General features: G+C 37.0%; 10 protein-coding genes, 3 long non-coding RNA genes and 2 pseudogenes across 16 annotated transcripts; 8 read left to right on the top strand and 7 right to left on the bottom strand.

Annotated features, from left to right (window-relative positions):
- Positions 1-12,054: 12,054 nt before the first annotated feature.
- Positions 12,055-15,691, bottom strand: LOC106427251 (probable zinc transporter 12). The gene is made up of 3 exons (XM_013867980.2): positions 12,850-15,691; positions 12,597-12,746; positions 12,055-12,511 (listed from the first exon to the last, which is right to left on the bottom strand). Exons 1-3 carry the CDS (start codon positions 13,447-13,449, stop codon positions 12,206-12,208), a joined length of 1,056 nt encoding a protein of 351 aa, XP_013723434.1. The 5' UTR covers positions 13,450-15,691; the 3' UTR covers positions 12,055-12,205.
- A 10,729-nt stretch (positions 15,692-26,420) lies between these two features.
- LOC111211204 lies at positions 26,421-29,593 on the top strand. 2 transcript variants are annotated; one of them, XR_002662337.2, is made up of 4 exons: positions 26,434-27,654; positions 27,751-28,499; positions 28,775-29,178; positions 29,280-29,593. It is a non-coding gene; the product is annotated as an uncharacterized LOC111211204 (long non-coding RNA). The 2 variants fall into 2 exon arrangements; XR_007340124.1 differs by having other exon boundaries at positions 26,421-27,654; positions 27,751-29,178.
- A 14,363-nt stretch (positions 29,594-43,956) lies between these two features.
- Positions 43,957-46,719, top strand: LOC106427269 (post-GPI attachment to proteins factor 3). The gene is made up of 4 exons (XM_048781876.1): positions 43,957-44,435; positions 45,256-45,714; positions 45,804-45,991; positions 46,081-46,719. Exons 1-4 carry the CDS (start codon positions 44,332-44,334, stop codon positions 46,365-46,367), a joined length of 1,038 nt encoding a protein of 345 aa, XP_048637833.1. The 5' UTR covers positions 43,957-44,331; the 3' UTR covers positions 46,368-46,719.
- A 3,446-nt stretch (positions 46,720-50,165) lies between these two features.
- LOC125610114 lies at positions 50,166-51,181 on the top strand. Its single transcript, XR_007340123.1, has 2 exons — positions 50,166-50,323; positions 50,715-51,181. It is a non-coding gene; the product is annotated as an uncharacterized LOC125610114 (long non-coding RNA).
- A 31-nt stretch (positions 51,182-51,212) lies between these two features.
- LOC106427231 lies at positions 51,213-53,021 on the bottom strand (annotated as a pseudogene).
- A 6,307-nt stretch (positions 53,022-59,328) lies between these two features.
- On the top strand, positions 59,329-61,021 carry LOC111211205. The gene is made up of 2 exons (XR_002662338.2): positions 59,329-60,389; positions 60,677-61,021. It is a non-coding gene; the product is annotated as an uncharacterized LOC111211205 (long non-coding RNA).
- Positions 61,022-74,048: 13,027 nt separating this feature from the next.
- On the bottom strand, positions 74,049-75,985 carry LOC106427205 (kinesin-like protein KIN-14D). The gene is made up of 3 exons (XM_048781875.1): positions 75,805-75,985; positions 75,589-75,727; positions 74,049-75,505 (listed from the first exon to the last, which is right to left on the bottom strand). Exons 1-3 carry the CDS (start codon positions 75,964-75,966, stop codon positions 75,501-75,503), a joined length of 306 nt encoding a protein of 101 aa, XP_048637832.1. The 5' UTR covers positions 75,967-75,985; the 3' UTR covers positions 74,049-75,500.
- Positions 75,986-76,655: 670 nt separating this feature from the next.
- LOC125610113 lies at positions 76,656-77,398 on the bottom strand (annotated as a pseudogene).
- Positions 77,399-88,607: 11,209 nt separating this feature from the next.
- LOC106427256 (uncharacterized protein At2g29880-like) lies at positions 88,608-95,566 on the top strand. The gene is made up of 3 exons (XM_013867983.3): positions 88,608-89,598; positions 89,688-91,826; positions 91,905-95,566. The coding sequence occupies exons 1-2, from the start codon at positions 89,257-89,259 to the stop codon at positions 90,261-90,263; spliced, it is 918 nt and encodes a 305-aa protein (XP_013723437.1). The 5' UTR covers positions 88,608-89,256; the 3' UTR covers positions 90,264-91,826; positions 91,905-95,566.
- A 10,845-nt stretch (positions 95,567-106,411) lies between these two features.
- LOC106427234 lies at positions 106,412-111,674 on the top strand. Its single transcript, XM_022712156.2, has one exon. The coding sequence runs from the start codon at positions 106,709-106,711 to the stop codon at positions 110,321-110,323; it is 3,615 nt and encodes a 1,204-aa protein (XP_022567877.1). The 5' UTR covers positions 106,412-106,708; the 3' UTR covers positions 110,324-111,674.
- Positions 111,675-127,124: 15,450 nt separating this feature from the next.
- Positions 127,125-129,676, bottom strand: LOC125609969 (meiosis-specific protein ASY2-like). The gene is made up of 4 exons (XM_048781603.1): positions 128,701-129,676; positions 128,501-128,635; positions 127,564-128,420; positions 127,125-127,493 (listed from the first exon to the last, which is right to left on the bottom strand). The coding sequence occupies exons 1-4, from the start codon at positions 129,674-129,676 to the stop codon at positions 127,125-127,127; spliced, it is 2,337 nt and encodes a 778-aa protein (XP_048637560.1).
- A 2,505-nt stretch (positions 129,677-132,181) lies between these two features.
- Positions 132,182-135,698, top strand: LOC106427265 (protein IQ-DOMAIN 23). Its single transcript, XM_013867996.3, has 2 exons — positions 132,182-132,867; positions 134,735-135,698. Exons 1-2 carry the CDS (start codon positions 132,508-132,510, stop codon positions 135,557-135,559), a joined length of 1,185 nt encoding a protein of 394 aa, XP_013723450.1. The 5' UTR covers positions 132,182-132,507; the 3' UTR covers positions 135,560-135,698.
- Positions 135,530-136,313, bottom strand: LOC106427236 (putative non-specific lipid-transfer protein 14). Its single transcript, XM_013867967.3, has 2 exons — positions 135,901-136,313; positions 135,530-135,828 (listed from the first exon to the last, which is right to left on the bottom strand). Exons 1-2 carry the CDS (start codon positions 136,248-136,250, stop codon positions 135,819-135,821), a joined length of 360 nt encoding a protein of 119 aa, XP_013723421.2. The 5' UTR covers positions 136,251-136,313; the 3' UTR covers positions 135,530-135,818.
- Positions 136,314-136,786: 473 nt separating this feature from the next.
- LOC106427270 (mitochondrial inner membrane protein OXA1-like) lies at positions 136,787-140,201 on the top strand. 3 transcript variants are annotated; one of them, XM_013868002.3, is made up of 10 exons: positions 136,787-136,991; positions 137,328-137,805; positions 137,897-137,987; positions 138,633-138,680; positions 138,825-138,883; positions 138,999-139,074; positions 139,163-139,294; positions 139,386-139,493; positions 139,578-139,632; positions 139,725-140,201. In XM_013868002.3, the coding sequence occupies exons 1-10, from the start codon at positions 136,802-136,804 to the stop codon at positions 139,982-139,984; spliced, it is 1,497 nt and encodes a 498-aa protein (XP_013723456.2). In that variant the 5' UTR covers positions 136,787-136,801; the 3' UTR covers positions 139,985-140,201. The 3 variants fall into 3 exon arrangements, with proteins under 3 accessions (XP_013723456.2, XP_013723458.1, XP_013723457.1); XM_013868004.3 differs by having other exon boundaries at positions 136,918-137,055; XM_013868003.3 differs by having other exon boundaries at positions 136,956-136,991; positions 137,312-137,805.
- On the bottom strand, positions 140,178-141,786 carry LOC106427271 (protein BROTHER of FT and TFL 1). The gene is made up of 4 exons (XM_013868005.3): positions 140,970-141,786; positions 140,808-140,869; positions 140,658-140,698; positions 140,178-140,555 (listed from the first exon to the last, which is right to left on the bottom strand). Exons 1-4 carry the CDS (start codon positions 141,261-141,263, stop codon positions 140,326-140,328), a joined length of 627 nt encoding a protein of 208 aa, XP_013723459.2. The 5' UTR covers positions 141,264-141,786; the 3' UTR covers positions 140,178-140,325.
- Between the last annotated feature and the right edge of the window lie 2,393 nt (positions 141,787-144,179).

The following is a 144,179-nucleotide window of genomic DNA, read 5'->3' as shown; positions in this document are numbered from 1 at the left end:
CAACAAAAATAATTAACAACACGAAACCAACAATTTATCTCCAAAACTCACCTTTAGCACTACGCTCGGAATCCAAAACTACAAAAAAAAAAATCAAAGAACAACATCACCTCCACATATGTATATAAAGCAACGATCACGTCTCCGGAATTAACAAGTCTCTTAGAAAATCGTGGCTTTGCTCCTATTCACATATTACAATTTTCTTCTTCATGTTTGGAACGTCTCAACAACGGCGACTATGGCAACGACAACCAACTATAATGAAAAAGAGACAATAAAGAAGATTCAGACAGAAAGATAGGGGCGATGTCTCTAGAATGTATAATAGAGGTGGTGAAAATACGACATTATAGAAGAAAACCAAAGAAAAAATTGTCAATTCGAGTACAGAAAAGATGAGTAAAGACAGAAAATTGATGGCGGTAAGTTGATTTCAGCCTTATATATTTTTGTATTTTGTATGTACATGTATTGTATTTCATGTCGGAAACGATCTGTCTTGAACCTTTGACGATCATACTTTTGGGAGTTATGTTTGGGCAGACCAGTCTATTCCACTCGTCTTTTTTGATAGTATAACAAGTGCCTAAATGAAATTGATGCAGAAATGGTATTGCCTTTCTATTTTATTTTTATTTCCAGAAAAGATGATAAATGGAATAGATGATACAAATGGTAGCAGACTGATATTTTTTTCTATTTTTGTGGTATTGATGATACTATGGTATTAGAATAATATACCATATTGCCAAAATAGAATAGTAACGCCAGTTAATCCCATTTCATGCGTCTGCGACTTCCATGTTTATTGCAGAACTGTCAATGAGATCTCTGATACGGTACATGCATGTCATTCATCTTTTGAGTTGTCACCATCAGCTGAATCACCTACATTCTTGGTAGCATCGATTCTAAACCTATTTTTCAAATATTTAATTTTCTATATTATTTGTCTATCAATAAGTTATAATTTCAATACTATTTTTTATATGAAATTTAATTTTATTAATTTTATTATGTAAATGGAATAGACCCTATATTTGTACTATTTGCAGAGGGTCTATATACTGTCTTATACATGAAAAATACTATTATCGGTGGTGCCTTCATCGTTATTACTCTGCCTTTGGAAACTTCTGCACAAATTAATTTTATCATTTTGTTAATTAAGCCACACAAGTGTAGACATTACTCAAATTTCTCTTAATCTATAAATAATGATTGTATTTTATATTTAAAAATAGATAAATCATGAAAATAGTAAATAATGATATTTTCTTTACTCGAAATTTGGTTATTTGACAAATTCATTTTTAACACTTTTAAATTCTCAAATCTATTACACTAGTAGAAAATGTATTATTTATAGATGTTATATACTATTATTTTGTCTTGCGGTGATAACAAGATCAGAGAAGGTGATTGTATTTTACATTATAAGTAGATTATTACAAATAATGAAAATAGTACATCATGATATTTTCTTTATTAGAAATTTGAGAATTTGTCAAAAATACCACTTTTCTTGTACCACATTTCAATTATACATTAACTAACTTTACCATTAAAATTTTAATATGCGAAGTACCATTGTGCCTCTAACTAATCAAACATACCTAATGTCTTTCTCCCATGATTTCTTCAATATCTGATCCACTAATAACAATCTATCAAATTCTCTTCGGTGATCAAATCCGGCGAGATTCGACGATTTTGACGAGTTCTCTGGTGAGATTCGACAATGCCGACGAGTTCTCCGGCAAGATTTGAAGACGCTGACATCCAGTGAGATTTGACGAAGACTTCAACCTCAAACGAACATAACAAGACAATCTCTTACAACTAACGCGTAACAAAGGTGAGAGGATAATATATGGTGATTTTCGTCACTTTCTGTAATTTTAGCTTGATTTCTCATAATCGATCAGTTTCTGGAAAAGAAGACGAAGCTTTTCTCATGAGGTATTAAAAATCTCAAATTTATAAAACCTTATAAATATTTATCGATGAGGAACATAGTGTTATATATTATCATTTTTTGATATATCTTGTTGATCCTTCAAGCTTTAAGTATTTTTGTGTTGAATATATTTTTATTCCTACAAACTTATATTTCTTTCTTCTTGAAATCTTTGTCCCAAGATCAAATTGGGAGTTGCTCCAAACGAAATCACCGGTGAACTTTGCGATCTCTGGCGAACTTGGCGAGATGTAGCGCGATCCGGCGGACAGAGGAAGAAGATTGTCGAAGGTGTCAAGATAATTTGAGAAGGAAGCATCAAAGAAGGTGATTTTTATCTTCTACTTTTTTTTCTGAAAATGATTTGTTTAACTAATTTCATGTTGAAAATTTTCAAACATGATCTGTTTATGTGATGTTGACGAAGGTTGTCCATATTGAAATTGAAATTATACTCTGTGATATTTATAAGCCCTTATAAATTTTATATTATAGAAAAGACATACTATTTCTATAAGTTTTGATGTTTGAATATATATTGGGATATAATTCATTGGAATTTCACTGTTGATAAAGAAAGAGGAGGTTCAATTACTGTTATTCCTAAGGATATATCCTACTAAGACTTGATTAGGGTAGTTCTAGAAGATTTTACAATAGATGATAGTATAAAGCTTAGCTACGTTTCACCATCAAAGTCTATCTTTGGTACTGAAGATGCTCTTCCAGTTTTTATTAGGAATGATTTCCAAGTGGTATCTTTTATGAGCAAACATAAATATAATGGAAGACTTCTTCAACTTTGACTAACAATTTATGAGGTAAACTCTTTGGTTATGTTTTATTTATAAACTTTTATTATTTACTTTGCGATAGTTATTAGTTTCATGTTTTTATGTTGCAAAAATATATGACACATTCCCTTTCATTGTGACAAACAAGGATGTCTTTAATAATGCCCTTGAGGTATTTTAAACGAATTATTGGATTCATGTGTTTTATGTTGTAGATGGAAATACATGGATTACCATTAATTGTGTCAGATATGATACATACACGAGATGAAGTTTCTAGTACTCTTCCTCATTGCTGGAAATAGTGAAATCTTTGAGGTATTTATTACAATTTTAGATTTTAAGGACTTATAAAATAATGAGAAAAATTATTCAATTCATGTCCTTGAGGTTTTATTACATTGTTTACATTTATAATGACTTATAAAATAATCGTACAAGCTTATTAGCTCAATGATTTTATGTTGCAGATAGAAACACAAAGATCACCACTGATTGTGTCAAGTGTGATAAAACCCCAAGATGAAGTTTCTAGTACACAAGACTTGCTTATTCCTCGAAATAGTAATATTCTTGAAGTATATATTATAACTTTTATATTTATAAGGACTTATAAAATAATGTTATAACACTTATTCACTTCATATTTTGTGTTTCAGGGAATAACTTTTACATTTACATTTATGTTTCAGCTGAATTCACACTCAAAGATGACTATGAATGATGTGGAGAATATGTGTGGTGATATGCATATCAAGTACCTCACTTTCTTGAAGTAATGCAAAGCTACTAGTTGTAGTTTAACTAACAAGGTTTAGTGGTTTAGTATGTGTAATATATGAGGTGGAAGATTATTATTTTGGTAGTGTAACATTCTGTTTTGCTACATTATGAGATTCATGTCTTTTATGTCCTATTTTGTGTATAATATCTGAAGAAGCAGTGGAGATGGAGCATGGATTTGTTGAGCTACGGAAGCATATTTCTTCTTGTCTTACACATGTTCGTCACTGGCTTTTAATGTTAAATGTGTTATAAGAGTTTTCTTTTGCTCTGCTTCAAAACCATCTCACTGAACTCTTCAGGCAAGGATTCTAGCAACTGTGAACATCTCATGTATTTGAAGAAGACCAAGAAATCAATGGGCCAAAGATAATTGTTTTATAAATCATTATAAATGTTAACTATTTTGCTAAATAATTTATAAACCGTTATAAATAAATTTATAAATCTTATCTATTTTGTAAATTCTTGTAAGCCTTGTAAAATGATTTATGAACTGTTTATAAACTAATTTTAGTTTTATAAGTGTTATAAACTGATTTATAAACCCTTCAAAAACTTTTTATAATCCCTTTATAAATTCTTCAAAACTCTTTATAAACCCTTAAAATCCATTACATGCCCTTATAATTTAGACGAATGTTTTTTTACAAATCCTTATATGAACAAACTAAACCATTAATGTATTAAAATGAACTCTCAGACAAGCAAAGACAAACTAAACACATATAGATGAATATGAAGTGTATTAGGTTGGCATTGAATGTTGTCAGATTTTGTGCAATCACCCATATGACCAAAAGGACTACATGAAGGGGAGCAAAAAATAATGTCGATGTAGATTTTCATCTCTAACTGGTTCCTTTATATATGAATTGTTTTTATAAATGTTTTATAAACTCTTACAAATTATTTACATACATTTATAAACCCTTAAAAATTATTGTATTAACTCTTATAGATTGTTTAATAAGCTGTTCTAAATGGTTATAGACTCTTATAATTGATTTAAAGACCTCCAATTGATTTTTAGACATGTATATACCTATATAAACCTTGAAAATTATTTACATACCTTTATAAACCTTTAAAATTATTTTATTAACTCTTATAGATTGTTTAATAAGCATTTCTAAATAGTTATAGACTCTTATAATTTATTTAAAGACTTCCAATTGATTTCTAAACATGTATATACATATATAAACCTTATAAATTATATACATATCCCTTATAAACTATTTATAAACATTTATAATTTTTGTAATAAACATTTCTAAATAGTTTATATACTTTATAAATGTTTTATAAGCCTTTCTAAATGATTATAGACTCTTATAATTGATTTAAAGACATCCACTTGATTTCTAAACATGTATATACCTATATAAACCTTATAAATTATATACATTCCCCTTATAAATTACTAATAAACTTTTAGAATTTTTGTAATAAACTTTTATAAATTGTTTATATACTTTATAAATTGTTTTATCAGCCATTATAAAAGGTTTTTAAAATTCATAATTTTATTAATAAAATTTTATAAATGATTTATAAACTCTTATTAATTATTTATATATCCTCATAAACCCTTATAAATTATTTTACAAGCTCTAATAAATTGTTTTTATAAGTCTTTATAAATTATTATAGACTATTATAAATGATTTAAGAGACTTTCTAATCGATTCCTAAACCTATAAACCATATAAATTGTATACATACCCCTTATAAATTGTTTATAAAATTTCATAACGTTTTTATAAATAGTTATAAATGGTTTATAGACTTTATTAATTGTTTTATAAACCCTTATAAATGGTTTAGAGACTCTTACAAATAATTTATAAACCTTTATAAATAGCTTATAAACTTTACAAGTTGTTTTATAAACTTTTATAAAAGATTTATAAACTCTTATTTGCTTTTCAGCTTTCTTTTTTCTTCATTTTTATCTTTTTTTCATTTGTTATTGCCCTATATCATATGTTGCAAAAAGTAAATCCACAAATCTTTGTCCCCATTAGATTTTCATCATTTTATATCTTGTTGAACTAATTGTACAACACTGTCAAAATCCATGTCATCAAGATCAGGATGTGTTGGAGTCACCAAATGTTTGTATTCATCAGGAAATCCAAATATTGTATTAACCACAAGATGTAACAAAGAATAAGTCTCTACAAATCTCTAATTTATAAATTTATAAAATCTTATAAAACTACATTTATAATCTTTTTAAAAATGCTTTACATTATTGACCAAGACACCGATTGGATAATCACTTTTGGATTGTCTAGTAGTTCTGCTCCAGCTTCATAAATCCTCGGACGCAATCTCAAAGATGTGCAAAATTTATTGCTATCTACCTGCAAGACGAAATAAAAAAATGATGTTAACTTTTAATCACAGAGAGAGATGGTGGATCCGACGGAGAGAGACTCTGGATCTGAGAGAGAGAGACGATAGATTCGACAGAGAGAGAGACTATAGATCTGGACAGAGAGAGAAGAAGGATCACGACGGTAGAGAAGAAGGAAATGATAGATTGAAGATAAGGTTAGGTTAGTTTAGTCTTTTACACATTAATGAATGTGATATTTATGAAAATGTCCTTTGAGTGGTGGTATAATTGAATAGTGGTATCAAGAAAAGTGTATAACTAAAATTTGGTTATGTAAATTTCATTCTTAACTCTTATAGATTGTTTAATTATACCACTACTCAAAGGATATTTTCATATAAATTGTTAAATAAACCTTTAAAAATTATTTTATTAACTCTTATAGATTGTTTAATAAGCATTTCTAAATAGTTATAGACTCTTATAATTTATTTAAAGACTTCCAATTGATTTCTAAACATGTATATACATATATAAACCTTATAAATTATATATATACCCCTTATAAACTATTTATAAACATTTATAATTTTTGTAATAAACATTTATAAATAGTATATATACTTTATAAATGTTTTATAAGCCTTTCTAAATGATTATAGACTCTTATAATTGATTTAAAGACATCCACTTGATTTCTAAACATGTATATACCTATATAAACCTTATAAATTATATACATTCCCCTTCTAAATTACTAATAAACTTTTAGAATTTTTGTAATAAACTTTTATAAATTGTTTATATACTTTATAAATTGTTTTATCAGCCATTATAAAAGGTTTTTAAAATTCATAATTTTTTTAATAAAATTTTATAAATGATTTATAAACTCTTATTAATTATTTATATATCCTTATAAACCCTTATAAATTATTTTACAAGCTCTTATAAATTGTTTTTATAAGTCTTTAAAAGTTATTATAGACTATTATAAATGATTTAAGAGACTTTATAATTGATTCCTAAACCTATAAACCATATAAATTGTATACATACCCCTTATAAATTGTTTATAAATTTTCATAACGTTTTTATAAATAGTTATAAATGGTTTATAGACTTTATTAATTGTTTTATACCCTTATAAATGGTTTAGAGACTCTTACAAATAATTTATAAACCTTTATAAATAGCTTATAAACTTTACAAGTTGTTTTATAAACTTTTATAAAAGATTTATAAACTCTTATTTGCTTTTCAGCTTTCTTTTTTCTTCATTTTTATCTTCTTTCATTTGTTATTGCCCTATATCATATGTTGCAAAAAGTAAATCCACAAATCTTTGTCCCCATTAGATTTTCATCATTTTATATCTTGTTGAACTAATTGTACAACACTTTCAAAATCCATGTCATCAAGATCAGGATGTGTTGGAGTCACCAAATGTTTGTATTCATTAGGAAATCCAAATATTATACTAACCACAAGATGTAACAAAGAATAAGTCTCTACAAATCTCTAATTTATAAATTTATAAACTCTTATAAAACTACATTTATAATCTTTTATAAAATGCTTTACATTATTGACCAAGACACCGATTGGATAATCACTTTTGGATTGTCTAGTAGTTCTGTTCCAGCTTCATAAATCCTCGGACGCAATCTCAAAGATGTGAAAAATTTATTGCTATCTACCTGCAAGACGAAATAAAAAGATGATGTTAACTTTTAATCACAGAGAGAGACGGTGGATCCGACGGAGAGAGACGGTGGATCCGACAGAGAGAGACTCTGGATCTCAGAGAGAGAGACAATAGATTCGACAGAGAGAGAGACTATAGATCTGGACGGAGAGAGAAGAAGGATCACGACGATAGAGAAGAAGGAAATGATAGATTGAAGATAAGGTAAGGTTAGTTTAGTCTTTTACCCATTAATGAATGTGATATTTATGAAAATGTCCTTTGAGTGGTGGTATAATTGAATAGTGGTATCAAGAAAAGTGTATAACTAAAATTTGGTTATGTAAATTTCATTCTTAACTCAATACAAGTCTATTCTACTTTTTATTTATATATAATATATTTAAATTGTACAAAATATAATATACTATTTTTAGATTTTAATTTTATTATAAATATATATTACTCCATCCGTTTAATTTTAAGTGTCACTTTAGCATTTTTTCTTGTTACATAAAAAGTGTCATTCTACAATTCCAATGCAATTTGAACTTGCTTTTAGCTCAATATTAATTGTAAAATGCATTGATATTATAAATAAATATATTTATCTAAAATGCTTTGGTTAAATAGATGACATTAATAAAAACATAAATCATTTCAGTCGGTTTCTTAATATGTGTGAAAAATATCTAAGTGACACTCTTTGTGAAACGAAAGGAGTATTATATTTTAGTTTGGGTTTAGTGGTTAGAATCTAGGGTTTAATATTTAGGGATTCAGGTAGGATTTAGTATTTAAAGGTTCTCTATAGGATTAAAGTTTTAATCTACCTTGACGCTATAGAACACACTTCAAATTTTTTATTTTATCCATTCATTTTATTGTATATAGTGAATATGTATGAAGTAAATATGTGGATATTTTTAAGTAATGTGATTGTAAATAATTGTGATTCACTCATGTCTATTACTCCAAACGAAGATGTCTCCACTCTTTCCTTCTTTCAACTTTTCGTTTCACCATCTGTCATCTCCATCCAGATGATCCATTTGTATGATCTATCCAGATGATTCATTCAGATCTTTCGGACTGTTTGTTTGTCCATCCAGATGGTTCATCTAAGATGAATCATTTAAATGAATTTTATGTTTGTTTCTTTATTTTCATTTTCATCCAAATGAGTTTAGTAAACAAATTACCAAAATACCCTTGTCTTGATTTAATCATATGCTAAAATTTACTACAATAATAACTTCTAATAAACAAAAAAAAATTGATAAACATGTATTCAAACTAAAAGAGTATTAATAATAAACCGACTGTAACTTCGGTTTTGGTGGAAAACGAAATTTTTCGGTGATGACGGAAAATGAGGTTTTTCGATTTTGACGGGAAAACAAGATTTTTCGATTTTGACGGGAAAATACAATTTTTGGTTTTGGCGAGAAAATACATTTTTGCGGTTTTGGCGGGAAAATGAGGTTTTTTCGGTTTTGGCGGGAAAACGCATTTTTCAGTTCTGGCGGGAAAATGAGTTTTTTTTTTTTATTTTGGTGGGAAAATACAATTTTCGGTTTAGGCGAGAAAACACGTTTTGTGGTTTTGGTGGAAAATGCACTTTTGCGGTTTTGGCGGGAAAACGAGCTTTTCGGTTTTGGCGGGAAAACACGTTTTTTGGTCTTGGCGGAAAAACAAGATTTTTCGGTTTTGGCAGGAAAACAACACTTTTCGGTTTTGACAAGAAAATATGTTTTACGATTTTGGCGAGAAAACGCGTTTTGCGTTTTTGTAGTTTTGGCATGAAGACACGTTTTTTCGACATTCGCGGAAAATGCGTTTTGGCGGAAAATTGTGTTTTGTTGTTTTCGGGGGAAAATGTGTTTTTTGGCGGGATAACGCGTTTTTGCGGTTTTCAAGGAAAATGTGTTTTGGCCGGAAAACACGTTTTGCATTTTTCACGAGAATACACGTTTTTCAGGTTTGGCGGGAAAACACGTTATGGCGGAAAAACACGTTTTGTGGTTTTGGCGGAAAAACATGTTTTTGTGTGATGGCGGAAAAATGCGTTTTGGATTTTTGGCGGGAAAACGCATTTTTGTGATTTTGGCATGAAAACACGTTTTTGCAGGAAAACACGTTTTTTTGTAATTTTGGCGGGAAAACACGTTTTTGCAATTTTGTGCGGTGATGCATTTTTAGGGTTTTGGCGTGAAAAATTCGATTTTAGGTGTTCGCGGGAAAATGCATTTTTTGTGGTTTTGTGAGTTGTGTGACAAAATATATTATGTTTATATTTGTAATTTGTGAATTACATTAGGGGCATAATAGACACTATACCATATTGAATGAACCATCTCCATCCAAATGGTCCAAATTGGATCAGCTGAATGGACTTTAAAATTAAGCTTAAATTTCCGAAAGTCATCCGGATGATCCATCCAGATGAGTTGCACTTTTAGTGCATAAACGAACAAAACTCTCATCTCCATCCAGATGGCTCATCCGGATGAAGAAACGAACATGTCCGAATACTTGTTAATGAGTAAGGTATTACCGGATAAAATGTGAGGTAAATGTTAACTACTTAATAACATCAAAATCAACACTACTTTTTTAATTTCTAGTCATAATTTGGTTAGTGGTTTCTTGTGTATCGAAGACTTACCATAAAAAAAATTATTTACATTTTATTTTATTTTAGAAATAAGTTTCGATTAGTTGCGCTTGAAAATAACTATTCTTGAGTTAAAATTTAATAAGTAAAAAATTGAAAAGCACAATAGTTTGGATGATACAGGTTACTCACATTTATTATTGAATTATACTTCCTCCGTTTTTAATATAAGTCGTTTTAGAATTATGCACGTAGATTAAAAAATTATTAATTTTTTATATCTTTTAAACAAAAACATCATTAATTATTTACCTAACCACAAATCAACCAATAATAAAATAGAAGGTATATTATCATTGGTCATATAACATTAACAATTAATAAATTTTACATAAAAAACCGAAAACGTCATATAATTTGGAACATAAAAATTTCTGTAAAACGACGTATATAAAAAAACGGAGGGAGTATTAAATGGTCATCGACATCATCGTACAGTGTAAGTGCTTTTGTCACGTGTCTTCCACTTAGTTGGTCTCACTTGTTCGATTACTGTTCCTGAATTAAGATACTGCTTAATCCGTTCATTATATTTTTGAGTCTTATTCTGTAGTCTCTTAAAACGTTTTGGGCGATTGTAACCCATAATTAGTTTTCTAGAATCAATAAAGCCCAAAAGCCCATTTAGACGTTAGTATCTGATAATAGTTTAAACCATCGAAGAATGGAAAAGATTATCGCGGGCAAGGCTTTATATTGCTGAACTAAAATTGCAAAAGTCACAATTTTATCGCGGGGAAGGCTTTATATTCATCATAAGTTTTGTTTGTCTCCCAGGTGAGAGCAAAGAAGAAGAATGATTAAAAAGTGAAAACTTACACGTGACATGTATCAATCACAGTTCTTGGACATGTCGCGGAAAGGAAGATTAGAACAAGTTTGCAGAGCTTGTGTAATTTAAGCGGAAGCAGTGACAGGGCAACTCTCCTTTGGCAAGTGCAGAGCCAACCACACAAAAAAGAGAGCAAGTGGCACAGTCGCGTGCCAACAGAAAGATGCCCTATTACTACTCTTCTTATTGTTAATTTCTCCTCCTCGCTTGTGTTTTCTATTTTTTGCTATGAGAGAAGGTTTGGTTAATTACTCATGGACTCATGGGCTTAGTATATATATAAGTTCATAAAATTAAAAAAATGGTGACATTTTGACATTCGAGTGACTGAGAGAAAAGAAGAGATGCTTTGATGGGTTATTCCATGGATATCCATCACCATTTTTCTTTTTTGAAGTGTTTGCCTTCTGATGATGCTCTGCTGCTTCTCATGTCTCTCTTAATTTTGTTTCATACTGATACCATTCGAGGGTGGTTTTCTAAACCCACTCAGGTTCGATTGTATGTTTTGCAAGATTAGTATCTGATAACTAGTATGATTTTTCCCTTGAAAAATAAAAGAATCTGGCTTTTTATTAGACTGAAGAATCTGTCTAGTAATGATGATTGTTAGAGTGCAAGAATTTGGTATACAAGATAACGATGCCATATCCTTTTAAGGGGTTATTCCATGGATATCCACAAAATGAAAACGGATCGTTTCGGTTTCGACAAAAATGCAATCTCTTGAACTTTTTCTTTTCTTGAAGAGCCAAAGTTGTAAGAGTTATTTGACTCGTTACAAAGTCATTCTTACTTCTTTGTTTTGCACGTTGTGGAGCGATTTGCTGTTTCTCCCATTTAGTTGCTGCTCATATGTTCCTTGTATACTGCGTCACGAGATGTTGTAGGCTTAGGTTTTGGATTTTACATTTTATTTTTCATATAACCTTTTTCAAGAAATTGCCATGAAGAGCTGATAACATGTTGAACCAAATTGACAGATATATCATTGTATTTGTATCCAAATCTAAATCAAAATAAAATTGTTTTTTTTTCTAAAAGGTCTCAAGTAACTGAAACATATATAAAGCCCAAACAACTAAAACACAAAACCTCAAGAAGCAAAGAAACAAAACTTCTTCAAGCCCAAACAGCTAAAAGGGACATCAAACCAGCACCAAGAACAAGAGCAAAACTACAAGCCAATTGTATTTTCATACTACTTTGAGCTTTGTGGTTCATGAATAGTGGAGCTACCAAATCAACAAGTGCCATATAAATTAAGATTCCAGCGGCTGCAGCGTTAAGAAAACCAGACACTTTTAGTGCCATTGGGCTATTCTCATTGTAAATCTCAGCAACTCCAATACCAATTCCAATCCCTGCCGGTGCCGTGAGTGCGAAGAATAATACCATAATCCAAATTTTCTTAACTCCAAACTTTGCCTGCACAAAAACACAATGTTAATGCTTATCAGCCAGTCATAAAAACATAAATATGAGAGAAAGAAAAAAGAGAATTTAAAATAACCTCAGAGATGCAACCACCAAGACCAAAACCTTCAAAGAGCTGATGGAAAGTGATTGCTGCCAAGAGAGGCTTTATTGTGCTTACACTCGGAGATACTCCCAGAGATATCCCTATTATCACTGAGTGAACCACAATCCCCAGCTCTAATATCTAATAACACCATAAAGAAAAACAAAACAACACGTGATTAGTACTACTTAATTGCTTTAGCAAGTGTGTTTGTCTAGAACTCGATTTTAATAATTTTATTTACCTGTGTTACGATTCTTTTCCTCAGATCATCTTGAGGAACAAGAAAAGAGCCATGAGAATGTCCTTGTGAGGCATGAGTATGAGCAGAGCCAATATGAGAATGCTCCTCCTTATCTCCACCAGTACTCACCGGCAAAGTCTTCTTCTCCAACCGAGACCTGTTCAAACACCCTGAAGCAAAAGACTCAATCAACATGGTCAAGATCGCTCCAGCCATAGCGACTAGTCCCGTCATAGGAAAATCTCCCCACGGTGGCTCTTCTCCAAGGCACGGACTCGTGAGACTCTCGGTGGCATCTGGAAGGATGTGGACGAAACCAGTGGATAAGATTACTCCTGCGGCGAATGCCTTCACAAACATGAAGAAGTTGCTCTCTGACTTGAGACCGAAGATAGGTAAACATACTCCGAATACCCCGGCGACTAAGATGGAGAAGAAGGCTCCGATCTTGTACTTCAGAACCGTTGCCTTCTCCGCAGCGGAGGCTCTTCCATTGGAGCCACCACATTCGTTTTCTACCTCCGTCGCTGAGGCAAGAAGAGGTAGAGTAACCAACAAGAAAACGAAAGCTAAAATTAGGGTTTTTGAGAAGCAACCCATCTTTGGCACTTGATGTACACGTTAGGGTTTTGACTTTTTTTCTCTTCCTTTGTGGGTTTGTAACAGTGAACAAACTCACGCTGCTTATTTTAAATAAGTTATTTATAAAAGATTTTTGTTTACAGAGGTTTATCTGAGGTATAGAATTTGTTTGATAGGTTAGAGATATTAACAATGTTGAAGAGACAATGTCGACATGAACAATTAACAATGTTGTTTTCAAATTTTATTTGGAAAGTTTTCTGTTTGAGACTAGAAGCTATTATTCGGAGATGACGACATATTTAGTTTATAAATGTCGTTATTACTTATTAGTTCCTGGTCAAAAAAATGGAAAATGTCGTTATTACTTATTACTAGCTCTTTTAACCGCGCTACGCGCGGTTTACATACCCTTAATTTATATGTTTTACACATGTTAAAAATATTTTATTTTGATAATAAACGTATAACTCTTCCAGTTTCCAATAATTATTTTAATAAAAATATTCAAAATTTGGAATGTATACTATTAAAAACTGAAATACAAATAGAACTATTTTTCTTTTCAACAAACTATTACATTAATTATCTTTCTATTTTTACTCAGTTTAATGATTTTATTAATTATAGGAGAATTTTCATGTTTATCACTTTTTTGGTATCATTATTCATGTTACCACCACTAAATAGATATTTTCAAAAATATATTCTTCATTAAGTGGCAAAAGAATTTTATACATTTGTTATATATATATATATATATATATATATAATAAATAATTCTTTAAATAAATAATAAAAAAAATTCAATTTGGAATTTTGTATAAAAATTGATATTTTTTTCAAATTTCTTTTTGAAAATCGAAAAAATATTTTTGAAACTATTTTGTAATTTTTTTTATATTTTGAAGTATTTATTTATATATTTATTAGAATTTTAAATTTCACATTCCAAAAACATACTCCACTCTTCAACTTTAAAACCTAAGTGTAGATTAATTAACCTTACGGTTATAATCTTTTTATTAGTTTACATAAGTCAAACACATGTTTATGTGAATAAAATAATAACTTAAATAAAAATAATAAAAATGTAATACATTTATTGTCACTTAATTTTTTACTCCAATTAACTATTTTACTAAATAAAAAATTATTTCTATTTTACTTAATTTAGTCAAACATATAAAAAAATCTTTTTATTAGTTTATAAATCAGTAAGGCATGAACATTGGGTACCCATTCAGATACGGGTTGTTCCTTCTCAGTTGGTTTTGTAATTTAGAATCAGGCCCCACTTGGATATTTTAAATTTATGTGTGGTTTCGAGTTGGGTACTTCCAGGGCTAGATGAGTTCGGTTCTAATGTATAGAAGATACCTAAAAATATTTAAATAACCAATATATCTAAAACGGGTTTAGATATTTGTACCAAAAATAACCATATTACTTGATTTAATTCTGATCTTTTGAATATAATTAGTTATATGCGATAAATATCTTTAAGCTTCTGATTATAGGACGTGTGGCCAGCAAGTGTAGAAGAGTAATGGAAGAGGTGGAAGTGGAAAGGTAAGAGAAGAGCAAATTAAGGTTACGATAGTTTTGTGGACGAAAAAAAAGAGTTACGACAGTTATTGCAGTGGTGATGATATGGGCTAAACATATTTTTATAAGCCCACTAAATATATCCAATTGTATGTTTCAAATCTAGTCTCTGATACGTACCAAATAGTCAAAACCGATGGTGATGTGGAGAGATAAAGCTTTACCATTGGCTGGAATTAATAATCCTAGGTGGACACCTTAGATTTTGAGCTTATTGTGCTTTTAGTATTGTAAGATTAGTTACTGGTAAAAAAAATGGAAAAGAACTGGCAGAACTTAGGCAGTTCGTATTTAATACAAAATATATTTTGATTATTTAATAGCCTAAGAGCAAACACGAGTGGTGAAGTTCTCAACAGGAATTAATATCTAAGCCCACAAATAATAATAATGTAATATTATAAAACACCTATGACAATTAGGGATGGTACCTATATCCGAGATCCGTTATCCGATCTGGGATTTACTCCGACCCGATCCGAAAAACGGATATCGGGGGGGGGGGGGTGTTCGGATCCGGATCTTGATTTTACGGATTCGGTAGATCCGGATACGGATCCGGATAATGAAATTTTAGGTCTGGATATCCGGATCCGGATTCGAACTTACTATTTATTTAAAATATTTAAAATTTAATTATATTTATACTATATATAATTTTTATATAAAATAATGATTTTTTAAATTTTATTCAATTTCAATAATTTTTCATTTAAAAAAATTAATAAGCTAAATAAATTAAATAAATCATTTTAGTTAGCTAGTTTTTAATTTAATTTAATTTTTTTTTAAAAGGATCTGGATCCGGATATTCGGATTTTAGTCCGGATATCCTAACTCCGGATATCCGGAGAACCCAAATCCGGATCCGGATATCAATTTTACGGATCCGGCGAATCCGGATATCTCAAAATACATTAGATATCTGATCCGTCCTAGGGCTATAACAATAAAGTTGGTTTTTTTCTTTCACTGGGAAAAAAATGCCATGTGACATCTTATATTTCTAACAAGACTGTTAGAACAGGATGGGCCCACGGGTCGAGAGAGCGGGGATGGGTGGGCTGCGGTCGGGGCGTTACGTACATAATCATTGTATCATAATGAGCTTTGTTGTCAACTCTGAATACTTCAATATTATATAAACTATCCGGAGGGTCCTTGTTCCTCGTTTCATATGATATATGAAGGAAGGCAACTTTAGTTACTTATGATCATCCGTATGATGATGTTGAACTCAATATTTTGAAAGATGAACATGGACACATATGGACACGTGAACGCTATGTTCTTCATTTACCATATGAGAGCATACGGAGGGACTTGATACATTTCGTGGGTACTACAGATGCTGGTGAGTTTGTTTTTGCTCCGTATGTTCTTTATGAAGCCTTTTATATTATACGTTGAGCCCGTTGCGTTGCAACGAGTTTTGTTTAATGTTTTAATTTAATAGAAACTATAAAATAATAAATTATTTTATTATAGTATTATGATTGTTTTTTGCATATGTTGTTTGAGATTTATTTTATAATTAAAACTCGTTTTCACACATAAGTTCAAGTTAATATTTGTATTTTATAATCATGATGCATTAAGATGAGTTGTTATAAGCTTTACACTAAAAATTAGAGAAAATACAATACATAAATATTTAAATTGAACACAATCCAAAATAAAAAATGAAAAGTAAAAAGAAAAAAGAAATGAAAGTTAAATACACCAATCGAATCAATGACAATATTATACATGTTCTTATGTACTAATTTAATGTTTTATTAAATAAGTCTTTAAAATTTTATTTTGCTAGGATTTTTTTAAAAAGAAAAATATTCTATTTTATAAATACTCTTTTACAAATTTGTTTAAGATTTTAAAAAAGGTAAATTACTGTCATATAACCTATTACAATTATTTTCTCTTTAGAATTTCAAAAAAAATAAATATTGCTATAAAATAATTATTTTTAGTTATAAATAAATATTTTTAAAATTGCTATTTTTACAATTTGTATCATTACTAATTTTACACTTCTTTTGTTGACTAAATAATTTTTAGTATCATGTTCATCATCAAACACTCCCTTAAAAATATTATCAAATAAAGTTTTACAATTCTCTTTTGGTTAGGAATTAAAAATATTATACAAATTTATTTTGTTTAGGATTTCTTTTTTATAAAACAGAAAAACAACTATCAAATATTTTTTTACAGTTTAGTAGGATTTTAGAAATGGAAATTAATATTACATAATTTTTTACAATTATATTTTGTCTAGGATTTAAAAAAAAAAACATTCCTATCAAATTACTATTTCCAGTTAATATTAACAATTTTTAAAAGTTGCTATTTTCAAAATTCGTTTTTTTCAATGATAAAATTGTAAACTTCAAGAAAATTAATTGGTTTTATTGAATTACTATTAGTTAAAAGATATTGAAAATTGAAATTTGCAGACAACGATACATTTATTATAGTGATTTAATGTGTTTTCCTAATATGTGTGAAAACGTTAGAAAGTCTATTTTTTTGAAATGGAGGGAGTAAAGTTAGTTAATTAATTATAAGAAAAATAAGATTACGTTTACGTTTTTTTATTTTATTTAGACTTTTAAAAAGTAAATTAATTATTTTATTTCTTTACGATTTTTATACAACTATCTTATTTTTAATAGAAAAATTCTATTTAATTATGTATATATATATTCTTATACATACAAACACATATTTATCATATTTACACATACTCATGTACGACAATAACTTCAAAATTAAAAGTTGCTAGCATCATAAGATGTAATAAGGATAATAAAAAATTGAGTTGTATCAAGAAATTAAAAACAAATACTCAGATAATACTTTTCATGTAAATACTATTGTGTTTTGTAAAAATAATATATGTAAGCTTAAACCTAAATATAGATGTGAAATATTTGTAGCTATGTTTCTCATAACTTTTTAACATACAATTATCTATTAAAAAAGAAAGTTATTTACTTATAGTAAAATAATAAGAGTACTTTTCCAATTCTCTTTTGATTAGGACTTAAGAAATTAGGATACAAATATCTTTTGTTTAGGATTTTTGTTTTTTAAGGAAAAGAATTATCAAATATATTTTAAAAGTTTCTATGGTGTTACAAAAGAAAATTAAAATTAAATAACATTTTATAATTATTTTTTTCTAGGATTTAGAAAAGAAAATTACTATCAAATAATTATTTCCAGCAAATATTAACTATTTTTTAAAAGATGCTATTTTCAAAAAATAATTTCTCAATATCACTAATATTTTAAATTAAATATTTTTAATATCATGTTTATCATTAAATTTTAAAAATAAAAATTACTTTTACAATTCTCTTTGGTCAGGATTTAAAAGGAAAAAAAAAATCTTATTTGGTTAAGATTAAAAAAGGAAAAATTTTCTTTTATTTATAGCATCTCCAAAATAAACTCTATAACTTCAAATATAGAGTTTTTTGCTCTCCAAAAAGAAACTTCAAAACTTCAAATTTGAAGTTTTGAAGAGTGAAACTTCAAATATAGAGTTTTACTTTTCAAAACTTCAAATTTGAAGTTTCATCTTTTTATTTGCATTTTGGTCCTTACAATTATAGATCATATTTATAATTCTTAAATATTTTTTTGTTTATTGTTTTAATCCGTAAAACTTTTATATCTCATAAATATTTTAAATTTGTTTTGTAAATTCAAGTTTTACACATGAAATTAAATAAAAATTTTAAAACAAGATTTATAATATTTTAAAACTAGAATTAAACCGCAAGAATATTACAAAAAACCATAATAAAAACTTATTAAAAAGACACATGAAGACATAATTTTTACTCAAATTTAAATATTATAACAACACTAATAGTCTGGTAAATTTGCTCCAAAACCTCTCAAATCTCCAAAATATTGTCCAAACAAATTTTGTGTAACCGAAGATGATTGTTGTTGTTGCTCTTGACGCCTTTTTTCGTACGATTCTTTCTTGTTCAGATCGAATGTATTCACGAATATTAACATCATCGATAGAAGCTAAGTTTTTTAAAAATATTTTATTTTCCTCTTTTACTTCTTTAAAAGCTAATTTTTTTGCTTCATTTTGCAGTCGTAATTCAATCATCTCATGACATTTTTTCCTGCTTGTTGTACTTTCGTTTAAAAGATCAAGGATTTTTTCATTTGATGATATCAAACTATCAGCGGGTATAAGAAATGCACTAGTTGATCATATATAGGAGCATTACGAAAATAATTTTATGGAATAATATAGTATTTGCTTGCAGTTTAATATTTAATTATGTACTTTTATTTATAATTTTATATTTTAGTGTAAGATTTTTTTAATTAATATTTCTGTAATATTTATATATAAGTACTAGTTATTTATAGAAGTTTTATGAATTTACATCAATTATGACAAATATAAGGACTATAATGTAAAATATAAATAATTTTGAAGTTAGGTTTGAAGTTTTACTTTTGGAGAAAAATACATTGAAACTTCAAATATAGAGTTTTGGAAACTTCAAAATAAAGTTCCTTTTTGGAGATGCTCTTAGGATTTTAGGAAAAAAAATTATTTTCACATAATGATAGATTTTTATTAATACATACACAATTTAATTTTTTTACAAATGTCCCAATCATATCAAGTGAAATATTATAAGTTATTTTTGGTTTATAGTTTTTTTAACACAAAATTATCTATTAAAAAGTTAGTTATTTATAAGAAATAAGATTAATTTTAATTTTTTAAGAAAGGAAAATTGCAACAAATATATTTTCAACTACTAATTTACACCATTTGTTTAACTCCGCACATTAAAAATATTTTTATTAACCAACCTGCTTACGTGGCTTCCTCCTATTCTTTAATATGGAATAACTGTAACCTATTGTTGGACATTTATTCCATTAAAAACGTCACTGCCTTTCCCCAACCACACACGTCAGCGTCTATGTACGTGATTATATTGTTAAATTACATACCGGATTTCTATTCTATATTGTTCATGTCAAATGGAAAGTACACTCATATAAATTGGACGGTTTGTATCATTATGTTCCATTCAAAGTGTTTTGGTTGCCCCGGCCCAAGCCTCACGTCCACGTTGTTATATTACACGTACCCAAACCTATTTTACCCTACTCCTCATGTGTTGGCATCTATTTCATAGAACACACTGCTACAAATGAGTACAGTTTTGGACATGTTTTGCCTCCATAATGATAGTTCGTACCTCCTACAATAATTTACGTTTTACGAGTCCAGTTCGGTGTTGTGCACATTACATAACTTGTTGTTCTTATTCTCCGCTTCTATTTCATGTTCTCTAACCCAACCCCCAGTACCGTTCTTTTTGACTCTCACACAACTCTAGCTATGATATGGCTGTATAAGCATATGGAATAGTTTGACTGTAAGTAAAATAGTCTCCTTCGATTTTTCTTATTAGGAGTTGTTCAATGGAAATTAAACTTCTTTGCAGTCCTCGTAAACATAAGCCGGTATACTATCATCTTCTTTAGCTTATGAACTCATGATTGTATATACGGTTTCTATTTCCAAGTAGGGTTTAGTGATTAAGTTCATAAGTTTATTTCTGCAATATTTGGCTTCCATTTGGATAAAGTATTACGTACTTTCCTTGCATTATGCACATTTCAACTGTCGCAAAATTATGTGGATACCCTTTTAGTTGGAACTACATTTATAGTGATACTATTCTACGTATAATACGTAGTATGTAACTCATGCAATCAGTATAGAATATACATTTCATTATCTTCAATTCGCCATTTGTTTAACATTGTTTCTCGTACACTTACGATTGTTATCTACTCCTTCTCTGCATACCCTTCCATCATATGTGTTGAATACAGCTCCGCCACGCGCTCCGTAAGTTATGTGATAGTTACTATGCGACACAAAACCACCACGTCGTTTACTTTATAATATGGAACCGGTAACATGTTATTTGAAGGGGCATAACCGGATGGAAGGAAGCACAAAAGTCTTACAATGAATTATGTCAAAATCATCGCTACTTCCTTAATTTATCACCAAAATATGGCCATTTGGCCAATAAGCCCTTATGATAATTTGAAATAAATAAAATTTTATCAAAAAAAAAGAATACAATTTGAAGAAAGATCGATGTATTTCCATATATGCAAATTATTGAATTTCCATATACTGATCAATGCGTAGCAAGGTCTCCTATTGCTAATCTTGATTCTTTTAGCAATAACGTAAGAACTAGGATAAGACATGCGCTTTGCGCATGGTGAGTTTATTTGTATATATATTATCGACAATTGTTTTACATATTTGATCATTTTATTTATACATATACAATGTTTTTTTGTTGTTATTATATAATTTCTTTCTGATGGAGAGGGTCAATTTTTATTAAAGATTGTGGAACTAAACTATTATTAATATATCATGGGTTGATCGGATTGGACATTAAACAAATTATAAAACAAAAATCTTATTTTTTTTCACCGAACACATTTTTGAAATAAAATGAACAGTACTGTTTCCACACTTATATTATTTTGACATTTATCTTCCATATGGTTTTGAAAGGTTTCAAATCAACCATTGAATTGATACATGTCATTTTAACGATTTAAGTCATATGCTTAAGGAAAACTTACATTTTTTATAATGTAATGTCATTTAAAAAAAAATTCAAAATATAACATATAAGAAAAATATAACATATAAGAAAAATATAACATATACGGTTTTCTCATTTTTGTAATTTAAATTCGTTTTAAAATTTTTAAATATAAAATATAAGGTTTCCTCATTTTAGTAATTTAAAGTCATTTTAAAAAAATTCAAAATATAAAATATAAGAAAAAATCTTATTTTTTTAATTATATGGTTAATGTGATTGTTTAATTTTTTTAATAATATAAAATTAAACAAAAATGAAAAAGGATGCAAAAATTGTTATCAAATTTTTATTATTCATAGTCATTAATTGTCATATATATGTTAATCATATTAGGTAATTCCGTAGCGAATATTTGAGGAAATAATATATGCTTTTTATATTTTGGGGTAATATAATGTTTCCTAGTAATTGGATTTGAACCAATATTTTTTTTAATTAATTCTTAAACTGCCACATAAGTTAAATTGTCATCCTAATTAATTGATACATAAGCATAGTCTCTTTTTAATTAGAACAAACTTAAGTTTGTAATTTTTAAATGATCTTCAATTAATATATAGGGGATAGGTTGTAAGAACCTTACAAAACAAAAATCTTACAAAACAAAACAAACACAAGTTCAAAACATAAATGAACAAAGAAACATCTAGCCAAATATGTACATAACAGATGGTGGGTCTGTTCATCTAACCGAGCACATGTATTTTAATCAAAAAGATAACGAACCATTTATGAATGGTAGTGGTACAAACTACTAAATGTGATAATTGACACCCCCAAAATGCGATAAGGAAAATAGAATTTTCTTGAGTTTCGCATTAAAAAGCCTCTTGTTAAGGAGGCGTAAAACGGTGAAAGAAAATCATCGAATTAATATTAATTTGTTTAATGCTTTTCCTTTTAGTTAGATAATAGAGTGCTATGTGGACTCGACGGTTCGACGCCTTAAGGAGATATGTCGCAAGTATCTCCCGGACATACTGTGTCTAGCGGAAACAAAGCAACAGGACGATTATGTGCGTGATGTAGGAGCACAATTAGGATTTCCCAATTCTGTTATCGTACCACCAGTAGGAGTAGGAGGTGGTCTTGTTATTTTCTTTCAGCAATCTATTCAGTTAAATGTACTTAGTCAGTCTGCTCATCTCATAGATTGTAATGTTGGCATCAATGGAATGAGTTTCTTTTACTCTTTTGTGTATGGACATCCAACTCCGGCACTAAGACATCACACTTGGGAAAAACTGAGTAGATTGAGCATAACCAGAAGACAGCAGCCTTGGTTCCTCTTAGGAGACTTTAATGAGATATTGGGTAATCATGAGAAAGATGGCGGAAGGCTGAGACCTGAGATTTCTTTTTCTGAGTTCAGACAAATGATGAGAACGTGTGGGCTTACGGATCTTCACTCTGTTGGAAACAGACTATCATGGGTTGGGCAACGTGGAACACATTTGGTTAAATGCTGTCTGGATCGTACCATGGCAAATGCAAGATGGTTTGAACTTTTCCCTGCGTCTCAGACTGAATTCCTGGAGATTGGTGAGTCCGACCACAGACCGCTGGTAACTTTCATAAGTGCTGAAAGAGTGGACCCTCCAAGAATTTTCAGATTTGATAGTAGGATGATCACAAAAGAAGGCTTCACAGATAGTGTTAAAAGGGGTTGGAGAGGAATAGGACAGACTCAACTCATTCAGATGCCACTTGTGCAGAGATTGAGCAATTGTAGATACCAAATATCATGCTGGAAAAGACAAAATCGCAACAATGCTGAGGAAAAGATTGGAGCGCTATGGGCAAGCTTAGATAAAGCAGTAAACTCAGCAGTGGTAACTCAACAAAGAAGAACAGAAATCAGAGAAGAGCTAAACCAAGCCTACCTCGAGGAGGAAGAATATTGGAAGCAAAAAAGTAGAATCAACTGGTTACGCTCAGGTGACCGAAATACGAGATACTTTCATGCCGTTACGAAAGGGAGAAGTAAACCAGAAGGTTTCATAACGCCAGGGCGTGGTCTCAGACAGGGGGACCCGCTGTCTCCTTGTCTTTTCATTATGTGCGCAGAGGTGTTATCACACTTGATGACAAGAGCAATGGAGGAACGTTCTCTACTCGGTGTCAAAATTTCCATGAATGCCCCAGCTGTTAATCATCTCCTTTTCGCAGATGATTCTCTATTCTTCTCCCTGGCTAATGATCGAGCTGCTAAAAAGCTTAAAAGCATCTTTGGATTGTACGAGGCAGTTTCTGGTCAAGCTATCAATTTAAGCAAATTATCTATCACCTTTGGGGCTAAAGTTAATGCGACTGTCAAGACAAGGATGAGAGTGCTGCTAGGAATACATAATGATGGAGGAATTGGAAAGTATCTGGGATTGCCAGAACAAGTGGGAAGTAAAAAGAGCGAGATGTTTTGCTTACATCCTGGATAAAGTGAAAACAGTTACTCAAAGCTGGAAACAGAAACACCTCTCTCACAGTGGGAAAGAGGTTCTGCTCAAAGCCATTGCTGTAGCAATGCCTATTTTCTCTATGAACATCTTTCGGTTGCCAAAAGAGATATGTTCAGAGATTAATGCTATATTAGCAAAGTTCTGGTGGGGCTCTGGTGATAAAAAAGGTCTTCATTGGTATTCTTGGAATAGAATTAGTGTACCAAAGAGAGAAGGAGGACTTGGCTTCAAGGACTTGGAAATATTTAACCAAGCACTCCTCAGTAAACAAGTGTGGAGGATCATGCAAAATCCAAATTGCCTTATGGCTCGTATACTAAAGGCAAGATACTTCTCAGACGGAGACATTCTGAAAGCAAAGCTAAAAAAGAAAGCGTCATATGCTTGGAAATCAATCTTACATGGACGGGATCTAATTACAAAAGGGATGAGGTACATTATAGGTGATGGTGAACTGATCAACATGTGGACTGATCCATGGATCCCAGATCATCCACCAAGGCCACCACATGCTAGAGGGGATTTTACTGAAGGAGAGAAAGTAAAAGAATATTTTGATGCTAATCGTTTACAATGGAATGAAGGAAAACTACGAGAAGTGGTTATTGATGAAGATGTGGAGCGCATCCTAGCACTTCGAATCAGTCCAACGGCAAAACAAGACTTAATGGGATGGCATTATAATGAAGATGGCTTATACACTGTGAAGTCAGGATATTGGTTGGGTACTCATTTACCAACTAATACACTACTTTTACCAACTCATGGATCAGCAGACTTAAAGAAAAAGATTTGGAAAACTAAAGTTCCTGCAAAGTTACAACATTTCCTGTGGAGACTATCATCTCGATGCTTGGCAACTGGCAGCAATCTGAGAAGAAGACACATCACTCGTAATGGACAATGTAAGAGATGTTGTATGGCAGAAGAAACAGAAGAACATCTTTTCTTTGAATGTCCGTATGCAATGGGAATATGGAGAGCTTCTGGAGTTTCAAATTTAACAATCAATAGTCCAACTACATCTCTAGAAGAGAAGATAGATGCGTGTCTCCAATACTCCCTCTCTACACGGCTAACTCATTTCCAAGACTTACCTATTTGGATTTTATGGAGGATTTGGAAGGGTAGAAACGTTTTGGTTTTCCAACAAAGAGAGACGCCATGGAGATCAATTATACGGTACGCAAAAGAAGATGCAAAGGAATGGAAACAGAATGACGTTGCGGCTACAACTAGTTACAGAGAGCGAAGAAGATGTATATATAACTCTTCTAATGTGAAATGGACAAGACCACCACAAGGATGGAAGAAATGTAACATTGATGGATCTTATCATCAATCAAGGGCTACAGGGACTGCTGGATGGATTATCAGGGATGAGAATGGGGTCTATAAAGGTTCTGCTCATGCGAGAGGAAGAAGAGTTCAGGATGCTTTGGAATGTGAACTCCAGGCTATTTTAATGGCCTTGCAACATTGCTGGAGTTTGGGACACAGGAAAGTGATCATGGAAACTGATTGTCAAAAGGCAGTGGAGATTATCAATAATAAGAAGCTACACTTTGCTTATTACAATTGGACAAGAGATATCAGATGGTGGGCAGCGAAGTATCAGAGTATTAGTTTCTAATGGATTAACAGGGATGCAAATAAAGTAGCTGATTGTCTTGCGAAGCGGGTTGAGAATGAAACCGATTTCAAATTTTATTATTATGTACCTCAATACTTACATTCTCTGTTACATGCTGATCACATTTCCTCAAGTTAAGTAATAATATTCGATGTTAAAAAAAAAATAGAGTGCTATGTGTCGTGTTGATGTACAATTAAACTAGGAATGGGTGTTTATATATATATATATATATATATATTAGAGATGGGCCCGGGCTACGTCCGGGATTTTATATTTAAATTTTAATTATAATTATATATTTTGTATGTTTATTTTAATTTATTGATAATATAATTTATTATAAAATTATAAGTATATATATAATATTTAATGTTCTAGTTATTTTAATTGTTTTAATTATTCATTTTTTTTGTCTTCGAATTTCAGTATCCAAATTTTTATATTTTTGTTATTAGAAAATATATAAAAAATGATGAGCAAAATGAACAAAATTTAATTACATTTTAGTTACGGTGTTTTATTGACTACTGGACTATCAAAATGTTTCATCTCACTTACAACTTTTTATAATTTTGTTTTAATTAGTTTCTAAATAATATAATAGATCCTCATCCTTTAAATCTACAACCTTACTTAATGTTTTCTTTTCTAAAAAACAACGGTTTAAATGATATAATATTTTCTACTTAAAAAAACTTACAATTAAATCACTAAAAATTACAGACTAAATAAACTTTTATCTCACTCATATAAATTTTTCGTTTAAATATTATTAAATGGACAACCAATTAAAATTTTATTTTAGTTTTAGAACTAATTTATAACTTTCATGGGTGTTTGAAAATTTATCTTTTCAACCAAACTTTTTGTTCCACTTCGTCTTACATCTATTTTGATGTAATTCGGTAATTGCACCATCTATATATATACAAAAGTGCATATACATATATATATATAATCAATTTTGAACAATGACCATAATCGTATTATCTATCTATATATATATATATATATATAATTTTTGGTACCTCTCGTGTGTGTTCACGTAGAGACTACTTCTGTACAGAGACAACACGTGTCTTGCGTTTCATTTAATCCAGTTCGAGATGGACTTTGATCGTGGACTTTAAACAATTGGGCTTCTAATATCATTATCAAAGTCTCCAACTATTAGCTTCATCTTCAATATTGGGCTTAAAGACTTTTGTCGTTATTAGACACCGATGGACAGCTCCAGTTTAGCCAACCGTCTATGAAGATCCTATTGTGTTCCGAACACCGATTTTTTTCCGATCAATATCTGTTGGGAGCCGACGTCTCTGTCTAATCGCTTCAATTTCTTCTGACTGAGTATCGAAATCCAACACTGTTACAGATCTCAGACTGCATTCAATCATCGTCATTAACGCCATTCCTCACACGATTTCACATAAAATACTTCTATGAATCTACAACTAAAAATATGAGGGTTTTTATGTGAAATCATCAATTCTATCCTCTCAATCATTCCCAAACTTTCAGAGATTAGAATGGCAAACTCTCTGTATTATGTGTTTTTGTATTTTCCACCGTCTCTCACCTGCCATCATTTCGTGAAGACGGAGTTGTTGCCGTGACGTTCGATATTCACTCCACCACCTCTGGTCAATCAAGGCGTAATGGTTTAGGGTGTTACCTTCTGTTCCTTACATCCGTAGCAACGTAAACAGTTTTCTCCACTTCCGTCTACAAACGGTTTCTCAGTGCTCCTGATCCAATCAAGCTTACCTTCACTTCAGCCTACAAAAGGTTTCTCATCTCTCCTGATTTAGATGGATAGGTAAGAACATCAAACATACAATGTTTTTGCTGATAAATATTTTTCATTCTGTTTATTGTAAAGAAGGAGACTTTATGAAACGATTTTTATCTGCAGGAGATGGTAGAGACACAAAAGGAAACAAATGGATCAAGCAGAGGAGCAAAGGCACACGTAGTAGAAGGAATCGTTTTGTCTGAGTTTCTTGATCTGGAAGTACAATGGTCTGCAAGAGAAGAAACACTGATGGACTATCAGTACATAATAAAACACTATGAATCTAGGAGGAATCAGTGTTGATGATTATTTTGTTGAAAGAAGAGGAGATTTTTCCAAAGTGGATCTATTGGGGAGTAAACCCGAGGACTACATTGTTAAATCATTGGTTTGGTTAAGGGAAAAGATGTGAAGAAAAATGCTTTGTCCGGATGACATGAGATTCTTAGTTTAAAGCTTCATTCTTGGATGAGTTTAACTCTGAATGTTCTAAAAGATTTGAATAGTTTTCATGTTTGAAATATTTGGTAAAGATCACTTTGTAACTTTAACATGTGTGGATTCACTCTAAGAACTGAGAGTGTGTGGTCTTCAGAAACAAACCAGAGATGCTAAAGAACCAGGTCCTAAATTTATGTTTTTGTGTTTTGAATAGTGACAAGCTCAAGGTATCTTTGGCAATGGTTAATAGGAGGATGAGAAGCTTATGGCGTAAGGCAAGACAGCTGAAGGATTTCGAAAGTGGCTAGAGTCGAAGTATGAAAGCAGGAGTAGTTTGTGCTCTCTGAGTCAAGAGAGTGACTACATATTATATTTACCTAAGTGACGTCGGATTACTTTCTTGAGGCGTTGTCGTTTTATCTTTGATGGTATCAAACATTCTATAATCAAAACATATATCTTCTCTCTTTCCTCTCTTCTTCCTATCTTCTTTTCTATTCTCTTCTTTCTCTATTTTCTGGTTACAGGTTACAGAGTTGATAAGTTGAAACTTATCAAGTAGATTATAAAGTTTCTATATGTTTGTCTAAATCTTATATCTCCAATCCCGTGAACCATATTAATTTAGGGTGAATTTGATTTGTCTGTCTTCTTTTGACTAATTAATTAACTTTGTGTATATATTTTTCATTTGTTTGAATAGGTCATGAACTCAAAAGTTGAGACATGAGAGTAAGAAGTTCTCAGATGATTGGAAGATGTGGGCTAGCTGTGACAGTTAAGACAAAGCAGTAGAATAACTGAAACCATTAGCGGTGGAAATCTCTCATCTGAGTTCTTGCGACGGAGAATGCAAAACTTTACTCCGAGAAAATCAAGGAAAAAGGTTCTGCATGTATTCTTTAAAGAGTGTTTTACTCATTATCATACGGCAACTACAGGTCTCTGCAAAGGGCATTGTGGGGGCATATTAGTCCACACCTTTATCGAATAACCAAATGTAGAAACGTTGCTCTAAATAGTTGCATGTGGTTAGAGAAGTAATGAGGTGTTAAAGACAGTTCAGAGGGAAAATAGTTCATGATTCTTCTGCAACGATTGATCTATGTAAGAATTTATCTTAACGAAAATAATATCTCTCAATTGTCCATTACATATTTCCAGTTGCTCTTAGGCCATGTACTTAATCCAGTCTTTTTCTTTGGCAGTGATCTACAATTTATAGCATTTCCATAGCTCTGTAGTGCACATAGTAACTTTTATTAGATGAGCTAGGTCTGAACGATGCTCAAGTATCTGAGGACAATTTCAGAAGCTTCTCTGCACCTAGACATCAGGAATCACCAGTCTTCCGGTTAAAGAACTCTTAACTAAGTGGTAAACCATAACACCAGCTATGCCATGGAAAGAGACTGGTGATAACAGAAAATAATATAAGTTTTCGCCTTCTAGAGTCATTTGTTCATGTTTCCAATATATGATAGTGGAGGAAGAAGCTACATGAAATATAAATTTTCCTTAACAATGGAAACTACAAGACAAAGACAGAAAATATACAAAGCCTTATAAATAAATAAAAAATATAAAAGATTTTTTTATCAGGAAAAAGAATATATATATATATAAGGAGAAATATGATCATTTGTCATTTTAATATCAAATAAAATTTTTCCCAACATAATTTATAACTCCCAAACAGTGTAAGGAGCCTCCTTGGACTCTTACGACCTGAAATAATAGAATATTACACTAAAATATTGTAGTATTTAATACTTTAAGATAAATTTTTTATTTCTTACAAATATATAAATATTGTAGTATTTAATCATCATCATCTATATGTATGTCGAATAATTTTAATATTATTTTTAACAATTAGTTATATAAAATAAATTAAATAAACTTTTTTAACAAAATTAAATAATGTAAGTGTATATGAAGCTAATTTACAAGAATATGAAAGATCATATGTCATTTAATAAAATTTTAAATATAATAAAATTTAATTATTCTATCGCATACTTTTTAAGTAGTAGTAACTAATATATTTTTTCATTATGTTACCCAACTATAAAATAATTTTCTATTACAATGATTTAATATTCACCTTTTTATTATTTAAAGTAATTTTAAAAATAGTACAATTGATGATAATAAAAATATCAAGGAATTCAAACAATAGTTTGCGTGCTAAGACTTCACAGAGCAATAAGGGATACAAAATTATTTTTGTTATAGCAATACTGGCGAAGGTTTACAATATCTACATACAGATAAATAATATCCCGCCCGCAGGGCGGACGGACTCTAGTTATTCATAAAGAAAAGATTTAGTGTATCTGTGCTGAGATGGTAGATATCAAGAAGTCTCGCAAGTTGTTTTATTTGTTGTAGTGCAGACGTTTAGAAACTGTTGGGAATAATTTGTTAAGGTAATGTAACGTACTGTGCTAAGTTGTGGCTGGTTTTTTCTTTAACTGCTGCTCAGGGAATCAGGGATAATAAACCCAAGAATTAAATGTTACTGCTTGGACGTAGCCTGAACAAAACTTTATAGCCGATAATAATGTTAGTTTCCTTTTTTTGTCAACCAGTCGATAATGTTAGCTTAATGTAGGAAAACTCGGTTAGGCAAAAAAAAATACTATGTACGTAGCCGGCCAGACACTTTAAAGGAGAGACCACAATAATTCAAACTTTCAAGCTAGTCAATACTTTGACAGAACATAACCGGAGAGGCAACTCGGCAATTCAGTCGAGGGGAGAGGAAATGGTAAGCAACTGACCCTGACATTTTTTACCAAAAACAAAAACTGATCATGACATTCCGGTGATCAGTTGAGTTGATCAGACATAGTGTTTTTTGTGGAGCCCGTTAAGTAGTTACAAATTTAATTATCATTGAAAGTACACTTTTTCACTGAAGGTACTAAGCTCCTTAGGTATTGAGATTGGCTAAACTTCCGTAGATACGGAGTCATGTTAAGCTCCTTTTGTTTTTGAAAAAGTCTCGAATTAACTTGGAAACCCCGTAAGAAAAGTCAAGAGGTGTTATTTATTAAAAAATGTGAAGATAAAAGACCAACAATGACATGATTCAAGAACAAAACGTAATCCTAGTCAATTTATTTGAGCGTAAGAGTAGATAAAATCCTAAGAATGAGCAATTGTCAGCTTTGGTCTTGCCCATTCCTAAGCTTGGAAGCTAAGCATTGCGTGGCTTTTTGATAATGCACCATACACAAATTCAACATGGATGACATTGTCAGAGGCTGTTGATCCTTCTGTATCTCAAGAAGAAGCCATCCAGAGGAGGTAGCTGAGACTATTTTGGACAAATTTTTCAAAGGTTTTAATGAAACAGGCCCAGCTCCAGGTATATCATATTCATGATTGTTATCACCCCCTGCACATGAACCATATAATAGTGTGATCAACATAAACGCTCCAGGTATATCATATCCGGGGTTGTTATCACCTTGGAAGCTGCACCTTAAGCTCTTACCAAACACTCTGCCTCTATATCATATTTTAAAACATGATAACATTTATGCCGCTCTTCGAGAAAGAGCGCGTCTGTTCTATCCCAAGCAGAGCAATACCAGGCTGCATCAGAGAAAATATGATAAATCAAGAGATGATGAGATAAATGCATATCTATATGGAATGATTTAGTTTACCAAGAGGACTTGTATCGTCTTTGAAGTTTGAGTTTCAAAATCTTGAAAATGTGTCTTCTCTGAGAGTAATTTAAAAGCTCTTCTATGAACGTAGGATCACCTTCCCTTAACATTCTGTGAATGACTATGATCAACATCTTCATTTCTACTTGTACGTACATGTGTTTCTCAAACTGAAAATACATTTATAGGATCTTCTTGTTCAGAGGGAAACTTACAGAGAAGCAAAGAAGCTTATAACCAAGTGCGAGTTTTGGATAATCTCTTTGACAATGCATGGATGTTGTAAACACCATCTGCTTGTGGTTGTAGTAGAGATGTCCCCGAGAATATATTTGCAGAAAGACAACTGCATCGTAGTTATTAGTAGTTCTTGAATTAAATCCTAGTTTTGAAATTGCAGAGGACTGCAAACATGACGTTCTTTGGGAGGAGATTAAATATACTTTGATGCCTTGCCGATCACAATATATAAATCCTAATGTATAAAGATCATGAATCAATAACACGCATATATCATAATATTCAAAATAATATGAAGTTTCTCAAGATGAGGAGAATATATAAGACCTTGAATTCACTGTTGGCCTTAGCAAGACCAACCAGACCAACGGCGGTGGAATCCTTGAGCGCTCCATAGGCTTTTTGTAAACTCGTAATATGGAGTTTCTCAACTGAGAGTTTCATCATGCTTTCATACACTATCTAGATGAAAGTTTAAGCGGCAACAGATGGACCTCGGCGGTGTTAGAGCATCGGCCGGCTCTCAAATTGGCAAGGAAAGTGTATGAATTTGCCATCGGAATCGTTTGATTGGAAACTGTTTGCGTTTGGATTTTGTGTGAATTGGACTTTGCATGCTAGTAAGGTCCGCTATTTATAGGATAGATGCAGATTCAGGGGGTTACAGTTGAAACGAAGAGGTGGATTGAAATCTTAAAGTGGGAGTAAATAAATGACGGATTGAAGGTTTCTCGAGCCGTTACGGTTAGCAAACAGCCATCGTCTTTACTTTGTGTGTCGGCAAGCTTCGCATGCAAGAAGAAGGAGGAGGCAGATCAACCATAATAGATGTGGGCTGAGTGGATTAAATATTCTTTAAGGAAGCTGAAATAAATTATGCACACAAAAGCCAATGGCCAAATCGAACTGGAAAATTAAAAAAAAAATACAAATGCACTGAATAGAATGTCGACAGGTGTCACAAAAAGTCCCATTCAAGATGATGAGGTGGAGGACTGTGCGCAGAGCACAAGCCTACTTTTTATATATAAGATATATATATATATATAAGTTTATCGGCTGATCCGGTCGACTCCAAGAAAAACACATTTAGTGATACAAAGTGGATTAGCCTAAAAACGTACTACACTGTCTGACCCGGGTTTGGAATACCTTCCGACTAAGGCCAGAAGTATTTTTCTTCTTCTTCTTTTTTCACTGGAAATATGGTGTTATGGAAGGCTGAGATTAGGAAAGCATTGGCGATGATAAATAATGGGAATCTTTGTTGTTAAAGGAGTGCGGAAAATAAGTAATCGATAGGATGGACTATGGTCTATGGAGGACCAATGGTTAAGATGAAATTTGACAGTCAAATCGGTCCATATTCTACAAAAGCACACTCCCAATTTTATAGACTTATAGTTTCCACAATGGCTGAAAGTCTTTAATTTTCTATATATATAAGCATATTAAGTGTTTCATACGCACATATTCGCTCACGAAACGTTCTAAACGTATTAATAACTTAAAAATGAGTGGCTCTTTTTAAGAGTTTTAGGAAATTTTATAATTCCAACAACCCATTAGTTTGGCTTGCATTTTATACAATTTGGACGGTTGTAATGTTTTTAGATTTGGTCGATTATCTAAGATTAGCTTTTAAATATTATAGTATGATTGGATAGATTTATCACATGTTTTTGTATGTATCCTTATCATTATGTTATCTTTTAGCTTTTGTAATATATAAAACACAATTGTAGGTTTGAGTTATGAGTGGATGCGGAATGGTGGAGAGAGGCTCACTTGAAAACATGTTTTGCATGACCAAATAGAAATGGTTTCTGGCCAAGTGTTCCTTTTGTGTTGTCAAGGTGCTTGTTGCGTAACGCAATATTTATAATAATAGTAAGAGATAAAAATTTAAATTAATTTAAAATTACATGTACTTGATTTTCTAAATTATCTTTAGTAGTTGTAAGTCTTTTAGTTCCAACGTACAAGTTACAGCTCGACCATTTTCCCATTTGCTTTGACTAAACCAACTTCGGCCTCACTCATTTGGTAAAAAGAAAACGATTTACAGCGTGCATTATGTACAAGACCAACATGAACCAAATGTCTCAAACCAGAAATAAAACTTCCGGTTTCTTACACTTCGTAGATAGATTGAGCCCAAAACTGAATGAGAGTAAGCTAGCCGCCCACTGTTTTTTTGGGCCCATGTATATCATTTTTCTTTCAGCCCATTATTCGTAAAACTATAATTATGCGAGCTGAAGGATGGAACATGAGAACCAGACATATTTTCAAAATGTTACTACACGATAAGACCTATGCTTTCTTCAATTTGTGTTTCCTTAATCAAATAGTAATGTTGGATCAACTAAAAGCCCAATGGCATTTAGTAAATTATGAACAAAAATGACATGGGTCACAGCCCAAATAAAATGTCAAAGAAATGAAGAAATGATGTTTCTCCCACATCGGACAACATCAACAAGTTGGAGTAATATATATATGCTCTTGTATTATCATCACTCAAACGACTTGGAGAGAAAGGAAGGCACTCCACGCGCGCGCCGCCGCCGCCCGGCTCGGCTTGGACTTGGGTGTCGGGCAAAGGCCCGATAAAAAATATTCTTTTTGGACCAAGTTAAGCTCAACGTTTTGCCATTTATTTCGGGAAAAAACAGCATACAATTTTATTTAAAACGACAAGTATTTTGTCTTGAAAATAAAAAAACGTCATGCATTTTATCCTCACGAAAGTTCAAAACGAGATAAGAGAGAGTCTTGAGGAAGAAGTTCCGGAACTCAACTTCCCTCGATCTCCGCGAGATTCTCGCCCACGTGCAGCAGCTGTTGCGGAAAGTGGGTCGTCTCCGGCTCTTTAAATATCGTCTCTCCTCTTCCTTCATTTCTCAACTTTTTCCGTATCAAAATCCAACAGCAAAAATCCCTCTGCGTAAGTCTATTTTTGCGAGAGTGTTTCGTAGAGTTTATAGTTCGATAGGGCGATCACGAGTGAGGCGTGATTCGTCTGCCATGGTTTTATCCTGGGACTCTATATTCGTACAGTTCCGTCTCACTAACGGAGCGAATATTTTGAGTTAAGGAAAGAGATCATATCTCGACTCCATGTCTCTTTGCGAATACGATTTCTTATCGTTCTTGTATTCGTCTTTACATTCGTATATTTCCTTAACATCGTTTCTTATTTTATCGTTTATGTCAGTCCGGTTTTCCGGCTTCTACAATCTTAACTCAAAATCGCTTTATTCCTAAAGCTCGAATCGGGTTGAAGAACGATTTATAAAAACGGGTTTTGGAACCGTGTTTGCGATTTGCTTTCTAGCACTTCCGCGAAACGTTTTATTCTTATCTGATAACGATGTTTGCGATTTGCTATACGCTTATCCGCGAAACGTTTCTGTGTTATTCTGAAAACGTGTTTGCGATTTGCTTTATAGCACTTCCGCGAAACGTTTCTGTTTTATTTCATTACGATTTGCGGATTGCTTTCTAGCATTTTTGCAAAACGTTTTTGATACATCTTCAAAACGTTCTATAAAATAAATCGTTTCAAGACCGCTTTCTTAAGCGAGTTTGTGAAACATTCTAAGTCTATAAAAATGGTTTCTGCGAACGCTTTTAAGCGAGTTTGCAAAACGTTTTCTCAAGACTATATCGATATGATTTGGTTCAAACACCAAAAATGAACATCGATTTTAGACTATTATTTTCTTTAAAATAATATGTTATTTGTTGAATGGAGTACTAATCCGTTTTTTCATGTTTTCTCTACAGAAAAATGACAAACGATAACAACAACCCCATTGGCACCTCGGATGTCATTCAGACTCCACTCAACGCTGCAGCAACTGATGTAACTGGCGTGACAACCGCTGGAAACATCACGGCGTCAACCACTGCAGCAACAACAAGCACTATCCTCCCTGCAGGAAATGCTGCTGATGAAACCACTCGCCGTAGTCTATTCGGTGCTGGTCTTTATCAGACGGGTTCAATTTCAGGAACCGCAAGTGGTCCGGTGGCAGTTCAAACTCCTCCGGCTGTCCCTAGTGTGTTCACTCAAGGACTGATGCCAAACCAGTTTGATGGCAAAGGTTTCAAGACGTGGCAGAAGAAGATGTTGTTCTTCCTGACAACGATGAAGCTAGACAAGTTCATCCAGGAGGATAAGCCCATTATGCCTTACGGGATTGATGATGTTAACAGTCTCGCAACTGTAGACATATGGGTGCATTCGGACTTCATCTGCAAAGGCTACATTTTGGGTCGCCTCATTGACCCATTGTACCGTATCTACTGTGAGTTCCCCACGGCGAAAGAGCTATGGAGATCACTAGACAAGAAGTACAGAGGTGAGGACGCTGGCTGCCAGAAGTATGTGGTTTCAAAATTCCACGACTTCAAAATGGTGGATTCAAAACCCATCATGGATCAGGTGGAAGCGCTTCAGCTCATTTGCCATGAAATCGCTGCTGAAGGAATGTCTATCTGCGAGACATTCACAACTCTCAGCTTCATTGAAAAGCTTCCTCCAAGCTATGCGGATTTCAAGAACTACTTGAAGCACAAGAAGAAGAAGATGGGGCTCGAGGAGCTCATCATCAGGCTTCAGATGGAATCCAGAAACCGAATTGCTGACAAGGTCACTGCTAAGGAGCACAGTGTCAACATGGCTGAGCACAAAGGCAAAGGAAAGGCACACGCCCATTCTCCTGCCAAGCCTTCCAAAATGCTGCAGCCCTGAAGGCTTCGGGAAAAAACTTCAAGAACAAAGGCATCGAGATCAATGCGAATGCGAATGTGGAGAAGTTCAGGGGAAAATGTCACTACTGCCACAAAGTGGGGCACAAGACAGTTGAGTGTCGCAAAAAGATCAAGGATGAGAAGGCTCAGGCAAATCTCACTGAGGAGGATCTCGTTGCTGTGGTGACTGAAGCCAACATGGTTGAAAGCAACAACCCCAAGGAATGGTGGTATGACACTGGTGCAACCACCCACATTTGCACCGATAGGGCGATGTTCAGCACCTATCAGAAAAGCAAGACTGAGGAGAAGCTCAAGATGGGAAACACTGCAGTCTCCAAGATTGAAGGACGCGGCAATGTGATTTTGAAGATGACATCTGGACATGAGGTCACTCTGACGAATGTGAAGCATGTGCCTGACATGAGGAAGAACCTGGTCTCGGGAACCTTGCTCAGCAAGAATGGATTCGCCACAAGTTTTGAGGCGGATAAGCTCGTGATTAGGAAGAATGGGATGTATTTGGGTAGGGGTTATGTTAAGGGTGGACTTGTCAAGTTGAATGTAATGACAGTCACTCCAAAAGTTGTAGCTCCAAAAGTTTCAATGAATAAGAAAGAGCCAGTTGCTTATTTGGTTGAGTCTTTTAATATATGGCATGAAAGATTAGGCCATGTAAACTACAAGTCTATACAAAGATTAATGAATTTAAATCTAATTCCTAAATGCAAAACAAGTAAACAAAAATGTGAAGTATGCGTACAGGCTAAGCTCACAAAAACGCCATCACCTCGTGTTGAAAGAACTAATAAACCTCTAGATTTAATTCACATTGATTTATGTGATTTAAAATACTTACAAACTAGAGGTGGTAAAAAGTACTTTGTGACCTTCATAGATGACTGCACAAAATATTGTTATGTTTATTTATTACATAGCAAAGATGAAACCTTAGAAAAATTTAAAGAATTTAAACTCGAGGTCGAAAATCAGCTTAAAACAACTATTAAAGTAGTTAGAAGCGACAGAGGAGGCGAGTATGATGGTCCGTTCAATGAATTCTGTAAAGAACATGGAATAATCCATCAAACTACAGCTCCTTACTCACCAGAGTCTAATGGAGTTGCTGAACGAAAAATCGAACTCTAAAAGAGATGATGAATGCTATGTTGCAGGAATCTGGGTTACCCCAGAACATGTTGGGGGAAGCGTTGCTTACCACTAATTATATCCTCAACAAAATTCTACACAAAATAACTGGCAAAACTCCATATGAATTATGGAAAGGTAATTTACCTTCGTATAAATACCTCAAAGTGTGGGGGTGCCTGGCAAAAGTTGCGGTACCGCCACCAAAGAAGGTCACTATTAGACCTAAAACAGTGGATTGCATCTTCATCGGATATGCACATAACAGTAATGTTTATCGATTTCTGGTACATAAATCTGAAATATCAGATATTCATGAAAATACAGTCATGGAATCAAGAAATGCATCTTTCTTCGAAAATATTTTTCCATATAGAGAAAAACAAGGTTCAAAACGAACTCGAGAAGAAAGAGACAATGACAAGAACTCAGAAACTGAGACAAACGTCGAGATTTCTATAAATGATATTTCAGAAAATGAAGAAAAAGATGAACCTCGAAGAAGCAAAAGAGCTTGAAAGGAAAAATCTTTTGGAGAAGATTTCCTAATGGCATTTTTAGTAGAAGATGCTCCAAAAATTTTTGGCAGAAGCCATGGCTTCACCAGAAGCTCCATTTTGGAACGAAGCTGTCAGGAGTGAATTAGATTCGATTATGCAAAATTATACGTATTACATAACGGATTTACCACCTGGCTGCAAAGCATTAGGGAATAAATGGATAATGACACGGAAACCTGGTGGAAAATACAAGTCTAGGCTTGTAGTTCAAGGATTCCGACAAAAAGAAGGCCTTGACTATTTTGATACATATTCTCCAGTGACGAGAATAACATCAATAAGACTGATGATAGCAATCGCAGCCTTAAGAGACCTAGAAATCCATCAAATGGATGTAAAAACTGCTTTTCTAAATGGTGATTTAGAAGAGGAAATTTACATGAAACTACCTGAAGGTTTTGTCATTCCCGGACAAGAAGACAAAGTATGTCGACTTGTAAAGTCACTTTATGGGCTTAAACAAGCTCCTAAACAATGGCACGAAAAATTTGACAATACAATGATGTCAAATGGTTTCAAAATAAATGAATGTGACAAATGCATATACTACAAAACTACCAAAAATGCGTATGTTTTGCTATGTCTATATGTAGATGATATGCTCATTATTGGAAGCAATAAAGACATTATCAATCAAACAAAGAACATGCTCAAAGGGACATTTGAGATGAAAGACTTGGGATTAGTAGATGTAATTCTCGGGGTTAAAGTCACAAGAAATTCAAACGGAATTATCTTAACCCAATCTCATTATGCTCAAACAATATTAGAGAGATTTAAAAATTACTCTAATAGTACGGCAAAAACTCCGTTAGATCCCCAAATGCACTTGACAAAGAATTCAGGTGAAGCGGTTTCACAAAACGAGTATGCACGTGTGATCGGAAGTCTCATGTACTTGACAAATTGTACTAGACCAGATCTAGCGCATGCAGTAAACGTACTTAGTCGATATACTAGTAATCCAGGTCATACACACTGGAAAGCTATAACGAGGGTACTCAATTACTTGCGCTACACCAAAGATTTTGGGCTTCACTATGGTAAAGAACCAGCAGTTTTAGAAGGATACAGTGATGCTAACTGGATATCAGATTCTAAAAACTCAAAATCCACGAGTGGATATGTCTTTACACTAGGTGGAGCAGCAATATCATGGAAATCTACCAAACAAACAGTGTTAGCCAGATCAACCATGGAATCTGAGTTCATAGCCTTAGACAAAGCAGCAGAAGAAGCTGAATGGCTTAGAAATTTTTTGGAAGATATTCCTATGTGGGAGAAACCTGTGCCAGCTATACGCATACATTGTGATAGTCAATCAGCTATAGCTCGGGCTGAGAATAATCTCTACAATGGTAAATCTCGTCACATCAGAAGACGACATAAAACCATTAGACAACTTATCTCAACTGGTGTAATTACAATAGACTACATCAAATCGGCTGACAACCTAGCGGATCCATTTACTAAAGGTTTGTCACGAGATGTTGTTGCTAAATCATCAAAAGGAATGGGTTTAAAGCCTATAACGAATGAGGATGCTTGATTGCAACCCTACCTATCATGACTGGAGATCCCAAGACGTAGGTTCAAAGGGAAAACAAAATCAAACAGAATCTAACCAAAGCACTTGAGACAAGTAGTCTCTTCCCAGCTCCTAAGATGATAAAAGTGCTAACAAATGTGAGAAGGATAAGCATAAGCTTTTAATGATTCCATAGCTTCTTAAGCAGAGTATTACTCAATACTTTTCATGGTCAATCACCTAATGAGTGTGAAATGGGGCCGTTTCTAGGAGAATGAATGCAAGGCTATATTCTCTAAGTTCACTCATGAAAACCAGGAATAGTTCAGGGCCACAATGAACACAATAGAGAACTAAGTTCTACGAGAAAATGAAGCTGCGTTATGCATGTTGTCTCGGTCTACATAAAACACCGGTTGGTTCAATACATCATGTTCACCTTCTGGTAAAGTAAACCCGACAGATATTAACTATGAGTGGTTCAAGGCTTAAAAATGCCACCAACTCAAACACAGTGAATTTTTCGCAAACACTCTCGATAAGTCTGTCTAGTCTAGTCAGGATTAGAATAAGTATAATTTTTAGAGTCTATCGAGTCTGCATTTAGTATGCATATGTTTAGAGTCATTTCTATTCATGTGGGGGATTGTTGGATCAACTAAAAGCCCAATGGCATTTAGTAAATTATGAACAAAAATGACATGGGTCACAGCCCAAATAAAATGTCAAAGAAATGAGGAAATGATGTTTCTCCCACATCGGACAACATCAACAAGTTGGAGTAATATATATATGCTCTTGTATTATCATCACTCAAATGACTTGGAGAGAAAGGAAGGCACTCCACGCGCGCGCCGCCGCCGCCGCCGCCGTCCGGCCGGCTCGGCTCGGCTCGGCGTGGGCGTGGGCGTGGGCTTGGGCTTGGGCTTGGGCTTGGGCTTGGTTGGAGGGCCTTTGGCTCGATAAGAAGTATTCTTTTTGGACCAAGTTAAGCTCAACGTTTTGCCATTTATTTCGGGAAAAAACAGCATACAATTTTATTTAAAACGACAAGTATTTTGTCTTGAAAATAAAAAAACGTCATGCATTTTATCCTCACGAAAGTTCAAAACGAGATAAGAGAGAGTCTTGAGGAAGAAGTTCTGGAACTCAACTTCCCTCGATCTCCGCGAGATTCTCGCCCACGTGCAGCAGCTGTTGCGGAAAGTGGGTCGTCTCCGGCTCTTTAAATATCGTCTCTCCTCTTCCTTCATTTCTCAACTTTTTCCGTATCAAAATCCAACAGCAAAAATCCCTCTGCGTAAGTCTATTTTTGCGAGAGTGTTTCGTAGAGTTTATAGTTCGATAGGGCGATCACGAGTGAGGCGTGATTCGTCTGCCATGGTTTTATCCTGGGACTCTATATTCGTACAGTTCCGTCTCACTAACGGAGCGAATATTTTGAGTTAAGGAAAGAGATCATATCTCGACTCCATGTCTCTTTGCGAATACGATTTCTTATCGTTCTTGTATTCGTCTTTACATTCGTATATTTCCTTAACATCGTTTCTTATTTTATCGTTTATGTCAGTCCGGTTTTCCGGCTTCTACAAGTAATAGACTGTTAAGTACAGTGAGAGACAATGGCTTCAACAAAGATAAACACATTAACAACAATGTGCAAATCCCCAGAAAGATACATTTAAACCACCAAACCCCAAACCAAATCAAACTAGTTTCAAGTTCCCTAAGCCTAGAGCCGGACCTGAAACTTTTGGACCCTATACAAAATTAAATTAAAACTTTGACTTTAACTTCATAATAAAAAAAACTGCTTCTCTGATTTTTCTTTAAACAAAACAGTTGTTCTTACGAATATTAAACTGAGTCATGTATTAAAGTTCTCGTGAATTGAGATATGAAATCTTTTACTAATTATAATATTTATTATTATATGGGCTCATCTAGTATTTTACTTTTTAGTTTTTTACGTAGAAAATGTTTTTTGGTCCAATTTTTTACAATTAACATTTCACATATAAAATATACATATGAAAAAAAAATTGAAGTGGGAGCCGCTTAAAGTCGAGGCTCCATTCAAATGTTTCGAAAGACTATGTCTAAGCCTGGTTCTGCCTAAGCCCTAAACCCAACACTACACAGTTTTCCAGTAATCTCTACAATGCTAGTTTCAAGACAACTGGAACAGGTAAGCTTGCATCTCAAGATATCCCGACTTCGAATATTCTCTTAAAAGAGACTCCGGCGTCGGAACCGTCCGAAGATCCTGTCGACGAAGACAAAAACAGAGCATCAAGTTCCGAGCCGTCTGTTACTTTCGACGTGGGTATTATTTATATCGTTGGAATGTCTCACCGATCTACATGCTGTAATATCAGTCAATATTGATTCTTGATGATAGGCATGCATACTAGTTAAATATTTTGGGATTGCTGTGGAAGAAATGAATACTGTATTTGATAGGCTGGCCTTAAAAGGAGGGGAGATTATATGGTTGTGACTTATGAATATATAAAAACAAATCGCAGCTTGCAGAAGTAAATGTCAATTGTACACATAGCTCAAATTTGTTTGTTTGTGAAATGTGATAGACCATATACTATATATATTATAATGATTATTCGACCGACCTTGTTGTTGATGACATTGTTAGTGGAAATTGATTGAAACTGCAGATGAATTGACGAAAGAAATGTGGATACTTTATAGTTTGCACCGTTTATATCAAGAGAGAAAAGCTTGAGTAAGTTCTCTTTTTTGGTAAAAAAAGCTGGAGTAAGTTTTGGCCTTTCCATAGGTCCGGGATACCCCTAAGTTAAAAAAAAAAAAAAGTTTAAGACTTTTTAAATAAACAAGATGGAAATTTAAACCTTTTAAGAAAACTAAGAGCATTTCCAATGTATAACTCCATTTTTCTCTCCAAAATGAAGTAAAATTGAAAATGAAATAAAATTGCTCCAATCCCACTCCATAATAGAGTGATAAACAAACAAAAAATAAATTACTCCATTTATGGAGTAAATTTCATTATAGAGTGAGATATGGAGTTGGGTTGAAGCATTCTTTACTCCATATTCACGTTTACTCTATTTTAGAGAAAAAATGGAGTAAGGATAGAGATGCCCTAAGTTCATGTTTCATGACATAACATTAAAATTAAATATTACTGTACTTCACTCCAAGTTCTAAGGTTCCAATTACTAGGGGGACCTTTGGAGTAAATTGGCATTTACGAAGAGTTAAAAGGAAATTCGTATTAACTCGTTGAGAAAAGATACGAGTTTAGGAAAGTGGAATCAAATCTTCCTCGTACTAGTGAATAATTAATTACCAAGTGTAAGATAACATATCATGTTTGATCTTCTTTTACTACGTTTCAGAAAATGATTTAGTTTCTTCTATCACTACAATGATCTTGTGCGTCTGTCGTATCACCTGATGCTTAAGATATTTAATTAATCACAACTTAAAATCTAAAAAAACCCTGATTTGTCTGACTTTATATTTCATTAATTTTATGCTAATTAACGAAAACAACGAAATGAAATAGTAGGAGTATTTTTTCCTCCAAAAATTTCGGGGACCGAATCTCTCATTCACACGCGCACCACTTGAACGTGAGGGCTATGAAACATCGTGCTGTCATGTATTCGCCCAACGCCACCTACTTATTTGATTTCGATTTTTTTTTTGGTTGGTAGTTATTATTATTTTATAAATGGTGATGGGGAATAATGAATAAGTCATACCACTGATTTATTACTAGGCATACAAAACTCAAAAAATCATCTTACAGTATCATATTTTATAAAAGAAATGTATAAAACATTACAAGCTTTTATGCAAACATAACTATTATTAACGCGTTAATGTAAAAATGTTTTAGTATGAGGAATAATAAAAGAAAAGGAAAATAATATTTTGTTTATAATGAAAAGACAAAAAGTGAGGGGGAAGAAGAGAAGTGGAGGTGTATCGATCGACGTCTGTGATATAAATCTTTTTATTACAGAGTTCCACGCGTCTTACTCTGTTTCGCCAAAGCTCTTCTCCTCCATCCTCCTTCACGCTCACGGGGGATATCTTCTCTCTCTCTCTCGCAGCGAGATCTTATTTCTTCTTTCTCTCTCGATGCACCCACCTGTCTCCGCTATTTGATGGACAAGAAGAAGAAGAAGCTGCCACACCGAAGAAACCTATTCTCAATTTCTCCGATCATCCCCACCGACTTATATATATATAACTCATTCCTCTAGCAAATATCTCCAAGGAGAACCTCTCTTCCTTCTCTCTCTTCTTCACTCTACTCTCTCTTTCTCTCTAACCGTTTGATAAACAGATGGCGCGAAATCTGAGAAGGGTTCTGCTTATTGTAGCGGTGGTGTCGTGGTGTCTTGTTTCAACACTGGAAGCGAGCGAAGGAGATGCTGATCCTCTTTACAAGTAAAGAACCTTTTCTTTAAGTTATATTCTTATGAATGTTGTCTGTTTTTCATATCTGAGTTCGTTTGACTTCCCTTCCTTAGAGTTTACAAGTATCGAAAGGCAGAGCTAGTTTCTTTTTTTGGATTACTACTGGTAGAGTCGACCGTTAAAGATTCAGTGATTGCTGGACTGACTTGTTACTGCTTTTGACTATTACGTGTTTGTAATCAATACTAACTATCTCTGTTTTGTGAAAATTTGATCTCTTTTAAGGAAAAAATAAAGGGTCCAGATTTTTAGTTTTGTTAGGTATGGATGATTTTTCAAATGGCTTAGTGGTGGGGGGGATTAGAGCCACACGAGAGGAGTGGTGTTGGGAAAGGGATTAGAACACTATGTGGTTTGACTTTTCCCAGATAATTTTCCAACTCTTGTGGTTAGAGTTGAAACACGTTTGAGGATGGAAAGCTTTGTTACTGTAGGGTCATTGTTTTTGTTGGTAAAGATTTTTTTCTTTAAAAAGACTGCAAGTGGTGGTTTGATAGAGTTCGGTCTTTCCTTTTTTCTTGTTTAGTGGAAAGCTTCTCTCTCTCCTTCTCTATGTTGTTCTTTGTTTTGTCGGCCATGTAACCGCTTAATCTTGTCTTGAGCTTAGTAGTGGGAAGAGGGTGGGATATGACAAAAAGGACTAGAACTTGTTACAGAGGTCTTATGGTTTTGTCTAAGTAGCTTTTATGACTATGGAATACTTAGACTGTCTGCTTTTAAAGTTTTTGGGCTTTTGCTTCAGTATAAAGAACAAAAAAAGAAGTGTTAATATGCTCTGATTGGTTCCCAGGTCATGTGTGGATCAATGTCAGAAAACTGGATGCGTGGGGGACAATTGCTTCCAGCACTGTAAATTTTCAGCTGACGGAAAAGCCATAGACGGTCCATGGTACATGCAAGAGCCACTTTACCTGCGTTGGAAACAATGGGACTGCCAAAGTGATTGCCAGTACGAATGCATGATGACAAGAGAAGAAGAGAGGAAAAGAAACGGAGAGAAACCCACCAAGTACTTCGGTAAATGGCCACTCAAACATGTCTATGGGATTCAGGAACCTCTCTCCGTTGCTTTCTCTGCTCTTGACCTAGCGATACAGTTCCATGGATGGGTCTCCTACTTCATCCTCGTTTACTATAACTTGCCTCTCCAGCCAAACCGGAAAACTTACTACGAGTACAACGGATTGTTGCATATCTATGCCATCATTGTAATGAACTCACTCTTCTGGAGTGGTGTTTGTCACAGCAGGTAACATATTCATCCATCTCCATTTTTACAGTTTCTAACTAAAATTCTCACTAATTGTTTTTTTTCTTTCTTTTTTATGGTATATATAGAGATGTTGCATTGACAGAGAGGCTAGATTACTCTTCAGCTACAGTGTTAGCCGGGTTTTCGCTTATTCTAGCTATAATCAGGTCTTTTAGCATACATGATAAATCTGCAAAAGTCATGGTTACTGTACCTATTCTTGCAGTTGTAGCAACTCATATTCTCTACCTCAACTTCTACAACCTCGATGAAGGTAAATGATCTTTCCTAAATGGGGGCTTTCTTCTTTTTTTTTTTGAAAAAAAATGCATATGACTTTCTATATATGTGTGACTTTTACAGGGCTTCACAGGAAAGTTATATTCGGAATAGGAGCAGTGGAGCTAGTGGTGTGGGGTGTATGGGCGGCTTTAACGTCACATCCATCAAAGTGGAAGCTAAGAGCTTTCTTTGTCTCGAGCATACTCACAATGTGTCTTAGAATGCTCGATTTCCCACCGTACAAAGGGTATGTTGATGCTCATGCTCTTTGGCGAGCTGCAGGGATCCCTCTCTCTTACCTTTGGTGGAGTTTTGCCTGCGACGACGCCGTTTTCAGGACCACTGTTCTCCTCAAGAAGTCAAAGTGATGGAAAGAAAAATGATTCAAGGCTCTCTTTTTTTTTAAATCTTTTTTTTTTTCCGGTGAGGTGTTCTCCGGTGTTCAGAAAGTTGTTTTTAGGTTGTGTTTTCGCAGAAGAAGCAAATGTTTTTGTGTTCTTCTGTGGTGAATCTTGGTAGTGTTTTTTTGGGGGTCATCTGCTCTGTTTTTCTTGTGTGTGTGTGTGTTTTTTGGGTCTTTTTCTTTTTTCTCTCCTGGCTTGTCGGCCGGAGAGTTTTACCGTCGGGGAGGAATTGACCTTTGATGATCACCACTTTGTTTGCTTTTTTTTTTTTCATTTTGTGATGATGACTCTTAAAAAACTTTTTCAGTTTTCTCAATGTAAAAGAAAAAGAACGTCATAAATTATAGAGAAATTGCATCCTACATTAATCAAACGAATTGTAATTTACCCACTACTTAAAAACTATGTCTTTTTGATATACACTGTACATATTATAGATTATTGCTATATTGGCCTTCTCAATCAATTGATGAAACATACTAACAAAAATAATTAAAAAATATAAAAAAAGTTTTTAGCCACGTTTTCTAATTCATCACCACCATCGTCACATTTCTACGCTATTATCTCTTTCCACTGTCTTTTTTTTCTTTTTCATATTATCAACAAAATCATACATTTTCTTATGTCACATAATTATTCTCTTTCAATACTTCATCAACTCCACCTCCTGTTACTCTTTCTCAATCACCTCCATCAGAACAAGCGGTATACACACTACCATTGATTTATTCTCCTTTACCACCATAACGACTCCCGTCTTCTCCTCATCTCCTCACGCGGTCTCTTATTCTATTTCTCCTACTGTACCAACAACAAAATTCCTTCATCTGCCACCACGGTATAAAACCTAATCACATAGCTTGTAGAACATGAGTGGTTTCTTCTCCATTATTGATCCACTATGTAACCATCAAGACTATTTTTGGAGTGGCTTTTCCTAGGAAATGCCCATCTGCAACGGCTCGCTTGTCTATTGACGGGAAGCTTCGCGCATCTGAAATCTATGGAGTCGCCGACAACGTAAACGACGCCGCCGCGAGTTTCGTCAACTCTTCCTTCAATCGCCTTAATCTCTTCAGTTTAAGGCAGTTACATGTACTATTTCCACGGATGTTGCCAGTTACACTTCTCTTTGTCGATGTGAATGACCTAGAATTGATCGGAGAAGAACAGTTTTTGTAACATTGTGTCCTATTCTATTATATGTGTATAGAGTAGAAATGTAAAACAATATGTATTATGAATGTTCTATTCATGTTATGTAATGCAAAATAGTTTGTTACTATACTTTTATCATGTATCGTTCCATTTGACGATTAATAAAGAATGTATTATTTTGTTCATCAATATGTACTATACTATGTATTTTGTTCCATTCTATTTGGAATTATAGTTTATACTTGGATTTAGGATTTAATAATTAAAATTTAAGGTTTAGTATACGGAAGGTGGGGGTTGAGGTTTGGGTTTAGTGACCCTATCATGTATCTTTCCATTTGACGATTAATAAATAGTGTTCTATTTTGTTCACCAATATGTACTATACTATGCATTTTGTTCCATTCTATTTAAGTTTAGGGTCTATATTTGGGTTTAAGATTTAGTGATTAGGATTTAGGGTTTAGTATTTGGAAGGTGGGGGTTGAGATTTGGGTTTAGTGATAGCAGTTTAGGGTTTAGTATTTAAAAGTTAGGTCTAAATTTAACATTTAAAAGTTGTGTGTTGGGTAAGAACCATATACTATTCAAAAGTTAGGTCTTAGTTTAGTTTAATATTACAAAATATTATATATTATTTTCAGATTTTGTTAATTGGGTTTAGTGTTTATATTTGAGTTTGATATTTAGTAATTAGGATTTAGTATTTAGTATTTAGTATTTAGATGGAAAGGTGAATTTTAAGTTTAGTATTTAGTATTTAGGCTTTGAAATAATATTTATTATTTAGAGGTTGAGAAGAGAACACTGTGCTATATTATTTTGGCGATATGGAATATAACCACTTTAGCAAACAGAATATACTTTTTATTTTTAAAAATTTTATGTTTCTATCCGCTCATTTTACTGCATATAGTAAGTAAATATGTTGTAAATAAATTTGTGACATTAGTTCTTTCACATGATGTGTTTGTAAATAATAGTGATTCATTACTCATCAGCAGTAAAAAAAATTTGGTGGATTAAATTGGTACGTGGATGCACATGTTTCTATCAAATAAAGTAGTCTTAATTTGATCTTCACCCTATATTATTTTGGCCAAGTCATATTTAACAACACAATATTACCGGATGATTACAGAAAGAAGGAGCAGAACCGGATAACAATTGACATAAGTGATAGCTATTACATCACATTAAAATTAATGCCAGTCACTTAATTTTGATGTCAAAGTAGGTTATTCAGCAAATTTACCCTAAATTATATTGCTTATGGAAAACCATAAGATAGTAAATGAAGGTATGAATTCACTTGATAAAAAAGTTATCTACACAACAAAATAACATAGTATGTGGTAAAATCACAGTCATATTGTGAAAACTGGTACAGTTGTACAAAGCTCTAAAATATCAATCGTGTCCACATAGCTCTCAAGCCCTCTTTGTCATTTACTTAATACTGTATTTTTCATTAACTAAGTTATAACAAACAAACGAAATATGTTAAATGAACCTTTAGTTTTTCTACATTGAAAACAATTAGACATAGCAAATAACTACCGTGACATTTATCACCTAATCCATATATTATTTAAAAAAAAAAACACAATTAGACATGGCAAGTTCTCGATCCCTGCAGACTCCCGGATCCACGCGGATTATCGGCAAGTTTTTTCTGTCCAGTTGATCACTAATTGAAAAAAAAAATAGTATCACAGATGCATGCGTTTTTTAGATCGGACATTCTGCCACCTAAAATAAACGAGATTCATGTCAGGCTAATCCCAAAAATTCTTAGTCCGCAAACAATTCCAGATTATTGTCTCATTTCTCTTTGCAATATACTAGGGGTTGGCCCGCCCTACGGGCGGGTGAGTTTACACTAAAACTATTTTTATATTAAAATATAATATTTTATAAATCATTTAAAATTTTACTTTATATTGAAAATAGTAAATATATTATTTTTTTATTATAATGATTTGTATTTTTCTATTTTATTTTTATTTCAATTTGATATAGTTGAAGAAAATCTAAAGTAAAAATAACTAATATTTTTTTTTATTTCTAAGAGTATCATATTTTAATATTATTACATTTACTAATTTTCTCACAGTAATAAATTAATACACCAACCTCCAAGATAAATCAATGTAGTCCAAACAGTGTATTTCAAGATAAATTAATACACCACTAATTTTAATATTTATAGTTGATCACAGTAATAAATTATTAGATTTAAATGTGAAGTGGTAGATTGCACTGTTTGATGCTTGCCTTCTATCCTTCTTGAAATATGTTTTGATAGCAAGATTGCCCTTCTCATTCCACGTGCATTTTTTTTGGACTACATTGATTCAAATTTATAATGTGTTTAAATAATCAGTAACTATTGAATATAGATTAAAAATGTTTATATTTGGAATTTATATACCGTGTAACACGCATATATCGCAGCCACCTACGAAGCGAACAATTGTTTTTAAAATCACAATTATTAAAATATATGTATAAACTTTACAATAAATAATACATATATGAATCGAAAGATAGTGGTGAAATATATTTTTCTTAATTTTTTTTTAAAATATAGATATATATATATATTAATATTTACTAATGAGTATATATTTATATTTATTTATATATAAGTTTTTAATTTTGTGAGAGATAGTTGGATAAGGACTCACAGTCATAGAATTTTGGTGCGAAATTTTGTTGCTCAAATCTCATGGATGGGCGAGCTGTCCGAGAAAAAGGTTAGTAGTTTAATTGAATGGTAATTATAGGACCAAGTAGTACGAAAACATCTTGTTATTATATTTCATTTTTAAGCACAAAATTATTGACAAATATGCCTTTTACAAAAAAAAAAAAATTATAGACAAATATGTGGTTAATAATTTAACATTGCTCGGCTCAGTCCATAAAAAAAGTAGGTGTATACCTTTAGTTTTATTCCGTATTCCTAAAGGCCGGCCACGCTTACGTGTCACCGTGTTGCCACTTGATGACTCTTATATTGGAAGACGAATATTTTGTTTTAGTTAAGCAGAATAATGATGCAAAAGCATGACATATATGATTTAATAATGGTAATGCAACTGTACAATTGATAAATCCATTTATGTGTATGTATAACGAATGCAGGAAGAAGATCGAGCAATTAACTTGCTGGCTTGAAAAAAATTTTTCTTATAAAAACATGCCGTCTCCTCGGGGAAATATTTAATTTAGCTTTGACCTACTGAGAGCTAAACTTCGGACATGTGCATCGGGAGCTTTTAGCAGTTTCTTAAGGGGAGGGGGGAAGACCACAAAAACATAAAAATCGGTAACCAAAAGCGCCAGTTAAGGATCAATGTTTGAGTGATCCTTGTTTCTTTTCTGTTAAAAAGTAATGACAGATCATGAAAGCTGGATCGTTGTTGTTTGCTTTTTCTCCTTTACGTGTTGTGTCTTTAAGGATGATCACTATCATCATGAGACCAATTATTTTATTGGAATAATTTTCGTTCATTCTTTAAAAAGAAAATGTGAGTTCACATTCTTTTTAAAGAAAATGTAATTTTCGTTCATTTGCGTTCATTCTTTAAAAAGAAAATGTTTGTACTTCATGTTGGGATCTTGTCTGAGAGAAGAAAAAGCTACAGAGAATGTAAGATCTGACATATGAACTGTTTCTACACAAGTTCTGCCTCAGTAACACAGAGATCAATCATTATACAATCTGATTATTCATGCATAAAAGAATCAAATTTATGGCCTTTCAGGATCCGAGAATGACTACTAAGTACTAACCTAGGAAGGTTTTAGTTTATTTGTTACCACTGGTTAGCCGATGTTTCCCGGTACTTCTCATCATCATTGCCCTGAGGCAACTGCTTCGGTTAGTAACTTTTGCCCGGTTACTTAACAGTCTCTCGGATATTCTATCTTTAGCGGTTGTTTTCTTACGCCGTGCCAAGGAAAAGGTTTGCTTCTTGTTTTTCCTTTCAGCAAAAACTCTATTGAACTCCTCGTCGATAAATTGAGGCTAAAGCAGCATCACGCAGAACTGAAAACTTATGTTCCTTAACCTTAGCATGCTTTGCTCGCTTTGCTATTTTCTTCAACTCTTCTCTGTCTTTCTCCCTGATATTCTTCAGAGCTTGTTTCGCTTTTTGCCTAGCTAACTGATTGGGATCAGAATCTGAAACTGTTCCATCCATAGGCGTGTCATCCTCCTGGCTGATCCTTGTAGTTGAGGAGGAGGTTTGGTTTTGACTCTCTTCTAACGAAGATTCCTTGATTATGGGGTTTTCTTCATCATCCCGAGGTACAATGGGTCCATGAAACGGGCAGGCTCGTAGGTCTCTTCTCTGGCAAAGACCACCTTTCTTCAGAGGAGCATGGCATGGAGGTATCTCTGTTCTCTCTTCTCTATAGACACTTGCCTGAAGATTCAGTGCTGCTATTTTATCTGCTGGAATTACAGCGTCTTGATCCACCCTGCCCCAGTGGCTCTCGACCTCTATGCCTCGGTGGTTAGCTCGAAGCCTCGAATTAACTTCCGTAGTTGAGTCCCAATTACTCAGCTGTGATCCCCAATTCATCACAGGCGCTTCAGAAATTAGCTTATCCCTAAGAGGGTCACCACTTCTTCTAACCTGGACGCCTTGTTGGAGAGATTCTAGTGTAGACCTATTTGCTTCACTTGATGAACCCTCACCGTTTTGAACTCTCGGCAAAGGAGCCACCTTTTTTACTGGATCAGATCCAACCTTACCATCATCTTCCTCCCAGATATCTTCTTCATCTTCTTCTTTCTCCCAAAGTCAATCATTCTCGAGATTGTAAAACCAGCTTGCTCACATTTCTTCTCAGTTGCTAATATGCTATTCCTAATATCAATCAACTCTTTCAACATGGAATCTCTGGTGTTATCACTTACATCAACCCTGATGAGAAGTGAGATCCCATCTTGAACCGAGACCAAATGCTTTTTCATCAGAAGCTTGCCCTGTTCCCTCAACACATCATTAAGTAATATTCTATCGTTTCACCGGCGATCCGGAACGGCGGAGAAGGTAAGTGTTTAGTTGTCGAAGAGAAGAAAAACAAAACGACGTTCCCAGTGTTTGGAGATACGATTTTGTACATTTATTGGGCCAATCAATGGGCTTTATACAAAGCTCGAAAAACTCAACTCTTTTTGTCGCCAATTTTGAGTAGTACGTAGAATTCAAGCTGACATGACAAAATGATTGGCCAAGAATATTTCATCTGACGTGGCACCTCTTAGAAGCTCCAAAAATAGCTTCTTTTATATAGTAGGATATGCCACAAGATCATCTTTAAAATATTGACTCAGCGCTTACAATTTATTCTTTCGTTGATTATCTCGAAAAACCAATATGCTTTGTACCGTGAAGGGCGATGTCAGATAATGTCTTCACCACCCATGAAGTACTCCATTTTCCCAAAATTGCTAAATCGGAGCACCGATACTCAATGGTCATTAAGACGGATATGAACAAAGATTATGATAGATTAGAATGAGATTTCACTCGGCTCGTTATGCAACGCCTAGAGTTCCATCCCAAATGGACAGCTTGGATCATGCAATGTGTCTTTACTGCCACTTGCTCCTTCCTTATCAGTGGAGAGCCCTTTTCACCATACATAGTCATCTTGTGTATAGTAAGGTACTCTCAGACCTGTGTAGAATAACACAGTATGATGGTTTGTTGTTGGGAATCAGAATTGCTAGGGGAGTCCTCGAGTAAATCACTTACTCTTTGCCGATGACACGATGTTATTTATGTGAGCGAGTAAAATTGATGTACTCTGATGATGATCATTTAGAAGTATGAAGAACGTCGGGCCAACTGATAAACCACAATAAATACTCGGTCACCTTTTCGAGGAAAACTACACCAAACCTAAAGATTCTAGTGAAAAGTGAACTGATAATTGATAGAAAAGGAGGAGTTGAAAACCCGGAGTATTTTGGAAGGAAGAGGCGAGATCTCTTCACCTCTATTATTGACAGAATCAAATAAAAGGCGAATGAGTGGTCAACTAAATTCCTATAGACAGACATAAAGTTAGACATGCTGAGAAGTTTCCTCTCTCCTATCCCGTCTTACGCAATGATCTGTTTTAAATTGCCACTCTCACTGTGTAAGAGAATCCAATCGGCTTTAACTCGATTTTGGTGGGATGATCGGAATGGAAATAAGAAGATGACATGGATTTTGTGTTCCAACATCTTGCTACCAAAATCACATGGAGAACTCTGTTTTAGAGACCACCAAAGCTTTAACAACATCTTTCTCGCAAAACTCAGCTGGCGTATAATGCACAACCAGAATGTTTGCTCGGATGGATTTTAATTGGGAAATATTGCAAATATGAGGACTTTCTTACCTGCTCAGGTTGGAGCTTTATCTCTCACGTATGGCGAGAAATTTTAATCAGACGAGACCTCCTGGCTCAGAACACCGAACGAGCAGTGGGTAATGGTTCCTCGATTAAGATATGGTAACATACCTAGCTCAACCTCTGTTGTGAGCACAAAAACAGTACTTAAACCGGAGCTCAACCAGAGAACCCGCAACTACCACAACATAACTATCGCGACCAATGTTCACTCAAATGAGAATAGCTTACAAGCCACAAAGATTTTTTACATGAAATCAATTCTTAAGGACATACAACTCATCCTTACACCATCTGGAATTAAAATCACCAGAAAACTTCGTGGACCACAAAGATATGGATTTTAAAAGTCAGACAATCTTCTCAGCATCCAATGGCCAAATCAGCCATATTTTGGTCCATACAAATCCAATCATGAATGGGCCTCGACTAAAGCTACATGGCAAGGAGAAACTTTTAGAAGACCAGAGAAAGAAGAACCAAGCCTGAAAACCAATCCAACCAGAAGATTCACTTGGTTTACTAAGATTGACCAAACCGATACTATCTAAGGAAGGTCTTCTATTCCTTTAATTTGGTTCAGACCAAACATATCTACGGAAACAAGGAGATCATCTGAACCAAATAGAAGATATCCAAGAATATCTTAGCTGCACCAGCACCCAGAGGACTAGGCGGATCCTCATGCACATCAACTTTCCATATCCAGCCGCATTCACATTACAAGCCTTACAAAAGTTTCTTCAGATTCTTCCACAAGACCAAAGGCCATATTCTCTTTTATTGCGACAAAGGATTATTTCTGGAAGATTTACAGACCATGTGCATATCCAGAAGCTGTCTAGATACAAGGCTCAACCAAGTTTTCTTTTCGAGAGGCTCAAATAAAGCCTAACGGCTATATATCTTTAAGGAGCCAATCTTTTGATTCTTTTGTTTAATTTTTGTGTATTTTGTTTCCCTTGAGTCTTTAGACTGTTTTATTAGTCACATGGTCAAGAATATATAATCTCATGTTATTGTTCATTGTAAAGGACCCTTTGTAAAGGACTCTTGATCATTTTGAAAGCAATAGAAATCAATTTTCTTTTTAAACAAAGTTATGAATTCTTTGTTATTAGTTCTCTAGTTCTTTGTGTGCGATTCACTAAGTCCTAAAGAAGCCATGTCTATAGAGACATGTGTGTAGAGATGTTAAGATGGGAAAACCCAACCTATTTAAACCCACCCCATTTAAGACCCACCCCATTTAGAACCCATAACCATTTAGACCCATTCAAAAATAGGTTTATTAGGCGTATCCATTTAGAATCCGTGAAATTTACATGTACCCATTTAAATTCATTTAGACCCATTTAAACTATTGTTGATTTAATTAGAATTTTTTTTATCTTTATGCTCTCTTAGCAGAAATTATATGAAACAAATGAAAAAATTAACTAATTTTTGTTATATAAACGTAAATCAAATTATCCTGGTAAAATCAACTTTTCTTGCCAACCATAAAACCGAGTTTTCCCTCCAAAACTGTAAAATCAAAGTTATCCGCAAAACCGAAAATCAAGTTTTCCACCAAAAACTCAAAACCGAGTTTTTCCGCCAAAAACGCAAAATCGAGTTTTCCCGTCAAAATCGAAAATCGATTTTTTCCGCTAAAAACGTAAAATCGAGTTTTCTCGCCAAAATCACAAAATCAAGTTTTTCCGTCAAAACTAAAAATCAAGTATCCCGCCAAAATCGTAAAACCGAGTCTTGCCGCCAAAATCACAAAATCGAGTTTTCCCGCCAAAATCGAAAATCGAGTTTTTCCGCCAAAACAGTAAAATCGAGTTTTCCCGCCAAAACCGAAAACCGAGTTTTCCCGCCAAAACCGTAAAATTGAGTTTTCCCGCCAAAATCGAAAATCGAGTTTTCCTGCCAAAACCGAAAATCGAGTTTTCCCACCAAAGCCGTAAAACCGAGTCTTTTTTGCCAAAATCACAAAATCGAGTTTTTCCACCAAAACCGTAAAATTGAGTTTTCTAGCCAAAACCGTAAAACCAAAATTTTCCGCCAAAAACATGTAAACGGGGTTTCCCGCCAAAACCATAAAATGAATTTTCCCGTCAAAACCGTAAAATGTGTGTTTCCGTATAAACCATAAAATCGAGTTTTTTTTTGTCAAAAACACACAATCACATTTTTTTACACAAAAATATTAATTAATTATATTAAGTTAAATGAGTTAAAAGGGTCTCCATTAATTTTAAGTAGAATACATTTAATAAGTGGGTGGGTTACTCATTTAAAACCCGAATAGCTAAATGGGTCTAAATGAGCATTTGTTTTTTTTCTCAAAACCCATTTAGGCATGTGGGTTTCAAACCCATTTTAACATCCCTACATGTGTGATTCGAGTCCCCTTGTTTGTCCATTGATTTAGCGATTCAATCCCTATCCATCATTCCATCCCATCCAACGGCCAAGCTTGAGATCACACAACCAGTAAGCTTAGCTCCATTACAACCACAAATCGGCCATCCTTCTTATTTTATCACCTTCATTATTTTCTGTTTATTATTATTTTCATTCATATGCATTCCTTTTTGCATTCGTTTCAGGTCCATCTTGCTCGGCCAGCCTTCAATCAGCCTTTATAGATCACCCGACAATTGAGTAACTCGACCATCTGGGTGATCTGTACTCCCGTGCCCATAACAACCTCCGATATCAAGATAGACCTGTGGGACCTGCTATAGAGGAAACTTCTGAATGGACTCTGGCTGACTTTTTTCTTCCTGGAACCGTTCAGTGGGAGAAAAAAAAATCCAACTCTTACTCCCTCATAAAGAAACTAAAGTTCTAAACATAAACCCTAGTTTATTGGCTTTGTTCGGACTCAGAAAAATATACAACAAAAATAGGATACCATGCAGCTATAAACAGAAGAAGGATTCTCTCTAAGGAGCTCCATATTGAATACTCTTTCGAATGGAATATGCAGATCTGGAACCTTGACACATCACCGAAGCTAAAGCTGTTTTATGGAAAAAATTTAAGGGAACTCTCACAGTAGGAACTAACTTAACAGCTCGAAGCATTGATGTTGACCCCAGATGCAAGCGATATGGGAAACCTGAATCTATCGATCTTCTCTTTCAATGCTCTTACATTATAAGAAACATTGACTCAAGTGGATCTCTAGATTTGAAGAAAGGCCATTGGAGTTTATTATTGCATATGAGAGATCCAAAGATAAGAAAAAGGCTACTGAAGTCTATTATTTCATTGATTTGTAAATGTGTAAACACATTGTTAGCACATGTATTACATCTTGGGAAACATTATTACTGATTTTACAAAAAAATCACAACTAAAAGCGTAGACATGCAATTCACAAAACAGACCACAAACAAAACTATTATAGATCATTCCTCTACAAAGACAAGCTTGGACTCCACTTGATATGGAAGAAGACTTTGTCAGAAGACTTCCAGGAAGTCCAGACGACTTCTAGGAAGTCCAGACGACTTCTGGGAAGTCCAGACAACTTTCAGGAAGTCCAGACGACTGAAATGGACGTAGTCTGGAAGACTTCCTGGAAGTCGTCTAGTGCATTATATTTTAGACGACTAACACGTAAGTCGTCCCAGAAGTCTTCCAGATCTGAAAAACTTGCATATCAAATCCAGATCTGAAAAACCTGCATATCCAAAAACATTCAAATGACTTAAAAACAGAAAAAAATGAGTGGAAGATTAGATTATTCTACCTTTATAGAACACACAAAAATACATATCTAAAATTAATAGATCTATCTTTAAATGAATGGAAGATGAGTACCATCTGATTAAAAACCTGCAAAAAAAATAGATTATTAAGAAAGACATGAGACAAAACTGAAAAATTCATATAAAATTCAAAGAGATTAGAGTGGGTTTGGAGAGTTTTAGTTTGGGAAAAAAGTAAGAAATTTATACAACAAGAAGTTACCAAATGAAAAAAAATCAGACATAAAAACTTATCAAAACACTCAGATCTATTATGAAAGGGAGACTTCGTCATAAGACTTCCATGAAGTCCAGATGACTTCCAAGAAGTCCAAACGACTTCCAGGAAGTCCAGACGACTTCCAGAGGACTTCCTGGAAGTCGTCTAGTGCATTATATTTTAGACGACTAACATGTAAGTCGTCCCAGAAGTCTTCCAGATCTGAAAAACCTGCATATCAAATCCAAATCTGAAAAACCTACATATCCAAAAACGTTCAAATGACTTAAAAACTGAGAAAATGCGTGGAAGATTAGATAAATCTACCTTTATAGAACACACAAAAATACATATCTAAAATTAATAGATCTACCTTTAAATTTTTGGAAGATGAGTACCATTTGATTAGTAAAAGAGATAGATTAGTAAGAAATACATGATACAAAACTGAAAAATTCATATAAAGTTTGGTGTTTTCAAGTCAAAGAGATTAGAGAGAGGTTGAAGAGTTTTAGAATGATGAACATTACATTTTTGTTGCAGCCATTAGAGAAGAGGAGAGAGAATGTGTAAATTTTTCTTTTATATAGGAAGACAAAAAATCCAATTAGGTTAAATATTTTTGATTCAGACGACTTAATAGACGACTTACTTGTAAGTCGTCCAGAAGAGTTTAATATTTTTAGCGGGAAATTAAAATATTTTTAGCGGGAAACTAAAATAGAAGACTTCCCAGACGACTTACAAATAAGTCGTCTGGTTTAAATTATTTAAGCGGAAAAATAATTTTTTAAAAAATTTTAGGCGGGAATATTTGGACGACTTATATGTAAGTCGTCTGTTTTAATTTCTTCACCAGATGACTGAAATGTAAGTCGTCTAGACCCTAAACATAACCTCTAAACTTAATTAACTAACTAAACACTTCATAAAATCAAATTAAACTTCAAAAGTGTTTGCTATATACAAAAATAAACACGTATAGGTAAAAAATTAATTTTGCAAAAAAACATTCAAGTTTTCCAAAATCTAACCCTAAGAATACATACAATACTATATCATATGTTCCCAAACCCTAGACCAAAAAATACCATGATTCACTACCTACACTCATCTATGTCGAAAACAATTCAATTTTGTTATATTTTAATTTATATCACTTAAAACTGTTTATAATTACATGATTTTAATTTTTCTCTTATCAAAATATTTTTGAAAAAATTTAAAATTATTTTTAAGATCAGCTACACCAGAAGACTTGCTTTGAAGTTGTCCAGACGACTTCCAACATCTCAGACGACTCAGACGACTTACTAGGGCTATATTCGTAAAAATAGCTTCTGTTTTTTTGTTTGGTCACAAGGGGCTGGACTGTAATTTCACAAGGCTTTTAGATTAGTTTTGCATTTGATTCAAGTTTGGGTATAGGTTTGAAGTTAAAATCAAGTTGTGAGTTAGTTTTGGCAAATTCCCCTATATTATATGGGTCAATAAGCTAAATATTGCAATATTTTCTGGTTTTTGTGCTTAAATATAAGTAAGAAATATTTCAACATAAAATTCATCAGGGTCAAGTGATCCACATCCCAAAGAGTTGGCTCCGCCACTGGTCAGGACTTGTCGTTACCTATCCAAGTCGAGAACAGGACTATACACAACAGTTTCCCAAGTCCCAACGATGAAATAGCAGACTGGGTTGTAGAAAAGAAATTCTACTGTCCAGAACATCCTTGTGTATGTATCCAAGAATATAAAGAGTATCCATGCACCGCCATTTTTAACAAAATGAACTTTATAATTAAACCGTCCGACCACTACCATTACTAGAGAGAGCGCAACCAGCCAGATGAACAGCCTGTTATTGTATTCTTTGATAATAATGACCGTGCCTTCCCCATCATCTTCACACAAGCTGTTCTTTCCAAATCTGATCTCGGTGTGTGTATATTATTACCTTGGTTAACCTTTGCTCATAGTTTTGTTTCGATGGACCGCCACATTGTTTTTCAGAAATTTGGTTGCAGTACATGAAACTTGCATTGAAGTTGGCCATGGAAGGGAGTTGGAGAGCTTGTAAGTGGTCCATGTCGTCTTTACACTTTGTATATTGCGCCTCACAGAGCTTTGACGATTGGTTGTTTTTATGTAAATATCGAGAAATATTTTTAATACATTAAAAATAACCGATTCAATTTTTTTATCTATAAAAAAATCTAAATTTTTGAAAAAAAATTTTGGTCAAATTAGATCCTTTTATATCGGAATCTTAGAAGATGCATAGCTTAAATTAGATATGTTTCAATTTTTTATTCATCTACAAATATACTTCTCTTTCTTTGTAATTTTAAAACACCTGTAGTTCATTATCTAAGATGAAAAATGCTTTTCAACCTTCGCTTATTGGTCTCTTTATGGTCACAGTTCTTCTGTTCGGTTAGTATTTATATTTTCAATTTTATTATTATATTCAATAATCATTTAAAATTAAAGTTATTATGATATCATATTATTTTATGTACTGATATAATTTTTATATCGAATTCTACAATTTTGGGTTTATAATTTTTTTCCAGAATAATCAATGATTAAGAAAGAAGATGTTCATACTTTAAGTTTTCTTCCCCTATAAATATGCAAAAAACTCTCTAAGCATATGTTTTACCAAAAACATTAATTTCTATTTAAATACGAAAACTAAGTTTTAACTATTATAATAACAGGAGTAATGACGATTGCTCAAAAAGGAATATCATCACGTTATTCTTGTGCACTCATGCACAAACCGAAAAATGGATGTAATAGGGACATTTGTCAAGCTGAATGTACCAAAGAAAGGAATGGGACTGCTGCATGCATATACCCGGAATGCGGATGCTTTTATCACAGAAATAAAAATAATAAGTGTTTACCTTGATTTTTTTTATCTACATCGGAACTCAAATAATATTTATAATAATACGCGCCTTTATCAGAGGAAAAATTATAATATTATTAATTGTTGTTTGTGTTTGTGGCATAATAAATTGTATTATCTTACCAAATATAAATATAAATAACAAATATTAATATGTCGTTCGTCTTTTAACTCTTTTTTTTCTTCGGTAGCGTGAATTAATAAATATTATATTATAATTAGTATTTATTTCATATAAGTTTGAAAGAAAAAATAATGATTTTTTTAATTTCACCGTGTAGGAATCTCACCGAAAAAATGATTTTATTATGTTTTTTTAATAAAAATATTTTATAGTTTAGTTAGTGAAGGTTTAAACTTAAAAGTACCGGTGAATACACCTCCTTTGTTGCAAAACCCGATCGCTTCTTACAGATTAGCATTTTCTCCTTTGTTGCACCAATTAAGAGTACACCTCCCAGGTCCTGGAAAGAACAGAATCTCGCAACATCTTTAAAGTCACACATACCTCCAACCAGGCCCGGTCTGGAATAATTGTGGACTGGAAGCCCAAAACAATTTAGAGCCTATTACATAATAAAAATTGATGAAAGTAGTTGGCTGACTTTGAACCAATAACCCCATACATACAAATTATAACTTTAAACCAACTGCTCTACCAAAGACTTTGAGAAATTGATGGCCGAATATTTACATATTCTGAATAGGGCCGGAAGCCAATGCTTCTTTGGCTTGTACCCAGGGCCGGTACTACCTCCAACAATAATCGGACTGTCATTATAGTTTCAATGTTTGAATGTTCTTTTTCTATTTAATACCATGTTAAAATCTCCACTGATCACCCATGGCTTATTGTGAAATAGGGGAAATTTTTTATTGGAGCGAATATCATCCCAGAGCGTTTCCTCTCTTCTATGGTACTGTTGAAAGTGTAAATAAAGCTGCCAAAGAACTCCTCCGTTTGATCACTAATATTATTGAGCATGTAATCATTCGATCACTTTCCCGCCAAAGAAAAAAAAATTAATATATTTTATAAAACACAGTTGACAACAAAAATTACATTGCATAAAACGAAAGAGAAAGCGAAAAGAAAAGATAGAGAAATAAGTGTTGGATAAGCTTGAAAGATACTTGAGATACAAGTTTCCTATTTCTAATGAGTTGTGTTTATCTAAAGAGAATAGGAAATATAATCCTAATGAGTTTAGGATAAATTAAGTGTTATATAAGGAGATGCAAGAGTGTTGCATAACTTGTGAGTTTATGAGTTTGTGATTGAGAGCTTAAGGTTTTGTGATAGTTTCCTTAAGAGATTAATAAGAGAGAATACTTATTAAAGAGTTTGTGTTCGTGTGTTCTTGAGACCTGATTTCAATATTTGGTATCAGAGCCATACAAAAACATGGGTGACATTGTTGCTGCGACAGGAGGTGATAAAGATGGTGGAGGACTTTCAAGGATCAAGTGTCCTATGCTCACCACAACAAATTATACAGTATGGTCTATGAGAATGAACATCACCCTGCGCATACATAAAGTTTGGGAAGTAATCGAAGCTGATTCGAAGAATGGTGAGAAGAATGACATGGCGCTAGGACTACTGTTTCAATCAATCCCCGAAAGCCTTATTTTACAAGTTGGAGAACTTGAGACAGCAAAGCAAGTATGGGAAGCAATCAAGACAAGACATGTAGGGGCTGAAAGGGTAAAAGAGGCTCGACTACAAACGCTTATGACCGAATTCGATCGGTTAAAGATGAAAGACTCCGAGAGTATCGATGATTATGGAGGCAAATTATCTGAACTAGCCTCAAAGTCAGCCGCATTGGGTTCAACAATCGAAGAAGCTAAATTGGTTAAAAAGTTTCTCATGAGTCTTCCAAGGAAGAAGTATATACATATTGTCGCTTCTCTCGAGCAAGTCCTTGACCTTAATGAAACTAGCTTTGAAGATATTCTAGGACGTTTAAAAGCATACGAGGAGCGCATAGCCGAGGATGAAGAGGTTAATGAGGATCAAAGCAAGTTGATGTATGTGGACGGACAAGCAAATCGACCTCAACAAAATCAATATCAGCAAGAGCAAACCAACCGTGATTACAATACTGATTACTACAGAGGTAGAGGAAGAGGAGGTCGTTTCAACAGAGGAAGGGGTCGCGGACGTTATAACGGAGGGAGAGGTGACTATAACTACAATGGAGGTAGAGGTGACTATAATGGAGGTAGAGGTGATGGAGGAAGAGACGCTTCCCGAATCACGTGCTTTCGTTGCGACAAAATAGGTCACTTCGCGTTGCATTGTCCGGACCGCTTGTTGAAACTACAAAGAAGCGCAAGAAACTGATAATACATCAACACAAGAAGCGGATGAGCTCATGATGCATGAAGTTGTATTTTTAAACGAGAAGAACATAATGCCAGAGAAGTATGAGACAAACACAGGTGAAGAAGACTTATGGTATCTCGATAATGGTGCTAGTAATCATATGACGGGAGATAAGAGGTATTTCTCGGAGTTAGATGATACAGTTACAGGAAAAGTTCGTTTTGGGGATGATTCAAGGATAGATATCAGAGGCAAAGGAACGATCTCATTCACAGATATGAATGGAGAATCAAGAGTGATGACAGATGTGTATTTCATCCCAGAACTAACAAGTAATATCATTAGCTTGGGGCAAGCTACAGAAGCCGGATGTGACATAAGGTTAAAAGGAGATTTGTTGACTATGCATGATCAGAACAAGAAGCTGCTTGTTACCGCTAAACGATCCAAGAACCGACTATACAAAGTTCGTATGGGAGTTAAAGCCACGACGTGCCTTCATCTTTCCACGGAGAAGAAGTCAAGCAGATGCATGCACGTCTAGGTCATGTAAATTTGGAGACCATACGCAACCTGGTAAAAAGAGAGCTGGTTCTAGGAATACCAAGTGTTAAACTCGAGAAAGAAGTGTGTGGTTCTTGCTTACTTGGGAAACAAGCAAGACAAACCTTTCCTAAAGCGACTTCCTACAGAGCTTCAAAGGTGCTGGAGCTTCTACATGGAGAACTTTGTGGTCCCATAACACCAGGAACACCCGCAGGAAAGAGATATATTTTCGTAGTTATCGACGATCATACGAGATACATGTGGTCTATGCTGTTAAAAGAGAAAAGCGAAGCTTTTGAGAGTTTCAAAAGGTTGAGAAGAGCAATTGAACAAGAAACAGGAAAGAAAATACAGGTCTTTCGGTCAGATAGGGGAGGAGAATTTGTGTCTCAAGAGTTCAATTCTTTTTGTGATGGCGCAGGCATACGACGTCACCTCACGGCACCGTACACGCCTCAACAAAACGGTGTTGTTGAGCGGAGAAACCGCACGATGATGGAGATGGCAAGGAGTATGTTGAAACACATGCATATGCCTAACTATCTTTGGGGGGAAGCTATACGTCATGCAACATATCTCCTTAATAGAGTTGCCACGAGGGCCTTAAAGGAGAAAACACCATATGAAGTGCTTCGCAAGAAAAGACCTAATGTTAGCCATCTTAGAGTATTTGGGTGCATTGGATATGCAAAGATTGATGGAGCAAAGTTGAAAAAGCTTGATGATAGGTCTCGTATGTTGGTACATCTAGGGACAGAGCCTGGATCAAAAGCTTATCGCTTATACGATCCAAAGTCCCGAAAGATTATTGTGAGCAGAGATGTCGTGTTTGACGAAGAAAAAGGTTGGAACTGGAGTAGAGAGAGCTCAGAAGCACAGAGCAATGAAAGCTTTGACGTGGTAACTGATAGTCTTGGAGAAAACGTAATCAAAAGCTTAGAAGATACAGTCAAACAAGAACCTATTGAAGAAGAAGAAACCGAGGCAGAAGCTAAAGAAGATGACGAAGAAGAACCACAACCCCTAAGGAGATCCGAGAGACAAACAACTCAACCAAAGTATCTCGATGATTACATATTAATGTGTGAAGAGCTAGGGGAAGAAATGCTAATGTATATGAATAACGAGCCAAGGAACTTTGGGGAAGCTAAAGGTTCGAAAGAATGGACTAGGGCGTGCGAAGAAGAGATTGAGTCAATCATTAAAAATAAAACATGGGTAATGGTCGATCTTCCTGTAGGAGCAAAAGCAATTGGACTAAAATGGGTTTTCAAAATCAAACGCAACTCCGATGGAAGCATCAACAAATACAAAGCTCGACTTGTCGCGAAGGGATACGTACAACAATATGGAGTAGACTTTGAGGAAGTCTTTGCACCTGTAGCACGAATTGAGACAATAAGATTGTTGATCAGTCTCGCGGCAACTAACAGATGGGAAGTGCACCATCTCGACGTAAAGACCGCCTTCTTGCACGGAGAACTCAAAGAGATTGTGTACGTGTCTCAACCGGAAGGATTTGAGAATAAGGGACAAGAGAACAAGGTTTACAGGCTCAATAAGGCCTTATACGGTATGAGACAAGCGCCAAGGGCCTGGAACCATTAGCTCAACTCAATTCTTATGGAGCTCGGATTCGGAAAGTGTTCAAAGGAGCCATCTGTATACAGAAAGATGGTGAAAGGAGAGCTCCTTGTAGTGGCAGTATATGTTGACGACTTGTTCGTAACAGGAACGTGCAAGGTACTTATAGATGAGTTTAAAGATGGGATGTCAAAGAAGTTCGACATGAGTGACTTAGGGAGATTAACATATTATCTCGGGATAGAGGTGTGTCAAAGCGATCGAGGGATCACTTTAAATCAAAGTCGTTATGCGTTGAGGATACTTGAGGAAGCCGGCATGACTAAGTGTAATCCGACACAATCACCTATGGAGGCCGGGCTTAACTTATCTAAAGCAGAGGAAGAAAAGGAGATTGATGCAACAAGGTTTCGAAAACAGATCGGGTGCTTTAGATACTTACTTCACACTAGGCCTGATCTATCATTTGTTGTGGGTGTTTTAAGCCGGTATATGCACAGCCATCGGGAGTCTCATGGTGTCGCGTTAAAGCAATGTTTGAGGTATCTACAAGGCAGCACTGGATATGGTTTACGGTTTGAGAGATCTTTGAACCGAGTGCCTCGATTGATCGGGTATAGTGATTCAAGCTACAACGTTGATCCTGACGACGGACGAAGCACAACGGGTCACATCTACTACTTCGGAAAGAGTCCAATCACATGGTGCTCGACCAAACAAGAAACTGTCGCATTGTCAAGCTGTAAGGCCGAGTTTATGGCAGGAACAGAGGCACCAAGACAAGCTATATGGCTTCGAGATTTACTAAGCGAAATCACCGGTCAAGTAGAACAGAGGGTTACAATTCGGATCGATAACCAGTCCGCAATTGCTTTAACCAAGAATCCAGTATTTCATGGGAGAAGCAAGCATATACTAACGAGATACCACTTTATCAGAGAGTGTGTAGAGAAATGGCAAGTTGAGGTAGAACATGTTCCGGGAAGTGAACAAAAGGTAGACATCTTGACAAAAGTTTTGGGAAGAGTCAAGTTTCAAGAAATGAGAGAGTTCATAGGAGTACAAGAGTTGGAGCATAAGAACTTCAAGCTTAAGAGGGAGATTGTTGGATAAGCTTGAAAGATACTTGAGATACAAGTTTCCTATTTCTAATGAGTTGTGTTTATCTAAAGAGAATAGGAAATATAATCCTAATGAGTTTAGGATAAATTAAGTGTTATATAAGGAGATGCAAGAGTGTTGCATAACTTGTGAGTTTATGAGTTTGTGATTGAGAGCTTAAGGTTTTGTGATAGTTTCCTTAAGAGATTAATAAGAGAGAATACTTATTAAAGAGTTTGTGTTCGTGTGTTCTTGAGACCTGATTTCAATAATAAGTGACATAGGTGTAATAATGGCAGGATGTTATAAACATGCCATTTCAAAGCTGGAAGGCAGATATGACCCCAGCGACATCCCCCGTCATACAAGCCCAGGCAACTCGAGCGCCTATATATATTACATCCCTTTTTCTTACTCTATCCGGATCGGGTTCTTCAGCCTCACCGGGTTCTTCAACCTCATCGGGTTCTTGAACCTCACCGGGCTCTTGAACCTCACAGGGCTCTTGAACCTCTCTGGGTTCTTGAACCTCACCGAGTTCTTGAAACTCACCGAGTTCTTGAAAATCACCGAGTTCTTGAACCTCACCTTGATAAACAACCCGTCGGTCGTTTCGTCGCAGATGTCGCACCCACGTCTGTCGTGGATTAACCGGAGCTCGTGCTGTGCATGATACATGCTGAGGAGGGTAGGGGGACACGTGGCACAGTACTCGTGAAGATCGTAGTTGCAAGAGGAGCAACGGTAAGTCCTCCCAAAGCCTTCGGTTTTACAGCCATCGCATATGTACCTTCCAACCCGTCAACTTTCGTTAACGGGTGGATATGTTGGACTACTTCTTCCGCTTTCGACGGAGACATATCTCAAAGTTTCTTGTTTTAGTTCTTTCGTTCTTCTTTCTCTCTCTCTTTTACTTCTTGAGAATGGTAGGACTAGAGAGGATAAACCTTGTTATATATATAATATACATATATACTAGTGGTTAGTCCGCCCTACGGGTGGAAATAAATACTAAAGATTATTATACATAAAAATATTTAAAAGTTTATGAAGCATTATAAAAACTATTCTAAATAAAAATCAATACTATAAACTAACAAACAGTAGTAAACAGAGTTCTAAGATCATATTGTTTTTTAAATAAACCTTTTTGGTTTGAATTAAAAATAACAGTAACATTTATTATTTTGTATACAAAATTAACAAAAGTGATTCGGAAAAATGTAATGGTATATATTTCTTTCTTTTTATTTTTAATTTGACATATATAATAAAAGAAAAACTGAAGTTTCAATTAATAAAATTTATTGTTTCAAGAATTTTCAAGTTCAAATATTTATACACAAATTAGGTTTTTTATATAATAAATTAATCCACCTCCAAACTAAATCAATAAAAATATAATAGAGTTTAATAAAATAATTAAACCTAATGTTAAAATACTATATAAATAGTTTCGGTAATATCAAAAATATTAATTAGTATTTTTTAATTTAACAGAAAATCATTTTTAGGATATATATTAGTGCATAATTAGATTTTGAATGAAATTTCAATTAACCTTAGTGTTTTACTGATGATGTTTTGTTAATTATTATAGCTATTGGTGAACTCTATAATATCAAAATTATTTGTTGAAATTTTTTCTCATGATATTTAAAATATATTTTTAAATTAGTATTTTATAAACTAATAAAAATGATACGTCGAAGTATGAGCCAAACTGTTAAATTATTTGAACTCTATTTAATAACACTTTTTTTTTTTACTTTAGTTACATACCACCTCGTATCAAATAATTTAATCAAAAATTTAATATGAGCCAAACTGTAACTAAACAGAAAAAAATTTCAATATAATGTAACCATTAATAATCTTGAAATCAAGAACCAAACCGCATATAAATGTTCACTGAAATTCGCTTTATTTTTATCAATATTGAATCAATTGTTTAACTTTTGTGTTGGTTGTATTGAATGAAAGCCTATAATTCATATCTCATCAAATATTCCCTTCTAAGTTTTTACATAGTTAAACATATATAAATTACTTGGGTGTTAAAAAAACATATATAAATTACATTATTAAATGGAATAAAATAATCAAAGGATATGTTAGGTTTATAAAAAAATAACAATTTCATGCAAATACAACATCATAAAACGCACTTGCACTAAAAATATATAACTGAAATGGATACTGAAAATAAAATAGTACAATATCATAAAATATAGTTGATAATAAATAAAAATCCAAACACGTAAGAATTATAAACAAATGTCAAATATAAACAAAAATATATATGATCTAATTAGAAAACAAATTATATTTATTATATTCAATTTAAAATAAAATTTCAAATGTTTATAAAATTAAAATATATTTTAATATAAAATTATTTTAATGCAAACTCACCTGCCCGTAGTGTTTTGATTTTAAATTTTGATTGGGTCGTGTTTGAAATTTTTTTATTGATGTTTTATTATTCTGCGTGGTTTTTGTTTCTAGATTGCCTTCTCCTTTGGTGTTTGTGTGATTGTTATACTTTTAGTAATACTGTGTGCTTCATATTTGATTTAACAGTCTTAAATATTGCCAGTTATAGTGATAGATTTACATATTATGGCAAGATTGATTAGTGGAATGAATATTTGTAAAAGAAGTAGAGTGAGCCACAAGGGATTTGGCTGAGGACTATTTTTAAACTCTCAATTAGGTATGGGGAAGAGTTTGAAGTAAAAAAAAAGAGTTCAGAGTGAGCCAAACACTTGCTATGATTTATTTGTAGTTATATTTATATTGTTAAGTAACCTCAGATGCCCACCACTTGATGTTTCACTTCTGTTAATTTGATTTAGTCTACTAAAAAGCAGACAGCCTTCTGATGGATATATAATATTTTAGTCACTTAAACATATAAGTGCTGATGGAGTGTGTTACTGAATCCATGGTTGGCTTAAAGGGTAAATACTTCGAAATATTCTTATATTAGTAGTGCTTGATCAAAAAAAAATCTTATATTAGTAGTGCAAAGAACTAAACCAATATTAGTAGTGCAGAGAACTAAACCAACATAAGCAATAGTTTGAAAATGGAAAAACGCAAAGCATTATTTGATTAAAAAAACGACAGCAACATGATAGAATAAAGCTTCCATATTCTTCTATTCCGTATGGACCTTCTTAGCAGCATGCTCAATTTGAGCTTTGGATTCTGGGATATGAAGCCATCCTGTGTTAACGAAGAGAAAGAAAACCCGATTGTCTATTGGGCCTAGATTGATAAGAGAATATGTACCAGCTTTGAAGAAAGTAAAAACAAAACCCTATGATATGTTTGACTTATTAAAATAAGAGAATTATGGCCCAATAAAATAATTCATCGTTCCATCATCGAAACAAAGAGAAAGAAATTAGGACAGGTGTCCTCATTTGCACCATGCTCTTTGATGATGTCGTTCTCTAAAGAGAGAGACAAGCCAACTTTATTATATAAAATATATATATCACAGGGTACGAAGTTTCTAGGAAATGTCTGAAATGGTAATCAGGTGATATAACTATTTTTTGTGATCAAGTGGTAACTCATTGCAATGAATACATAGAGAAAAAAAAATGAAAATGAGTGGAAATATTCTAAACCAGAGACGTACCCAAAACGTTTAACGAATAGTAAAGAGTTGATAATAAAAACTTGAAACAAAATGTCGAGGAAAGTAAGGAATTTTTTATTTACTTATGTGTTTTGGAGCCAGGTATTAAAAATGGATTACATCTTTCAGTAGACCTATCCAATAAACAGACCTCCACCCAAGTCGATTGGGGTTATGCCGATTTAAAGGTATAGTTAGAAGGCTGTCGAATATATAAGTAGAAGAATTGAATCAAGTAAGGACATTCGAAACACTTGGGAGACACGGCACAATAACTAGGGTTTACATAATTTTCATTGTTCTTGCTAATTTCTCTCTCTTTTTTTTTACACATCAAATTTATTCAAATATCTTTGTATTCACATCTGATCATTAATAAACACTTTTCAATCAAACCTACCTCGAATTTATGTATTGCTTCAAATTAATTCAGATTAAACAATTGACACCGTCTGAAGGAAGTTTTTGAAAATAACGCTGACAATCGATCACCATGGTTCCCACAAACACATGAGCAACCCAACTGAGAGCCGATATGGCTGTCATGATGTAGATGATGAACGATATGATGGAGCACTTCACGAAGCAGGATGAAGCCAACAAGGCAACTAGCGAACGCCTCAACGTGATATATGCCGCTCTCACACCTCATGCAGCTACTAATCTGCAGCTACCAATGGTGAATAAACGCCAAGGAGGATTCTTTGTCCTCCTATGGCACGAGAAGTTGGTCAAGAAACCAAGAGGCAAGTCGCCGACTTGTAGAGTGGGGTCCAAGCCATCAATTCCAAGATACATAACACAACGAGCTCGGACGCGTGCTAGCTGCCATGAAGACCCTTTGCAAAGGAAATTAATTATGTGAAGGTTCACCAAACTGATAAATTCCGGGTCCGACCCATCCTACTGAGAAGACTCCGATTCTAGCAATCATGTCACAGCCTTCAGCATCGCCATGAGACGAGCGCATTTTACCCACGAGGAGAAGGACGCTGAATATTGCCAGATATTTGTGGAAAGACTCAGCAGAGAACTTGGTTCTCATGACTCACCAAAGACTCATAGTTTTTGCGAGTTATCAACCCAATTTCTGAAGCAGTACACGATGTTTATCAGAAAATGGATTTCCGTTACGGACTTATGGAAGATGTCCCAAAGTCCAAAAGACAGAGAGTATAGAAAAATTCAAAGTTATAGTTTTCGAGGTACACGTTTCAAACGGTACTGCCGTTGAAGCAATTCGCAACGCACTCTAGGTTAATTGCATGTTTCGCGAGGAGCTCTACACAAAACCAACCATAAGTCTCCAGGATGCTCTTCATCACTCACACAGCTTCATTGCCTTGGATGAAGATACATGAGCTTTCCTGCTCAAACAAAACGCGATGAAGCAGGGGCCTAACAAGTCAGCTCCATCAAGAACCCAAACATCATTATGCTTATCCATGGTCAGACAAAAAGAATGGACAGGTCTCACTAGGGCTGAGCACGGATCGGATATCCGGGTTTACAGAGGCATTCATGATCCTTTCGTCCGAATAATTAATTATCCAACTCGATTTGTAGCCACCTGAATATTTGGTGTTCTAGATATTCAGATTTTTGTTGATTTTAACCGGATATCCGATTCGATTCGACAAATAAATAAATAAATATCCAAAACAATATAAAATACTATTTTTATTACCAAAAAAATATTTACTTTTAAAAAAATTCTAATAACTAATATAATAAATAAAAACTGTAAAACTTATACAAAATATAATATTTATATAAGTTACATATAATTCTTTAAATATATATGTATATATATGCATATATATGATTGGATCGGGTATCCGTTCCTAAAATATTAGTATTTGTGATTTGTTTCATTTTTTATGGATGTTGCATATTAGTATTTGTTTTGTAGGATTACGAATATCTGAAATTTTTAGTTCGAATAAAAACAAAACGAATTAAATCAAAATTTACGGATATTTTAGCGTCCTACTTTTTACCAATTGATTTTAGTAATAAAAGATATTAATCATAGACATCTTTACACTCGTAGAGAACATATATAATAAAAAAATATTAATCATAGACAACTTTACACTCGTAGAGAACATCTCCGAAAATGTTGAAAAGTAGATGAGTTGACTTATCATCTTTACAAGTCGTTGACTAATTAATTTAGACATGAATATTAACACTAACATTCGTATGGAAAGGTAGCTAGTGCACCTACGGATATTACAGGTTTAAAATAGTATTTTTTTTCGGTCATTGTCATTGTTAATTGATCACTAACCGAAGAGTAGATTTAAAAATTAACAAATGGCTTTCTCAAAAAAAAAAATTAACAAATGGATTTTTAAAATAATCAAAGGAACACTTCTTAGACCAATTCAAACACTGTAATAGAGCTTTCGTTTAGTCGTGTTATATACGAAAAAAAAATGTGTCCACTATTTTTTTTAAAGCTATGTATAATAACTCGTAATATGTGGTAGAGTTGAGGAGTTCGCTAAATATCTGACAATTCGTTGTCTAATTATTTTTTAAAATAAAAAATCATATACAAATTGTTTAATACATCGAAAGTGATTGTTTAAAAGCCTGAAACAAACTTAGATGAATAAATATTTGTAGCCAGCGGAAGTTGACGTTAAGAAAACATAATAAAATCATTTTAAGGTTTAGGGTTTACCGGTACTTTTAAGTTTAAATCTTCACTAACTAAACTATAAAATATTTAAAGTTTGGGTTTAAGATTTAAGTTTAGGATATATGATTTGGATTTAGGATTTATGATTTGGGTTTAAGATATATAATTTAGGTTTAAGATCTAGGATTTGGGTTTAAAATATACAGTTTGGGTTTAGCTAGTTTGGGTTTAGGGTCTAGAATTTAGATCCGGGGATATGTTAACAAACATTAAAGTCTCTTAGTCACCTCCTAAACATGGCTGTCACACACAAAGAAAAAAAAACGATTCTCCTTTGTTAGAATGATCCAGATAGACCCACTATGTGCAGAATGATTCAAGAGTCACTAACCTGTAGCAGATATGTCAACTTCTAGTTTCTGAAAGGAACATAATCCTCTTTCTTTGCCAATGCAAATATAACATCACTCAAAGCTTTTGTTTATTGCCTGGTGGTAAAAGAAAGAACACAAATGAACTTAAAATAAGAAAGGATTTTTAACATAAAAGCCCCCCAATTAAGTTTATTCTGGGTATAAACCCCTGAACTAAAAATTCAATGAAAAAACCTCCAACCTAAGTAATTGTAATGAATTGGCCCCTCCGTTACTCGTCACGTTAAAACCAAACGCCGCTATTTGGAAATGTCTTAAAACAATATGATTTGTCAATAAAACAGTACGATGTTTAAACAAAATGTCATGTTGTTTATCATTTAATTTTACATTCTTAAGTGTCTTAAAAATTCCACGAGAGAATAGGATGATAAACCCTAATTTTTTAAAGAGAAGAGTTTTGAGTTTCATTTGGTGATTGTGAGAGTTTGAGAGACTCTAAGTTCGGGAGAGGGTGACTTATAGTCTGGTGACAGAGTTGAAGTTATGTATATATATGGTTCAAAACTTCAAATGAACTTAATCCTAGTTACACTTTTGATCGCCACTGAACTCACATCACCTTAAGCACACTTGAAGTTGGCTCATCTAAGAACTTGCTGTTTTTCTGTTTTTAATTTTGGAACTCAGCTTTAGAATCTATGTTTTGGTGTTTCAGATTAACTACGATTAAGCTCATCTGTACCATGTTTTACCATGTTTTGGTGTTTTGTTATAGCTCAGGTTATGGTCGTTAGAACCATTAAAATAAAGTGAACTATGTTTGCTTGTTGCTATGTGTCTTGAAGGGTCATTTTATTTGTTTCTTCCAACGACAAGTGCAAGACATATTTTCTTACAGGGTCATGTTGTTAATCAACTCGTCAAACACAGCAACAGTAGAAAAACAAGTTAAAAACAAAACTTGAAACACTATCAAATGTCATAACTACCAGTTAAAAACGTCACTTAAACCACAATGATGATAGTCCTAGAACAAGCTACTGTTGAACTTTTTCTCTTGGCTTGACCTCTCACACTGCACAATTCTCACGGCCAGCCTCTCTTTCTTCTCTTGTTCATACTTGGTGAGCTTCTCTCACCCTCACTCTGTTTTACACCACTCACACTCTGTTTTTGTTTACTTGTGTTTCATCTTAACACAAGCTTGCTCTTTCTCTTTACTCTTTCACGTTTCTTTTGTGTTTATGTAGAGAGAGAAGAGAGTTTAGTTGGCTTTTGCCTCTTCTTCTTTCCTTGGGTGGTAAGCAATCTCTTGCTTCCACTTCTTTATTCTTTTTCGACGGGACTCCTTGGTCAATTCTTCTTCTTGTTCATTTTCTTGTGTGGCAAGCTTCCTTGCTTCCACTTCTTCTCTTGAAGGATTTAATCAAAGTTCAATCTCGAGAGCTACGACCACAATGACAGTCCTTGAACCACAATGATGTTAAAAGATGCAAGCTACAACACACAGCATCACTTTTAGACTTGGTTCTAAAACTCTCAAGCAACATAAACTTTTCGAGAACAAAATCAGTTGAAACCAACACCGTACGTTTAATTACGAAAACTAAAACCTAACTGGGGAAGATGAAAACAAAAGCTTTAACTTGAGGAACAGATATAAACTCAAAATTTTGAAGAACCCTAATTTATATTTGGAAATTTTCGAGTCTCAGATATGAAGAAGAGGAAAGACGGGTCGTTTTTCTTTTGACACTAAACGATGTGTTTCAACTAACGGAGGTTTTCAAAATTTTAACGTGGCTAAGTAACAGAGGGGCCAATTCGTTACCATTTCTTAGGTTGAGGGTTTTTCCGTTGAATCTTTAATTTAGGGGTTTATACCCGAAATAAACTTAATTGAGGGGGTTTTATGTTAAAAATCCAATAAGAAACAGCGCTAGCAATCAAAGCATTAAACAAATGTTTCACCATTCTGGGAAAAATAGATACACGCCTCTTGTATTTCCAGCCTTGTGCACTAAGAGACTGGCTCGTTTTGAACATTTGTTCAAGCGAACGAGGGATCAGTCCCTTCTGCTCTGGCGTTTCAGGCCTGCCCATCATGGTATAGGTTTTGCCAGAACCTATTTGGCCGTATGCAAAAATACAAACTTATGTCCACAAAGATTTAAGGCAGGCAAATGACAAAAGAAAGATCAGTCAAAGTGTTGTCAGATACAAATGACAAAAGAAAGATCATTTACCAAAGGATCTACAAGATAGTCAGAATAAGAAGATAACAAACCTTGTAGCCATCCAATGCGCTTTGAACAAGTTGCGATAAAGAATACTTCCTCCTGAGAAGCTCCATGGTCGAAAACCTTGTCAAGTGTGAAAGGATGCTTGTTACCCTGAGAACCCAAATAGAGCACAAGGCATGAAAAACGAAATATCCTACTTGAGCAAAGTAAATTAGGTGAGTCACTGAATTTACCACTTTGGACCACATCAATGCCTCTCCCAAGAGATTCAGATGATCTAGGGTAAGCAATGACGCTGGCCTCTTGGTGTCCTCCATCATCCGGTAGCAAGGGGCGCAGTCGGCAGAACACACGTATGTTTCCTTTCAGTTCCTGAAATAAAAGCTTTGTTTAGCGCACATAGAGAAAGCTGCTGGAACTTAACATGTAGCTAAATTATATATACTTAGAAGAATGGTGTTGTGAAGCTTCTTCCTCAACACCTCTCCTTCGAAAAGTTGACGCTCCGTGTCTGCAAGGCGGTCTTGCAGCTCATGCATATGTTTTTTTTTATCCTCAAACTCCGTCATAGTAAGAGACATAGACGCATCTACCATCGGTAGAAAGCACATTAAAAGTCAATGTAACGAACCAATCGGATCACACCATTAGCAAAAGTTAATTCCTGCTCCCACATTTTTATACGCTCTTTTTGCGAGGAACATGTTTCCTGCACCATAAGACTGGTATATTCAGACAACTGAATATAACACAAGGAGTCAAAAGTTTTACTTCTGAACTAACCTCCAATGATACTGATTTTACAATCAAAATGTCTAGTTCATTAGATGACTTTCCAACACTCTCTTAATACTTGAGTATCTCATCAGCCAGCTTCTGTGACTGTGCAACCTGGCGATCACGTTCACGGTTCATCTCGGACTTGTTTGAGCTCACTCCGAAGCTCTTGACTTCAGTCAGCAATGAGTCGAGTAAACCTTTATCACAGAAGGAAAGAGAAACAAACTAAGAGATTTAAAAGATTATAAGCTCATCAATACTTGACATGATTTTTGCAACGACAAGTATACCAAAATGCTACCCTTCCAAGCTCATCAATGTAAGCAACCCACTTAAATGATCAGCACAACATCTCTCAATTAACCACAATGAAGAGACGACGACTGAGTAGACAATGCAATAAAGCTTCTCATGTATCTCCGAACAAATTCAAGAGACGTAAGATTTCAAAAGTAAAAAGCTACACAACCCATTGAGTATGTCCCGCCGCATCTTCTCTTGTTCACTGTAAGGCATAACATTTCAAACAACAAAGCACTTTTATAATATAAATGCAGATACAAACGATAGCAATGAGGATAAATTCCAATATCGAGAAATTCCAAGAGAAACTAAAGGAACCAAACCAGTGTTCATTGATTATTTATAAGGCACTTTGTAAGGCCTCAGACACGCACAAACCATGAGAAGTTTTTAAAAGAAAAAGAGACATTGTTGTTTTGTATGATACGACACAAGACGAGAGTCTTAAAAGCCACCACGGAGACGCAACACCAAGTGAAGAGTGGACTCTTTCTGGATGTTGTAGTCGGCTAAGGTGCGACCATCCTCAAGCTGCTTGCCAGCGAAGATGAGACGCTGCTGGTCTGGAGGGATGCCTTCCTTGTCTTGGATCTTGGCCTTGACGTGTGAAGTGTAGACTCCTTTTGAATGTTGTAGTCGGCCAATGTTCTGCCGTCTTCAAGCTGCTTGCCGGCGAAGATCAACCTCTGCTGGTCCGGTGGGATTCCCTCTCCACTTCAAGGGTGATTGTCTTTCCGGTTAAGGTTTTGACGAAGATCTGCATACCACCACGTAGCCTGAGAACCAAGTGGAGGGTCGACTCCTTCTGGATGTTGTAGTCAGCGACCGTCCTCGAGCTGCTTTCCGGCGAAGATAAGCCTCTGCTGATCGGGTGGGATTCCCTCCTTGTCCTGGATCTTGGCCTTAACATTGTCGATGGTGTCGGAGCTTTCCGGTGAGAGTTTTAACGAAGATCTGCATCTGTTATTCACAAAAGCAAAACATCAATACGAATCATATGCAAAAACGAACAAGTCAATAACATATCTGGAAGAATCGAACAAAATTAACAAGAGATCTATCGGCTAATCTCAACTGCTCGACTGCTATAACCGATACAAATCACAAGAACAGAGGATCAATTACGATCGAATGAAACAAATAATCGAACAAGAAGATGAAACCAAAATCAAACCTTAATCGTAATAATCGAACAATACGAACCCTAATAATCGAAATCACGACGAGATCAATTACGATCGAACCGATTCAAATTCGAAGAACAGAGAATCAGCAATTACGATCGAACGAAGCAGCTGATCGAGAGAAGAAGAAACGCGTATCTAACCTTTGATCGTAATTCGGGAGAGAGAGAGAGGTAGACTTGAGAATGATTTGTTTTTCGATTTGTGAAAGAGAAGAGGTGATTAGGGTTTGATTTATACAAGAGGATACGGAAGACTCGGTCACGAGGGCGGTCAAGCAATAGTGAATAATAGTTCGACACGTGTGTTATATGAGGTGTAAGGAAAACTATATTTGTGCTTTGAGTTGATAAACCCACGATATATGCTATAATAATTGAGCCATGGGTTCCTCTCTGTCTATTATCTTTCTATTATTTTTTTCTTTAATTTTCCATTTTTGTATGCGAGTGGGGTTTATAATTTTGAATTTTAAAATAAATGAATCTTCCTGAAAATAAAATAATGTGGAAACCGAAATTCGCACTGTCGATTTCCGTTTAAATAAACTAGGAAAACCCTAATTTCCCAGAGGACCCGGATATCTGTTAATTACCACACATCAAGCAATCAGAACACGAGAACAACAACGTTAAAAATAAGAAATCGAAAAGAGAGCAAAGAAGATCTTATTCCGAATCTGCGTATGAGCGTTTACAACAAGGTATAAGCCTGGGCTCGAGAGCTGTCGGCGAGATTCCTAGTTCTAGCAACCCTAAGACAGCTAAACCTAATTGAGTCGCAGCTCGAAATAACAAAAACGGAAAATTGCCTAAATTGCTCTAAGTGCTAAGTTTGCTCTGAAAAAAGTTCATTTTTCTGCTCCTCGCCTAGGACTCCTTATATACTAGCTCCAAGGTCGGTTTACGTTTTTACTCTTCTGCCCTTAAGCCGTCATAGCATAAAAATGGAAATATTCCATTTTTCCCGATCTTCACAATTATCTTCAAAACTTCCGTATTTATCCGCGGAAACTTGACATTTATCCTTCTTCGTGGGCCAAGCGTGAACCATGCTGTGGTTCACGGGCTTTTGGTTAGGAAAAATCGTAGGATGGGCCTCGAGTCGTGTTTTAGGTCCCTTTGGGCCGTCTTCCGACTCGACACGTTTACTACGAGTTTTCCGCGGTTTCTAATCCGCGAAGTTTGATCGATGAATTAGAATAGCGGGAAACATGGACTGAGCTTGCTACGGTCTTCGGGAGATAGTATTCGAAGGTTTGACGAGAATACAAGGACTGGTGTCGTATCGATGTTCGGAAAGGTTCAATCGCTACACAGCGACCAAACTTTGGCTCGAGCCCGGTCGCTACTTAGCGACCGAACTTTGGCTCGAGCTCGGTCGCTACGTAGCGACCGAGCTTGGCCGAGCTCGTTCGCTACGTAGCGACCGAGCGGGACGATCTCTCGGTCGCTACATAGCGACCGAGCTTTGGCTCGAGCTCGGTCGCTACGTAGCGACCGAGCGGGACGATCGCTCGGTCGCTATGTAGCGACCGAGCTTGGCTGAGCTCGGTCGCTACGTAGCGACCGAGCGGGACGATCGCTCGATCGCTACGTAGCGACCGAGCTTTGGCTTGAGCTCGATCGCTACGTAGCGACCGAGCGGGACGATCGCTCGGTCGCTACGTATCGACCGAGCTTGGCCGGGCTCGGTCGCTACGTAGCGACCGAGCGGGACGATCGCTCGGTCGCTACGAAGCGACCGAGCTTTGGCTCGAGCTCGGTCGCTACGTAGCGACCGAGCAGGACGAGCGCTCGGTCGCTACATAGCGACCGAGCTTGGCTCGGGTTTGGTTGCTGCATAGCGACCGGACGGCGTGTATGCGCGGTGACCGAGCTTGGTTTGTTCGGTTTGAATCCCAAAGGATACTTCTTCGTAAAAACTTCGTATTGGTAATTTTTACGAAAAATACATCTCTCCTTTTACTATCTCTTTCGGAAATACGATCTCCGAGGATTTTCGGGTGGTAATTCCGTCGTAACCGTTTTTGACCCCAACAGTTAGCCCCCCAGCCCGTTAGGATCATGCATTGTAGGATCCTAGCGTGCGGTTAGGAATGTTTGGCAAGTTAGGCGTGATGGATGGAATTAATATCCGAAAGTCCGAGCTTGAATAGTAAATCCTCATGCCTATAAGAAGGGAGGTAACTTGTTCCATAATTTTTTCACTTTCTTGTCTTTCTCTAAGATCTTTCTTAAGAGAAACTTTATATCTTTCTCTCCACCCTTTTCCTCTATTCTCTCAGGAGAAGTGTAAAGATGTCGAGCAAGAAAAAGATTGCGAAAAAGGGTCTTCGTCCGCGAGTCCTTATGAAGAGCTCATCGTTCCGAAGATGGAGTTCGTGCCTCACTCGGTGCATCCTGCCGAGAACGAGGCATGGTGGGTTGCTCATTATGGCTCGTTGACCCCTCCCAATTAAGGAGAAGCCGTTCCCGGTCCTGGTCCATCGTGGAGTCGAGGAAGAGGATGCAAGCCGGACTACCGACGAGTTTCTTGCGATGATGCGATCGTTCTACCATATCCCGGATGCTGTGGAGTTCCGGGTTCCCCGCCGCGGGGAATGTGCTAGCAGCCCCCCGGAGGGTTACTTTTCTTGCTATGAGGCGTTCGTAGTGCATTGTCGCCTATGGTTCCCCATACCCGAAATTCTCGTCAGAGTGTTGGATCGTTTCGAGGTTGCGATAAGTCAGTTGACTCCCCTTGCCATTCAGCATCTTATTGGGATCCTGATCCTAAGCTACGAGCATAGCCTTTCCCTTTTCGTGGATCATTATGAAGCGCTTTTGAGGCTTCAACTTGTCACGGATACGGATAAGCATAGGTTGGTCCCTCGGAAATTTATGTCAGTGGTTAAGAAGTTCATTTCGAACTTCAACTCGTGGAAGAAGTTCTTTTTCTTTGTTCGTATAGACGCTGCGTCCGTTGAAGAGAGTTGCATTCCACTGTTCCGGAGGTTGCCGAATGATCGTCCCTTCATCAACCATCTTGCTCCGTTCCCCGAGGACATCATTGCGGTGAGGGATCTTCTCAGGAACGGTCCTTTCTTCTGGACTTCGTTTACGCCGAAGAGGGTTCGGAGGGCATTGAGATTCGCGCAACCCTGTCCTGCTTCGCCTGCGAACACGGGAAGCGACTCCGAACCTGACGACCAGAATCCCGTCGAAGCTTCAAAAGCTGTGCCGGAGTCGAGCTCTTGGAAGGGAAAAGACGTCGATCTTGGCGACATAGAATTTTCGATGGATGATTCTATGATTCCAGGATGGGATCCGAACCTCGCTTACGGTGATGGGAGTGGTTCGAGTGAGGCCCCTATTCCGGATTTCGATGATTTCTTTGCTGGACTGCCACCGGGTTTCGATGCTCCTCCTCCTACGAAAGAATCGGCGAGGCCGAGAGTCGTTGCGGAAGGATCTCGCATCATCAACGGGGTTAGTTTTTTGAGAATTTTTTTGGTGATTGTCCTATGTATATATTTATAACATGTCAATCGATTTTGCAGGGCCTGAGCTTGCTGGGCTCGGCCATTGAGGCGGGCCATAGAGAAGCCATGGTCTACCGCTTCAAAGCGGAGAAAGCGGAGCGGGATCTCGCTCCTGTGCAAGGCGAGATGTTGGAGCGAGAAGCGCAACTTACTCGTGATCATGCACGGGCAATCCGCAAAGCGGAAAGGAAAGGCAAAAGGGAAATCGTCGAGGTGATGAAGACTCGTGCCTCTCAATTCCAGGTTGAGTATGGGAACCTCAAGAATGCCTTTACCTCGGTGGGTGACTTTCGCGAGTGCCGCGGTTCGGTCGGAAGTCTTTGGAGGACGCGAGCCGATGACTATGTGTTTGAAGAGGAAATGAGCTTGATGAAGAGTGGGATGAACGAACGTGTCCATGCCGAGGATCTTATCCCTCCGATCGACGAGCGGATTCAAGGGTTCCGGGATTCCATCCCGGTTTCCCCTGATACCGAGGAGGTTCCGACCGGGTTTCCCGATGGTGGCGAGGAAGTGGATCGTCCCGCGGATGCGTTCGGTGCTTCGTTGTCCGGGGACTTTGACTTTGGATTATGAGGGATGGATCAGTTATCCTTTTATCTGTTTTCGGCCGAGTGTGGCCCTTTGAATTTGAATTTTTTTTCGGCCTAGATGGCCGTATTTGTATTTACCGGGACTGGCCGTTGGTGGCTTTGAATCCCTTTCCGCTTTATGCGGTTTATTTATATGACGAATGTTTTGTTTCGAGTTTTCCTAAGTTGGGTTGAAGTAAATATGAGTTGTCGTCTCGTATTTAGTTCTGATTAGACGTTCAATCTGTTGGTTCGTTCGTGATTTTCGTAAAAGTTTACTTATCTTTACGATTTTCGAGAACATTGAGATACGAACAGAGAGACATGGTTTAGGATCTCGTATCTTTTAAATATCATGCCTTGAGATGTTTGAGACCAGAGCGTTGGGTTTAGGGCAAGACCTAGGTTTACTTTCGGTTAAGGTTTGTGCGGTGACTAGCCGGCTATCGTTTTTCCTGTTGCGATTTCTTCCTGATTCGCATCGATTTAAAGTCCGCGATATGTTCTCGGCTTATATGACTTGTATGGTACGAATCGAGCATCTTCTCAGAATCAACTGGAAGTGCTAAACCAAAATTTCGGATTTTTCTTGTAGCGCGCTTTTGTCCTTGTGCTGGACGTTGTTAAAGATCAAAAGAGTGATCGAATTGCGTTTGTTTAAGACGGCTGGCGTGTTCGTCGGGGCCAATCGACGAACGGGGTGTAAGGTTTTTGGTGGTCGCGTTCGGACAATTTGTTAGCATTGTCCTCGAATTTTAACTTTTGCGATGTCTCGCAGTTATTTCGAGGATTATACGTGTATTTTTGCGTGTTTGAAAGATGATAATCTTTTCGATTTTTGGGCCGGAAGGGGCCGCAGACAAGAGTCTTAACGTTTTCAGGCGTGTCCTGAAAGTTTTTTTTGTGTTTTACTGAAGCGTGAACGTTTTCGATAAAAAGGACAACGTATATTGTAGTAAAAGTTTTTAAAGTTTCTAAAAACTCGATTACAATAATGAAGATTTTTCTAAGTGGGAGTATACGAGTATACGCACCCATTCCCCCCCCCCCCTTTTTAGAGAAGGGGATAGCTGAACGCGTCTTTTGACGAGCTGCCTACGTACCCCTTTCGAGGATCAAGCCATCTCGTAGTTCTGTTTCATGCCGCGAGTGTTCTTACTCGGCGGTAGATGTCGCGATGTCCGCCTTGACCGTGTCGATCGTGGCTGGGTCGACGCTATTTTCCGGATGTTCCGGTTGAGTTGTCGCGTGGGCTTCGGATTTATGTCGAGCTTCGACGTCCGATGCGTTTGCGTCGATAGATGATTTTACTTAGTCTTCTCCCGGGGCGCTTTTGGCTGAAGATCGATCTATCTTCGCGCGTTTGCCGTTTGCAGAAGCCGTGATTTGCCTTAACTTATGCTTCGCGAGGAAGCATAGTCGCGACTGTTTTTGGCATCCCCAGATGGCCGCGACTCCGCTCGGCGTTGGGAACTTGAGACCTAGGTGGTAGGTTGACGGAACTGCCTGCATGGCGTTGAGCCAGGGGGTTCCCATGATCACGTTGTAGATAGCGGGATGATCGACTACCGCGAATTCGATGATTTTCGTGATCTCCTTGGCCATGACTAGTAATTGGATTGATCCGAGAGTCATTGACACTTTGCCTGAAAAACCCGTGAGCGGTTTCGGCGTCGGAATTACTTCTCCGAGTTTGATACTCATCCACTTGAGAGTGTCGCGGAATATTACGTTGACCGTGCTTCCCGTGTCGACGAGTACCCTTCCGACTTCTAAATCTCGTATGACGAGATCTATGACGAGCGGGTTGCAGTGAGGTTGGTCGATACCGCCGGCTTCTTCCTCTGTTAAGGTGATCGAGCAACTTTGGCCGTCTCGAGGAGGAGACCATGTAGGCCAATTTGCACTTGACTCTGCCTTCCGTTGGTAAGCCTTGATGGCCGACACGGTATCGCCGCAGTATTGTGATCCTCCGATGATCATATTGACTCTGCGACGATTGTTATCATTCCCTTTGTCATCCGGCCTCCTACCGCGTTTATCCCCAGGTTGGTTTCGTTGAGGGGATTTTTCAGCGGGCGGATTTCTATCCGTCTTTGGAGGCCGATCAGAATCGAGGATGAGATCCTTGACGCTAGTTACTTCCGAAAGCTCTCCAGCGAGTAGCTTCGCGGCCAGTCTTGCTCCCAAGACTTTGCAGTTGGTCGTGGATTGTCCTCGGGATTGGTGGAACTCGCAGAAGGTGTTTTCGTCATATCCTTGATTGCGAGTCCATGTGTTGCCCATGGTCCGGCCTTGATCTGAATTGATCGCATAGTTATGCGCCCCTTGGAGATCTTCCCCCTCGCGATGGACGTACTTGTCGTTACGAGATTTCTTCTTTTTCCCCTTCGGATCTGCGTCTTTCGAGGATGGTCTTGCCGGATTATGTTTTTGCGATAAGACTTTAGTTTCTTCCTCGACTATGATGTAGTCCGTTGCTTTGTGGAGGGCGTCCTGGATCGTTCGCGGTTTGTCGAGAGTTATCCATTTTCTGAATTTTGACTTGTACCAGAGCGTCTTTCTCAGCGCGTCGATGGCCACTTTGTCGCTTATCCCGCTGACCCTGGACATTATCAGCTTGAACCGACTGATAAACTCGCGGAGGGGTTCGTCTTCCCTCTGGGAGAGACTCCAGAGGTCAACATCGGAGGTTTCTCTGTCTATGAATACAGAGTACTGTTTGAGGAATTCCGATGCGAGCTGTCGAAAACTCCCGATGGTGTTGCGACGAAGGCGTGCGAACCATTCGAGCGCTGCTCCTTCAAGATTTTCGACGAACAGGCGGCAATAGCCGGCAACTTTTTCGCCGTCCTTCAGTCTTGCTCTTCCCATCGCGATGTGGAAGGCCTGAAGGTGCGCTTTTGGATCGGCCGTACCATCGTACTTCGGTACTTTGATCTTTCCCGGATCGGACACCCTCATGTCCGAAATGCGACTGGTAAAGGGGGTCTTTCGAGCTCCTTCTAGCAGTTGATCGATCTCGGGGGCAGCACTAGTAGCATGATGGATTTGAGACTTTACGGCTCTCACTTCTGCCGCAGTCTTGGTGATGTAGTCGCGAAGATCGCGGATGTCCGATGTCTCGTCAGTAGATTTCCGAGCCTGTCGGCGTTTACTGCGAGTAAGCTCGGTTTGCCTTTCAGCCAGCTCCTCCTGTTCGTTCCAGTAGGCGATCTCTTCTTCTTCCGTCTTTGGTTTTTCGAACGGGGAACCTTCCCGAGCAGATCGGCTCCTGGTCCTTCTTGGATGTCTGTCGACATCCTCGTCGGTGTCGTTGGAGACATCGCTAGGATCCAGGTCAATGTGTTCGGCTTCGTTATCCTCCGAGTCCTTTGCAGGGGGCGGAAGACTTTCAGAGTTCCCCTTTTCGATGGGAGATTTCTCGCTAGGGTTTTGACCGGAAGGTCATTCCCGCGCGACTCATGTTCTATCGAGTTGGGTGGCAAAGTCGAGCCTCTTCCCGCGGATTTTGGTGGTTCCGCGGGGACGGATAGCTTGGGTTCTTGCCGTTAAGGTTTCAACCTGTTTGGTCAAGGTATTCACGAGCTTATCCTGTTCTTCCGACCTTTTCTCATAGGTGGCGAACATCTTTTTGAACTCTTCGAGCGTCGCGGTGTTGGCTTGCGCGTTGGCCGCGGATACGTCCGCTACTGGAGTGTGGAGATCGGTGCCGCTGCCTCCTTTAAGAGTTTGCACGTTATCCGCGTCGTTGGTTGACATGTCTGACTGTGTGTGGCTTTTGCGGGTTAGATTGATCCGTAAGGCCCCCTCCTTCTAGCACCAAACTGTGGGAACCGAAATTCGCACTGTCGATTTCTGTTTAAATAAGGAAACTAGGAAAACCCTAATTTCCCAGAGGACCCGGATATCTGTTAATTACCACACGTCAAGCAATCAGAACACGAGAACAACAACGATAAAAATAAGAAATCGAAAAGAGAGCAAAGAAGATCTTATTCCGAATCTGCGTATGAGCGTTTACAACAAGGTATAAGCCTGGGCTCGAGAGCTGTCGGCGAGATTCCTAGTTCTAGCAACCCTAAGACGGCTAAACCTAATTGAGTCGCAGCTCGAAATAACAAAAACGGAAAATTGCCTAAATTGCTCTAAGTGCTAAGTTTGCTCTGAAAAAAGTTCATTTTTTCTGCTCCTCGCCTAGGACTCCTTATATACTAGCTCCAAGGTCGGTTTACGCTTTTACTCTTCTGCCCTTAAGCCGTCATAGCATAAAAATAGAGATATTCCATTTTTCCCGATCTTCACAATTATCTTCAAAACTTCCGTATTTATCCGCGGAAACTTGACATTTATCCTTCCCCGTGGGCCAAGCGTGAACCATGTTGTGGTTCACGGGCTTTTGGTTAGGAAAAATCGTAGGATGGGCCTCGAGTCGTGTTTTAGGTCCCTTTGGGCCGTCTTCCGACTCGACACGTTTACTACGAGTTTTCCGCGGTTTCTAATCCGCGAAGTTTGATCGATGAATTAGAATAGCAAGAAACATGGACTGAGCTTGCTACGGTCTTCGGGAGATAGCATTCGAAGGTTTGACGAGAATGCAAGGACTGGTGTCGTATCGATGTTCGGAAAGGTTCAATCGCTACACAGCGACCGAACTTTGGCTCGAGCCCGGTCGCTACGTAGCGACCGAGCGAGACAAGTGCTCGGTCGCTACGTAGCAACCGAGCTTTGGCTCGAGCTCGGTCGCTACGTAGCGACCGAGCTTTGGCTCGAGCTCGGTCGCTACGTAGCGACCGAGCGGGACGATCGCTCGGTCGCTACGTAGCGACCGAGCTTGGTCGGGCTCGGTCGCTACGTAGCGACCGAGCGGGACGATCGCTCGGTCTCTACGTAGCGACCGAGCTTTGGCTCGAGCTTGGTCGCTACGTAGCGACCGAACGGGACGATCGCTCGGTCGCTACGTAGCGACCGAGCTTTGGCTCGAGCTCGGTCGCTACATAGCGACCGAGCAGGACGAGCGCTCGGTCGCTACATAGCGACCGAGCTTGGCTCGGGTTTGGTTGCTGCATAGCGACCGGACGGCGTGTATGCGCGGTGACCGAGCTTGGTTTGTTCGGTTTGAATCCCAAAGGATACTTCTTCGTATTGGTAATTTTTACGAAAATTACGTCTCTCCTTTTACTATCTCTTTCGGAAATACGATCTCCGAGGATTTTCGGGTGGTAATTCCGTCGTAACCGTTTTTGACCCCAACAAATAATATGTTTTTTTATTTTTAGTGGTTTTGGATATCTGCTTGATTGTAGTATCAAGTTGGCAAACCAACTCTTATTGCTTCTCCGTTTTCTTTTCTCTCCCTTCTCTCTTAAGTTTTCTTTTCTCCTCCGGTTGAATCGTGGTGGTTCCGGCGGTGGCGCGCCCTCGGCGTCGCCGTCGAAGTAATCTGTCTCGTTTTAGTTTTTAGTTATTGCCTTTCCTTTCTACTCAATACTTGCATCTCCTCTTGTGTGTTCTCTCTTTGGTTCCTGATGGCATGTGTGTGCTATTATTAACCTTTGTTAAGGCTCTTTGATGACAGATCTGTAGTCTGTTTGCAGATTTGTTTTTATTTCCTTTGTAGATCTGGGTTTCTGGATTTTGCAGGTTTGATCTAGTTTTCAGATCTGCTTTTTCCGGGTTCCAGATTCGGCCGGAGTGTTGTGTTTCAAGTGGTAGTGAGAGCTCCTCAGTTCCATTCTGGTGTCTCTCCATCAGGTTTGTGTACCTCTGGCCAAGGGGTTGAATCTCATGGGTTTTGAACTTGTCTTAGTTGGTCTTTGGTTCAGCAACGGTGTTGCAGTAACGTGGCCGTGTGTAGTGAGCAATTGGAGGTTATGGTCCTTGAGAAATAGGTTGTTTCTGAACTCCTATTAGTCTCTCAGGTTCAAAGGAGACTGTCTCCCACTTTTTGAAATAGTGTTTCTTCTGGTCTTCTTTTGGTCTATGTCTTCCTCGTGGCTTTTGGGTAAAGCAATATAAAGAGATTGAGGCATGGGGGTTTCCAGCTTATGGTGCGGTTGAGTAAGTGCTCCGGTGGGTGATGTTTCATCCTGGTTGTTGTCTTGATTGTGTTGAAGAGGTGTGGCTGTTGTCATCATGAACAGGTGGTTCAGATGAGGGTTCTGCTCTGTTTGAAGCTGTCATACGTGTTGCGTTGTTGCAAGGATTCCGGCTAGTCATTGGCTATTAAGTCTGTTCTTTTATTTATGGGTGTTTGCTTATGAGTTTCACAAAAAGAGTGTAGGTATTTAGTTTAAGTTCATGATGTTGGTATGTAGCCCGGTTGTTTGGGTTCTTGTTTCCCTCTATGGGCATTAGCTTCCGTGGATGTTCCGAATGTTCCGCCGGTTCTGTATTTCACCTTTGTATCTTTTAATGTTTTAATGAAACCAGATGGGGAAAAAAACACTTTTGTTGTTAAAAAAAAAGTAGTATCAAGTTGGTAAATTGTCATTTTCTTTTAAAAAACTACTAAGGGGGGTGTATTGAATTATTGATTTTAGGAGATTTTGGGATTTTATTAAAATCCCCTATTATTCAATCAATTATTTTAAAAACTCTTTTAAAATCTCCTGTTATTCAATATGTGATTTATGAAAAGTGATTTCAATTCTCTTACAATCCCTTGTTATTCAATTAACAATTTGTATAAACTATATCAAATCTCCTGTTATTCAATTGAAAACAATATTTAACAAGAAAAATTTGTGATACAGATTTTAGGAGACTTCACGTTTTTTTTAGTTAAAAATAGGTCTTGTAAAATAACATCTCTATAGATGTTATTTGAAGATATTTGAAATAAATTAATTAATACATTTTGAATATATGTATGAACACATGGACTCGATGCAGCCTCGTTAGGCTGGTTTCATCCTCTCATGGACTGGATGCAGCCTTGTTGTGGCTTCTTCTTCACTCATGATGTCCCCGTCCTCCACCACAACTTCACGCGCAGCTACCCAATTAAAAGGATCGATCTTGGAGGCCAACCTTCAAGGAACTAGTCTCTTATTGTTGTTATATGACATGAATCAAGCTCTGTTTCTTATCTTTTGACATCCACCGTGTCCTCAACCTTGCAAGGTTTGTTCCTTTTTTCTCTCTGTTCATAATCATCATCGAGCAAAACATAATTATGGGTTGTTTTCTGAGAAAAAAAAACATTAGCTTGGACTTGATGCCTGATGGGCTGTTTTCTGACAAAATATAATCATGGGCTTCTTAGTTATTTATTAGGGTTAGGTTGTTAGATATCAGTGTATATATGTGTTCAATATCACGTAGTTATCTTATATTCTAAAGGGAGAGGCTTCCAAATTGTTATTGAATTCAAAGATCATCCTCTTTTCTATCATAGTGAGTAGTATTTTTATTTACTTTATTTTACATCCGCGTTTGTTTTAATACTTTGTTATGTTTTCATGAATATATATAGTATTCTTTGCATAATGTTCTTACCATCCCTGTTGTACTTTGTGATTAGTTACCTTCCATACAATGGGAGATTCCCAAGATGCAAAAGGTAAGGGTCAATATCATTCATGGTCTGGACCTGAAAACAGATTGTTATTACGCTCACTGGTGGATGCGATCAACAATGGTTTCCGTGATGCTAGTGGTAAATTCAATAAGCTAACTTTCGAGACAAGAGTATTATCAGTTCTACGCCAACAACTTGGATCGAAGAAAACATATGGCCACTACAAAAATAGGATGAAGATCCTGAAAACCAGGTACCATAATTTGACAGATTTTCTTCGTTGTAACTCTGGTTTTGGGTGGGACCCTGAAACAAACAAGTTCACAGCAGATGATGAAGTATGGAAAGTCTATTTAAAGGTATAAATTATCTCTAAAAATTTATGAATATTTTGATGTTGATTATATGCATGATTCTTATTGTAATGATATTTTTCTTTTTAAATTAGGCTAATCCCAATAATAAATACTTGCGTGATGATTCATTTGAAGATTTTGAGGAGTTACAAATGATATTTGGACAAAACACTGCAAGAGGGCAGAATGCTGTGGGGTTAGGTGATGATGTTAATCCTTTTAACTCTCAAATTGAAGACAGTGAGAGGGCAAATGATATAAGTTTTGTCGAGATGATGAATAGTGGAGAAGATATAATACACCAACAAGGTTATGAAAACGTAGTTTTTTCTTCATTAGAAAAAAGTACGGGAGAAAAACTTCCCCTAAGAAAGAAAGCCAGAACTGATTCTTATTTAGATAAGGCTTGTGAGGAGGTGACAGAAATCAGTAGCCAAATCTTTGGCATGATACAGAAACGATGGGAAAAAGAAGATGAAGAGAAAGAAGCTAAGGACAAAGCTAACAATGTGTGGGATGCTATCAACGAAATTCCTGATTTGGATGATGATTTACGGTATGAAGCTATGACTCTTGTTCACAGTTTAGGCATGAAATCTGGATTCGTGAAGATGTCTGTAGCTGATCGTCGTGGATGGATAAAACAAAATCTTCGTAAACAAAGTTGATGAGGTTCAATGCATTGACAAAGGGTTGAAGTGTTATGGGTGATTTTTCCATTTGTGGAGCTTTTCAGTTTTCTTAGGTTTTGAGTTTTTATTATTACTTTTAGCAAATTGCTATGGTTCTTTCATTGGTTTAGCAACGATTCAATGTTTTTTTTATTTATTTATCTAGTTTCAGATCATTAAATAAAATATTTTCTGCTCCTACAAAAATGCTTTTTCTTGAAGAAACGTATAGATATCATTATAAGGTTTACTTACACCAACAAAGACTCTGTTTTAATTTGGCGGTCAAATTTGGCGGTGGGATGGTTGTTACCTTTACCTTTATTAATTTTATTTGACCTTATCAATTTCTTCGCTATCTTGTTTCTCAACAATTCAGATGTTTAGATTTTGTTATGCTTGATTTGTTCCAATATCTTTATGTTGTTACCATATACAGCCGAAGAATCTAGCAAATAAATAACAAAAAAAAAAAAAGAGATTTCCTTATGAAGTGGATTTCTTAAACCAACAAAGGTTGTGTTTTAATTTGGCGGTCAAATTTGGCGGGTGGAGTGAGGGTTACATGTACATTTATTTGTCCTCATCCTTCTAGAGAAAGAAGAGTGTTCTCTCCGCCGCTTTGCTTTCTTGTGAGTTTATGAATGATTTTTGTATCATACTTTCCAAATTACAATTATATAATTTTTAATGATTTCTTGTGTAGGGGGGATATACAATGAATCATGTTGTGTATGCAAGTGAAGAGGTACAAGCTAGGAAGAAAAGAAAGAAGATGGCAAATTTTAAAACAGATGTTGATATTATGATCCTGGTTTTGTCCATCATCGCAAAGATCCGGTATTTGACTTCGCAGATTTTGCAAATACAACACCCAATTAGAAGATCAACTACAAGACTTGGACATGAATACATACAAAATGCATTGGTTGAAGATCCTGCTCATTTTCGACATTTATATCGTATGTATCCGGATGTTTTTCTGAAGCTATGCTCTATTATTAGAGAACGGATGGGAGTAAAAGATACAAGATACGTTTCAGTCGAAGAAATGTTGGCCACATTTCTGTTTATTGTTGGTCAAAATTCAAGATATATTCAAGCTCAAGATAGATTCAAGAAGTCACGTTTCTCAATAAGTAGGAGATTTAATACAATTCTCAAGGTATTAAATGAACTTGCTTCAAGCTATATAGCTAAACCTGGAACTACAGTGCCTCCAAACATAAGAGACAGCACAAGGTTTTATCCTTACTTTAAGGTAAATAGTTTTTTTTTTGGTATTCTTTAGGTGTAATTAAATTTTAACACTGACTTCATATTTTTCTTAGGACTGCATTGGAGCTATTGATGGTACACATATTCTTGCAATGATAACTGGAAAAGATTCATCTAGTTATCGTAACAGAAAAGGACAACTATCTCAAAATATTTTAGCTGCATGTAACTTTGATTTAGAATTCATGTATGTTCTTAGTGGATGGGAAGGCTCAGCTCATGATGCAAAAGTATTACAAGATGCTTTAACAAGAAGTAGCAACCGACTAAAAGTTCCAGAAGGTACATATTTTGCTTATGATAAAAAATCTTATGTTAATTTACGTATTTCTCATATTTATATACATTCTAAAATTTCAGGAAAGTTTTATTTGGTCGATTGTGGATATGCTAATCGTCGTAATTTTCTAGCTCCATATTGAAGTACCCGTTATCATCTTCAAGATTTTAGAGGACAAGGAAAAGATCCGGTAAATCAAAATGAGTTGTTCAACCATCGTCATTCAAGCTTGAGAAATGTGATAGAGAGAATTTTTGGCATCTTTAAATCTAGATTTCTCATCTTCAAATGTGCACCACCATTTCCGTATAAGACGCAAGCAGAGTTAGTACTTGCATGTGTTGTTTTACACAACTATCTTCGTAAGGAATGCCGTTCAGATATGTTTCTTCCTGAAGAAGTAGTTGTTGAAGAAAGTAGAGATGAAGAAGAAGGCGAAGAGGAGAACAATGCTGATGAAAATTTTCAAGGTACTCAAGAACAACAAAGAGTGAATGCTAATAATTGGAGAGCAAATATTGCAGCAACTATGTGGGCAGATGCTACACATATGTAATCTTGATTGCAACAACGTTTTTTTTTTCTTATTTTTAGACTATTTCTAATGACAATTATTTAGTTTCCACAAAGAAAATAATAGCTGGCAAAGAGAAAGTCATGTTTTTTTCACCGGTTTGGCAGTAAGCTCTGAGTCACAAGTCTTTTGTTGATTTTCATAAAATTATGGACATAAACTTTTTTTGAGTGTTTTCCCCTTGAGATTACTAAAATTTTCCACTGTGTTTCATTTAGAAAGTATGTATACGTCATAGTGATGGCAACACCAATTGTTAGTGGGAAAAGGGAGATTGTTGTAGACAGATAATTAGATAAACATATTAGTATCATTATAAATGACATGTCACCTCTAGCGATTAACTTTTATTGCTGAACCTTGTTAGTGCCTTCCATTTGGTGAAACATGAGCATGTTGCATATATACCTCTATATTCCTCAGTAGCTAAACTCTTTCAATTTCTTCATGATGGTGAGTATCCAGAAGCGGTAATATCTGAAGAGCCTAAAGGGTATAGCAGTACCAACCAAGACAATGGAATTGTGCTATTGCAGGAAATGAAGTAAAGAACTAAAAGCATTGAGCAAGCAGTTGTTAGGGAAAAGAAGAGGCTTGGAAAGCAGAGAAGAAGCGCTCTTGGCACAGAAGCAGAGACCGCAGGCTGTTTGAAGAGATGGAACTTGAAAACAAATTCTCGGATGAAATCAGACAGCCTAGATCACCTGCAATAACTGAAGCTAGAAATGGTTCATTGATGAAAGACATCCCACTCTATAAGATCATCATGAACAAAGTATCTAATCAGACCATGGAAGCTAACCTACACAGATGAATATGGAGCATAATGATGAAAGAAAAGGGAGATGTCATTACCACGATGCAAGCTAGGGACAGGTTACCACAAACAAACACAACATAAATCAACTATTTCAGAAACACTGATTAATCAAGAAGAGAAAGATAAGCTAGCATCCACACTCATGAATACAAAAGGGAAAAAAAGTGAACTTTGAAATGTATTCTTGTGTTCACATGATTAGAACTATCAATACTATTAAAAGGAAAGGAGTTTTAATAAATCTACTTAAAAAAGTTGTTTGGACTCTTTTATTTTTTATTTTTTTGGACTTCTCCTATATATTATAACAATATGTGACAAGATATTTTACCTATATATAAGCGATTTTTACTCTAACTATCAAATTGGATACATTATTATTTATTCTTAACCATTTAAATCATCGATTGCTAAACCACTCTACCCAAACAAAATAAATTACATGAACCAAAACCAAAGCACAACCTATTATAACATAACTTTATCGAAATATTCATTCCTCCACTTATAAAAACATCGAAATATTCATTTTACCCGCAAGGAGCATAGTACCATCAACTACACAATTAATTTCTAACACAGATAAACCCCAAATTAATAAAACCAAAAAGTTAAACATAATTAAATTGAGACCCACATTAAATTTAAAAATAGAATAAAGTCCAAATACTTAAGAACATAACTTGCAAAAATATATGTGAATAAAACATTCTTTTTAAAATATAACTTTTAATAATGGAACATATGTCTCTGATACTCTTATAAAATAGTAAATTGTAGTTTAGATTTACATTATAGATACTTTTATATAAAAAAATTAAAAATATTCTAATACTTGGTTTTATAATTGGTAGTTTGATTGTTAATAGACATACAATTAAATGTAACATAAATCGTTACTAATAACACTATATTTATCTCAGTTTTAAATTGTTATACTATTTTTACACACAAATGAATCTTCAAACAAATTTCGACCAAACTTCAAAAATGCAAACGCGTGATCTAATTTCATACAAATTAATTGTGCTTACGCAAATGACATATATATTAGTGATATAATCTTCAAAATTATATGATTCAAACCCTAAATTTCATAATTATGAAAAGTAAAACAAAATCAAACCCGCGCTTTCAAGCGCGGGTCAAAATCTAGTACGTACTTATTTCATAGATCTGCGTATTTGAGAATTGATTTTCTCAACAGTGGAGAAAATATTATGAGTTAAATATTATTATTTCAAATCACCTAAAGAATTCTAAAATTTTCAGTAAATATCTTGCCAAATCACCTAAATAATTCTAAAATTTCCAGTAAAATTTTATTTTAATTTTTAATTTTTTACAAAAATCTGTCAAATCACTTCAAAACACACCTAAATCTCACCAAAATTTAAACACTCCAAAATCTCCCAAACCCCTTAATTCAATACACCCCCCCAAAGGAATTTTCCTGAAAAATAACATAAATGTTCTTTATAGTGGTCTTGGATATTTGCATGATTTTAGTATCAAGTTGGCAAATGGGGCTAAAGGCAATGGATTCGGGTATCACACATCAAACGGACTTCGTTTGGGCATGTCCCATATCTAAGGTATCGGGTTTATTCAGTTAATAAAAGCCTCTTCGAATATTAGCAACGTCATCGAGCGCAGAAGCTAATACCAACCTCTCCCAAGTTTTATGTTTAAGAACAAAAATTTAAAGTTGGGTTACAAACATTGCAGATGGAACGCAAATGAATGAAAGCATGGTACTAAGATTTATATGTATATAGTAGAGATTCGAAGTATAAAATTTGAAAAAAAATTTGTACCTGTTGTGGGAAGTTTAGAACATATGCGCTGAGATCCTAGCTTGGTTTAAAATGGCGCATGGCGAGGTGAGGCGATGAGTGTCTCGCCTCTCGCCTTACGCCATGGCGACACAAAGCGAGCGCTTTGTGTGTGAAGGCAAAAAATATAGTGCAAAAATATAGGTATAGATAGAATACAAGTTTAGAACCAAAGTGCAAAACAGAGTACTTACTAGTGAACAAAAATATCAGGAGAAACGTCAAACATCAAAGCCGTGAAATAGAGAGAAGAACAATAGCACATGGAACCCTAACTTTAAACTTAAGTTACGGTATATAAGACTAACTTAGGGTTTGAAAAGGGCTTTTATGTGACGCCAAAGATGTGTTACAAATCTAACTCAATTTAGCAGTTTAAATTTGGCAAACCAATTCAGTTTGACTTAAAACCAAATAACGCGTCGCTTTAGGAGCCTTAGGTTTAGTAAGAAAGCGTAGAAAGCGCTCGCTTTATGTAAGTTGCCACGCCTTGAGGTGCTGAGGCGATGAGGACATCGCTAGACCTCACCTAGCGCCATGGCGCCAAAGGCGAGCGCTTTTTTAAACCAAGGATCCTAGTGTTAGAAATTCAATCTTCTGGACACAAGGGTACTTAAATGAAGTTACTGTATCACTGACCCTTACCTACAATGTGTGATTTATGTAGTGAATAAGAGAGACCGGACTATGGAATTATTAAAGAAAGTTTGGCGTCTCAAATTCTTACTCGCCATATAAACTATTGCTTGCAGCCGTCTCTTTGTCAAAGTAAAAGTTAATGTTAGATCATTTAACTTAGATGTGGCATTGAGAAATAGCCTACCTGAAAATGATGGTTACATAAGTATCCATCAATACCAAAGCTTTCAAGATTCTGGTGAAGTTCCCGTGATAGTCCATCAAACGCACTAAGTCAAACCGTCACGTCCATGCGAAGTTGTACTGATGTTAGGCAGGAATCTGGAAACAATGTTTCATAACGTACATGAAATATATGCTTTAAGTTTAGATGAAGCTGAATACTTTGCAATACATATGTTCGATGTGTTAGCTGTGTGTGGTAGTTGCAACCAGAGTGATCGAACCAAGGAACTAACCCCAGTAGAATTAAGGTTAACTTCACTAATCCAACAATGAATTTCTCTCAATAACTTGAAGGAATCAGACTCAATACTGTCTTTCAGAATCTCAAAGCTTCAAAGAACATGATTAGACAATTGATTGGATAGTTGACTAATATGTACCTGCGATAGAGAAATAAGCAGATCTTTCTCCATCTTCTCTGTCGGCGTATTTACTTCTCCTTCCTATAAAAGTTCATTGCTGCGATTATATGAAACTCATGACGAAACAGAGAAGAATATAGTTTTAAAAAAAAACAGAGAAGAATATTTACAGGGTACTTACAGCATAGATGCGGAGGCAACGATGGATCAGGTGCACCGGATTCAAAACCTTTGTGACTTCACTCAGGATGCGATTCTTGTTATAAGCGTTTTTTTTCAAAGGCGAGCCTATATTACGTGTGTGTGGTCCAAATGTTTCTAACCTCTCCGATGATCTCTGAAAAGCAGAGGCGATATGATCATCTATGTGGAGCGCTATGAATTCATATTTGAAGACACAAAACAAAATTAGAGGCGGAGAGATGAGAGCCTACTTGATCTAGAGTTGATGACATTGGCAGAACCTGGAAAAGATAGATTCTAGGTCATTTTCTTCTCAGCAAAATAGGAGGGTAAGAGATAGATTATATACTGATTGCACTAAATAATGGAGCTTTATGGATCAGGATTATGATTCGTTGATGTTACAGAGGAGAAGGTAAAGAGGTAAAAGCTGCTGGGTTTCTCCTAGGAAAATGATCAAAAATAAGGCGACCAGTCGGCTACGAAAGCTATAGGGTTCACTGCAGTAGATGACATGGCATAATATAGCACTGTGATTGGTCTGAATTAATTTGTCTATGTGGCATAGCTAAACATTGAGCTTATTCTCCTTTTATTATTGTTAGATAACGCTTCGTGAATGGACCAGGCCATAATGTCTCTTCTTTAACATTTTTAAGAAAAAAAGTGATCTTTGGCTTACACCTTTAGAGCCTTCAGGTTAATAAGTATTCCAGCCATACAGATCATAACTTAAATAAAATTATGTGTGATTTGTTCATATAAAAAAGTTTTGCATCAAAATTTATATAATTAAGATAAATGAATATTTAGATCATGGGTCTAAACAGTTGGGGATGTAGGTGCAAAAACATTTGTTGTAAGAATTTAGTTGGTAAATTTTAGGTTTTAGTGACGTAGTTGTAAGTTTTTAATGTAGAAAGATATTACAATTTTAAACCAGTGTTTTAATAAAAAAAATATTTTAAAAGGATTGTATATTTAAAAGTGAGGGTCAATTAAATTACTAAGAGAATAATTGGAACCGAAATTTATAAAAAACAATTAAGTGAAATGAAACATTTTTACAACCCAACCAATCAAACAAATAACTAAAATTTAATCAATTTTTTTTATATTTTGCTCATCACCTTATATATAATTTCCAATAATAAAAATATCAGACATTTGGATATTAAAATGTTTGAAATTTGTAAGACATAAATAATAAATAACTGAAAGTGATTTTATAATTTTTTTAGCTATTTATATTTTTATAATATATTATAATATTTATATATCAAAGTAAACATACGTACAAAATATTTAATAAAAATCAAAATTTAAACAAAAACCCGGGCGTATCCCGGGCCAAGCCTAGTGTTACATAATATAAGCATTTAAGTTGTGACCTCTAAGAGATAGTTTAAATTAAAAAACATACATGTAATAAGTCATGATTTATGTGTTTAATAAATAAGATATTTTTATTTTAAAAATTAAATAGAAATGGATATTGATTTCCAACAAAAAAAATTAAAATATTTGTAAAATGTATTTTTTGGAAGGTAATAATTTAAGTTGATATTATCTCTAAAATATTTTATATAATTTTTAATTTTCATTTATAAATTTTAAATTTAAATTTCTGATTATATTTTATGATAACCAAAATTTAAATTAATAAATTTTCGGAAATAATTTTTAAAATGATTCTGGAAAGATTTTTAAAATATTGTGCTATAATTTTCTTAAATAAATATTTATTTTATTTTAAATAAAAATAGAGATCATAAAAGATATTATAATGAAGTTATGTACATTTGATAAACTTAATTGTCTACAATTTAAAATTTTCTTTATAAATCAAAACTAAATTAAATTTTAATTTCTAATTATATTTTATGATAACAAAAATTTAAATTAATAAATTTTGGAAATAATTTTTAAAATGATTCTGAAAAGATTTTGTTATAATTTTATTAAATAAATATTTATTTTATTTTAAATATAAAAATAAAAATAAAAATAAAAATATTAAAAGATATTACAATGAATTTATGTACGTTTGATAAACTTTCTAAATAATGTCCAACATAAAATATCACATGTAAAATGAATTTATGATTTTTATTTTAATAGAATAGATAATGGTCAATGAACGATACATTAGCCCTTTTCTTTACGTTGTCGCTGCGTCAGTACGGAATTAAAAGGATGTAGTTGTGTTTTCTTATGGAGTGTTGCCACTGATATTAGAGATGCTGAATAAAATAGCTTTCATCGGAATTGCCTTTGTAGTTGAGTGTGGGTGTCGCCACCATTTATTCTCTACATCCTTAAACCTGGACAAACTTACAATTAGGCATTATTTTGAATGCTTGACGTTGACGCTGCGATCCTTTACCGAACAGGGCCTATGAATCTACATGGGAAGCAGAAGACCACGCCTCTTAATCGAACAGTCCCGAATAAAAACGACCTAGATTGAAACACCTGTCTCTTCCCCATTTCCAACCGGGGTTCCTGGGCGCGGGGTTGAGGACACACATATCTACTTTCCCGACATCTCCGTGTGTCTCGTTTCTGGTCCCATGAGCTTCAGGTGCGTTTCCGTTCTTACCATCGACACTTCCACTTATAGTTCTCCAAAAGGGAGAGAAAAAAAGAGGGGTGAGTATGAATACTCAGTGAAGCGATTCTAGACCAGTCTCCCCCATGAGCCTCTATACTGCTCAATGCGAAACGAGAACCGACTAGTCACTACATCCAATTCTTAACTAGCTATTAAAGTTTCATTTCACGAAATCAAGTAATGTAATGAACTCAGTCATCACTCAATTCACATAAATCGGTTTATTATTTAAGACTCTAATCATCCTAGAACTCTAGGACCTACACAGCTCAAGCGGACCAACCCTCCCTTTTTCTTGCTGCGTTCCTGTGGAGTCGCCTGCCCTTGTACACTCGGCATCCGGTTCCCTTGGATGTAGTCTATACCCCTTGCAGTGTATTACGACCCCTTCCCGTCAAGACTCGGTGTGACTCAATCTTACCGGCGCCTCTATTCTTACCCTGCCGTTTTTGAACGCTACGGCCGCCGCGTTTTCCCATACTCCCCACCAGTCCCTCGGTGGTTCGTATTCCATTCAATTAATTTTCCATACTCCCCACCAGTCCCTCGGTGGTTCGTATTTCATTCATTTAACTTTTCTTTTTCCTTTATTTCCTTTTTCTTATCATTTCATTTTTCCTTAACCTTTAGACTCTTTCTTACTTTTCTTTTTAGACGCCACCCGTTCTCGGTGTCACACTCAATCCATTTAACATTCATTCACAGATGTCCTATCATTCATCTAACCAATACCGGTTAACAGTACTCTAAGATCCTACGTTTAATTCTTTCTATCCATCCGATGGATCCTCTTCCACTTCCGGCTCCTCTTCCACTTCCGGCTCCTCTTCCCACTCTGAGTTCTCCGATGGATCCTCTTCCACTTCCACGTCTTCCTCAGAGCTCGAGATGGCGATGACCCGACGAGCAAGTTCTCGTTCGGCCTCCACTGCATGACCGGCCATCCGGTTCACCAAGGCGAATTCCCATGGTTCCAACACACCAATCAGCTTGCCCCCAATCTCCTCGCGGAGTCCTGCCTTATACCACCGGCACCAATCATCTGCTGACTTGGGCTTGCATCTTTTGGCTGACTCCAGGAATTCCTCTGTGTATTCCCGGACTGAGGGCGGCCCTTGCCTGGCCTGCATCAGTGTTATACACCGACATACTCTGGTTATGCTCCTCAGGCTCTCTGCATTGATGCTAGGAATCTTCCTTGGACGTCCACGTTTTCTCGTTGGTACACTGTCCTCCATCCTAATCGGTCCAGGACCTTCCCTGGTTAACTCTGTCTTCCTTGGACGCCCTCGGCCCCTCGTGGGCGGTGTCATTTCAACTTCAGGTGCAAACTGGAAAGTCCCCTGACCCTGGTATAACCGCCTGTACTCGGCTGCCCGCTGGAAGTGGGGCATCAGTACCCGACGCCTCACGGTCGTCTCCTGGATGTGGGTGTTCGGCTACTCCGCAAACCCCATCTCCTCTTCGTCTAGGAAGAGTGCATGTACCTTGTTACCCCAAGCGTCGCAATAGGGCTTGCGGGCGTACGCCCTTGTCCCCTTTGGTCCATAGCGCATGCGTCTTTCTCCGAACTCGTGATGCACTGGTGAAGACATCTTGCAGCATAAAAAGATCTGGTCAGAAACATAATAGCAGTCATGAATAGATGGTAATTTTCAATCATTTCTCAAGTCTAGTGCTGCTTAAGCATTCCATGAAATAATATCCCGGTGTGGTCCTTAACATCCCTTTTTGCCCCAAGACGATCCATTTTACCCCACGATGATCCTTATTACCATCAGCCTTTTTACCCCAAGAAGATCTCATATCCTTATTAGTACATTGCATCTTGATTCAAAACGATCCTCCATCGTCCTTACTAGCATCTACATTCTCGCCTAATGACGATCCACCATCATCCTTTTTACCCCCAAGATGATCCTTAGCTTAGCCATTGCGATCTGAAATCAGTTTCCTCCTTTTGTCCAGCCGGCAGTCCCCTGGCCGCCCCGGTTTGTTCCTTCCTCGCTGGCGGGCCCACGCCAATGAAGTGGGGCCCGCGCCCATGTCTCCCCCTTTTTTACTGGGAAACAAGCTTCACTGTAATATCGGAATGTCACAAGGCTATTTCTTTGTAGGGTTATCTCTTCCGTGAAGTTGTGCACGCCTCGACCTTGCGTCCGACCCTCCTCCCCCAGCCTTCCCGGCCCGGCGTGGGGTGGTGTTGCCGACGAAACGTTTCACCTCAAGCTCGTATGTCCGACCTTCCATTCCTCCTTAGCTTGTCGTGCTATGCCACTGATCCCTCTGTATACTTGTCTTACAACTCCTTGTTAATCCCCTCTTGGACCTCTAAAACTCCACCACACCGCGGTACGAGGACTTTCGTTGTTCTGATCCCGGCCAAAGACTCTGAGCTGTTCAAATTCTCTTTCAACACTGACTATGACGGGTCTATCAGAACCATAAGGGGAAAATGAACAATGGCGGAAACGTTGATCCCTTAAGTTAGTATTAAGGGACCTTAACCTGGCTCTGATACCAATTGAAACACCCGCCCCTTCCCCATTTTCAACCGGGGTTCCTGGGCGCGGGGTTGAGGACACACATGTCTACTTTCCCGACATCTCTGTGTGTCCCGTTTCTGGTCCCATGAGTTTCAGGTGTGTTTCCTTTCTTACCATCAACACTTCCACTTATAGTTCTGCAAAAGGGAGAGGGAAAAAGAGGGGTGAGTATGAATACTCAGTGAAGCGATTCTAGACCAGTCTCCCCCATGAGCCTCGATACTGCTCAATGCGAAACGAGAACCGACTAGTCACTACACCCAATTCTTAACTAGCTATTAATGTTTCATTTCACGAAATCAAGTAATGTAATGACCTCAGTCATCACTCAATTCACATAAATCGGTTTATTATTTAAGACTCCAATCATCCTAGAACTCTAGGACCTACACAGCTCAAGCGGACCAACCCTCCCCTTTTCTTGATGCGTTCCTGTGCCGCCTGCCCTTGTACACTCGGCATCCGGTTCCCTTGGATGTAGTCTATACCCCTTGCAGTGTATTACGACCCCTTCCCGCCAAGACTCGGCGTGACTCAATCTTACCGGCGCCTCTATTCTTACCCTGCCGTTTTTGAACGCTACGGCTGCCGCGTTTTCCCATACTCCCCACCAGTCCCTCGGTGGTTCGTATTCCATTCAATTAATTTCTCATACTCCCACCAGTTCCTCGGTGGTTCGTATTTCATTCATTTAACTTTCCTTTTTCCTTTATTTCTTTTTTTTCTTATCATTTATTTTTTCTTTTACCTTTAAACTCTTTCTTACTTTCCTTTTTAGACGACACCCATTCTCGGTGTCACACTCAATCCATTTAACATTCATTCACATATATCCTATCATTTATCTAACCAATACCGGTTAACAGTACTCTAAGATCCTACGTTTAATTCTTTCTATCCATCCTAACTCTCAATCATAGACAAACAGATCTTCAAACAATCAATCAATCATTCAAACGGTTTATTTAATGTCTTTAATCAATATGAGTGTTCTGATGCAATATGATTCTATCAACCTAACAACAAACAGATCTACTCAATTCTAGATCTCCATTCAACAATATAAAAGGACATGGAAGAAATATGGGTAGAACACTTCACCTTAACCTAGATCTGGATCTGGATCTGAGATAAGAGGCAAGAGAGATGAGATCTGAGGTCAACGACACCACACGGCTACCACCACCACTCGCGGCTGTTCACGGCGAGGAGAGAGAGAGAGTCGGCCGAGAGAGAGAGAAGAGAAGGAGGCGCGGCGAAGAGAGAGAGAGAAGAGAGACGGCGCGGGGAGGGAGAGAGAAGAGGTCGACGGCTAGGGCTTCCGGTCTCCGAAATTTTTTTGCAGGGCTTCGCTTTTAAACTTTTGATGAGAGATAAATGGGTGGGAGCTTGCTTTTATAAGGGGAGGGAAAGAGGAATCCTAGAGTTTTCTAGTTGGGTTGTAGAGAATCTATTAGATTTGTAAAATTTTAATTGGGCTAGTTTTGGGGTGTTAGGGTGAGAATGTTGCCAGGTAATCATTTCATCTAAGGTTCAGAATGTTGCCACGCAATCATTTCATCATGCTCTCCACATGTGTCGGTATCAACGAAAAAGTACAAGTAACAATAGGGTGAGGGTCAACGGCTCGTCCAGTCAGCTCTGGGCTCTTCGAATTCCACTACGTAACGCCTCCTCTGTTTCTAGCCTTCTCTTTCTTTCTTTTTTCTCTGAATTTCCATTTTTGCATCAAAATAATTTTCTTTTCTTTTATTTTATTTTATTTTTATAGTAATTCCAGCTTGAAATTTCCAGAGTTATTTTTTTAATAAAACTTTATTAATAGTTCTCTTTCCTCTTCGCTCTGTCGATTGGGTTTGATATATCAATTATCTAAGACTATTTCCAACTCACCTCTAGATTCATTTCTATATTTTCTTCTAAAATAAAAAATTTCTATTATAAAAGTGGATTTGCTCCAATGTATGCCTTTATAATAGAGTTTTTCTATTTATAAAGTAAAATATAAAAATGTACTATTTTTACCATTAAATATAGAAGTAAAAAATAACATCTATACTATACTAAAAGGCAAATATAAGCCATGGACAGGGTGTCCACGTATGATAGAAAAATCAACCAATCAGAGAACCCAAAGTTGCCACGTCATCTCATTTATTTTTTCGTAAAAAATAAAAAAAGAATGCGAAAACGAGGATCGAACCCGGGTTAGTATGACATAAATATAGAGCAGTTACCACTAAGCCATTGAAACTTTCTTGAACACATTCATGAATCACTAAGTATGTAATCACAAACTCTTATGTACAAGTACAATAATATGAATTCAACTTTCAAGACTCCGATACTTTGTTTTGTAAAAAAAAATAAGTAAGTGACTAAGCAAATATATTCTATGAAAGAGTGAAACATTGACAAATATGAAAAAAACATAAATTTTTGTTTTCGTGGCAAATTTAGAATTTTGTAAAAGTAAGTTAACATATAAATTTTCGTGACAAATATGAAAAATCATAGATTTTTGTACAATTTTGACAAAACAACTCAAAACATAATTCTCTAATGTCTTAATAAAATATTATTTAAGGGTGCAATAATTAAATATATCACTTCATTAAACTTAAAAAGTGTTTAATATACACAAAACTAAACATATATATGCCAAAATTTAATTTTTCAAATACAAAAAAAATCTTAAATACAAAAAAATCTAAAAATTAACAAAAAAAACTAACAAAAATTAAACTATGATATCACTTGAAAGCTTTTTAGACAATATTAATAAAATATTTAAGTGATAATTAGACAAATTTTATTTTTTTTTGCCAGCCAAAAGTTTATTACTCCCTCCGTTTTCTTTTACGTGACGTTTTAGAACTTTTTTTTTGTTTTGAAATAGTTGACGTTTTTCAGAAATCAATGCAAAATCTAATGGTAAATGACTTTACTCACCCCTGCATTATTATTATACATTTCGGTCAACAATCTCAAGTTTCAACTGGAACAACACGTACTCTATGTATTTTATGAGATGGAAATTTCAAGCCAATCAACAATATAATAATTGAAGAAACAAATTAATAGTATTAGCACAGTTGTTATTTTTATACTTTCAAACCACGAAATGATTAAAAAATAGAAATTGGAATCAGTTACATTTGACTAAATAGTGATAATAATAATGATTTACAATAAATTGTCAGCATTGAAAATATAACGAAAAGGATAGAAAAGGTATTGTATCAACTGCCTTAATCTACGTGAAAGGTTCTAAAACGTCATATATAATCGAATGGAGGGAGTATTAATTAGCATCAATTATTTCAAGATGTTTAAGAAATGATGGACAAAAAAATAGGATAAATATAAATGATATATGAACTATGAATAGTACTTTGTAAAGCTGATTTAGATAACACATCTGCACATCCATTTCAAGTCCTTTTTTATGCTTAAATTCAATTTCTTTAGAGCAGTTATTCCACAAAAAGATCGTATGAAATATTGTTTTGATATTCAGATTTGTTTCTTGATTTTTAAGAAGATTGATAACTGTAAAAATGTATTTTTCGAATATGATATGTCTATAATCGAGTCCCTAACATGAGACAAGGTTGTTTAAAAAGTAAATAATTTTATTTTTCTTATATTATATAATAAATATATATTATTTACTGATAATAAAAATATAGTTATTCATCTATCACAAATATCTATGCAAATATGTGAATCAAGTACAACAATCAAACAACATAATGATTTCCACAAAGAAAATTTAACAAATATATTTATGTTATGTAGTCTTATTTTATATTCTTAAATAATGTAATACAATATTATATATTATTTTTTTAGAATTGAGAAATACATAAATCAGTTAGACAAATTAAGCGATAATTAGATAAATTTGATTTTTTTTTTGTCAGCCAAAAGTTTATTATTAACTAGTGTTAGTTATTTCAAGATGTTTAAGAAAGAATGGACAAAAAAATAGGATGGACATAAATGACATATGAACTATGAATAGTACTTTGTAAAGCTGACTTAGATAACACATCTGCACATCCATTTCCAGTCATTTTTATGCATAAATTCAATTTCTTCAGAGCAGTTATTCCACAAAGAGATCGTATGATATACTCCCTCCATTCTGTTTTAAAAGACGTTTTGGAAAGAAAAAAATATTTCAATATACTTGTCGTTTCGCAGAAAACAATGTAAATTATAGTGATAAAAGACTATAGTTACCCTATATTGGCTCCATTTCACGTGCTTTAGTATCTAAATTAATCAATTAATGAAGGATAAGAAAGGAATTGCATTTGATGCATTAATCTGTGTGAAAGTTTCTATAACGACATATAAAAGAAGACAGAGGGAGTATTGTTTTGATATTCAGATTTGTTTCTTGATTGTTAAGAAGATTGATAACTGTAAAAATGTCTCTTTCGAATATGATATGTCTATAACCGAATCTCCAACATGAGACAAGTTTGTTTAAAAAGTAAATAATTTCATTTTTCTTATATTATATAATAAATATATATTGTTTACTGATAATAAAAATATAGTTATTCATCTATCACGGATATATGCAAATATGCGAATCAAGTACAACAATCAAACAACATAATGATTTTCACAAAGAAAATTAAAAATATATATTTATGTTATGTAATCTTATTTTATATTCTTTAAATAATGTAATACAATATTATACATTATTTTTTAATAACTGAGAAATACATATAATATTTTATCCGCGCGTAGCGCGGTTAAAAACTCTAGTTCCTCTAAAAACTTTATTATAGAGTCATACATTAGAGCAAATCCATTTTAATAAAATTCTCTATTTAATAGAACTCTCTATTTTAGAGGAAAATATAAAAGCATACACTGTAGATGTTGGATTAAGCTTGAAGAAAAAAGGAAACTTGATAAATAAGTTAACTTCTAATCCTACCAAGTTATGGTTTAAAGGATTAGGAAATATGTTATACCTAATGAGTTTAGGAAATTTGTTTTATATATAAGGAGATGCAAGAGTGTTGCATAACTCATGAGTTGAGAGATTGGATGAGAGATTATGAATTGTGTGAGATTGAGAGAGCTTGAGGTTTTGAGTTATTTTTCTCAAGAGATTAATAAGAGAGTTATTCTTATTAAGCTTGATTGTGATTCATTGATTGTGATTCTATATGTGGTATCAGAGCTACAGGTTCAATACTGGACCTCTAATAAAGTTCAATCCCTAAAATTCAGATTTGAGCAAACGTTATGGGGAATTGTACTGGTTATGGCGTTCAAGTTAGATTCACTGGAGTCCTACACGGTCGAAGAGATGACGACAACGAGTAATATTGTGGTTCAATCTCAAGGAACCTTTGCAGATCGCAAGTCTATAAAGAAGATCGCAAGTGTTAAAAGGCATGATTCTGAAGCTGACAACGATGGCATAAAGAAATCGAAGAAGAGAAAGAAGCACAAAAGGGCTTCTGATGGAGATAAGATATTAAATACTGAAAGCTCCAAAGTTAGTGAAGGAAGTCGAAGACATGAGAAATCTCTGCTGCTGTATTATAAAAGGACAGGAAAATCTTGGAAGAGGGGTTACATGCTGAATGAAGTTAAAACCGATGAGGACAAGGGAGACGAAACTGACGAAGAAACTTCTGATACAGAGGAGGAGATCAGAGTTGTTAAAGTCTGTGAGTGGGTTGATCCTTTGGCTAAGTTATGGAACCGTGACCCTGAGTATCTAGATAGAGGGCAGAACGATGACGTTAAGAAGGAAAAGAAGGAAAAGAGCAGCAAGAAGGTGAAGCTAAGCGTGGAAGATGTCAAAATTGATAACCCTAATGCTGTATCGAAATTCAGAATCAATCCGTTGAGGGAGAAGCTTCAAGCCACGATTTTTGATATGGTTCTTGGTGGTGCTACAAATATTACTACTCATGGTCTAGATATCAATGACATCCAGTTAATTATCCAGTGTGAGTCTCCACGTGATATTGTGTGCACTCATGGCAGGATGATTGATATTCTTTGCACAAGCAGTGAAAAAATCACCAATCTGCAAAGGGCCACATTCTTGGTAATGTATGAAGCTGATCGTATGTTTGACATGGGTTTTGAGCCTCAAATTATTTGTATTATTCAAACTATTCGACATGATCAGCACACTGTGCTCTTTTCTGCCACTTTTCCACGTCAAGATGAAACTTTGGCACGTAAAGTCTTGAACAAGCCCATTGAAATACAGGTTGGTGGAAGGAGTGTTGTGAATAAGGATATAACACAGTTAGTTGAAGTCAGACCGAAGAGTGAGAGGTTCTTAAGACTGCTGGAAATTCTCGGGGAATGGTATGAGAAAAGAAAGATTTTGGTTTTTGTGCAGTCGCAGAAAAAATGTGATGCCTTGTTGAAGGATTTGTTTAAAAAGATTTATCATTGTATATCTCTTCACGGTGGTAACGAGCAGTCTGATCAGGAATCAACAATATCTGACTTTAAGAGCAATGTGTGCAATATATTGATTGCCACAAGTGTTGCAGCTAGGGGTATAGATGTGAAAGAGCTTGAGTTAGTTGTAAACTATGATGCTCCGAACCACTATGAATATTATGTGCATCGCATTGGCAGGACAGGAAGGGCAGAGCAGAAAGGCTGTGCTGTGACATTTATCTCTGAAGATGATGCAAAATATGCACCGTATTTAGTCAAGGCCCTGGAACTTTCGCTGCAGCCAATCCCCGATGATCTGAAAGAAATCGCTGACAGTTTCATTGCAAAGGTTAGACAGGGTACTGAACAAGCTCATGAAACTGGCTATGTAGATAGTGGCTTAAAATTCACCGAAGAGGAGGAAAAAGTTACGAAAGCAGCAAAGAAAGCACAAGCGAAAGAGTATGGGTTTGAGGAATATAAGTCTGACTCAGAAGATGAGATTGATGTTGTAAGAAAGGCATGTGTTGTTGGTGTTGATACCTCAGCGCACCAGGCTGCTCTTGCTCATATAGCCACCATTGCTGCTGCTGTTAAAGCTAATGCTGCTGCAATGAATCCTCCTGTGACTACAAACCAGTTGCTGCCGAATGGTGGTGGGCTTACCTCTCTACCAAAAGTTATAGCAAAGGATGAACCTATAGAAGAAAGCTCTCAGTTTTTGGTAGATAGTGATGATGCTTCAGACAAAGAAAGTGACACAAAAGAGCCACTGAGAACTAGAAAGAAAGCTTCACCAGCAGCAGGTTCTTCTGATGTGGAGGAAGGAAAAACAGAGAAGAATGTGAGACAGAGGACTGTTAAGAAAGATAAAGACGTGGAGGATGGTTTAGTCACTACTAGTAGTACATATGATGAGGTTAGTGATGCCGAGAAAGCCTTGGCTGTTAAAGCCACTGATGCCGACAATGAAGGAGAAGAGATTGATCTGAGCAAACATGAAAGCGAAGATATCAGTCACACGTACGGGTGGCCTCCTCTCGTGTGTTGTTTTGGATCTGCAAAGAATGTTTTTGTTCCATCAGGAAGGCCAGCAAACAGGTTTTTGGATTGCAAATTCAAAACCGTTGAGGCAAGGGTAGAGGCCTTTCATAGAAAAGAAGAAGAACTTAAGAAAGAACTCGAGATTGTCAAGAATCAACATGCTTCAGACTCAGCTGTTCTACTGTTGGTAACCCGAGAGCTAGAGAAAGTTAGCTTAAAACTGGCCGCAGCTAACGACGCCAAGAACCTGCCTCTGAGTCAAGAAGAAAATATTAGCAAGATGATTTCCATCCATGCAGAGAAAGAAACCATCTCCAACAAAGAGATAGATGTTTTGAAAAGTGAGCTTGAGAAAGCGAGAAGCTTTGAAGCAGAGGTTAAAGAACGAGATGAGATCATTGAGAAGATTGATGCTGCGAAAGAAGTTTTTAAAATGGCAAAGTCCCATGCGTACGGCTTTGCTGACCAGTGGTGTACCAAAGCCATAGAATTGGAGGAACAGTTGGAAGAAACCAACATGATGAAGAAATATGCCTCAGTCTCTCTGGTGTCTTTGATAAAACAGCTGGAAGGAAGCAATACACGACTGCAGGTTATGGAGTGTGAGGTGATTGCTCTCAAGGATAAGGCCAAGCTAATGGCGACGGTGGGGCTTAAGCAAAGTCAAGTTCTCAAGAAATCTGAACATCTACTCGAACCTGCGGAAGAGTTGTTATCTAAGGTTGAGAAAGAGGATATAAAATTAAAAACTAAGCTTGAAATTTTCAAGGATGAGAAGAGTAAGACCTTGTCAGAGCTGGAGAGGTCGAAAGAGGAAGAGGAGAAGAGTGAGCCAGATATGCAGAGTTTAGCTTCAGTTTTTCACCAAGCGTCAAGTGAGCGTGTGTTGAAAAACAGGTTGTTGAGTCTAGGTGGTCAGAATTACAAAACACGTGAAGAAGATAAGAAGCTGGTCATTAAGTCAACAAACGAGAAGTACGAGAAGATGCTTCACGAGGTGGAACAAACCAATAAACCGTTTGAGAGCTCAAGAGGTATTGTTGAAGATTTATTGAAAATGGAGTTCAAGCTTAAGGGGGAGAATGTTGGATTAAGCTTGAAGAAAAAAGGAAACTTGATAAATAAGTTAACTTCTAATCCTACCAAGTTATGGTTTAAAGGATTAGGAAATATGTTATACCTAATGAGTTTAGGAAATTTGTTTTATATATAAGGAGATGCAAGAGTGTTGCATAACTCATGAGTTGAGAGATTGGATGAGAGATTATGAATTGTGTGAGATTGAGAGAGCTTGAGGTTTTGAGTTATTTTCCTCAAGAGATTAATAAGAGAGTTATTCTTATTAAGCTTGATTGTGATTCATTGATTGTGATTCTATAGTAGATGCTCCAAGTTAGTCTGTGATGTATAGTTTGTTGAATGGTGATGGAAGCTCCACTTCACAGTTCTTCTTGGTACGTTTGTTCGTCCTTCTTCCCAATTTCTTTTCTTTTTCTAAATTCGTCAGTTAATTTCTGTGACTTTTCTATTGCTTATTAGTTTCTGCTTTATATGTTGTTTGAGGATGGTTTCTTTAAAGTTAGGGTTTTGATTTCAGTTGGAGTTTTTGTTCTCACCGTAATGCGATAAAGTCTTGTTTCTTTAAGCTGTTTTTATGTTTTGAGTTTTGAGTTTAATGTAGGATAGAAGAAGACAATGTTGTTGACCTGATCACATTGTTTCTGTTGTTGTAGATCCTAAAGGTGGGACCTACTTATGATGGCTGGTGGATTAACCCCATCTTCTTCCACCTCTGGGATCTTCTTCCAAGGAGATGATGAATCTCAAAGTTTCATCAACTCTCACTTCACTTCCTCTTACGGGACTTCCTCTAACTCCCTCTAATGGGCCAGGACCTTATGACAAATAGCATCTGCGCTCTAAGGTTAATGCAGTACTTGTATCATCAGCGGGAAAGACCTTCTGTGAGTATGCATGTTGTCCTCAGGCTTTTTTTTTTAAATCTATGTGTATACTAGAAAAAAGCTCTTGACATATACTGATTTTGTATTGCTTATTGAAAGAAATTCGTGACGGAGTATTTTTCCTCTCGTGCAAAGAAAAGGTGGTGTCTCTCTCATTAAGATAATGTGGGGGCATACCGCACTTGGCGTTTCTCCTCAGGCAGCCACGGTTTGTCTCCCCCACCTGTTTCTTTTTAGTTGTCTGTGCGTGTCTACACTCTAAAACGTGACTAAATCAGTGTATAGATGTATTTTTGAACTTGCAAGTTTATCATAGTATGTAATCAAGTTTATCTTGTGATTTGTGCAGAAGCAACTTTTGATGTGTTGCCGAAATCAAATATGCAAGTGACGAGCTTCTTTATTTGAGTGGTGAAGGCCACCTTCGGATTATATTCTCCCAAGAGCTAAAGTTTCCAAAGAGCTTTTACTTCCAAACAACTTTATTTGTTATATGTAATAAAGTAGTTTAGCTTATCCGTATGCTTTTCACAAGATTCTCTCATGAGAGTTCTGTACTCGTCGACATGAAGAACTACTTCCTCGCCGCCTTGTAGCCCCACATGTAATATTCTTTTTGCAATCTTTCAAACTCTATGTGGAATACCTGTAAGAATATTTTATATTCTGTGTGACCTATGTGTCTATTGGTTTAATATAAGGTTCAAGTTCATATTAATATTTTATATTCTAATATAAGAGTTGATACCGTGATGGATCGGTTTCGAGTAATGAGTTAGAATATGGGTGTATTGTTAACCCTCCTGCTTTACCTTGGCTTATAAATATCCTTAATCCTATGATTATACACATATATATACAAGGTAGTAATAATAGAATATATTACCATAATGTAATATATATGTGAGTATATGTTGTAGTTCGGTTATAAAGAAGAGTTGTGTTACAAACATCCGTTTGATGGATATAAACCAACACGTCTCTTAGATTATTATAAAAGGACTCGTACTCCTTTTATCAATATGACGTGAAGTCTCTTTACAACACTACACTAATATCTAAAAGAGGAGATTAAGGAAGGTTTGGGATTTCCTGTCCATCAAGGAAATCATCAAAGAGAAGGTTAAAGAGGAGAAGATCAATTGGTGGGATTGCATCCAAGCATGGATCAAGGTTAGTATTTCTACCTTCTTTAGAAATGTGTTAGGGTTGAATTAAATCAAATCTAGATCAGTTCTTGGTGTTGAAATAAATTAACATGTGGTATCAGAGCCAGGTTGATTTGTTTAATTCACCGTTAATGAACGTATGGCGTCAAGTGTGTGTTCATGATCGTCGTTGCGCTAAAATTCTGAATGCATTAGAAAGTCGCGTTGTTTCGTAATTGTTTAGAAGTAACTAACGTAGCATGCATGATTAAGTGATTCTGGAATTTTGTCAACATGTGCATTCGTGAGTTTGTCTTTTTTGCATCATGCGGTAGAGTTTACGGTTGTAATCATTAAGGCACATGCATAAATTAATTATTTCAATCTAGAATAAATTCTCCCTTGTTCATGAACATATACGGTATCAACCGTTTTAAAGAGTGTCCATGAGATTTGTTTTAAATCACAATAATTAATTTGGCCTTAAAGTAAGGCATCGTAAGAGAAAATAACGTATATAATGATTTGGTATCACAAGATCAAGTACGTTATTCTCGTAATGATTTACGATGGCATATGCTTTTACGTGTATGGAATCTTTGATAGCATATGCATAAACCGTTAGCACATGGCAATTCATTTAGTGTGCATAAACATGAATTATCTATCAAAGCAAATGCATATTTGATTTAATTAATATGATATGTTGTAACTGTCATGTTTTGGTTAATGGAGTTTTCGTCAACGCCAACACCATCGAACATAAGACAACGATACGACATAATTAAATATGTGCTTACTTAAGGTTTATTTTATTAAATTAAAATATTAATTAAACAAAAAAGAAAAATGCTTCCGCTCTTTTTGATAATAAGTAATTGTGTTATGAAATATTAACACAATTTAAGTAGTTTTCCCTTAGATATTTTAATGTTTATATGTATATAATATGATAGTCACCAAAGTGACCTTGTTATATTACATATAGATATTAAAAAAAAAAAAAAAAAAGAACTATAGAATTTATAATTGATCTTGATCAAGGATGCTAAATGACATAAAAGTTTGATTAATCAATTAAATTATTATTTATATTTTAGGAGATCACCCAAAGGTGGATCATTAAATATAATTAATAATAAGAAAATAATTAATCATTTTTTCTACTATAGTGAATAATATGTATATCCAAAGATAACATATTTATTTGACTAATGTTGATTTGATTAATATTAAAGTATATATAATTAGCATCAGTGAAAGTACTTATATTTAAATATTGCCCAAAGGTTATTTAAAATATAAGTGTTAAAGTTTCTATTAGTCTGAATATATATTAAAGTCTCAAAGCACTAACGGGTAAACATGTATGAATGCTTGCAGCTTCATCAAATGTGTTTGCATCTGCTAACTCTGTGGTAAAGTTTAATGGCCTCAACTATGGTGAGTGGTTCGAGCAAATCCGGTTTACACTGGGTGTAATGGCTTTGGACTCCGCCATACTAACTGATGAGGAACCCTCAGCTATTACAGTAGATAGCTCTGAATCTGAAAAGTCTCGTTATGAGAGATGGGAGCGATCTAACAGGCTGAGCTTGAACCTTATGAGGTTGACGATGGCAGAAAGTATTAAGCCATCGATGCCTAAGACAGAGAAAGCAAGGGAATTCATAGAGAAAATTAAGGAGTGTTCACAATCGGAATTGGCTGACAAGTCGATTGTAGGAAGTCTCATGAATGAGCTAACTACAAAGAAGTTTGACTGGTCTCAGCCAATCCATGATCATTTGACGCACATGTCTAATCTGGCAGCAAAGTTAACGACCTTAGGAATGGAGGTACATGAGCAATTCTTGGTCCAATTCATCATGAACTCTCTACCTCTTGAATTTAGCCAGTTCCAGGTGAATTACAACACCATTAAGGATAAATGGAACTTTAAAGAATTAAAGGCTATGCTAATTCAAGAGGAGGGGAGACTAAGGAAGATGAAAGATCAAGTTGCTAACCTCGTAGGTCTTGGAAGTGTCAGTAGCAGCAAAAGAACATCAAGTAAGAAGGACAAAAGGAATGTTAAAAACTTCGTGAAAGGACCTCAAAGTCAAATCCAGAAGGAAAAGAAGTGTTTCTTTTGTAAGCAAGTAGGACACTTCAAGAAGGATTGTCCTAAAAGGAAGGACTGGTTCGACAAGAAAGGTAAACATTACAGCTTTGTTTGCTATGAAATGAATCTTGTTGAAGTTCCTAATAATACTTGGTGGTTAGATTCTGGTGCTACTACTCATGTGTCTCATATTAAACAGGGATTCAGTTCGATCCAGCCCATAAGAGGACCTGAACAGTACTTGTTCATGGGAAACAGGATGAAGGCACAAATAGAAGGAATTGGGACGTATAGATTGATCTTGGACACTGGAAGTCATGTGGATCTTGAAGGGTGTCTCTATGTACCTGAGTGTGCTAGAAATCTTGTTTCTGTTAGTAGGTTGGACAATTTAGGATTTAGTATTAAGGTTGCACATGGTGTTTTCACATTGTACCGAAATGATTACTTTTATGGTAGTGGTATTTTATTTGATTCACTTTATAAATTCAACCTTGATGCAAAGTTTTCTGAATCCCTATTTAATGTTGAAAATCGAGGCATTAAGCGTAGCGCAATTAATGAAAGTTCTGCTTTCTTGTGGCATCAACGACTAGGTCATATTTCCAAAGAAAGAATTAAGAGGTTAATAAAGAATGAAATTCTGCCTCAGTTGGATTTCAGTGACTTAGATGTATGCATAGACTGCATTAAGGGAAAGCAGACGAAACATACTTTAAAGAAACCAGCCACAAGAAGCACTCAGCTTCTTGAGTTAATACACACCGATATATGTGGCCCTTTCGATGCTCCTTCATGGAGTGGCGAAAAATATTTCATCACATTTATTGATGATTACTCACGGTATGGATATACCTATCTACTGCATGAAAAGTCTAAGTCTGTGAATGTCCTAGAGGTATTCATTGACGAGGTGGAAAGGCAGTTAGATAAAAAGGTTAAAATAGTGAGATCTGATAGAGGTGGTGAATTTTATGGAAAATTCGATGAAAGTGGACAATGTCCTGGTCCATTTGCAAAGTTACTTGAAAGTAGGGGCATATGTGCACAATACACAATGCCTGGTACTCCTCAGCAGAATGGTGTAGCTGAGAGGCGGAACCGTACTTTAATAGAGATGGTTAGGAGCATGTTGAGTAATTGCTCATTACCCCTTTCTTTGTGGATATATGCATTAAGAACTGCAACGTATGTTCTGAACCGGGTTCCTAGTAAGGCAGTTCCTAAGACTCCTTATGAGCTGTGGACGGGAAGGAAACCTAGTTTAAGACATCTACGTGTGTGGGGTTGTCCAGCAGAAGTAAGGCTATATAATCCACATGAAAAGAAACTTGATTCTAGGACTGTTAGTGGATTTTTCATTGGCTATCCTGAGAAATCAAAGGGGTATACATTTTATTGTCCTAACCATAGTACGAGAATAGTTGATTCGGGTAATGCTAGGTTCATTGAAAACGGTGAAACTAGTGGGAGTGGTGAACCACGAAAAGTGGACATTAATGAAGTTCAGGTTGAAGTTCCTTCACCTGTAGTTCCACCTGAAGTAGTTGTTCCTATTGTTCCATCAGACTCTAATGACACAATAGGACAACATAATGATGAGCCAATCCCACTAGCTGAAAATACTGTTGATGAACATGTCATAATTCAAGAAGAGAATAGTGAACCACAAATACCTGTAAGGCGATCTGGAAGAGAAAGAAGATCTGCCATTTCAAACGATTACGTGGTTTACACTATTGAAAATGAATGTGACTTAAGCATGGATGACGATCCGATCTCATTCAAAATGGCCATGGAAAGTGACAATTCTGAAGAGTGGTTTGATGCCTCAAAAGAAGAAATGAAATCTATGGATGATAATCATGTATGGGACTTAGTAGAGTTGCCCGATGGTTTCAAAACCATTGGTTGTAAATGGGTCTATAAGACTAAACGTGACTCGAATTGGAAACCTGAAAGACGCAAGTCTCGTCTTGTTGCTAAAGGTTTCACCCAGAAAGATGGCATTGACTATAAAGAGACCTTCTCTCCAGTTTCAAAGAAGGATTCTCTTAGAATTGTTTTGGCTTTGGTGGCTCATTATGATCTTGAGCTTCACCAGATGGATGTGAAAACCGCCTTTCTGAATGGAGATCTTGAGGAGGAAGTATATATGGACCAACCAGAAGGATTCGTGGTCACAGGAAAAGAAAATTTGGTGTGTAAGCTGAGAAAGTCAATATATGGACTAAAACAAGCTTCTCGACAATGGTATATAAAGTTTAATGATACCATCACATCATATGGTTTTGTAGAGATCATTGTTGATCGATGTATCTACATTAAGATCAGTGGGAGTAAGTTTGTGATTTTAGTCCTATATGTTGATGATATCTTGCTTGCTGCAAATGACATGGGTATGTTACATGATGTGAAGAAGTATCTCTCTAAGAACTTTGAAATGAAAGATATGGGTGAGGCATCTTATGTGATCGGGATAGAAATATTTCGAGATAGATCACAAGGACTGTTAAGTTTGTCTCAGGAAGGATATATCAATAAGATCTTAAAGAGATATAAAATGGAGAAATGCTCTGCAGGAATAACTCCAATTCAGAAGGGGGACAAGTTCAGTAAAATGCAATGTCCTAAAAATGAATTGGAGCGTAAAGAAATGGAAAGAATTCCCTATGCATCGGTGGTTGGGAGTTTGAACTACGTTCAAACATGTACTCGACCTGATATCAACTTTGCTGTTGGAATGTTGGGTCGATATCAAAGTAATCCCGGAATGGACCACTGGAAAGCTGCAAAGAAGGTTCTCAGGTACTTGCAAGGCACCAAAGAGAACATGCTTACATATAGGAGATCTGATCAGCTGGAAGTCATTGGATATTCAGATTCAGACTATGCCGGATGCGTTGATAGCAGAAAATCGACGTTTGGCTACTTGTTCCTATTAGCTGGGGGAGCAATATCATGGAAGAGTGGAAAGCAGTCTGTCATTGCTACTTCCACTATGGAGGCTGAATTTGTGGCATGCTTTGAGGCTACAATTCATGCACTATGGTTGCGGAACTTTATCTCAGGGCTTCGGATTGTCGACACTATAGCCAAGCCGCTGAGAATTTACTGCGATAATTCTGCAGCTGTCTTCTTTTCGAAGAACGACAAGTACTCGAAGGGTGCTAAGCACATGGAGTTAAAGTACCTGTCTGTTAAAGAAGAAGTTCAGAAACAGAGAGTGTCATTCGAGCACATAAGGACGGACATGATGGTAGCGGATCCGCTAACTAAAGGTTTACCACCCAAGGCGTTCAATGGCCATGTAGAACGTATGGGTATTATAGATAAGGCTTTGCTATTTTAGTTATGGGATGCTCATTATGTATTTGACACTGAGAATTCACATAAAGTTATGTTTCTGATTTATTTATTATGTTATCATTAAAGTATGTGTATACACTTATGGTTTGTAGATAACATATGGTTGGTTTGAGAAATAAAAGTTTTTCTCATATAAGGTTTGATATAAAATTAGAATTGATTTGTGATACATGGAAGGGACTATGTCGTTTAATGGCATACAACCGCCATGATTCGATCAATCCAAATTTTAATAAAGATCAAGTGAACTCGATAGAAAAGTGCACATTAAAGTTATTGAACCCTTAAGTCGATACAAAGGTCAAGTGGGAGAATGTAAGAATATTTTATATTCTGTGTGACCTATGTGTCTATTGGTTTAATATAAGGTTCAAGTTCATATTAATATTTTATATTCTAATATAAGAGTTGATACCGTGATGGATCGGTTTCGAGTAATGAGTTAGAATATGGGTGTATTGTTAACCCTCCTGCTTTACCTTGGCTTATAAATATCCTTAATCCTATGATTATACACATATATATACAAGGTAGTAATAATAGAATATATTACCATAATGTAATATATATGTGAGTATATGTTGTAGTTCGGTTATAAAGAAGAGTTGTGTTACAAACATCCGTTTGATGGATATAAACCAACACGTCTCTTAGATTATTATAAAAGGACTCGTACTCCTTTTATCAATATGACGTGAAGTCTCTTTACAACACTACACTAATATCTAAAAGAGGAGATTAAGGAAGGTTTGGGATTTCCTGTCCATCAAGGAAATCATCAAAGAGAAGGTTAAAGAGGAGAAGATCAATTGGTGGGATTGCATCCAAGCATGGATCAAGGTTAGTATTTCTACCTTCTTTAGAAATGTGTTAGGGTTGAATTAAATCAAATCTAGATCAGTTCTTGGTGTTGAAATAAATTAACAATACCTTTCTCAGAGATTTTGTAATTAATATCTTGTCTCCATGGTTTGTTCAGGTGAACCAATTGCTTCAGGTTTCTGAGAAGTGCCAGAGCACAATCGTTCAAAGTGGACCAGATGGGATTCTTCAGCATGATTTGCAGGCAAATAGCAACATGTGAGCCTAGACAACTTCTACCTTTCTTTGTTTCTTTCAATCATATCCATTTTCATTATTTGTTGCATTTTCTACGGTGATTAAGTAAGTTTCTTTGCTTATACAAATTATAATTTTTAAAAAAAAAATTGATTTTAGCTTAATAGAGACAAATATAATATGTTTATTGATAACAAGTCCTTTTGCTCCAGGGTCATGGCTGCTGGACGCCAACTAGCGAAAAGCTTGGAGTCACATTCGCTCAATGACATGGGCTTTTCCAAACGATATGTTCGGTGTTGTAGGAGATGGATTACATACCTCCACAAGGCCCATCAAATAACAGGCCCTAGCCCGACAAGGTCGATCGAGCTTAGTCGGCTTAGCGGCTAGAGCCGTCGGCTCGACCCTAGAGTACTTTAAGCCGGTCAGCTAAGCCGATCAGCTATACTCGACTTGGACGAAACAGTACCAAGGCCCACATACTCGGCCTTTGGGCGACAAGGCCCAAAGGACAGGCGCGATTAGGGCATCACGCACAAGGGCACTATAAGAGAGAAGGAGGAGGCAACGAAAGGAGGACATTTTGGACACATCACACACTAAGCGGCTAGATTTAGGGTTTCCTAATCATCTCTTTGATCTTGTCGTTTAAACCTTTGATCTTGTCTCCTTACCTTTGATCAGTCTTGTAACCCATTGTGTTGATTCTAATAAAAACGTCTTTAGTCACCCCATTTCCTAAGTTCATCATTCTAATCAACCGAATCCTGTACAAACAATTGGCGCCCACCGTGGGGCAGACTAAAGCAACGTTCTAGATCTACATGGCTCAAGACGACGCCGCCTTCGGCGCCCCAGGCGAGGAACCGACGCCTACGCCTGCGGCCGCGCCGCCCATCACCTCAGATTTCATGAACTCCGTCATGGCTCGATTCGCTCGCCAAGACGAAGTCCAAAAGACAACCAACGACCAACTCGCTGCGTTGGTCGCGGCGCTCACAGCTCCTGAGGGACAAACGAGCCGTCCCCAGCAGATACGCCGCCGCCTCTTCAACACAAACCCTACGGCAACCGGAGTCGACCATATCTCTGACGACTCGGAGCCTAACGAAGCCCTTCTCGCAGACGCTCTCCCAGCAGGCTCAGATCTCACGACAATACGCGAGCTCGCCGAGCTCAAACTCAGCCTTCAACAAATGGGAGAAAAGATCCACCAAGTAACCAGCGCAGCTCCGCAAATAGAGAGTGTACTCGCCGCAACCTCGCGTACTCCTTTTACTCGCGCGCTAACTAGCGTCCAACTCGGAAAGATAGAAAAGCTGCGCTTACCCGAGTATAAGCCCGGCGGAGACCCGGTGGAGCATATGACCGCTTTTAACATCGCCATGGCGCGAGCTCGACTCCCCGACGACGAAAGGGACGCAGGTTACTGCCAGCTGTTCGTCGAGACTCTCCACGAGCAAGCCCTGACATGGTTCTCCCAGTTGGAAGAGAACTCAATCGGATGCTTCCGCGACTTATCAGCAGCTTTTCTCAAGACATACATCATGTTCACAAAGCGCAGCGCCACCGCATCCAGCCTATGGAACCTCAATCAGAAAAAGGACCAGAGCTTGCGCGAGTACATGGAGAAATTCAAAGCCGTAGTGTCGAAGATTGAGATCCCAGACGGAATTGCTATCGACGCCTTGCGCAACACCTTGTGGGTCCACTCCAAGTTCCGAGAAGACCTGTACCAGAACCCAACCAAGTCGCTCCAAGACGCTATCGCACGCTCCGATAACTTCATCCGAATGGAGGAGGACACCAACGCAATCCTCAGCAAGATGAGCGCGCCCAAGGCTCCAGCGGCTAAGAACGCAAATGCGCGACAAGAACCGCGCCAACACGCTCCAAACGACAAAAACGGTCGCAAAGACGGTTACATGTATGTCGTTAACGAGAATAACACACCAATCTCCACTCTCGTAGTTCGCGGGGAGGGGTGGAACAAGTGGGTAAGAGAACTCGAGTCGTCCGACCAAAAAGTCGATTCTGTTTGCACCACCCAACCCGCAGCGGGAGCCGGATCAGCAGCAGGTCCTTCCCGGACTGTCGACCTCACCAAACATTGCAAGTATCACGACGTCAAAGGACACGATACCTCAGAATGCAAATCTCTCTACGCACATTACCTCTCGTCCCTTGCAAGCGGCGAGTTTAAGTTTGAGCCATTGAAAGCCAAACCAAAGAACGGCAAGAGCTGGAGCAAGAATAAAGAAAGAAGGGCCCAGCGCAAAGCCACTGGCAAAGGCCGACAAAACGACGCTCCGCAACGAGACGACGAGGATGAAACCCCAAGGGATAACGGCGGGGGAGACTCCTCAGCCGACGAAGAGCATCCGGCTAATCGCAGACGCATTGAGGTTATACTCTCTCAGCAATCCTTGTCGTCCGACGAAGATAACGACGAGTCGCCCGTACTCGGAGACCTGAGAGATAGCCTTAAACGGAAGCTCGAACCGGAAAATGGAGGCGATTCCACTCGCAGAGATCTCCGGACGATGCTGGATGCACGGAAGTCTCGGCGCATCTCGACAAGCAATGGCAACAACAACGAAGGCCCAATTAGCGACCTCCGAGATAAACTCAATGCCAGAGCAGGCGATCTCCGCGTAAAGCTCAACCGTTCAAAACCAACAGACTTACGACGACAGTTGGAGCGAGCTAAAGGTCAGCCTCAACTTCCACCTCCTGATACCAGCGTACCCAAAGACCTCCGCGCCTTACTGAACTCCAAGCAAGTACAAACGGAACAGTCTTTGAACGTCATCATGGGAGGCTCCCCTAGTGGCGACTCAGTCCGTTCCGTGAAAGATTATCGTCGACAAGTCGCGACGTCCCAGAAGTGGCCGACTAAACCGACAAGTCATCCTCCGATAACCTTCTCACCAGATGACGCTGAAGGTGTTCACGCGCCCCATAATGATCCCCTCCTCGTCGTCCTTGGAATTGGAGAGTACGATGTCACCAAGATCCTTATTGACACCGGAAGTTCCGTTGACCTCATCTTCCGAGGAACTCTGCAGAAGATGGGAGTCGACCTCGACGACATAAAAGCGTCCTCCAGAACGCTAACAGGATTCAATGGGTCATCCGAAACTATCTTGGGAACGATCCGCCTCCCGGTGCGCGCATGCGGCGTTACTCGAACGGTCAAATTTGCCGTCGTTAGCACAAAAGCTCCGTATCACGCTATACTCGGTACCCCTTGGTTACACTCGATGCAGGCTGTCCCTTCCACCTACCATCAGTGCGTCAAGTTCCCCGACGCGGATGGGAAGATAAAAACATTGCGCGGGGACCAAAAGGCCGCTAGGGATCTCCTAGTCGCCACAGTCAAACTCCAACGAACGTCACTACCCGTTAACTCAGTGTCCCCTCCAACCTCAAAAGCCAACTCTCAGAAAAACGAGGTTCTCGAGTTACCTATTGATGACGCCGACAAGAGTCGCACCGTGAGAGTTGGCGCATACCTCTCCGACGAAATGCAGCAGTCAGTCCTGGATTTCCTCAGAAAGAACGTGTCCACGTTCGCCTGGTCGATGGCAGACATGAAAGGCATCGACCCTACTATAACAACTCACGAACTAAACGTCGACCCAACGTTCAAGCCTATCCGGCAGAAGAGACGCAAGCTCGGCCCTGATAGGTCTAAGGCCGTAAACGAAGAAGTTGACAGGCTACTCGGCGCGGGTTCGATTGCTGAGGTTCGCTACCCTGAGTGGTTGGCAAACCCGGTAGTCGTCAAAAAGAAAAATGGCAGGTGGCGCGTCTGCGTCGACTTCACCGACCTCAATAAAGCTTGCCCAAAGGATAGCTACCCCCTTCCCAACATCGACCGTTTAGTCGAGTCCACGGCTGGAAACGAGATGCTAACCTTCATGGACGCCTTTTCCGGATACAACCAGATAATGATACACCCGGATGATCGCGAGAAGACGGCCTTCATCACAGATAGGAGAACCTATTGCTACAAGGTCATGCCATTCGGTCTGAAGAACGCCGGAGCAACCTACCAAAGGCTTGTGAACAAGATGTTCGCAGATAAGTTGGGCACCACCATGGAAGTGTACATCGACGACATGCTGGTTAAGTCGCTCCATGCCACCGATCACCTCCGCCATCTACAAGAATGCTTCGAAACTCTCAACAAGTACGGCATGAAGCTAAACCCAGCAAAGTGCACTTTCGGGGTTTCTTCTGGCGAGTTCCTCGGTTACATTGTCACACAGCGAGAAATCGAGGCGAATCCAAAGCAAATCTCTGCGGTCCTAAACCTCCCGAGTCCGAAGAACAGCAGAGAAGTGCAGCGGCTCACAGGCCGGATAGCCGCTCTAAATCGATTCATCTCCAGATCCACCGACAAGTGCCTGCCATTCTATGATCTCTTGCGAGGAAATAAAAAGTTCATTTGGGACGAAAAGTGCGAGGAAGCATTCACTCAACTCAAACAGTACCTGACTACACCTCCGGTACTCGCTAAGCCTGACGTCGGCGATGTTCTATCTCTCTATGTCGCAGTATCACAGGCTGCAGTCAGCAGCGTTCTGATAAAAGAAGACCGCGGCGAGCAAAAGCCCATCTTCTATACGAGCCGCCGCATGACAGGACCAGAGACGCGGTATCCAACTCTAGAAAAGATGGCTTTAGCAGTTGTTGAAGCAGCGAGAAAACTACGACCGTATTTCCAGTCGCACTCCGTGGAAGTATTGACTGATCAGCCTCTCCGAACGATACTCCAGAACACTAACAGATCCGGCAGACTTACAAAGTGGGCCATCGAACTCGGCGAGCTCGATATCATCTACAAGAACCGCACGGCAGCGAAATCCCAGGTCCTTGCCGATTTCTTGGTCGAACTGGCCCCAGAGTTAGAGCAAGATCTCACATTCCCAAGCTCAAACTGGACATTGCACGTCGACGGATCGTCGACCAACAAAGGAGCAGGTGCCGGAGTCCAATTACAGTCCCCGACCGGCGAACTAATCAGACAGTCTTTCAGCTTTGGCTTTCCCGCGTCAAACAACGAGGCAGAATACGAATCTCTGATCGCAGGACTCCGCTTAGCAAAAGTCGTCAAAGCTAAACGACTAAGCGCTTATTGCGACTCTCAGTTAGTCGCCAGTCAGTTCAGTGGCGACTACGACGCCCGCAACGATCGGATGGACGCCTATCTCAAAATAGTGCAAAGCTTGGCAGCAGAGTTCGAATTCTTTGAACTCATCAAAGTTCCGAGAGGCGAGAACGTCTGCGCCGACGCCCTCGCTGCCCTTGGCAGCAAGCTTCATGATCAAGTGAAAAGAACAATCCCGATACATCGTATCGAGAAACCAAGCATCGATATGCTGCCCGACCAAACCCTCGTCGCCCAGGTCGTCGAGCCTGTTGCTCCAGATGACGACGGATTTGGCCCAGATTGGAGAACCGAGTTCATCGACTACCTCTCTAAGGGGGAACTCCCAGCAGAAAAATGGGCAGCTCGCCGGCTAAAAACCCGCAGCGCCCATTACGTCGTTCTTGACGATGAACTGCACCGATGGACGGCGAGTAAAGTGCTCCTCAAATGCATCCATGGCGACGAGACAGCAAGGGTTATGGCTGAGACACATGAAGGCGCTGGCGGAAATCATTCGGGCGGACGTGCGTTAGCAATCAAAGTAAGGAGCTTAGGTTTCTTTTGGCCGACAATGAACGCTGATTGCGAGTCATACGCGAGAAGCTGCGACAAGTGCCAACGACACGCACCTAGCATCCATTGTCCAACCGAGATGTTGCGCACAACCACCGCCCCTTACCCGTTCATGCGATGGGCGATGGATATCATAGGACCGCTTCCTTGTTCCCGCCAAAGACGCTTCATCCTGGTCCTGACCGACTACTTCACTAAATGGATTGAAGCTGAAGCATACGCCCAAGTCACAGACAAAGAAGTCCGCGGTTTCGTCTGGAAAAACATCATTTGTCGCCATGGTCTACCTTATGAAATTGTTACCGACAACGGATCTCAGTTCATGTCAGGTAATTTCAAGGAGTTCTGTGGCAAGTGGAACATTCAACTAAGCCCCTCCACTCCTCGTTACCCGCAAGGTAACGGTCAGGCTGAGTCCTCCAACAAACTCATCATCGATGGTATTAAGAAGCGTCTGGACCTGAAAAAGGGTCACTGGGCTGACGAACTCGACGGAGTCCTATGGAGCCACCGCACAACCCCGCGAGGGTCGACTAAATCGACACCTTTCTCCCTCGCTTACGGTGTCGAAGCAATGGCTCCCGCTGAAGTTAACGTTTCAAGCCTCCGACGTTCCAAGATGCCTCAATACGTCGAGCTCAACAAGGAAATGCTACTTGATGCCCTCGATGAGATAGAAGAACGAAGAGATCAGGCCCTGCTGCGCATCCAGAATTACCAACATCAGATAGAAAGTTACTATAACAAAAAGGTCCGCGCACGACCCCTGGAACTCGGCGACCTCGTCATGCGCAAAGTGTTCAAAAACACTAAGGAGCTAAACGCCGGCAAACTCGGCGCCAGATGGGAAGGACCTTACAAAATCATTAAAGTCGTCAAGCCTGGCGTATACAGACTCCAAACGTCGCGCGGCAAAGAAGTCCCACGATCATGGAACTCAATGCACCTACGACGTTTCTACTCGTAAAAGTATTTCCACACAAAAAAAAAAAAAAAAAACGAGTAGATGCACCCCCGTGGTCACTTCTACTCGACCGAGTAAATGCGCCACTCACAGCCACTTTTACTCGGGAAAAAAACGAACTACGAATGGCTTGATCCTCAACCGAGGTACGTAGGCAGCCTTAACAGGTCCAGCTGTAACAAAAAAAACAGAGTAGATGCACCCCCGTGGTCACTTCTACTCGACCGAGTAAATGCGCCACTCACAGCCACTTTTACTCGGGAAAAACGAACTACGAATGGCTTGATCCTCAACCGAGGTACGTAGGCAGCCTTAACAGGTCCAGCTGTAACAAAACCAAAGTCAAAACCTTACCTAGGTCTCAATCGAATAAATAATGACTTTCACATCGAATGGCTCCCGTGCCTCCAGCAGAGGACACGCGGACACTCACGCTCCTTTGCTTACAGCTATGTCCTGATCAGACACTTGGCTCCAGGACCTTAATAGTCGCGATTCACCTATGCCTAAGCATTGAACCGACTAAACAGAGTGAATCTTTGCCTTTTCTCGACTAAAATGTAACGGCTTAGCTACCCGGTTACTTAATTGTCACTGAGGAAACGGATAGAAGAACCTTCAACTCTTATACTCAACTCTTTGTTATCGAAACATGATGACAACCGAGTAAAACCAATTACCGGTTCATCACTTGTCTATTTGCAAAAGATTAAGGACAAAAATCTGATGTTTTCCAAACACAACAGATAACCGAAATCGCTTAAAAGAGTTGCAAATAAATGATGAGAAACACAAAAAGAGTCTTAAAATACAACAACAAGGTCTATCAAGACCACCGATGAAAACATTCTAATATTACAACAAGATCAAACGACAACGTCTTGGTCGTCCCTGCTCGGGTCAAGCGGTTCAATCGTTTCCTCTTCAACAGCTCGAGCGCCAAGGTCTTCAACTTGAGCAGGAGGGCCTGAAACTGATGGGATCGGAACCGTCTCTTCGATAAGTGCCGGTGGCGACCTGTTCTCCTCCTCGCCCACCTCGTCCTCTTCTCGCTCCTCAGACGAAGAAACCAGGACCGGATCTTCGCTGGCTACATCTCCCGTGTCTGCTTGAATCGCGTCCCCGGCTTCCTCGGGATCGTTTCCGTCAGGACGTTCCTCGACGACAGTTCCTTCGGGAACGACAATATGCTCCGACAGAGCGGAAGTAATGTCTACCACCGGCTCGTCGACTGGATCTTCGGTCGCCTCGTGGGAAGTAATCAACTGGGAAGCCGATTCCTGGCCAATCAAGCCAACATTCGATCCGTACGGGTCGAGTACCCCCATGAGCTCTTCACTTACAAATCGAGAAGGGAGGTTGAGAGGAGAGAGAGCAAAGTCATCCTCAGAGAATGGCTCGAGGTAGAGATTGGCGACTTCAGCCTCATACATCTTCTCCTGCTGCGAGAAGATGTTGATCATACTCTGCAGAATCTCGACCCCGCTATCTTTTATCATCTCAAGGCACTTTTTTGTTCCTGAAGCCTGCCCGTATAGATTTTTGGCCTTCTCTAGCGCGTTAAGGCGATCCAGATAGCCCTTCATCTTACCTACGCAGCGAGTAGACTTGTCCGCCATAGCCGTTTGAACCTTGATCCTTTCGCGGGTGACCTCCTGAACCCTAGAGTCCCTCAAGCGTTGCCTCTCTTTGACCAGCGTCCCGACGACAGCGTCCCGACGACAGCGTCCCTCTCTCCCTCGAGCTCAGCCTTCTCCTTCTCGAGGGAAGCGACCAACTGCTCTAAGCGAGTTTTCTCGCGTAGAGCGTCCTTCTTCGCAAGACGGTCAGACTTCAATTTGTCTTCCAACTCCTCGAATTTGACTCGGAGGACCTCTTTCTCTTTGGCCGCTTTGTCGCAGGCCTTTTTGTTTTCAGCACGTAACCTCTCGATCACGCCCAACCTGGTCCGTGCAAGCTTCTCCGAGGCGCCCAGCTGGACCATCGTCTGCTTCAAGGTGCTGTCGTACTTCTCAACAAGATAATTCATGCTCCCGTCGCTCTGCATGAAGCAATAAAGACTTAGGAAATTTTTAAGGAAGAAAAGGGGAATAAGGGAAAAGCGAGTTTACCCGTCTGCCCGCCATAGCCGCGTCAATGTACTCCTTTTTGAAGTATAAGTCGTCGATCAGCGGCAACTCTTTGGTCCCACCACGGATCTGACGGGTCAGTTCAGCACATTGAAGTGGATTCAGAACCAACGGAGTCGCCTCGTCGTAAAGGAACTCTACGTGATCCGGAAAGCGAATTCCTCCTCCCGCCTTCCGCGGAAGCGAACCTCCGCTTCCCGCACCCGTCTCCCTCGCAGAAGAAGAAGGGGCTCCCTTACTCAACGGAGATTCATCCCGTGAGCCATCTCCGGCTTCGGTTGCCGGTTCCCCACTTCCAGAAGGAATCCCGGGAGCAGAAGTCCCATCGTCCTCCGCTGTCTTTTTCTTCAACTTCTTCTTGGGACGTTCCTCAGGCGATCCCCGAGTAGAATTGGTTCGATCGTTTCTTTCCGCATCATCATTCCCCGCGGCAGCTGAGGTCTCCAAAACCTCAACAGAAGCCTCCTCACGAGACCTTTTCTTGCTCTCCTTTTTCTTCTTCTTCTTAGCCGCGACTTCAGAGACATCAGCAGAAGATGGTGCCTCCTCCGAAGGGACACTCCTTTTCTTGGCCTTATTGGCCTTCTTCTTTGGGGAACTCTGAGCTGGTGGCTCAGAGTTCACATCTCCATCTACGGGGACAGGCCTGACTTCTGAGGCACCGGCAGAAGACGACTTTGTTGAGAGCATTTGAAGCTTCCCTTTCAACAGGGCACTCAAGTCGGGAACTCCCTCCATCTTTCTAGCTTGGTTAAGGAGTTTTTGTTGTTTCCGAGTAAACAGGGAGAGACGTGACTTGCGGGGACCGAGTACACAAGGAAGTCTCGATTCCCAATCAACTGTATAAGAAAGAGAAATCAGACACGAAGACTACGAAAAAGGTTCAAGAACATCTCTCTAAGGTGAACAGCAATTTTACCTCTAGCGATCCTAGCTTGCTGCCGACGTATCCACTCCCGACTAAGATCCGGCCACCTGAGATGACTATGCGTCGCGATCAGTTGAGCAGTTTCAAAGAATTTCTCAGGATAGGCAATTGTATTGGGATGACGAACTGCAAAAGAAAAAGGGAACATCAGAACCATCGACCAGAATACGAGTAAACAGACAAATCTCTACCAAGTTGCTGATTCCATAAAACGCGATAATCGTCCCCCGGCGGCTCCTCGAAGGCATGCTCGTCGGACTTAATAAAGAAGTATGCGCGTTGCCAATCCTGCGTCTTGTTGGGATGACCGGTCAAGACGTTGTAACTCGCTCGCATCTTTATTGAAAAGATCCCGTTAGGCTCCGCCTTCGTGAAAGTCAGCTCCTCGAACACCCTCACGCTCATCGAAACATCCATCTCCGCTGCCATAACCATCAACATGACAGCTATGCGCAGCGACCCGTTCAGCAGCTGAGAAATCGCGATATCCCGACGAAACGCGTAAGACGTGATCAGTCTGGGGATTGGGAACCAGAGCTTCGTCTGATCCTTGAAGTAAGATTCGTACACGCACTGGTAACCAACCGGTGGCGACCACGGCCGCTGTTCGGTTGACGGAATGAGGAAGGTGACTCCTGCGCCACCATTCTCCCTTAGCAATCTCTTCACGGTCTCGTTGGAAGAACAGGAACTGAAAACGTTTCCCCACGATTGAACTCGCGGGTCGCGTAACGCTTCGGGAGGCAGCGAAGGTAGTTCTTCGAAAATTCCACCAGGGTGATATATCACAGGACGGCAGTCTACTTCGTCGAACGGAACGCTTCTCGGAGCGGGAAGGCGGTCTGACTGGTCGATACGACCCCTCCGATGAGCCCGTCTCCTGGGTCTCACAACAAGGCTAGGCGCTTCAGAACTAGGCGCTTCAGAACCACTCGCCTCTCTATCCTCGTCCTCAATGTTTCCTTCGTTTTCTTCGCGAAACTGCCTATGGGCGTCAGCGACCAGAAGACGCTGGGAAAGGCTCATGTTCTCCGTATCCCGCAAAGCATCACGATGGATTATGTCGAAATCCTCCAACGGACCCCCGTCCGCATCCCTAGCCGGGCTCGGAGAGGTAGCTATATCTTTCCCTTTCTCCTCGCGCGATAACCGATTCCCTGAAGCCATATCCTTTCTACTCGGGGGGACGACTAAACTAGCTAGATCGCTAGCAGAAAACCCTATGCTACAGAAGGCTTATCTAGAGAGAGAAAGTAAAAGTAGAGAGAAGGGAGAGAAAGTGGAATACCTGAGTCTGCAGAGAAGAATGACGAAAGCAAAGGAGAGACGCCTATTTATAGCAAAAACGAGGCGCATTCTTCGAAGCATCATCATTAAGTCTACAAAGGCCTAAATGGGCTTCAAAGGCCGCCTAAATGCCCAAAAGCCTACTCGCGACGGTTCGGTTTCTCGCCCAAACCGGTTTTCAATCAAGAAACCGGACCGAAATTAATCTCCGGTTCTAGCCCGAACCAACTCAACAGAGTTAACCATCCAAAGACCACCTGGGCTCCTAATTCGAGAAGTTTACCTCCCGAGTAAAACACAACGCATCGTGAGAAGACGTAACGCGGAGCGACTAGACACGGCACGCGACTAAAACCATACACCGGTAAAACGAGCTGTCGCCGGCATTAGATCCTGTTATATGAACGAACCTGACCCACAAATTCACTGAGACCGACAAGCCGCTCACAAGTGAACTGGGGGGGGACTTATTGTAGGAGATGGATTACATCCCTCCACAAGGCCCATCAAATAACAGGCCCTAGCCCGACAAGGTCGATCGAGCTTAGTCGGCTTAGCGGCTAAAGCCGTCGGCTCGACCCTAGAGTACTTTAAGCCGGTCAGCTAAGCCGATCAGCTATACTCGACTTGGACGAAACAGTACCAAGGCCCACATACTCGGCCTTTGGGCGACAAGGCCCAAAGGACAGGCGCGATTAGGGCATCACGCACAAGGGCACTATAAGAGAGAAGGAGGAGGCAACGAAAGGAGGACTTTTTGGACACATCACACACTAAGCGGCTAGATTTAGGGTTTCCTAATCATCTCTTTGATCTTGTCGTTTAAACCTTTGATCTTGTCTCCTTACCTTTGATCAGTCTTGTAACCCATTGTGTTGATTCTAATAAAAACGTCTTTAGTCACCCCATTTCCTAAGTTCATCATTCTAATCAACCGAATCCTGTACAAACAGGTGTTTGCAGGTATCTTGTCTGTTTACTTTCTTGATGGTATGCATCATCCTCGTGGCTTCTCTTGACATGTTTTCTTTAAACAGATCTCTGAAGTTGTCAGCAGCATGAAAGATATGTTTGACTTCTGCCGTGACCAAAAAGTTGGTCCAATTGGTAAATTTCATATATCGAAGTATCCCTGCACTTCATCAAAATGCATCTGTGTTTCTTTTTATTTGTGCTTATAAAAAGCTTGCTGCCGTTTTTTACAGAGGCTTTGAAGAGTTATCCATATCAAATGAGGACAGGGAAATTGCAGATTCCGGAGATGGAACAACTTGCAAATGCTTCTCGAGGACTTGCACCTGATATGAACAACGGTTTTTTTAGCACTGAGGTGGATGAAAGCATGGGGTTTCCTTGGAAGGCATGAGGTAATTTGATAGTTACTCGTACCTTATGTTTGTCTTTTTGTACAGACTGACTATTAAAGACTAGAGCTGTCTTTGGTATTGGAATCTCATAAAGACGTTCATCAATGTTAACTTATCCATTTTGCTGTGGTTGTGCTTTAGGTTAAGCTTCTGATTTTGTGAAGAGATTTTTCGGAATAGTGTAGTCTAATTCTGGAAAATAAGGCTGCTCTTGAAGAGCTCATCCCTATCAATCAATACTGTACCGTTTTGCTTGTTAGAAAAAATTTTATTTTTTTGGGCCTAGCTGGGAGATGCAAACATCTAGACACAACAATTGAGAAGAAAAGAAGAAAAGAAAGATATTCAAGGCAAGCTACAACTAAATCCCTAGATTCAGCACAATATACTGTTTTTAAAGCATTGCCTAGTGTAATAGTAGCATGGAGATAATTATGTGTGTGTTTTAAATGCTAGAAAGTCTATAAACTGCACCTGACCTAGTGCTGATTGCTGAATACGACCTCAAAGATTGTATTTATTACACCTTTATAGACGATCGTTATCAGAGCTAGTACTGAATTAACTTGGAATACTCCCTGCTATTTTCCTTTTTTATAGACTTGCTTCTAAACTGCATCCTAGTGACCAAGGATGATGACTTAACAAATGAAATAGACGAATAAAACACAAAGCTAAGCTTGTTTGTTGATTAATCTCTCCTTTTTTAGTTAAGGTGAGATAATTGAAGTCCAAGAGTTTGAATATGCCACCCCAGTCACAAGTTATTAACAACGTATGTTACAATCGATCATTCACATTTATTTTGTTTATAAGTTTAAAATATACAACTTCAAGCTTTGCAGCCATTGGAGGAAAAGAGAAAGACAGAGTACTAAAGCTGGCAGACTGCAGTGAATGATGGGCTTAAAAAGAATGACACGTCCTCCCAATTATTCTCTATTATTAATTCAAATATCTTCATATTTGCAAATTCGAAAATAAACGTTAGTATAAATATGACGACTTAAGTATTTAATGGTCCGAACCGAATCAAAAAGTCACAGACCAAAGATATGGTACGGTTTAGTCAGGCCCATTATTGACTTTAACAACTCATCCTCTTTACTTAACTAAAGTCAAGCGAAAAAATAAGCCTTTTAGAAAACGCGTGTAACAAAAGCGTACAATCAGGCGCGTGGAAGATTCTCCGCAATCCGGTATATAATAAGACCGGCCGTTATGTTATTAAACTCAGTTTCTCCATACCTAAATGTTATCTTCTCAGTAACTACATGAAGTGTAGTTTAACCGGAGAAAATCTCCGACAAAACTCTCACTAAGTAAAACCTCCGGCGATGAAAGATGGGCTTTTTCGGGAGACTTTTCGGGAGTAAGAAGCAGGATTCGTCGACTAACAGACGGAGGTGGAGCTTCACCACCAGATCTTCCAAACCGGCTTCTTCAAGTTCCAGCAAGAGACGTTCGTATCCGACTGAAGCTCCGTCGGTGAATGAGGAGGAAAGCGGTGACAAACATGCGATAGCCGTAGCTGCTGCGACCGCTGCGGTGGCGGAAGCTGCTCTAGCTGCTGCTCATGCTGCAGCTGAGGTGGTGAGACTCACGAGCGGAACCGGTGGGAGAAATGGTGGAGGTAGTAACCGCCGGTGGGCTCTGGAGTATCTCGCGGCGGTGAAGATTCAATCTGCCTTCCGTGGTTATCTGGTTAGTTAAATTTCTCACCGTAGAAAGTTTGAATTTTTTTTTAACTTAAATTCAAAATAGATTTATGTTTTCTTTTTCTTTCTTGGGGATGGTCCCAACGAAAGAGACTATAGTAGAAGAGGACAAACAAATTTTGAAACGAAGAAGATTCTTGGAAACTTTACACTTGCCGACAATATTATTCGTGGTCGTGGATAGTTATAATTTATAGGGGCCCTAATTTATATGGTCAGTTTCTTCCCAAACACATGTTACATGTTCATCACTCCTTATTATGAAGGATCTACCAGCTTTTTCAGAATTTTCAAAAATACATCTTTTTTTTTTTTTTTTTTTTTTTTGGTAAAATGTTAACAAAAATACATCTTGCATTAGTGTTGTTGGTGTGATGAATCACACTGATTCTGGTTCTTTTTAGATTATAAATTTATATGGAAATTAACACCTGGATTAGCGTTACTACTATCACACATGGGTTTGTTTGCTTTAGGAGCAACTTTAATTATTTTTTCAGGAACTTTAAACTTGAATTCTTTAACTGATTTTTCTTTTTCAAAGTTTTTTTTTTCAAAGTTGCATACTTTATCTTCCCTTTTTACTTATTTTTTATCAAATAAAAAGGTTCAGAACACGGAATTTGGAGATGCTCTAATTCGAGTTTTCCAATATCTAATATGTTCTCGAACCTCGACCAATGTGAAAATAAGAACTCGTGTGTGTGTGTACACTTGACCTTGAGACATGCTTTTGCAAAATGGTGGGCTCTGTAATTACTAAATCTAGTTTTTGGTACAAGTGGAAGTGGTTGGGAAACTAAAAGCAAAATAAAATAATTCCAGTAAGGGCAATTGTCAATAATAGCACCTTTTGAAGTTTATGTCTCAAAAATAGCACTAGAAGGAGAAAGTCACAAAAATGACATTCATTAAAGGATAAAATATCTCTAATACCTTTGGTTTAAAATTAAATAAATAAATAAAATAAATAAAATAAAAAAAAAAAGAATTTTTTTTTATAGTTTCAGATTATATGTTTTCAGATTCGAAATTTTTATAATTTTTCTTTTGAAATTTTTTTTTGAAATTTTTTTTTATTTTTTTTTTCAATTTTTTTTTTATAATTTAAAAATACTTTTTGAAACTGTTTTTAAAATTTTTATTTTTTATTTTAGTATTTATTTTTTATAAAATTTTAAACCCTAATTCCAAAACCCCACCCCTTAACTCTAAACCCTAAGGTTTAGATTAATTAACCCAAGGGGTATAAATGTATATTTACCTCTTTAATGAAACCTATTTTTGTGACTTTGAGCCTTGAGTGCTACTTTGGGAACAAAAACTTGGTTTAGTGCTATTCTAGTCTTTTTCTCTTCCACTAATCCTTTTAGTACATATTTTTCTCATTTGGTTTCTATTATAATTAGTTATCAAAACCATGATTATGTCTTCAACAAATGATTAAACTCGCTTCATATTGTTTTTTATTTCACTTTCAAGCAAACTCAATTTTTGATTATTAGTGGAGCCAATTAGTATGGTGTCAATTATCATTTTAACAGAAGTTAGAGGCTTTGTATGTCGGTTTATATGTTCAAAAGCACTTTATTAAAAAATGAAAAAAATATCCACAGGTTATATATATATATATATATATAGTAATAAACTACAGTATTGTGAAAATTGCAAACAGTAACCGCAAGTTTTTGCGTTTAGAATTGACTACACTTAACACATTCATTTGCTTAAGATGATATATAAGGTTGTGGTTTATTCAAAAAGACATATACATGAAATACAAAAACACACAATCAGTTGAAGTTACTGTCGGAACTGATATTTTTACTTTGGTTAATGTGAAAAATGTTTAGGCGAGGAGGGCACTAAGAGCACTAAAGGCATTAGTGAAGCTTCAAGCTTTAGTGAGAGGACACATAGTGAGAAAGCAAACAGCAGATATGTTTCGAAGGATGCAAACTCTTGTTCGTCTCCAAGCTCAAGCTCGTACACGAGCCTCTCGTTCATCTCACTCCTCTGCTTCATTTCACTCCTCAACCGCTCTACTCTTCCCTTCTTCCACTCCTTCTCCGCGTTCCCTCCACACTCGCTCCCTTTCAAACGCTGAAGTCATCCCTATGGACCACCGCGGCCACTCCAAACGTGTAGATTGGCAAACCGAGGAAGACGAAGACAAGATCCTAGAAGTCGACACTTGGAAGCCACGTCTGCATCATCCCAAGCCTCTGCGTTCAGAGAGAAACAACGAGTCTCCGAGGAAAAGACAGCAGTCTCTACTGGCTCCGAGAAGTACAGAGAATAGTCCTCAAGTTGGGTCTAGTGGCTCAAGGAGAAGAACTCCATTTACGCCCACGACGACAAGAAGCGAGTACTCATGGGGATGTAATAACTATTACTACTCGGGTTATCACCCGAACTACATGGCTAACACGGAGTCTTACAAAGCTAAAGTCCGGTCACAAAGCGCGCCGAAACAGAGACTTGAGGTCTCTAACGAGACCAGTGGATACAAGAAGTCAGTTCAGGGACAGTATTATTACTACACGGCGGTTGCAGAGGAGAGTCTGGACGCTGGAAGCCCTGGTTACTACGGAGGAGAAGGAGGAGGAGGAGCTTCTGAGCGGTTGAATCGGAACCAGAGCGAGAAGACAAGGATGCGTTCTTCGTTTCTTGTTTAGATATTTATGGTATTTGATGTGTAAATTTCACTGTTTTTTTTTTTTTAACAAGTTTCGATTGCTTGCATAAGAAGGAACACAACTCTGTTCTTTTATGTTACTTGATTAAATGTTCAATCAAAACCGAACTCTAAACTAACCGATGTAATGTTCGTTAACTGTTTTTTAACAAGACAAGAAGTATGAGTTTAATACATCATAAACAATCTGTTCAGTTTGATCCACAACACCGAACCTCCAAAAGTCTTGTCCCTTGCCTTCACTGAATGCTAAAAAGGGAAAGTAAATTACATGTAAGTTACATAGAGAGAAGGCTTAATGATGAAGTAGTAGTAACTTACAAGTTGCAGTCGGTGTTAGGGTCGATGGTGAAGCCCAAAACGATGCCGCAGAAGCCAGACAAGGTAGAGATGGCTGTGGCGTTTGAGTTATAGACATTGATGAGATCAATGAAGCAGTTACAGAGCCACATTCTCTTGACAGAAGAATCAGAGTAAGTTCCGAGGAGTGTCATGGCGTCGCAGCAGCTTGAACCGGGTATAGGATCCGGGTAGCCGTAATTCACAAACTCAGTGCATGAGGATATCAGCGTTCCAACGGCCACACAGTCCGCCGCGTTTTCCACGGTGGCTGAACATAGAGCTGAAAGTAATAAGAAGAGAGACACCAACACGGGAGAGAATAATCTCATGTTTCTTGCTGAGAGATATTTATTTGACTGAGCTAGGTTGTGTTTATAGAAAAGACAAAACGAAAAAAAAGTGGAAAGGCTTTAGTTTCGTTTGTGTGCATGGTTGGAGTTTGGTTTGCAACAGAGGTTGTGTGATCAGATCAGCCATGAGATTTATATGAAGTTTTTCTGCTCTCGTTAAAAAAAAAAAAGAAAAGAAACAGGGGTGAGCATGCATGTTTTGCATTTATTCTTGGCGAAGACGAAAACGTGATTGAATAATTGGTGGTGGAAGATGAGATGCATCGAGTCAAAAGAACGACCCAAGTTAATGATGGTTGACCATAGTTCATCGGAACCTCACTGGAGTTTCTCTACCGTTGGATCGAGACGGGTATTAATATATACCGCTCGCCGGAATTTTCTCCGGTGGAGATCTCACGGTGGCGTATAGTTGTGATTGTTCTTTTCGCTACCCTCTTCTCTCTTCACCACATTCTAGTATTTTTACTTTTTAGTACTAAATCTAAACCGACCTTCTGAGTCCTGAACCAAAAAAAAAAAGATCAGAAATGAAAACCAAACCCAAAGTAAAAACCGATTGGATTCGGTTCGGGTTTAAACCAAAACCAACCGGTTCAACTAAAACCCTTAAAACAAGATTGAGCAACCCAAATTCATCATCGTCATTTTTGCTCGGCCGTCTTTTGTATCGCCGACACCGTCTTCCTCTTCCTCTTCCTCTTCCTCTTCCATTGTCAGGTTCAATTTCTGCAGAATCTCTGTTTGTTCAAGTATCCTTACTCTGCTCAATTTGGTTTGATTCGTAAGGTTCTCCAATTTTAGACTTGCTCATTATTCAATTCAATCTCTCTGCTTTCCAATATGATTTTGTTTTCCAGTTCACAAAAAAAGATGTCAAAACGCTTTATTTACTCTTTGGATCTGACAATCACATACCATTTTTTTCTGTGACCAAAATTACATTTTTTTCTTACTAAGGATCCATCTCTAAAAGCTATACTAAGAAAATTTACATCTTCGGCTAATTAACTTACTTTTCTCCTAACAACTAACTATAGGATCTTCTTGTTTTAGATTCTGCAATGGCTTTCAGGCGAGCCTTATCTATAAGGTCCACCCTCATCAGCCGACGTAATCAACTTGCTTTCCACATCATCCCTCGTGACAATGATCATGACCATGACCATGAAGAGGGTTCATTCACTTCCCAAAGAAGTTACCATAGCTTCCTTCATCAAAAAACCGCTGTCAGCTCAGATCTCTCCCATTTTCCTGGAGGAGGCTTACGTGTGCCTCTGGCTCCTTCTTCTGCCTCTGCTTTTGCTTTCTACCGCTATATGTCAAGCGCGCATGGAGTCGGTTCGGAAAAGATTGGTGTGATTAACGACATCGCTGAAGTCATAACCGACTCGACTTCTTTGCAAGATGTGCCAGCTCAGGCTGCTGCTGCTGCGGTCGGTGAAGTTGCGCTTGCAGCTAATGACTCTTTCTTGCCTATTGCGGCGCTTCAGCATTGCATTGATATGGTGCACTGTTACACTGGCTTGGAGTGGTAAGAAACTTTTATTTGAGTTAAAATCTTTAACTTGCATTTTAATTAAGGTTTCGTTGTTTCGTTGTGTCCTTTTTCTGGCTGTGGACAGGTGGGCATCCATTGTTTTAGCAACAGTTTTGATCCGGTCTTCAACAGTTCCTCTCTTGATCAAACAAATGAAAGACACCATGAAGTTATCGGTATGTCGTCTCCCTTTTACTTTTTTCCAACTTGGAGACCATTTATGATGGTGCAGCTATTCCCCCTTCCTCTTGTTCCATCCATGCGAGATATTTTCCTTTGTGTTTTCAAATGGCAATTGATCCTGTGTGCGTGCGGTTTTACATGTAATTGGCTAGAGTAGGAGACAGAAGAATCATGAGTTAGAGAATTAGTGTAAGCAAGTCTTAAGTCTCAACTCTGAATATGTATCAGCTATTTTTTTATAGCTATTGTTAGACCCTCTCTTCTCTTAGAACCGAACCGTGCAGGAGTTGCTAGGTATGAGATAGTGTAAAATACCTTTCACACTAGGTTAATAATATCTACTAATGTTTCAAGCAAATAATCTCTTTGTATATATATTCCACATAATAGAGGTCATATGTCCTGCACTAGATACTTTGTGAGCTTCATGAGAAAATTCCTACTACTTTTCAAGCGTTCCATTTCTTCTTGATTTTTGTGTGTGTTCACCACTCGGGTTATGAAACAAAATTTTAAATACAAAAGGAAAGCATATGTCTGCACATTAATTTTGTTTTTCTGTCATTTTTTTTTATGCTTTTTTTTTCGGGTTCTGTTGTATGCTGTATTCATCAGTAGTCTGTTCTATGATCATGCAGCTGATGAAGCCGCGATTGGAAGCCATTCGGGAGGAAATGCAAAACAAGGTGCGTTAAGTTTGTTATCAGAGCCATAGCATCATGTGCTACCTCCTCACTTTTGCTACTCTGCTAATAGCTTTAGCTCAGAATTTCCTTATCTTAACGTTTCTTTTGATTTCCCCCATTTCGTTTCTCCCTATATGTATTCAGGGAATGGACCAGGTTACAATGGCAGAAGGTCAAAAGAAGATGAAGAATTTGTTTAAAGAGTAAGCTGCTTTTTAAATATAATAAGTAACTGAGATATGTTTGTGACAGAATAACAAACCCATAGTCTTGTAGAAATGTCCACATAACAATACACTGTCTGCTTGTAATTTACAGATATGGAGTCACTCCATTCACCCCAATGAAAGGGATGCTTATTCAGGGACCTCTCTTCATCTGCTTTTTCCTTGCTGTAAGACCTTTCAATCACTAACATGCCTTTTGGCTATCTTGTTTGATATAGTCTTCTCGTCTCAGTCATCTGCTTTTCTTTCCCCCAGATTCGAAACATGGCAGAGAAGGTACCTTCGTTCCAAACCGGAGGTGCATTATGGTTTACCGATCTAACCACACCTGACAGCTTATACATCTTACCGGTTATAACAGCATTGACATTCTTGATAACCGTTGAGGTACAGTTTCATGCTAACTTTAATTCAGTTTTAACATCTTTAACCATTGTCAGACACTAGCTAACTTAAGCTTGAATACGTCACCTCATAGTTAAATGCACAAGAAGGCATGGAAGGAAACCCAATGGCAGGCACTATCAAAAACGTTTTTCGAGGTTTCGCTCTCCTCACAGTCCCAATGACAATGAGTTTCCCACAGGTTGCTATTATTATTATTATTCATCGTAAAAACCTCCAAAGACTCCAGTGCAAATGGATTTTCTAACGTAGTTGAATTTTGCAGGCCATATTTTGTTATTGGATCACATCCAATCTGTTCTCTCTCACGTATGGACTTGGTAAGTGAGTGCGTTATAGTGCGTGTGTGTGTGTGTAATTAAGATTTATAATTGCGGCATACAATAACAATTAATGTGGTGATGAATGACAGTGATTAAGCGTCCGCAAGTGAAGAAGATGTTAAAGATACCTGAACTGCCTCCACCTCCTCCAGGTCAACAGCCTTCCTTTGACCTTTTCGCAGCTCTCAAGAAAATGAAGGCCATGACACAGGACCATACCGAGAACCAGACTCAACCACCTTTGCCAGTAAACCCGAGGATCTCATCGTTGAGTCCTGTTAGTAAGAGGCTCAAGGCTTTGGAGAGTCAAGTGAAAGGAAGGAAGAAGAACAGCAGCAAGAAGAGGTGATTTAACACTGCGTGCATTATATTTTGTGATGCTATTTTTGTTAGAGGGGGCAAAGGAAAGAAACAATAAAAGCTTTTTGTGTCAAAAGTGTAGAGGATGAGAACCAATCATGATACTACACAGTTTGTTCTCATTTAGGCAAAACTAAAACCCGAGAGCCTTTTGAAACTACTATTATATTTTCAGGTACTAATAAAATCAAATGACATTCTTTATTTCTTTTGGATTGAGCATACAAAACAACACATACCCTGTGCTTAGTTAGGGAACTTTATTTTGGCACAATAAGGTATAGTGTGAACTTTATTTCTACATATAGAGTAGAGTGTTATTATAGTTGATTAGTAAGAAGGACGTCGTCGAGGAGCAGTTTCACGTTGGGCGTTGAAGTAAACAGCAGCAACAGGTAGAGAAAGACCAAAGAAAGCAGAGAAGTCTCTTGTGTTGAAACATTCCCTTGTTGCCGGTGCCGCCTTCACCGTTTGCCTCCCTCTCTGTCTGAACAGCACAAACGCGTATCTGTGTATTCCAATCACAGGTTTAGGCGTTTCGTATCTCACCATCTCTCTCCCTGCAATTCAGGCCGTCACCATTCATGAAAAATGTGTCATTCAACTTCTTATTATTGAACTATTGACGTATAGTTTATGATGCGATTAATAATAGTTCTTACCAAAAGAAGCATCGGTTGTCCCGGGGATATCTGTCACCATCCTGAATTTGATTAACATATATACACATTATACATTGTTTTTAATATGTAAAAAGTATATTAAACATTGTTGTTGTATATATATGTGAAGAGATGTGCTATATTACGTACCAATGCAGATATTCACGCATGTAGGGATTACTAGGACTCGGGGCATCAGGGTCCATCATGATCTTTCGAGTAAATAAAAATAAAAATTAACGTTAGAAGAGATGGCCAAAATTAAGTAAGTAATTATTACAATGAAAGATATAAAAGTTTTAAGTTATTTACTAAGGTGAAGAATGAACGGAGATCATGGCCGCCAATTTCAACGCGAGGCCTTGAGAGGAGAAGAGAAGGTGCTAGCTCATGACCATTGGAGACGACTGTGTTGGAATTGTAAGTGACTCTCATAGTCACACTTGGATTGAACATTTCTATGACATCTCCTATCACTCTTCCCACTATTAGTGGTTCTATTTCTCTTGACATTATTGACCGCCTCTTTTTCCTTTTGTTGCTACAACTTTTCTCAATGGTGTAGTGTGTGTTGTGGTTGATGCTGGTTTCTTTGGAATGAGCCATATGAAAGCTTTTTATAGATGAACTAAAGAATCTTGGGACTTGGCACAACTTGGGAGATAAAAACGGATTTTTGTATGTATATATATTCTACTAAGTCAGAGTGTTTCTCTTAAATGCTCTAGCACTATTCTTACTATTTGGCATTGTCATCAATAGATATGTAAATATCTATCATGTGATTCTTCTATCTCTAGTACTTAAAATTCGTTTTAAGTGGTCAACTTATGATTTTATAATTTTTCTTACATGCATATTTTTTGTTTTATTTCAACAGTGGATTGGTTTTAATAATTATATCTATAGAAACTAGTACTTCAAACTTTTGTTAATTTTATTTTGGGTCGAAATCTAACATTCCATGATCCATAGAAAGCCATGTTATGTTTTCTTGCTATTGGAAACGTCTACATGACAGACATCAAAAATTACTGGAGTTATAATGAAATATTCGAACTCTAACAAAATATATTTAGAGTGAACTCTCCAACAGGATCACCTACATTTGATGGATTTAATTGCTAAACGTAACATTTATGTGCTTTCAAAATGTAACATTTATGCTTAAAACAACGATCACACTAGCTAGTTTATCCACGTTTAGTAGCCAGCATAGTGTTAGCTAAATGTAGAAACATACAGAATCAGAATTATGTCCAGGTTTAGTAGCTAAACATATTGTCATTTAACTTTTTTCAAAATAAAAACAAGATAATAGTCAATAATTTTTGTCCCCACTACATTCGAATATTCGACTGGTGAAATAGAAAAAGAATACACACGCGTGTCGATAATAAATGAAAGCCAGATATTATGATGATTGGCACATAAATTGATTTTGCAGATATTCCAAATAAGAAGAAGAAGAAGAGATAAAAGAAAAGAATCTGCTTTATAATAAGACTGAGAATCTCTCTTGTCACTTTGTAGTTTCTAGTCATGGAATCCACTATATGCATATGCTCAATCCAATACGTGGCGCAAACACAGTGGCACCTAAAATTTATGCTTATTTATATATTTCTATTTTGTTTATCGATATGGTTATAATTACTATAAATGAATAAAGACATGTTTAGTGTGTTTGTTCTGTTGCTGTCCTTACGTGTTGCCTTTACTGACTGTATTACAATGTCTAGTTGTCGAAAATATGTAATCTTCGAAAAAACTTGTTATTGTGTCTTCATTCAGTTTCATATATACTGAATACAATGTATATTATTGGCTAAAAATGTGTATATATGTTCAACTGTATCATCTAATCGATATATAGTGTTACTTATTTGCAGAGGCGTGTCTGCAGTATATTGAAAAAGACATTCGCCTTAGGTTCCGATTAATATGAATTTTTTAAGGACTCTAAAATTTAAAATAAATTTATAATCTAATGGTTTAAATTTATTTTTTAAAAACCATTTCTACATAATAGACTAATATAGCATAAACTTATTCTTTTACATTGTTAAATTTGTGTATTTAGTGAAAGCGATATATTATATAATGTAAAATTGTTTTCATTATAGTTGTAAATAAGTTTATTTTTAAAATTTACTTTAGGCCCTTAAAATTTTTTGCACGGTACTGCTTATTTGCGTAAGAACAAACTAAGAAGAGAAAAACACAACCCACAAACACAAAACAGAATTCGTTGATACTTTTCATTTAGGCAGCGAAAAATCAATTCATCCGAAAACACATATTATCTTATATTTGACGAATCAATCTATCCTTGGGATTGAGCGTTCAAGATTAAACGTTCACATTAACTTAATAGTGATAATAAATTGAGCTGTTCAGTTAGAAATAAATTAACAAACTAAAGATCACTTACAAAAAAAAACTGATAACGTAAGAGCCAACCACCAAGATTCTAACCAAGTTGCTTTGGTCTAGTGGTATAGGAGCTCCAGCTGGAGTGCCCGCCCCTGGGTTCGAGCCTTGGCCACTGCGGAAATTTACATATGGGCTGCAGCATCCGAGACCGAAGACCGTTACACGGTGAGCCACATGGTGACGCCCTGGCAGCGTCCTTGCTCACTTCGGTCTCTAGTCTGGACCACCTCGGTGGGGCCAGGATACTCGGTTAGCAAAAAAAAAAAAAAAAAAAAAAAAAAAAAAAAACCACCAAGATTCTAGTTGACAAAATAAATAACTTATTTTGTGTCTGCATGGAATCTAACACGTCGATGATTTGATTGGGGCTAACATATCACTTTTCGCCAAACTCAAACAGTATATAAGAAATTTCATTCGTGTCGTTAGAACATTTAATATTAATATACAATGTACAAGTTTAATATACAATGTACAAGTTTAAAATATTTTGATAAAAACTAGGGTACGAATGGTGACTAAAGAACGACGAGGAATAATGCATTCTCTAACGTTTCTAAAAAAATTTACCATTCACAAGGAATAATAATTCATTCTCATTTCTTTTTTTAGAGAATTAAAGAACAAAATTATTCCTTGTTAAATTTAAGAAAGAATAACCATTCATTTTCATTCCAACTGTTTTATTTCCGTATATTTCTTTTCTATTCGTTTCTCTTGTTTCATGAATGGTCACCAGCCAAATCCTAAGACATTTAATACAAACATAAAATCTGACTTCAAAACAACACGTTTTTAAAAAAACTCAAAACAATATCGATTAAATAATACTTATTCTTGGGTTCACCCCCTAGAGTAACCAATAGGATTGTGTTATTTTATATTCGATATTTTTTATAAAAGGAAACAAAATATTATCAAGTTATATTATATTTTTAAAATAAAAAGATAAAATGAAATAATTAAAAATAGTAGTAATTACAAAAAAAATATTTTTAACCAGCAAAACACTAAACCCTAAATCCTAGTCTTTACACCTTAAATCCTAAAACCTAAACCCTTGGGTAAACCCTAAACTTTTGGATA

Source organism: Brassica napus, chromosome A6 (assembly GCF_020379485.1).
Source record: "Brassica napus cultivar Da-Ae chromosome A6, Da-Ae, whole genome shotgun sequence".
Lineage (NCBI taxonomy): Eukaryota > Viridiplantae > Streptophyta > Magnoliopsida > Brassicales > Brassicaceae > Brassica > Brassica napus.
This window is presented reverse-complemented; position numbering and strand designations above follow the sequence as displayed.

Bases quoted from the DNA above. Each gene is read 5' to 3' on its own strand.
- LOC106427205 (XM_048781875.1), bottom strand. From the start codon at position 75,966: ATGTGCTTTCTACCGATGGTAGATGCGTCTATGTCTCTTACTATGACG. The intron at 75,728-75,804 runs CTAAGTATATAT...CTTTTATTTCAG, and splicing joins AGCTTCACAACACCATTCTT to GAACTGAAAGGAAACATACG.
- LOC106427271 (XM_013868005.3), bottom strand. From the start codon at position 141,263: ATGGCTCATTCCAAAGAAACCAGCATCAACCACAACACACACTACACC. The intron at 140,699-140,807 runs GTACGTAATATA...AATCAAATTCAG, and splicing joins ATGCGTGAATATCTGCATTG to GATGGTGACAGATATCCCCG. The intron at 140,556-140,657 runs GTAAGAACTATT...CCTGAATTGCAG, and splicing joins GACAACCGATGCTTCTTTTG to GGAGAGAGATGGTGAGATAC.
- LOC106427270 (XM_013868002.3), top strand. From the start codon at position 136,802: ATGAAAACCAAACCCAAAGTAAAAACCGATTGGATTCGGTTCGGGTTT. The intron at 136,992-137,327 runs GTTCAATTTCTG...TTCTTGTTTTAG, and splicing joins TCTTCCTCTTCCATTGTCAG to ATTCTGCAATGGCTTTCAGG. The intron at 137,988-138,632 runs GTATGTCGTCTC...ATGATCATGCAG, and splicing joins AAGACACCATGAAGTTATCG to CTGATGAAGCCGCGATTGGA.
- LOC106427269 (XM_048781876.1), top strand. From the start codon at position 44,332: ATGGCGCGAAATCTGAGAAGGGTTCTGCTTATTGTAGCGGTGGTGTCG. The intron at 45,715-45,803 runs GTAACATATTCA...TGGTATATATAG, and splicing joins AGTGGTGTTTGTCACAGCAG to AGATGTTGCATTGACAGAGA. The intron at 45,992-46,080 runs GTAAATGATCTT...TGACTTTTACAG, and splicing joins CTTCTACAACCTCGATGAAG to GGCTTCACAGGAAAGTTATA.
- LOC106427251 (XM_013867980.2), bottom strand. From the start codon at position 13,449: ATGGGTTGCTTCTCAAAAACCCTAATTTTAGCTTTCGTTTTCTTGTTG. The intron at 12,747-12,849 runs GTAAATAAAATT...TGGTGTTATTAG, and splicing joins GGAAAAGAATCGTAACACAG to ATATTAGAGCTGGGGATTGT. The intron at 12,512-12,596 runs GTTATTTTAAAT...GTTTTTGTGCAG, and splicing joins TTGGTGGTTGCATCTCTGAG to GCAAAGTTTGGAGTTAAGAA.
- LOC106427234 (XM_022712156.2), top strand. From the start codon at position 106,709: ATGAATTGTGTGAGATTGAGAGAGCTTGAGGTTTTGAGTTATTTTTCT.
- LOC106427236 (XM_013867967.3), bottom strand. From the start codon at position 136,250: ATGAGATTATTCTCTCCCGTGTTGGTGTCTCTCTTCTTATTACTTTCA.
- LOC106427265 (XM_013867996.3), top strand. From the start codon at position 132,508: ATGGGCTTTTTCGGGAGACTTTTCGGGAGTAAGAAGCAGGATTCGTCG. The intron at 132,868-134,734 runs GTTAGTTAAATT...AAAAATGTTTAG, and splicing joins CTGCCTTCCGTGGTTATCTG to GCGAGGAGGGCACTAAGAGC.
- LOC106427256 (XM_013867983.3), top strand. From the start codon at position 89,257: ATGGGAGATTCCCAAGATGCAAAAGGTAAGGGTCAATATCATTCATGG. The intron at 89,599-89,687 runs GTATAAATTATC...TTTTTAAATTAG, and splicing joins TATGGAAAGTCTATTTAAAG to GCTAATCCCAATAATAAATA.
- LOC125609969 (XM_048781603.1), bottom strand. From the start codon at position 129,676: ATGGCTTCAGGGAATCGGTTATCGCGCGAGGAGAAAGGGAAAGATATA. The intron at 128,636-128,700 runs GTAGAGATTTGT...TTTCTTTTGCAG, and splicing joins TTTATGGAATCAGCAACTTG to TTCGTCATCCCAATACAATT. The intron at 128,421-128,500 runs GTAAAATTGCTG...TTTCTTATACAG, and splicing joins GCAAGCTAGGATCGCTAGAG to TTGATTGGGAATCGAGACTT.